This window comes from Ictidomys tridecemlineatus, chromosome 2, assembly GCF_052094955.1.
Source record: "Ictidomys tridecemlineatus isolate mIctTri1 chromosome 2, mIctTri1.hap1, whole genome shotgun sequence".
Taxonomy (NCBI): Eukaryota; Metazoa; Chordata; class Mammalia; order Rodentia; family Sciuridae; genus Ictidomys; species Ictidomys tridecemlineatus.
In genome coordinates, this window is record NC_135478.1 from 14,932,104 (window position 1) to 15,053,999 (window position 121,896).

The following is a 121,896-nucleotide window of genomic DNA, read 5'->3' on the forward strand; positions in this document are numbered from 1 at the left end:
TAATAATTATTTGGTACCAGGGATTGAGCCCAGGGGTGCTTTACCACTGAGCCACATCCCCAGCTTTTTAATTTTTTCTGTTTTATTTTGAGACAGCGTTTCCCTAAGTTGCTGAGGCTGGCTTTGAGCTTGTCATCCTCCTGCCTCAGCCTCCCGAGCTGCTGGGATTACAGGCTTGCACCACTGAGCCCAGCAACTAGATTGAATCTTGAACACAGTGGGCCTAGGATCTGGTACTGCTGGGGTTGGGGCACCCCCTGGGGGTCTGGAACGGGTTCTCTGTGCTATGAACGGGGATATTCAAAGCAATCGATCAGGTACATTTTGACACATCTACATCCATGAAGCCATCAGCACAATCAAGAGAAGGGACACATCCATAGCCCCCAACATTTCCTCCTGCCCCCCTCCCTTTCTCCTGCCTGCTTCCTCCTCCCTGGACAACTTTGATCGTTTCCTGTTGGTAGAGGACAGTTTTCACTTTCTGGGATAGGAAAACAACGACAACAACACCCCCCCCCTTTCTGTATTTTTCCTCTGCTCTCTCCCAGAACAACAATAAAAGATGTCTGTGACCCCAAAAGCTGTCCCGCCTTCTCCCCACCAGCAATGGACATCAGCTGAGCATTCTCTGATTCAACTCCCACCCTCTCAAGAAATAAACAGAGGAGGCCTAAAAGGGTCCCAAGCACAGGAGCTTCCGTCCCTGTGGAGTCAGAGTGTGTCAACCTCCCAGCATACCCACCTGTTCTTGTTCCCCTTCCAGAAGCCTCCAGCTATCCAGGCTCTCTGAATCCTGTCCTTTTGACTTTTATAGAGGCTTCATTACACAGACACAATTGAATAAATCACTGATTATCTGGGTGATGCATGCCTGTAATCCTTGCTACTCTGGAGGCTGAGGGAGGAGGATCACAAGTTTGAGGCCAGCTTCAGCAACTTAGTGAAATACTGTCTCAAAATAAATAAATAAATAAATAAATAAACAAACAAATAAAGAAATAAATAAATAGGGCTGGGGCTGTAGTTCAATGGTACAGCATCCCTGGGTTCAGTTCCTACTACTGGAAAAAAAAAATGCTAGAGGGATGAGCAGTCATATGATCATAGTTTAAAAAATGAATCACCACATGAAAAAGAGTGAAGCTTTGTCTGCATACCTTTTCCACTGCTGTAACAAAATGCCTGAGGCCAGGTAATTTATGAAGAAAAGTGGTTTATTTATTTTTTTTTTTTAAAGAGAGAGTGAGAGAGGATAGAGAGAGAGAGAGAGAATGTTTTTAATATTTATTTTTTAGTTCTCAGCAGACACAACACCTTTGTTGGTATGTGGTGCTGAGGATCGAACCCGGGCCGCACGCATGCCAGGCGAGTGCGCTACCGCTTGAGCCACATCCCCAGCCCGAAAAGTGGTTTATTTAGCTCACAATTTTGGAGGTTGAAAGTCCAAGATCAGGCCTCATCTGTTTGGCCTCTGGTGAGGTTCTAATGGCAGATGGCAACAGGATCGGAACCCAGTAGAGAAAGAGAATCATGGCCAGGCAGAAAGGCAGAGACTGGGGGAGGGCCTAGACATTCTTTTTTATAACAATCCACTCTTACAAGAATGAATCCAGTTTGCACAAGAACTACTTAATCCCTTCCAAAGGAAGAACCCCCTTCTGGTCTAACCTCCTCCCACCAGGCCCCACCTCCATATCACCACAATGAGGACCAAGCTTGTAATACATGAACCCCTGGGATTCACACTTGAATCACACCCAAACCATAGCAGATCCCCAAGACTACAAACAGCATAATGCCCTTTTTTGGGTGGGGACGGGTACTGGGGATTGAACTCAGGGGCAGTCAGCCACTGAGGCACATCTCCAGCCCTATTTTGTATTTTATTTAGAGACAGGGTCTCACTGACTTGCTTAGCACCTCTCTGTTGCTGAGGCTGGCTTTGAACTCGTGATCCTCCTGCCTTAGCCTCCCAAACTGCTGGGATTACAGGCGTGGGCCACTGCACCCAGCACATAATGTCCTTTAAAAAAAAAAATGTCTTTTTCTTTTAGATGTTAATGGACCTTTATTTTATTCATTTATTTACATGCGGTGCTGAGAATAGAACCCAGGCCTCATACATGCCAGGAAAGTGCTCTGTCACTGAGCCACAACCCCAGCCCCAACATAATGTCCTTTTTTTTTTTGAAAGAGAGAGAGAGAGAATTTTTTAATATTTGTTTTTCGGCAGACACAACATCCTTTATTTTATTTTATGTGGTGCTGAGGATCGAACCCAGCACCCAGCGCATGCCAGGTGAGCACGTTACCTCTTGAGCCACATCCGCAGCCCAACATAATGTCCTTTTAATAATAAATATGCACATGTACTTCTATTAACTCACAAAAGTGTCATAAAAATAGAGCCGCCCTTGGGTTCCAGGTTCCAGGACCCTTCTCACATTCTAAAATCCACAGAGACAGGGCCGGGGTGTAGCTCAGTGGTTCAGCGCTTGCCTAGCAGGTGTGAAGCCCTGGGTTCAATCCTCAGCACCCCATCCCCCACCACACACAAAAAAACCTCATCTAAATTTCTAGAAGCTCACGTCTTGTCTATAAAATTGTGCAGAGAATTTGCAGAGAACCTATGCACATCCTCCAATGTACTTTTTTTTTTTTTTGGTATTTCAAGTACATTTTATTTAGTAATTTATTTAAAGTTTTAAAATTTGTTCTAATTAGTTACACATGACAGTAGAATGCATTTTGACACATTGTACAGAAATGGAGCACAACTTCTCCTTCCCCGAAGGGAAGAGTCACACGGGTCATGTGATCGTACAGGTGTGGGGTAGTAATGTCTGTCTCCTTCCACCTCCTTCCCCTCCCCACAGCTCCCCCCCACACTGCCCTCTGCACAGTCCAAAGTCCCTTCATCCTTCCCTGCGCCCCGCCCCCCACCATGGGTCAGCTTCTGCTGATCAGAGAAAACCTGCAGCCTTTGGTTTTGGGGGTTGGCTTACTGCACTTAGCGGGATGTTCCTCCCGTATACTTTAAAGACTCTCTGGACAACATAAAATAGCTAACACAAAGTAAATGCTGTGCAAATCACTGCTATCCTGTATTGTTGAAGGAAGGACAAAAAGCCTGTCCATGTTCAGAACAGAGGAAATGTTTTCCTGAGTATATTTTTTATTATTGAGCATTTTCAATATTATTCAACTTCGACTTTTCCGTTTGCCCAGAGGCAGGCGACCCGTGTTTCAGTCAGGACTGGGCCGATGACCTGCGGCTTCCCTGGCCTCTACCCACTAGATGCCAGTATAGAGTTGCTGGAGTCAGCCAGTGTGAGTGCAGGCCGCCCAGCTGAAGTTGATGATTTCAGATATACACTATTTTTTTAAGCAACCCTATGTCCCCAATTTTACTTGTATTTAAAAAGGCGCCTGAGGGCTGGCGGGTAGCTCAGTGGCAGTGTGCTTGTCACAGATGGGATCTCAAATGTCCTCCAAAGGTCCCTGTGCCAAGGCGTGGTCACCAGTCTGTGGTGTTCTTGGGAGGTGGCAGAACATGTAAGGGCGGAGCCTAGTGGAAGGAAGTTAGGTCCTGGGGCTGTGCCCCCAGGAGAGCACTGTGGGCCTGGCCCCTTCTTGTCACTTCAAGGTGAGAGCTGACCTGCTCCGGCTGTGATGTGCTGCTTCTCTGCATGTGGAGCCACGGAGCTCCTGGGGATGACAGGCACTGGGGTGACAGGTGTGCGCCACCATGCCCTGCTCCCCTGCTGACTTTTAACCATCTAAATTGTGTATGGTACCTGAGGCAGTGTGAGCGCTCTGTGAACAGTTGTTACACTGTGTTGTTTAGGGACTTGTGCCAAGGGGGGAAAGGGTCTATGAGTTCAGTACCGACACCAATTTTTAAAATTGATCTTTCTTGGTTGAACGCACAGGTTTGGAACCCACAGACACAGAGCCAACCGTGGCCCTCAGGCCTTTAACGTCACCACGGCTTTCCTGGCTCTCCAGCCTGCAGCCAGCACACTGGGACTTCTCAGCCTTCACGGTCCCGTGAGGCAGTGCGTAGAGTCTCCTCCTGGCTCTCGTCTTTGGTTTGGGGATGTTTAGTGCTGGGGGACGGGACCCAGAGCCTCACCCACCTGGACAGTGCCCTGAGCTCCGCCCAGCCCTAGAGCTGGTTCTTCACATGCATGCCGCTCTGTCTGTCTCTCCAGGAGCCTGAAACAGTCTCCATAGGCCCGAAAGGTGTGAAGATGTAGATGATCTTAATTTTGCAAAAAGAAAGCTGTGCCACAGGTGCCTTTGGCAACATGCGACTGTCCTTCTAGCTGTCCCTTCAACCTGTAGAGTTTGGCCACATGGAGACGAGAACTTCTTCCTTGTTCTCTCCAAGCGTGGAGTCATCCATCAAAACACTTATTGAGCACCTATGGCTTTTTCTTTTAATATTTTTTAAGTGGTAGATACCTTTATTTATTTTTCTGTGGTGCTGAGGCTTGAACCCAGTGCCTCACACGAGCTAGGTGAGTGCTCTGCCACTGAGCTACAACCCCAGCCCCTTGAGCACCTACTGTTTGCCCAGCATTGTGCCAGGCCTCGGACATCAAGCAGCAAACATGATTGACACGGTCCCTCCACTCAGACAACTGACTTCCGTCCTCCCCTGTGCCCTGGTTTGAATCCTGAATCTCCCCCCGGGCCCACGTGTGGAAGGTCTGGTCCCCAGCTTGGTGCTAGTGGGTGGTGGGAGAGCTTTTAAGAGAAGAGGCCCAGTCAGATGTAGTCGCCTGTGTCAGTGGTCCCAGCTCCTTGGGGGGGGGGGGCTGAGTGGGAGGATCACTTGAGCTCATGAGGCCAAGACCAGCCTGGGCAACACGGTGACACTCTGCCTCAAAAAAAAAAAAAAAAAGGAGCAGGATCTTGAGTTCAAAGCCAGCCCTAGTGAGGCCCTAAGCAGCTCAGTGAGACCCTGTCTCTAAATAAAATACAAAATAGGGCTGGGGGTGTGGCTCAGTGGTTGAGCACCCCTGAGTTCAAACCCGGGTACCCAGAAAAAAAAAAGACACTGGAGCCACCTTCGCCACCCGGCATCGGGGCTTAGCCACACACAAACACCAGAGTGTCCGTGTCCCCCATGACCACAGGCTGACTGGGAGCTGGGCTCTGGGCTGCTCCCGCGCATCGCCACAGAGGATGGGACCACAATCCCTAGCCAAGGAAAGATCCAATTCCAAATTCCCTGGTTTGGTTTCTATGGATCGCATAGGGCTTTTGCACATCAAGAAGTCAAAAAATAGGAAGTCAGACCATCCTAAGTCAGGAGCTGCCTATAGGTTAAAATAATTGGCTTACTCTTGCACACGTCTGTGGGTCAGGATTCTGCAGGGACTTGACCTGGGGGAGGAGGTTGGTGGGGCGGGAGCTGTGGAAGCCCTAGGGGCTTCCAGATCTATGTCCCTGTGCCTCCTGGACCAGGTGCAATTGGGAGGAGGTGGAACTTTTAGGCGATGGGCCCAGGGGGAGGACGTGAGGTCACTGGTAGTGTGCCCTTGAAGGGGCATGGCCCCTGGTCCTTTTCTCTCCCTCTGTCTGGCCTCCTGGCAGCGGTAGGTGAGCTGCCTGCTCCGCCCCAGACTCCTGCTGTGACGTAGTGCTGCAAAGACCCGAGCAACAGGAACAGGCGGCCACGGACTGAAACCTCTACATGAGCCGAAGGCAACCTTTTTATTTATTAAGGAAATATAAAACCATATTCTCAGTGATAGAAAGCTGACTAATGCTCGGAATTTCTGTATGACTCAGCGATTCCACCAACTCCTGACAGCACTAGGGGCTGAGACAAGCCTGCAACACCTGGCTTCTGGGGCCCATTTAAAGTGCCAACCATACAGCATGCCTTTGAAGAGCTGCAGAACCCCTCCTACAGCTGGAGCACTGACTTACAATCCTACCAGCAGTGCACTGTCTTCCGCTTTTCTGCATCCTACCAACATTTGTTACTTAAAAAATTTATTGTAGCCCTCCCAAGAGGTGGTATGTCACTGTGTATGGGTTTTGTTGTTGTTTCTGTGGTGCTGGGGACTGAGGCCAGGGGCGCTCTACCACTGAGCTACACCCCTCACCCTTTTTTGGTTTTGAGCAGGGTCTTGCTAGGTTGCCCAGGCTGACCTTGAACTTGCAATCCTCCTGCCTCAGCCTCCCGAGTCACAGAGATTACAGACATGCGCACCATTCTCCACCTCATCGTGAGTTTGACTTGCTTTTTCCTAATAGCTAGTGACGGTCAGCATCTTCTCATGTATGTGTGAGCCACTTGAATGACTTTTGGGGAAAAGTATATATTCAAATCCTTCACCCTTTTGTGCTTGAATTATTTCTTTTTTTATTATTATTGAGCTTTAATTAAGAGTTCTTTTTTTAAATTTTGGTATGTCTTATATGTGTGTGTGTGTGTGTGTGTGTGTGTGTGTTTGTGTGTAGCTTTATTTTATTTCTTTAAGTGGTGCTGAGAATTCAGCCAGGTTCCTCACACATGCTAGACATGTGCTCTACCATTGAGCCCCAGCCCCAGCCCAAGAGTTCTTTTTATATTATGGATATCAGTCCCTTTACAGATATGTAGTTTGCAAACCATTTCCCCCATCCTGTGAGTTTGTCTTTTCTTTTTCTTTTTCTTTTCTTTTCTTTTTTTTTTTTTTTTTTTGATGGTGCCCCTTGACATACAAGCTTTAAATTTTGGTCAAGTCTAATAAATCTATTTTCTCTATAACTGCTTGTGCTTGTGTTATATCTATGAAACTATTGCCTAATCCAAGGTCATGAGGATTAACCTCCATGCTTTCTTTTTAGGGTTTTATGATTTTAATTCATATATTCAGATATTTGATTCATCTTGAGCTAATTTTTGTATATGGTGTGAAGAAGGAGTCCAAATTCTTTTTTTTTTTTTTTTTTTTTAAGGTGGAGGGCCTTAAAGAACAGATTTATGTTCTCACTGTTCTAGGGACTAGAAGTCCAAGATCAAGGTGCCCACAGGTGTGGTTACATTCTGAGGCCTTTCTCCTTGGTTTAGATGGCCACCTCCCCTCCACATCCACATGTGGTCTCTTTCTCTATGCACCTGTGGTGTCTCCAGATTCATTCTTTTGCTTATCCAGATGCCCTGGACCATTTGTCAAAGGAACAATATTTATTTATTTATTTATTTTTAATTAATGGTATGTTAGGATTCTTCAGAGAAACAGAACCGGCACTGTGTGTGTGTGTGTGTGTGTGTGTGTGTGTGTAAAGATACAGTAAGACAGAGAGACTTATTTTATAGGATTTTCTCACATGATTGTAGAGGTTTGGCAAGTCCAAAAACTTCAGGGTAGGGGCTGGGGATGTGGCTCAAGCGGTAGCGCGCTTGCCTAGCATGCGTGCGGCCCGGGTTCGATCCTCAGCAGCACCACATACCAACAAAGATGTTGTGTCCGCCAAGAACTAAGAAAAAATAAATAAATGTTAAAATTCTCTCTCTCTCTCTGTCCCCCTCTGTCTCTCACTCTCTCTTTAAAAAAAAAAAAAAAAAAAAAAAAAAACTTCAGGGTAGACTGGAAGGCTGGAAACTCAGAAAAGAGTTGCAGTTCAAGTTCAAAGGTATTCTGATAGCAGATTACTTCTTACTAGGTGAAGTTGGTGTCCTTCTGCTCAGGCCCTCGATTGATTGGACAAGGTCCACTTTATAGAGGTAATCTGCTTAACTCAAAATATGGTGATTTAAATATTAATCTCATGTGAAAAACACCTTCACAGGGCGGGGATACAGCTGAGCAGTAGAGCAGGCACCTGGCATGCACAGGCCCTGCGTTCAGTCCCCAGCACTGCAGGAGGGAGGGATACTGGGCATGGTGGCCATGCCTGTAATCCAGGGACTTGGGAAGCTGAGGTAGGAGAATCACAGGTTTAAGGCAAGTCTTGCAACTTAGTGAGACTCTGTCTCAAAATAAAAAATAAAAAGGGCTGGTGATGTAGTAAAGTGGTAAAGTACCATTGGGTTCAGTCCTCTGGTTTTTTGGTACCAAAATAAGAAAAAATAAATAAATAAAAACCCTTCACAGAAACATCTAGCACGTTTGATCAAATTCCATATCTCTGGGTACCATGGTCTAGCCAAGCTGACTAATAAAATTAACAATCCTCACTTATACATATATTCTTATACCATTCTTAAAAATTTTCCAAATAAAGCCAATAACAATGTCATACTTCCATCCAAAATGATACAGCTGTCCTGCATAGTACCAAAAAATGCACCAACACTTTCCCCAGAAGAGGAGCTAGAGTTCTCAGGTGATGTTTAGTCTTCTTGGTATCAGCCAGAGTTTGGATAAAAGTTCCCAAAGCGCAGGTTTGGACTCCAGCCCATGGCACTACTGGGAAGTGGGGCCTAGTGGGAGGTTTTAAGTCACTGGGGATATGCCCTTAAAGAAAATTTGGGGGCCCTAGTCTTTTCTTTCTTTCATGTTCCAACTCTGAGTTGAATGGGTTCCTTCTGCCATATACTCTCCACCATGCTGGGCTGCCTCATCACAGGCCAACTGACCAAAACTGTGGGCCTAAAGAAGATTTTCCTTTTTTTAAAATTACTTATTTTTTAGTTATAGGTGGACACAATATTTTTATTTTATTTTTTTATGTGGTACTAAGGATTGAACCCAGTACCTCATGCATGCTAGGCAAGCACTCTACCTCTGAGCCACAACCCCAGCCCAAGACTTTTCTTTTTAAGAAGTTGATTATCTTGGGCATTTTGTTATAGTAACAGAGAGCTGACTAACACAGTATTCCATAATTCAATACTTCAATGCTCTGCGGGGGAACATACAGTGGACAAGGGATGGTAGTACTGGCAGAAGCATTCTGTGCAGGGAAGGCAAATCCATACCTAGAATAGGCATCTATTCCAGTATAGATAAAGCACTATTGCTCCCATGACAGAAGTGATCCAACATAATTAGCCCGCCACCAGGTTACCGGCTGATCACCTTCAGGAATGGTACCATTTCGGGGGTTCCTCTGCTGGCAGATTGGGCACTTAGCCAGGCCAGCCTTGGTGAACGGAAGTCAATGTTGCTGAGTCCAAGCTTAACCCCCAGCCCTTCCACCATGGTCCCTCTGTTCATGTGCCCCAGGGGCAATGACAGGGGTGGCTAGGAAAGAGGCTGGCTGTCCACAGAACAAGTCACTTGATTATTAAAATCCTCCTCTGCAGAGGTCACTTTTGGTGGGCATTCTCATGGGACACCAATATCTTCATGTTTCCCTCCTTCAGAGAGATCTATCTGCGTTTCTCATCTCCAGAAGTTCTGGTTACCAATTTTCCAGTCCTGTTCTTTCCACATCCCTGATGCTTCCGCCAAACCAATGGCTATGGTCCATGAATCAGTATTTAGTTACATATCTGGCCTTTTCTCCATCTAAACAAAGTCAGAACCAGGTGCACTGCCCGAAGGCCTTCCCACCGGGAGGATTTCCCTTCACCACTGTCCTTTAGGGAGATCCCAGCAAGGGGCTGTACTCTGCAGCTGTCCGCTTTTGGGTGGTGCCTGCAGATCATGCAGAACCATCTGCAAACCAGGCCAAGTCCTCTGTTCCTCTGTCAACTGATCATATGGAACTCCCAGCAGGCCATGCTTCTGGCTGAGAAAGAGAAGGCAGCGTAGCAGCGTAGCTAGAATGGGGACCAGGAGCATTGGGTCACTTATGTAAGTTACTTGTGTCTTCAGGTTTACTTGGGCCAATCAGGTATACTCACCCCTTAGTATCCACAGGATTCCAGGACCACCCCCCCACACAAGATACCAATATCTGTGAATGCTCAAGTTTCTGACATAAAGTTACATAGATTACATAGTATTTGCATTGAACCTATATTCATCCTCCCACAGACTTTAAATCATTTCTATATAATTTATAATTCTCAATACAAATACAATATAAGTGCTGTGTTACATTGTTATATCCAGGGCTGGGGATGTGGCTCAAGTGGTAGCATGCTCGCCTAGCATGCGTGAGGCACTGGGTTCAATTCTCAGCACCACATGGGAAGAAAATAAAGATACTGTGTCCACCTAAAACTAAAAAATAAATATTAAAAAATAGTTGTTATATCCCATTGTTTAGGGAATAATAAGGAAAAATCTACATATCCAGTACAGAAGCAATTACAAAAAGTATTTCTGGCCAGGCATGGTGGTGCATACCTGTAATCCCAGGGGCTGGGGAGGCTGAGTTAGGAGGATTGTGAGGTCAGAGCCAGCCTCAGAAATGGTGAGGCACTAAGCAACTCAGTGAGACCCCGTCTCTAAATAAAATACAAAATAGGGAGGCTGGGGTTGTGGCTCAGTGGTAGAGCACTTGCCTAGCATGTGTGAGGCACTGGGTTCAATCCTCAGCATCACATAAGAATAAATAAAATAAAGGTATTGTGTCCAACTGCAACTAAAAAATAATTTTTAAAAAATAGGGCTGGGGATGTGGCTTAGTGACTGAGTGCCCTTGAGTTAAATCTTTAGTACAAAAAAAAAAATTCTGATTCATGGTGGGTTGAATCTGCAGATGCAGAACTGGCAGATAAGAGAGCCAAGCGTATGTGCCACGTTCATTGATGATAGAGCGCTGTTGTGCGTGCTCAGCTTTATGGGTTAGTGAGTCATAAAACACTCAGTTCATGATGGGCAGTTCAGGTTGCATGGTGACTTGGTGTCCCATGAGTAAGCACTCAGTCTCAATTAAAGTCTAGTAGCAGGGCAGGAGCCATTTCCCCAAAGGAGAGTAGTTATCCTCAGGGGACAGCAGGACTTTGTGACAAATTCCCATGGGCCTGCAGCGTGATTCACTTAAAGGGTCTGAAAAGTATCCAAATAGCACCCTTTATTGCCACATGTACTTCAAGCTCTGTTGGATTTGCTAGATCTTATGGCCCGGCTGGCCCAGCTGGCAGGGCAGCTCACAGGGCAGCCCAGACTGGGACTGGCCCTTCTCTAATTTAAGATCCCACTCAAAGAAACTAGGTTTTTTTTTTTTTTTTTTTTTTTTTTTTGGTACCAGGGATTAAACTCAGGGGCACTCAGCCACTGAGCCACACCCCAGCCCTATTTTGTATTTTATTTAGAGACGGGGTCTCACTGAGTTGCTTAGCACCTCACCTCTGCTGAGGCTGGCTTTGAACTCTCTATCCTCCTGTCTCAACCTCCTGAGCTGCTGGGTTACAGGTGTATGCCACAGTGCCCGGCAGAAAACTAGTTGCTTTTTTGGTGACTTGGTAAATAGGTCAGAGTAACACGCCCAATTATGGAATATATTATCTCCAGAACCCAAAGAGGTCCACTAGGCACTGCCCCCTTCTCTGGGTTGTAGGAGGGGTCAGAGGCAACACCTGTTTCTGTATCTCAGAAGGGATATCTTGACCCCAGCCTGCAGGAGCCACAGAAACTTCACTGAGGTTGGGGGCCTCGAAGTTTTGTCAAATTTATTTCCCATCCTCTGACCTGCCTTACTAACGAGTCCAGCGGAGTCTCTACTTGTCGATGACTCAGTCCACTCTACATAACGCACCACGTAATGGAGCAGAGAGGTACCTTGTGGGAGGGAAAGGAGAGGAGCTCCCTGTGGGCTAAAGGATGACATGGGGCTGGAGAGCTGGCTCTCTGCTGAGCTAGGAAGCGGAGGTGTACTGCTGGCTTTGTCAGATGAAAGCAAACTGCTCCTGGTGGTCCTTACTAACAGGGACAGAAGAAAAATGGCATTTGTCAGATCAATAGCGGCGTATCAGGTATCCGGGGAGATGCTACTTTGCTCAAGCAATGAAACCGCACCTGGCAGAGCCGCTGCAGTGGTTAAGCTCACCCTGAACCACTGTTCTTCATCTGTCCTCTGCTGGGGTCGCACAGGAGAGCTGAATGGAGACAAGATGGAAATCACCATCCCTGCACCTTTTAAGTTGGTGAGTGGCATTCCTCTTTACAGTCCCTCCAGCAATGTGGTAATGCTTTTGGTTTGCAATTTTCCTGGGTAGAGACAGTTTTGTGGCTTTGACTTGACCTTTCCTACCATAACAGCCCTCACTCCACACTCAGGGGTTGTCTATATCTGTCGTCTATCCATTCCAACTCTGCATTCTGGAACTGGGAAATAACCACAGGATGGGTTTCTGGACATACTGAGCCCACTGTGAAACAGACCCGAGCTAAAATTCATTGCTCACCTGACTTCTATAAGCTCCTACTCTTACTGGGAGACCTCAGTGATGTTGGGGTCTCCTGGAATCAATGTCCGTTCAGAGCCAGTGCCCAGCAGTCCCCAAATGGTCTCATTATTTCCTTTTCCTCAATGCATAGTTAACCCTGGTAAAGAAGTCTGAGAATGATTGATAGTATAAATGTTTGGCAGTGTCCCAGGCCCTTCCTCAAGGGGACCCAGCCTCCACTTTCTTCAAGGGGTTCTGGGTCTGTAAATCACCTCAGGTCTGGGAGCTGGTTGAGGGGCCGTGGGTCTTCATTCTTACAATTCAGGATAGACTCTTGTTCCCTTGACCTAGACACATTTCTGTTTCTACAGATCAAATAAGAATTTAGTGGACTTCCTATCTATTTCACTTTTAGGAACTCCACAGGTCTGAGTGAATCAGACTATTTTGATTGCTGCTTTTTCTTTCTTTTTCTTTTTCTTTTTGGTACTGGGGAATCCAACACAGGGCTTTGCGTATGGTAAGCCAGTGCTCCACTCCTGAGCTACATCCCCTGCTCAACTGCTGCTTTGACTCTGCCGTCCAATATGGTGACTACCATCACCTTGCCCTTGGTGGCTGAGTGCTGCCACCTGGCCCCTGCAATGCCAGTTGGGACCCCACTACCCCCATCGCCTTTAATTTTCAGTTTCCACACTGCCGCCTCCAGACACAGAGCAACTGCAGAGCTCTTCTTCAAGGAAACCGGGCTTCCCTTGCACGTTTACTTCTCACATATTGGTGAGAGGTGTATCTTCTGGGCCTTCCCCGTGTGGCATTTGCAATTGGCACCTGGTGGGCCACCTTTTGTCAATGTTTCATCCAACCAACTAAATAAACTGGACTGAGGTTGCCTCTCTGTTTGGGCTGGCGACAAACGTGTCCTTTTCACTCAATCAGCCTGTGATTCCCCACACAGCTCATGAGATGGGCGTGGCCTTCCAAGATGTCAGTCAATCTGCTGACAGCAGACATCAACAAGCTAGACTCCACCCCCTGAAACCTGACTCCTTGCCTCATGTGAGAGGCTTCTCCTCAATAAAAGGGTTCGGCACCTGCTCTGTGCTCTCCTCTTGCCTGTCTTGCCCACCTTGTGGGAGATGTGGCTCAGGAGTAGTCACTGAACCCAAAGAAAAGGTACTTTCGGTGTCTGCGTCTTTATTTAGGCCCCAAATTCACTTGGAGTGACCCTGACCGGTTTAGTTGTGTGACACAACATGAAAGGTAGAATCTCTGCTTGTGGCCCGTGTCAACCCATTCTGCCTGAGCCAACTCTGTGTCCTTCCCACCGTCATCCCACGCTCTTCATATCCATTCTCACACGTATTCCTGAAATGTTTATTTTTATATATTAGAAAAAATCAAGTAGTCCTTTTGGAGTGTAGCAAAGCTCCTCCTGGGTTATTCTTTGGGTTGAACCGTTAGGCACTTCCCGGGACCAATGTCTAGTGATAGGTCCAGAAGACAAGTGAGGTGGAGGAGGTGGGTTCTGAGGAACCTTGGAAGACAACTGTCTCTGAGGACGTCATTACGGTTCATTAGGCAATGTGAGGCTAACTTACATTATGTAAGGTGTGGGTGGAGAGCTTGCTATTGCTGGCAAAGAGACCCATCAGAATTTAGGGACTCTTGCCAGCGTGGTGGCACAGGCCTGCAATCCCAGCAACTCTGGAGGCTGAGGCAGGAGGATTGCAAGTTCAAAGCCAGACCCAGTAACTTGGCAAGGCCCTGAGCAATTTAGTGTGACCCTGATCAAAATAAAGTATAAAGCCGGGTGCAGTGGCACATGCCTGTAATTCCCAGCATCTCAGGAGGCTGAGACAGGAGGATGGCAAGTACAAAGCCAGCCCCAGCAAAAGTGAGGCCCTAAGCAACTCAGTGAGACCCTGTCTCTAAATAAAATACAAAACATAGGGCTAGGATATGGTTCAGTTATTAAGTGCCCCTGAGTTCAATCCCTGGAACTGAGAAAAAAAGGAATGGTGGAATTTAGGGACTCAATGCATCCAGGTTCATCAGTCTTTCTATACGTCCAAGTTCCAATTTTAAGGATCCCATTTCTTCCCAATTAAGGCCCTCACTTTAACAGCAGACACCTCGTGAACTTTGGAGGTCAGTTTGCATTGTGATGACAGTCACTAGCAGAATGAGATTCTAGGTTTGATTTTCAGCAATCTCAGATCTGCAGCTAAAAGAAATAAGGGTATTTTTCAACCAGAAATATCAGGTTATCTAGTAGTGATGGAGCTGGGAATTGGAATCCCTGAGCTCATTTTTATCATTTTCTACTTTGTCCAGCAACATTAGGAACAACCAGACAACCTCATTATCGTGTTAGTTGGACAGAAATACTTGAAAGTATCATATACTTGGTTACCTGTAACCTTATAGGAATTTGATTAGGAGTATCAATGGTGATATCTGCATGTTTCTATTGCCACATCAGGCCATAGACTATCAGTGCTTTTTTTTTTTTTTAATTACTGGAAGAACAGTCAATAGTATCTTTTTTAATATTTATTTTTTAGTTTTAGGTGGACACAATATCTTTTTTATTTTTATGTGGTACTGAGGATTGAACCCAGTGCCACATGCATGCTAGGTTCAATCCCCAGTACCAAATAAATAAGTAATTAACGTGACTATTCAGGGTCTTTTGCATTTCCATGTGAATTTTAGGATAAAGTTGACCTTTTCTGACACACATAAAAAATTCTAGTTGGAATTATGGATAAGGTTTGAAATGAATCTGTGGATCAAATTGGGAATAGTATTGCTATCTTCACAAGATTATGTTCTCCAATCCAGGAATACTAGAGGTCTTTCCATTTATTTAAGTCTTATTTAATTTGCTTAAAAATGTTTCATAATTTTCAATGTGAATTCCTATTCTTGTTGATGTTATTTTAAATGGAATCACTTTTTAATTTCATTTTAAGATTTTAATTGCAGTGTATAGAAATATCACAGACTTTTGAACACTGATCTTGCATCCTACAACTTTGCTGAACTCCTTATTAGCTCAATTTTTTTTTGTCTGTGTGTACCCCTTAGGTATATATATGCATATATGATCATGTCATTTGTAAATCGAGTTGTTTCACTTCTCAACCAATGTAAATGACCTTCCTTCTGTCTTTCCTTTCCTTTCCGTTTCTTTCTTCCTTCTTTTCTCTTTTCTTTATTTTTGTCTGAATGATCTTTCTAGAACCACTAACACATTGTTGAATAGAAATGGCAAGAACGTTTGGAGAGGTCAGTGCCTTCATATTAAAGCTTTAATTGATTGAATGAGGCCCACTCACATTATGATTATAATTTGTTCTTTTTTTAAAATACTTTTTTAGTTGTTGATGGACACAATACCTTTATTTTATTTCTGTATGGTGCCAGGGATCGAACCCAGTGCCTCATGCATGCTAGGTAAGTGCTCTACCACTGAGCCACAACCCCGGCCCCTCAATTTGTTCTTGATCTTAGGAAAAAGGTTTTCAGTCTTCAACCATTAAGTATGACATTAGCCATGGGTTGGCTGATTTGTTTGCTTGTTTTTCTGTTGTTTTTGCTTGTTTTTCTATTGGGGATGGAACCCAGGGCTTCACACATGCTAGGAGGACACTCTGCCATTCAGCCACACCCCAGCCCAGCTGTGGGACTTTCATACATGCCTCTTATCAGGATGAGAAGTTCCTTTTCATTTATTCCTGATTTACTGTTTTTATCACAGAAGGATATTAAGACTTTTTCTTTTTCTAGGGCTATTGGGACAATTATTTTCCTCCTTTATTTTATTAACATGATTTGTTATATTGCTTAATTTTTATATTTTGAATCAACTTGACATTCCTGGGATAAATCCCAATTGGTCATAGTGTAATATTATTATATGATATTGAATTTTATTTTCCAGTATTTTTTTCTGGGAGTTTTTTTAGCTGTGTTTATCAAGACTACTATCTGGAGTTTTCTTTCCTTGTGATGCATTTGATTGGCTTTGGATGATAATATACTCATAGGAAGAGTTAGTAAGTGGTCTTTTCTCTTCACTATTCATTTGCTTGTTTGGAGAGTGTGTGAATTGGTGTTAATTCTTTAAATGGTGGTAGAATAAGTGGGTGAAACCATTAGGCCCTGGGCTTCCCTTTGTTGGAATTTTAAAATTTTTAAATTTTTGACTATTAAGTATTTACTTATTTATTTTGGCAATGGGGATTGAACCCAGGTGTATTTAATCACTGAGCCACATCCCCAACCCTTTTTTAAAATTTTTTTAGTTGTAGTTGGACACAATGCCTTTCTTTTACTTATTTTTAAAAAAATGTTTAGTATTGATTTTTTAGTTTTAGGTGGACACAATATCTTTATTTATTTATTTTAAGAGAGAGTGAGAGAGAGAGAGAGAGCAAGAGAGAATTTTTAATATTTATTTTTTAGTTCTCGGCAGACACAACATCTTTGTTGGTATTGGTGCTGAGGATCGAACCTGGGCCGCACGCATGCCAGGCGATCGTGCTACCGCTTGAGCCACACCCCCAGCCCAATATCTTTATTTATTTGTATGTGGTGCTGAGGATCGAACCTAGTGCCTCATGCATGCTAGGCAAGCACTGTACCACTCTGCCACAATCCCAGCCCATTTATGTGGTGCTAAGTAGCGCTCTACCGCTGAGCCACAGCCACAGCCACAGCACCCCCCAACCCTTTTTTATATTTTATTTAGAGACAAATTCCCTCTGAGTTGCTTAAAGCCTCTCTAAGTTACTGAAGCTGGCTTCGAACTCACGATCTTCCTGCCTCAGCCTCCCAAGCCATTGGGATTACAGATGTGCACCACAGTGCCTGGCTCTTCTTTTTCAGTACAGAGAATTGAACCCAGGGGTGCTCTGCCACTAAGCTCCATCCCCAGCCCTTTTTATACATCTGAGTCAGGGTCTTGCTAAATTGCTGAGGTTGGCCTGGAACTTGCAGTCCTTCTGCCTCAGCCACCTGAATTTTTGGGAATACAGAAGTGCACCACCACATTTGGCCCTTGTCAGGTGTTTTTGTTTTGTTTTATTTCTTCTTTAATCAGTTTTAGCAATTTATGTGTTTCCAGAAATCTGTCAGTTTCAGGTAATCATCTACTTTCCTGCGTCCATTGGTCACACCATTTCCTTATAATCACTCTTATTTCTGTAGAGTCAGTACTGTTGTCCTCTCTTTCATTTCTGATTTTAATTTGAAACTTCTTTTTCTTGTCAGTCTAACAAAAGGTTGGTGAATTTTCTTGACTCTTTCTAAGAAACAACTTTTAGTTTTGTTGACTTTCTGTGTTGTTTTCTTCTCCTCATTTCATTTCTCTCTGCTCTAATCTTTCTTATTTCCATATCTCTTCTTGCTCTGGGTTTTATTTCTTCTTCCACTTTGTTAATGAAGCTTAAATTGTTCGTGTGAGATGTTCTGGGTATGTTGTTGTTGTTGTCTTGTTTTTTAATACTTGGAATTAAACTTGGAGGTGCTTCCCCCCTGAGCTACATCCCCAGCCCTTTTTATTTATTTTTTTATTCTGAGACAAGATCTTGCTGAGTTGCCCATGCTGGCCTCAAACTTGTGGTTCTAGGATTACAGGCATGCGCCAATGAATTCAGCTTTTCTGTTTTAATGTAGACATTTATAACTATAGATTTCCCTCTAAACTCTTCTTTTATTGCATACCATAAATTTTGGAATGGTTTGCTGTTGTTTTCAAAGCACTTTCTAATTTCCTTTGCAATTTTTTTTCTTAAATCCTTTGCACATTTAGGAGCATATTGATGTGGATTTTCTTTTTTTAATATATTTTTTAGTTGAACACATACCTTTATTTATTTATTTTTATGTGGTGCTGAAGATCAAACTCAGGGCCTTGCATGTGCTACGCGAGTGCTCTACTGCTGAGCCACAATCCCAGTCCCAATTATTACTTTCTGCTTCATATATCCTGGGGCTCTGTTAGGTGCAGGTATGTTTAGAATAATATCTTCCTGATAGATTGAAACTCATGTCATTATATAGTTTTTAAATCTATTTTGTCTGGTATCAGTATTTGCATAGAATATCTTTTTCTATCCATTTACTTTCTTTTCTTTTTTTTTGGTGCTGGGGATTGAACCCAGGGCCTTGTACATGAGGAGAGCACTCTACAAACTGAACTACATCCCCAACCCTATCCATCTACTTTTAACCTACTTTTTGAAGCTAAAGTGAGACTCTTTTAGATAGCATACAGGTGGATTATTGTTTTAAAACTCACTCTAATGATTTCTGCATATTAAGTGGCGAGTTTAATCCATTTTCATTTAATATAATTACTGATGAGGATTTATTTATGTTGTTCTTATTTTTCTAGGCATCTAGTCTTTTTTGTTCAATTCTTCCATTACTTCCTTCTTTTGTTTTAAATATGTGTACATATATATATATTCTAGTGTGCCTTCATAATATCATTTTTTAAATGAGAATATACATAGAAAAAAATGGATATCCTTAGAAGTGGAGTTGCTGGGTCAAAGTGGGAGAAGTGTGTGCAATTAGAACCCTAAAAGCTAACACCAGAATGACCTTTAATTCTCCTACTACTTTTTTTCCTAAGAGGGCTTTGCATTTCATTGATACCATCTGCTGGTTTGTCAAGAGTTCTGCTTAAACTGTGTTTTTCTAAGGAAGGGGATCTAAGTTCATATTCCATATTCCCACAGTTTAGGTAGGGCACAGTTGAAACCCCTCAAAATGTGAAGGAAGGGCTGGGTTTGGAACTCATTGGTAGAGGACTTTCCTAGCACATATGAGGCACTGGGTTCAATCCTTATCACCACATAAAAATAAATAAAGGTATTGTGTCCATTCACAACCAATAAAATGTTTTTTATTTTTTTTTTTATTTTTTTTTTTTTTTTTTAAATTTTAATATTTATTTTTTAGTTTTCAGTGGACATAACATCTTTGTTGGTATGTGGTGCTGAGGATCGAACCCGGGCCGCACGCATGCCAGGCGAGCGCGCTACCGCTTGAGCCACATCCCCAGCCCAATAAAATGTTTTTTAAAATGTGAAGGAAAATGAAGCCTCTTTTCCTGTCATAGTAAATAGGAAAACTTGAAAAATGAGGAACTGTGGTAAGATTGGGAACTTTTAACTCAGTTGTGAATGCCAGGAGTCCCGTGGGCTGGCTCCAAGTATTCAGAGAGTTCCAGAATCTTGGGAAAGAAAGGGAAGTACGTATGTTCTCCAAAGTCAGTTTACCAAAGAGGAATCTGAATTCTGGAGTTGCAAGATAAAGACCCATAAACCAGTAGCTGACCCTGGATTTAAATTATCTCTGAACCTTTAACTGAGCAAGTGCTCTACCACTGAGCCACAACCTCAGCCCGAGTGCCTATTTTGTGTAGCATTTTTCTCCCTATTGGAAAGACCTGTATGAAGAAGGTAAAACCCTGGCCTTAGTGAATCTTTTAAAATAAATAATAAAATAAGTAATAATTAAGGAGTGAATACTGGCTCATTTGTTCCTTATCCACCATACGGTCATTATTTCCCAGTCTCAACCAAGCAAACTCTAGGTTCAAAGAGGTGAAGTCTTGTGTACAGGGATTTCATCCCAGGCATATGTGCCCAATCACTTTACTATATATTGCTTCTGAACAATCATTAGAGCTTCAATAATAAAAAACAGTAATAAGTCTCAGGGTCATCAGGCATAGGGCCAACCACCATCTTGGCGTTCCAGGTTCAGTACTAAGACTGTCCCACTCCCCACTCATCTATTCAACAAATGCACACTGAGCATCTACTATGTGCCACATAACCTCTTTTTCAGGTGCAGAAACTGAGGCTGCAGTTGTGGCTCAGTGGTAGCACACTTGCCTAGCATGTGTGAGGCACTGGATTGGATTCACTGCATATAAATAAATAAAATAAAGGTCCATCAACAACTTTAAAATATATATATATATTATATGTACACATAATATATACACATATATATATATGTAAATTTTAAAAAAAGAAGCTTCCTCCAGACTATCATGCTAAGCCAATCCCCAAAAAAACCAAAGGCCGAATGAATCTTCTCTCTGATCTGCAGACGCCGACCCACAGGGGGGAGCGGAGAGTAGAAGTTCACTGGATCCGACGAAGCGGGGCGAAGGGAAAGTGGGGACAGGAGCGGGAGAGACAGCAGAAGGAAGGGAGGTAACTGTCCTGTGCTCCTATGTGAACACACGACCAGTGTCCCTCCACATGGTGTACAACCACGAGGAGAAGGGGAAGTTACACCCCTGTAGATGATATGTCAACGTACTCTACTGTCATGTATATGTTAAAGAACAAATTTTTAAAAATTTAAAGAGAAGCTTCTTCGAGGGATGGGGCGCACTGCCTCCCCCCAACCTCCCCAGCTGGGTGTTCCAAGGCCACCTATGGAGAAGGGCACTCAGCGCTCAACTAACCCGATCCTGTGCTTGTTCCGAACACCACCACATCCGCACCGCCCGCCGCCGGAGCGTCACTAAGCACCGGTTGGGGCGGGGCCATGTCCTCGAGCAGCCCGGCCGCGGCGGTTGGGAGCTCCTCCCTTTTGCGCGTGCGCGCTGCGCGTCCCGTCGTCCCGCTGGGCTCCCGCGTCGGGGCGCGGTTGGCGGCGTCCGAGAGGAGCGCGCGCGCGCTTGCGCTGGCGTCGGGCTCGCGCACGCGCACCTGCGCCGGCGTCGAGCTCGCGCACGCGCACGGCAGTGGCGGCGGCGGCGGCGGTTCCTGCCGGGGGCTCAGAGCGGCGGGCAGCTTTGAGGGGAGCGGCGGCTCTGAGGGAGTCGGCGACGGCAGCGGCTTGGCGCTCGTGGCTCTCTGCCTAGCTTGCTTCAAGGCAGACGATTCGGTCCGAACCGGGCGCGCGGGGGCGGCGGCGGCGGCGGCAACCCGAAGCCTGCGGCCTAGGCCTCAGCGCGGCTGCGGGCTCAAGTACTCCGCGTAGCCGGCCTGAGGGCCTTACCCGGCGGCACCATGAGCGTGGAGGCGTACGGGCCCAGCTCGCAGACGCTCACCTTCCTGGACACCGAGGAGGCTGAGCTGCTCGGCGCCGACACACAGGGCTCCGAGTTCGAGTTCACCGACTTCACCCTCCCTAGCCAGACCCAGACGCCCCCCGGTGGCCCTGGCGGCCCCGGAGGAGGCGGCGCGGGAGGCCCGGGGGGCGCGGGCGCGGGCGCTGCGGCCGGACAGCTCGACGCGCAGGTGAGCGGCACATGGCGGCGCCGGAAGCCCGGGTCGGGCGTCGGCGTCCCGGACCTGCCTCAGCTCCCCCACTCCGGCCGGGCCTGACCTGACCGGTCCCAGGTCCCCAACTCTGGCCGGACCCGGCCTGATCTGCCTGGTGTCCCTCATAGGCGCCAAGCCTGGAGTAACCTGTTCCGGTCCGCCACTTCGGCTGTGTCCCAGCTGACTTGCCCCGTTTCTCCACTGCAGCCAGACCAGGGCTGACCTGCCGTGGTCCCTCACCCGCCTCTTCCGCGATCTGCCTCAGTCCCCCGATAGGGCTAAGTCTGGTTCTTGCTCGGGCCAGATCTTAGGTGACCTGCCCTTAGTCCCCTTCCGGGTGTGTCTAGGATGACCTGTCCTAGGTCTGCCCCTGGCATAACCCAAGTTCCTCACGCTGGGACCGTGGCCTACTCGATCCAGGTCCGGGGGGTTCTGCGCGGGTCTCCTTCTGGTAGGTCCAACCACCCTGTCCCAGTGTCTGTGGTCGCAGTGGTCTGGCTAGACCGCCCCCTGGCCCCCACCACATTCCCCGCTCCGCCATTCAGGCGCGCTAAGTTGCGCGAGTTTAAATTTCCCGGGGTTCAGGGACCCTGGAAGCGGAGGGTATAGGCTCCCCGAACAGAGACCGAATGTGTGACTCGCGTGCAAGAACCACATACTCGCTGACTCTTGAGATTATTCAAGAGGTCGGTTACGTTTTGTTTTTCCTCCTTGCACTGCTTGTTGCTGAAACTGACCTGTTACATAACTCCACAGCCCTGCCTTGGAAAAGTTGTGTTTGAGTTTTGTTTCTCCAATAGCAGTGATAGTGGGTTTTATATAAAGGAGTGTGCCACGTCGGAAACTAATTTTTAATGATGTGAATGTTTAGCGAAGACTGCTTAGGTGTTTTAAATTGGGGTTGAGATTGTGAGAATATCAAGTGTGCACTTCCTGGGTCTTAGTACCTGCTTGGAATGCGCGATGAGGGTGGTAGGGTGGGGTAGTTGGTGTCTTGGGCTGGGGTCCTGGAGAATATGGTTCCCACCTTCTGGATCTCAGATTGCCTTCACCTACTGCTTGTTTTTGTGCCTGGCACCTCCCTCAGGTTTATTTTCCTGAGTCCTCCACTTGGGAGGAGCTACAGGGCTCAGCTTGTCACAGGTGTCCCTGGGCACATCCTTGTGCTCCAGGGCTGGGGGAACCACCCCATCCTCAGCCAGAATAAGCTCAGACACTGTTATTGGGGGTGGGGGGAATCTGTGCTAATGCCTGAGTCACCCTTGTGGGTAGACCACCCACTTGGGCGTTCTTTTAGTCCTCTGATAGGAGGCAAAAACATTTGACTCATTTTAACCCCAGATTCCTTAAAATAGAAAGCCTACTGGCTTGGGGCATCAGAAGAACAGGTGTGAATGTATAGGGTTTTTTTTTTTTCTCTTTAGTTTTGTTTACATTTGGTGAAGGGAGGTTGGGAGAGGCGAGAGTTTGCATGAAGAAGTGAGCTGAGCTGGGTAAAGCCTCACCTCCTTTTAGTTTCTCTGCTTTGTGGATCTCTGCTTCTCCAGCTATAAAAACTGGAGGTGACAGTTAAATTTTTATTCCTTTTACTTAAGGGCAATCTGGATCCATGTGTAAATTGTCCAGACAGTTGTGTCTGTAAATTGAGTCCATGTGTCAAGAAGGCTTGGTCTGGCAGCAAGCAGTGGTGGGCAGCTGAGGAGTGCAGAAAGGGGTGAACGATAATCATCTTATAACTGTAGCTAGTATAAGACAACAAACCTGCAACAGCTTTGAGTTCTGCTGCTGTCTGTTGGCAGTCAGTCATGGGATGTGTCCTCTTTGATTTGAAATGATCGATTCACTTTCCTGCAGCCGAACACTGAATTATATAAAATCAGACCATTAAAGTGCATCATCAGAGGTAAACATTGGAGTTCTGAAGACATCAAAGGGTGTGTCTTTCCTTACTTTTAATTAAACTTGATGACCCACCCACCTGTAGCCTAACTTTGGATTCATATTTGATGAAGGGGAATACTTGAAATCTGTTTGTATCACTAGAGGACCCGAATTTGGGGGCAGGAAAGTCTGAATATAATTGGAAAATAAGAGAAAGTTGACTGTCCCCTGTGCCAGCTTGGTGGCATCAGCTGCTTAAAACATTTGGGAAGATTTTCTTATTTGTCCTCATGAAGTGACTGTGTAACCAGCCATTCACCAGGGGCTACCAGGAAGACTTGAGCTTCTATTCTGCCTTTTGATTTTTTTCCTACTGGATGAGTGGCTGTCAACTGTCAAGGGCAGACATTTTTGTGGCATAGCTATATTGAAATAGAATTCACATACCGTACAATTCACCTGTTGTACATTAACATTTCAGTGAATTTTAGCATGTTCAGAGTTGGGCATCCATCACCCAAATCAATTTTAGAACGTTTTATCACCCCAGAAAGAAATTTGTTTCTCATCCCTTAGTCGCACAATCTTTCCTTCCCTAATCTCAGGCAACCATTTATCTTTAACTTTCTGTCCTTGTAGATTTGCCTTTTTCTGGAAATTTCACAGTAATGGGATCATAAAGTGTGTGGTGTTTTAGATCTGACTTCATGTTTTTTCTTCCTGCCTGTTGTTGAGAATGGAACCCTGGCCTCCAGCATACTAAGGCAAGTGCCCTACTACTGAGTTACAGCCCCTGCCTTGTATCTGGCTTCATTCACATTATTTCATAAATCAATGCTTCATTTATTTATTCTATGTTATGATTGAATAATATTCCATTGTATGGATAGACCATGTTTTGTCTATCCATTTGTCTTTTGATGACCATTGAGGCTGTCTCTATCTTTGGCTCTTATGGATGGTTCTGCTATGATTCTCCAGGATTGCTACAAGTTTCTGTGTGGATGCATTTTTGGTGAGATCACTGGTCCTATGGTACCTCTGCATCTAACCCTTTGAGGAGTCACACTGCTTGCCAGTGTGCTGCCACTCTTTTTTTTTTTTTTTTTTTTTTAGTTTCAGTGGACACAACATCTTTATTTTTATGTGGTGCTGAGGATCGAACCCAGTGCCTCACGCATGACAGGCGAGCGCTCTACTGCTTGAGCTACATCCCCAGCCCCAATGTGCTGCCACTCTTGATGGCTGTTCTGCTTGTGCCAGTTTTGCACAGTATGGGTTATGGGAATATGCATCCCATTCAGGGTGGAAAGTGGCAGCAGGGGTGACTCCTGTTGAATTGGGAGCTTGTTCAACACTCATTTTGAAGGTTATCAAGGCTCCTGAGATCTAGGAATAAAGAGTGCTCACACATTCTGCCAAATGTCCAGAAGATAAAGGAACAGTTTTCCTTTGAGTATTTGACCCCTTCCTGGGCCCTTCCCCCACTTCTGAAAGGACACTGAAAGGTAATTTCAGAAGTTGTTTGCATGATAGCTAGGGTAACAAACTTTTTGGTCTGTGCACTTCAAGTATTTCCTCTCAACTGTTTGTGATATCAGGTTTCCTCCAAACAATGGAAGAATTATGGTGAAAATGTAAGAGATGGAAACACCACTTAATAATAAAGAGGAACGAACTACTGCTGCACATAGCAACATGATGCATCTCAGAATAATTCCTCTGAGTGGAAGAAGCATTCAGACAAGCAATTTCACTCACAAAATGCTAGAAAGTATCATCTAATCTACAGTAATAGAGAGCAGATCAGTGATAGGGAGGATGGAAAGAGAGTAGGGTAGGAACAGGGAATGATAATGATGGGCACTTGGAGACTTGAGGGTGATGGCCGTGTTTATTTTGTTGATTGTAGTGACCGTTGTGTGTTTATATATGTTGATGTGTGTCAGTTTCTAAAATTATATACTTTCAATATATGCCATTTATCGCATGTCAGTTTTACCTCAGAGGGACTGTTAAAAGAAAAATCCCATAGAGATAACTGTCTGTGCCCATCCAGTGTTCCAGTGACCGCCCCTACCCCAGGCTGAAAGTGCTGAGACTCTCTTACACTTTTTTATGAGTGGGACAGTTCTACGCTCACCTTCCTGTGACCCAGCAGAGAAATGAAGTGTCTGTCCACATAGGGTGGTTGGAATTTCACAGCAGCTTTGTTCATGGAGGAGTCCTAAGTGGAAAAAGCCCCAAATGGCCATTAATAGGTGAAGGAATAAAGTATGTACATTCAGTCGGGGACAAGCCTGCTTGTTGGCTTGGCTGGCTTTTCTTTAGCTCAGATCTCCTGAAAATAGTAAGATTTGTGGGAAGGTATATTCCTTTCAGATAGGAACTCAGTGTTTTGGAGCAGATGCTCCAGGTAACCCTGAAGGTGCTGCTTGAGACCTGGGGACGTTGTTCCCTCATCTTAAGATTAGGCCTGCGCCAAGTGCTCCCTCTTTACTCACAGCTTCAACCATCAGCCCACACTCAAGATTTTACTTGTAAGTGCAGGAGCTGCTAATATATATATATATATATATATATATATATATATATATATAATACACAATCTTTTCTCCATTGCATGAGGGACACCATCTAGCAAAAGCTCCCAGCTGGCCTGCTGTCCAGTGAAACTGGTTTCCCTTTTCACCTGCTAAGCTCTTCACATGCAGTTTCTCTATAGTTCTAGTATTGAGCACATAAAATAGGGTGTTCTTTTCCTCTTCACGTGGCAGAATACTTAGGTTAAAAGTTGATGCCTCATGTTTAAAACTGTGGTGCTGACTTCCTTTTGATGGATGGCTATGTGGATTTGTCCCAAGGTCAGTGAATAGACCCTCTGCCTGCTGATCTTGTAGCTGATGGTCGTTTCCCATAGTTCCTGGTTTCTTAAGGGTTGTGAGTTGTAAAGTACACAGATAACTTTGTCCCTTTTGGTTTTACAAACTTTTGGGTATAGCTGTGATTTCAGTGGGCCATGAGAGCATAGGAGACAAGGTGCTGCTTATCTGGAAAGTGCTTGCTCAGCACTTTTCACCCTTACTTGACTTGCCGTGTTCATTTCCAGATCTTTAGGACTTTTCCAAGAGGGTGAGCCAACAGTACACTTAGGGGGAATGTATGGAATAACTCCTTTTTTCTTCTAATTAATTTCTTTACTCACATTTAGAATGATTAGGGGAGAAGTTAACACTTCACCATTATTCACAAAAACCAAAGTTTTTCTCAGTCCAGCCTCCAGCCACCACAAGCAAAAAAAAAAAATATATATTTTTCTCTTTGAAGTCTGACCACTTGCCATGAAAACTTGTTTTAAGGTGTACAAGTCAACACTTTTTAAGTAAATTCATGGAGTTGTGCAACCATCATGTCATTGCTTACCATTTGATTTCTCTTCACTCCTCCTTTCCTTCCCTTCTCTCTGTTTTGTCCTGCCTGTCTGTATAGCCACTCTGCCACAGCTCCAGTGTCTGTGCATGGTTTCATGGTCTGACTGCCTTGACAGATCTATGCTCATTGGTCAGTGGTCACACGAGAGATATGCCCACTTGGGGGGTGGGTACCTGCCTCCCAGCCGTTGCGCATCTGTTCATGTTTACTTTCATACCCTCCATCCAGCTGCCAGGCCAACCTCTCCCTTTTGATCCTGGACTCCAGCACCCTGTAGGTTACCTTTTCCTGGCCTGCTGTTCTTGGAGGGCTAAGGGCAGTGACACCAGCTGATATAGAATAAGGTCTTGGCCAATTGCCATTTCTTTGTTAGAAAACTACATGTGCAGGCTGGGGATATAGCTCAGTTTGTAGAGTGCTTGCCTCATGTGTACAAGGCCCTGGGTTCAATCACCAGCACTGGGGGGAGAAAAAAACAAGAAAACTGCATGTGCTTCCCTGCTCAGGTGCAATCCTCAGGAGTGAGCTTTGAAATTGAGAGGGTCCTAAAACAGGTTTGCTCTCAGGGCAGGTCTTCGTGTGTGGTAGTCCTACCTAGATTGGTGTGGGGCTAGCAGGGCTGCAAGGCTGGTGTGCTGGGCTGAGGGGTTCAGGTGGTATCCTGAGCCTCAGACTGCTGAGGGAGCCACAAATGAATTTGAGAGGAAGAGCCCTTAGACTTTGGGGGCCTGGGAAAGCACTGTGGCAAAGAGGTCACTGGACAGCCTCACAAACATATGGAGGAGTTGGAAGGGGACCTGAGGCAGAAGAGGCTGGTCAGTCAGGACTGTGTGCACAAGTTACAAATACACATGAGTGTGTGGGGGGGTGGGGGTGGGGGAGGGTTGCCAGGGTACCAAGTGTCCCTTCTAGGCGCATGTGCTCAGCATTGGGGTTTTCTCCATGAGGGGCTACAGACTAGAGCAGACCTTAGCTGTTCATAGCTTCCTCTGGGTCTGCATGCCTCCTGCCCCTGTGTTGAGACAGGTCTCCCCTTTGCAGGGAGATGCTTCCCTGAGAGGCTTTGAGAGAAGGGAGGGCTCCCCAGGTCAGCGAGTAGTAAGTTGTAGGGGCCATATTCAGATCAGAGGTTCAAGCCAGGGGAAGTTTGTGGTTGTTACCTTGGTGGGGTGCTCTCATTTTATTGGGATGGTCTAGCCTGGCAGAAAAGGGACATGATGTCTGGCTGTGCTCTGTGGAACCCAGAGCCAAGAGGCCAGTCTGGCCAGAGAACCAGGGTGATGACTCTGGGCCAGTTCCCAGTGCTGTCTGCAGCTTTGCTCTCATGTTCACAGCCTTGAACTTTTTTTTGCAGGCGGGGGTGGTAGTAGTTACTGGGTATTGAACCCAAGGGTGTTTATCACTGAGCTATATCTGCAGCCCTTTTTATTTATTTATTATTATTATTATTATTATTATTTTTGAGACAGGTTTCTCTTAAGTTGCTTAGGGCTTTGCTAAATTGCTGAGGCTGGCTTTGAACTTGCAATCATCCTACCTCAGCCTCCTGAGTCCCTGGGATTACAGAAGTATACCATTGCTCCTGGTAACCTAGAACTCTTCTTGGGCAGAAAGCTTTCCCCTGAGAGCAGAATTTGACTTCCTTCCATATGTAGGGAGCTACTGGGTCCTAGGATCCCAAGGTTGAAAACAGTTCCTTGTGTCTTTGTGTATGCGTTGGTCAAATAGCAGCTTGGGAACTGAATGTCTGAGCAGGGCTTCTGAGGATTCCTTTGTTGCCAGGCCAGCACATCAACATTCAGGTGATTTGGGTTGCCTGTTGGGCTGTGGGTAGCCCTTGCCGCAACCAGGGGAGACAACTCTCTCAAGTGTCAGCAGCTTATAGAGCATAGTAGATGGGCCATAGCAGTCCAGGGAGGTGGCTCTGGTCCTGGGTAGAGGCCAGGGCATTGAAGTTATAGTTGTACTGAACCTTCTGGCAATTGTTGCCTCCTTTTGAGCACTGGATCTGCAGAGCCTGCTGCCTTATTCTCTATATAGAAACATTGGATTCAAATTTTCTAACATAGAGAGAATGCAAATCCAGCCTATCTACCTTTTTCCATCTTACAGTTGAGCAGATTTTCCTCTCCTTTTTTTTAAAAGTTTTTTAAATTGTTGATGGATCTTTATTTTATTTTTTAATTTATTTATATGTGGTGCTGAGAATCGAACCCAGTGCTTCACACATGCTAGGCAGGCGCTCTACCACTGAGCTGCAACCCCAGCCCAATCCTCTCCCCTTTTTTTTCTCCTCCTCCCCCCAAGTGTTATTGTACCCTTACTTCTAAGGTCAAGCCATCTGAATTGTGATACTTAACCCTTTTTGGTGGGGGGGGTAAGTGAGAATTGAATTCAAGAGCACCTGACCACTGAGCCACATCCCCGGCCCTATTATTTTTATTCTCTGTAGAGACAGGGTATCATTGAGTTGCTTAGTGCCTTGCCTTTGCTAAGGCTGGCTTTGAATTTGCAATCCTCCTGCCTCAGCCTTCTGAGCCACTGGGATTTCCAGCTCCACTGCACCCAGCTGATACTCAACTCTTTTGATCTATAATGTACAAGACACATTTCTGGAAGTAGAATAGGGCGTCTTTATAGCTACATTGCTGTTGTCAGACAAACAGCATTAGTTTGTCAGTATCATTTGATGTGGGGCTTCCTTTTCTCCACTATCCACTTTTTCCCTTGGTTTCTGGGGAAGTTGGGTCTGGAGATGATCACGGTCCCTAGATTCCACTCTCCAGAGCAGCCCCTCTACCTTCTTTTCATGCTAGTGAACTCAGGTCCAATCTGAGTGATTTTGTGAGGTGTCCACTTCTCTATTGGGTCCCCTCATTACACCCTAGGTCCTCCACGTGGGTGAGGTGGGATTCATCTCAGAGTGGCTAGGGATTCATCCTAGTGCTAGGCAGGCAGGGTTAAACTCAAGATGATCTGGGGGATCTTAGTCTCTGTTGGCCTGGTGGAGGGTCCTTTGACTCTAGGGTAGACTCCAGAACCCTGTGTAGAGCAAGGGTCCTTGGACCTTTTAGCCTTTTAGATGCCCAGTGCTAAGAGAGAGGAGGGAGGGGCTTTTTTTTTTTTTTTTTGGTCAAGAGGGAACATGGAAAGCGGGACCCAGGGACCATCGCTCTGTTGGGCAGGACTATGTAAAGTCACCCTCTTTGTAGGTCAAAAATGGCCAAATCCCAGTGTATTTATGTGGTTCAAACTGGTTGATTTGTCTCCTTTATAGTCTCCTTTAACTGGGTCTTGGATTTAAAAAATGATAAAAAGACATGATTAGAACATTGGGGTTGTCTGTGTATATATGCAACTATGTATAGCAAGACCACAATGTCAGAACCACACCAAGTTCCTAAGCAAGGTATGCGTATGTAGATATAGAAAGCCCTGGTTCTTGTGAAGATAAATCTAAGAGTGGGTAGTAAGAAGGAGGGTACATGCATGTGGAACATGGTATAGCATGCATTCAGACAACCAGGATGTGGCTATTTTTCTGTAGGCTTGGAATTTTTCAGGGGAAAAAAAAAAAGCTGGGGAAAGTTTGGGGATTCTCTGTAGCCAGCCACACTGAGGAGGTTGGTGACTTCCGATATATTCTCATTTAAACCCTGAGTTAGAAGAATAGATGATGAATCACTTTAGTCTCAGCCTTTATGTTTTGAAGAAGACACATTCATTTAGCTAACACTGTTGGGGCCTCTGCTCAGGCTCAAGTCTCTTGTGTGTGCTCCTGCAGAGGGGAGGGAAATGTTTGATGCTGCAGGAACTGGCAAGGCAAGGGTTCCCAGGTGCTGTTTTCTGTATCACTCCACAGGAAAATACAGATCCAAAGGTTACTAAAGATTTTCATATGTAAAAATTTTTGAAACCTTGGGCTAAAGGTGTAACTCAGAGGGAGGGCATTTGCCTAGCATGTGTGAGGTCCTGGGTTCCATCCCCAGTACTGTAAACAACAAATCACTTACAGAGCCTGGCCAGGGATTTTAGGAGCTCTTCTAGACTAAAGGTTAGTGGACTTCCCCCCCCCTTCTTTCCTCCCTCTCTCTCTTTCTTTTCTCTCTCACTCCTTTTTTTTTTTTTGTACTGAGGATGGAACCCAGGGCCTCACACATGCCACCCAAGTTCTCTACTACTGAGCTATATCCCCAACCCTTTTATTTTATTTGGAAACAGGGTCTCCCTAGGTTGCCCAGGCTAACATCAAATTTGCAATCATCCTGCCTCAACTTTCCAAGGAGCTGGGATTACAGGTGTGTGCCATTGCATGTAGCTTGTGAACATTTTTTTAAAGGACTAAATAGTAAATAGTTTAGGCTTTGGAAACAAGAAGCAAAATTGGTAACTCAACCATTTGAAAATGTAAATACTACACTGAAGTTTTGTGGCCAGGCAGCCACAGGCTGGTGCCTATTCTAGAGTATGCTTTCAACCTTCTCCCTGTGGCATGTTTCATAATGCCTCCTTCCCTGCCCTGAGGCAAGGCCTCACTCCAGCACTGGCCAGCCATTCTTCAGAAAGCAGGCCTATGGGTGCCCAGGCACACACTGATAGACCCTTTTTTTTTTTTTTTTTTTTACAATAAACATTTATTAAGATGTAATTTTCACAATATTTTAATTCTGTTCTGAAATCAATCTACAAATCTCTCCACATAACACCAAAGCCAGTGATTTAATAAATAAGAGGAATGTACAGATCACTTTGCAAAAAAAATAAAAAAGAAAAGAAAAAATAAGCCAGATAACATTTACATCTATAGATCAGTAGAACCCACCTCCCAGGGCACATGGAACTCACACAGGCCGGGCTCGCCTCCCACTGCACAGACCAGACCTCCCAGACTGTGCCAAACAAACTGAGCCCACAGAAAGCCGACCACCAGACAGCGCACCTAGAGTGTGCACCATGGCGGGCACCGCACAGTGGGGCTTCCAGCTGGGAAGAGAGAACTTGGCAAGGTCCTAGGCATGCACCCAACCATCACAGGAATCGATCTAGTCACAGGGACACAGGGACGACGCTGTGGAGAACTACAGTGAAACCTCAGGAGCTGCAGAGACAGGGGGACGCGTGCTTGGCAACATCAAGTTTAACCCTTCTCTGTTTTACCTGGCAACCTATTTCCAACTGAACACTTAAATTCAAGGTTTTGTGTTCAGCCGACTGGGCAAATCACAAACCGGTTCTGTGCTACCTGAGAACTGGTTTGGGGAGTGGCCACCTATGGGAATGCAGGGTGCTGAGCGGCCTCGGGTACCAGGTAATAGACCCTTCTTAACCTGCGAAGTGGCAGGAACATCATTGCATGGAGAAGGTATGACCAGCTATCAAAATTTTGAACAAAATACAACAGTGAAAAAAGCAAACAATGCAATTTAAAAAATGGATGAAGGAACTTAGCATGATGGCGCATGCCTGTGATCCCAGCAATGAGAGACCAAGGCAGGAGGATGGCAAATTCAAGGCCAGCCTGGGCAATTTGGCAAAGGCCCTGTCTCAAAAAAAAAACGAAAACAAAAAACTGGGGATATAGCTCAATGGTAGAGCACACCTGGGTTCAACCCCCAGGACTACCAAAAAATGGGGGGAGAGGGGCAGGGGAGTTGGGGAAGGACTTAAATCAACATTTCTCTCCGAAATAGATAAAATGGCCAGCAAGCACATGAACAGATGCTGAGCATCACTAACTATGAGGGAAGTGCAAGTCAGAACAATGAGATACCATCTCACACCCATTTGGATGCTTATAAGAAAAAGCAGTTATTGGTGAGGATGTGAAGAAATTGGAAACCTTGTGCACTGTTGGTGAGAATGTAGATTGGTGCAGTTGTTGTAGAAAATAGTATAATAGTTCCTCTAAAAATTAAACCTGGAATTACTGTGTGATCCAGCCATTCACTCTAAAAGTGTATTCAAAAGAATAATTCAAAATATGTGGAATGGAATTGCTGGATTATACAAAATATTTTTCTAAACATAGCAAAATATGCAATTTATCCAGTGATTGCCAAAAAGAATATTAAAGTGATGGCAGATAGTGAGATGGTTTTTCAGTTTCTGCACAGCACTTTACAGACAAGTAAAAATATCCACCAGATGCACCTTGGCAACATTCAGAGTGTCCCTAGGGGATTTCTTGCTGTCCCCTCAATCCCCCCGCCCCGCCCCATGAGAACCCCTGTTCTTATTTCTTATAAATAAATGTCTGGTGAGTAGTAGTGGACAGGCTAGGTATCTATTTGGGTCCTGCATGGCCTATGCCACCACAGAATTGGGTTTGGGTTCTGCTTATCTCTCTTTTATTTTTAATTTTTATTTTTTAGTTTTAGGTGGACACAATATCTTTATTTTACGTTTATGTGGTACTGAGGATCCAACCCAGTGCCTCATGTCTGCTAGGCAAGCACTCTACCACTGAGCTACAACCCCAGCCCCTGGGTTTGGGTTCTGATAGATGTCACACATTCCTGAGGTGGTAACACTGGGGGAAGGGGTGTGGCTGAGGGATGGGATTTGGGGAGGTACTGAATGAGGCTCCTCCTTCACTCAGTTGTCTTGTTCCCCTGATGGAGGCTTCTAGGGATGTAAGGTGTCTGCTCCCATCTTAGAGATCAGAAACCTGATACCTTCCCTGGAGGTTCCAGTCAGTCTTCCCTAACCCTGAATTTTGTACCATCACTATGTTCCATTTTCACCGTGAGACTCCTGCTGTCTGACCCAGCCACCCGTGGGGTTAAGTGGCCTGGAGGGGTTGATGGCAGAGATTGTTGACCTGTGGTTTGTAGTGGTAGTTCCTGGGAGTGGCATTAGGAGCTCTTGCTTCTTTGAGTCAGTGTATTCTCTTTTTTTTTTTTTTTTTTTTTTAATTTTTAATATTTATTTTTTAGTTCTTGGTGGACACAACATCTTTGTTGGTATGTGGTGCTGAGGATCGAACCCGGGCCGCACGCATGCCAGACGAGCGCACTACGGCTTGAGCCACATCCCCAGCCCTCAGTGTATTCTCTAATGTTGTGACCTCAGTGCCCATGTCCTGTGCAGTTCAAGGCTTAGTTATTTAAAATCAACCTCTTTGTTTTTTGCTGCTATAATGAATAAAATTAAAGTTATGTCGTGGATGAAAAGGATTCCATTAACATTCCCTTCATGCTTCACAGTCAAGGCTTCCTTGTGGGAAAGGGGAGGGGCCAGTGGTGTAGTTGAAGTTGTTCTGTATCTCCTGGAATGACAGCCAGCATTTCTCTTGCTCAAAGAGCCTTTGCTGTGACTCCAGTCTTCTGGTCTCACATTGTGCACCTGTTCCCAGGGTGGGACAAAATGAGTTTGTAAAAGTTATCTTGCTTCTGTGACCTTCAGTCATGGGAACCAAGTGTCAGCATCCTGGTTTGGGGTCATGGACATGGCTCTGTGGCCAGGCAGGGATCAGACTGCTTGTGCAGTGAAGTGAGTTAGGTGGATGCACCAGAGCCATTTTTTATTGGGTAGGTTTGATAAGGAAGAATAACATGTGAAAAACCCATTCAGTATAAACTGTCTCAGCAAAGAGCAAACCAGGGCCTCCCTGGAGAGTCACTGTGACTGCTTATTTTGACAGAGGCCATAGGCCTGGGCCAAGTCCTGGCATCTGTGGCCTCTCTTAGGTGACACTGCCATTCTGCTGTAGGTTGGACCTGAGGGCATCCTGCAGAATGGGGCTGTGGACGACAGTGTGGCTAAGACCAGCCAGCTCTTGGCAGAGTTGAACTTCGAAGAAGATGAAGAAGATACCTATTACACAAAGGACCTTCCCATCCATGCCTGCAGGTGGGCACTTGGGGCTGGGACGCTCACCTCCCAGGCATGGGAGCCCTTGTGCTGTGATTGTGGCCTGCAGCACTGTTAATGTTGTCATTAGGAGTAAGGAAGTTGCTCATAAGTCCCTGTTACTGGGCAGGAGGGTGGACCGGCACCCTCTGACACCCTGAATTCACCCAACTGTTGAGGGTTACCCTTTCTTTAGTCTTAGACCTGTACGCCTTCTAGGACCTGAGATCCCTCTGGTCCCTGCCCACTTGCTTATCAGGAGGATCTCGTCACAGTGGGCGAGCTTTGGGACTGAAGGGTAGGCAGAGTAGTAAGATTCTGTTACAAAGCGATTTTACTGCAGGAGTTTTTAAAAGATCTGCCTCCCTGAAGCTCATGATTCCAGGAAAATTGGAAGCGATAGACCTGTATGTTGACCAAATTTGGAATTCTCATCTCTGCCAGGGCCATCCTTTATATTTGGATTTATCTTGCTTTTTGTTTCTTACACACAAACATGAAGGAATTGAGACCCTAAGAGAGAAGATAATTTGGTGCAGGGCACTGGCCAGTCAGTTCACATGTGGGCCTGGGCCAAGTTCATCTTGCCTGGCCCTGGGGCACACTGCTCATCAGCGATCTGTGCCCACTGCTGCAGCCTTTTTGGCTGCATGCAGGTCAGCTTTCTTGGGCGGAAGGTGTATCTTGATCCCACATAGTGGCTGACACTATTTTGGCTCTGTATAATTTATAAACTTTATGAACACAGTAGTGTTACTGCTGTGTAGTGATGCTGGAAAATCGTCTTTCAAGTTGCAGGGGAGTAAGCTTCATGGTCCTTTGTCCTTCCTGCTCTCTCCATGGTGTGAGATGGGCAATAGTGTTTTTCCCCTCCCATTATAGTAGTGGGGGAGGCTTCCTAGCCTTAAGTGCATTTTAGTTTGAAATTGACTTTTAACTCTGTATATTAGCAGAACTCTGTGCAGAGCTGGGGATTTTTTTGTTTCATTTTGTTTTGCTTTTCTTTATTTTGTTGTTGTTGTTTTTGGTATTGAGGATCTGTGGGTTGAAACCACTTAATCATTGAGCCACATCTCCAGCTCCTTATTTTTTTGAGACAGGGTCTTGCTAAGTATTGAGGCGGGCGTTGAACTTGCAATTCTCCTTCCTCAGCCTCCCACATCACTAGGATTCCAGGCATGTGTCACCATATCCAGCAAGAGCCAGTGTTTTGGATGTGTTGATTTTTCAGAAAACCTAGACCAGGAGTGGGGTAGAGAGCTGGGTCCTGTTAAGTGCTCCTTGCGTGAGCTTCCATCTGCTGCCAGGCTCAGAAAGGCCCTCCACCTCAGGGTCTGTGCCCAGTTCCCTGGGAGCACACTGCCCTCTGCCGGAGCCTGCAGCTTACTGCCCACAGCGTTGCACTAGTTGGGATTCCTGAAACTTTAGGACAAAAAGGAGGATCTAGAATGGCCTGGGGTCTGCCACTTTCTCCTCACCTGGAAGTGGCTCTACAGCTGGCCTGGGTGCCCCCCTCCCCCAATCCCAGAGTGGCCAAGCTCACCTGGCTCTCCCCTGTGATCTCAGGTTTGTGAAGCCTGCATTTAACCTGAGTGACTTTCTTGCTGGGCTGGGTTTGAGTGTGTGCTTAATGAAAAACTTAAAAATGTTGTAAGAGGAAGGAATTTTACATCCTGCCAAATTAAAACCAGAGAGCACCCTTCCAGCTTTAACTGTTGATGTTTGGACTCTTTTAGTTACTGCGGAATACACGATCCTGCTTGCGTGGTTTACTGTAATACCAGCAAGAAGTGGTTCTGTAACGGCCGTGGAAATACTTCTGGCAGGTAGATAATCAACCGTGCATGTGTCTTTAATCAGTGGTGTGCTCAGATTTGTGTGTAAATTATGGAAATGTTGAAGCGAAGCGCAATATAAAATCACGCTAACAAACCTGGTTTTTTTTCCTCCTCTGTGACTGGTTTAACTTGAAACAGATGGTAGTGTGTGAATGCCTTAATGTATTTACCCTTGATTTATTCTCTGTGGTTCTTTTTATTATGCAAGTAGGGTTGGCTTAATTCTCATTCCCAGTTTTTATTTCTCTGTTTCTGCAAGATGAGCCGCTGGCACGCCTGTGGGTCTTCCTTACTGGGAGGCTGTTCCCAGGGCGGTCACGGGCAACCAGAGGAGCTGGTTCCTGAGAAGGCTCACTCTGGCCCTGGCTCATCTGAGCAGTCCTGAGGCTAATTCGGGCCAGATCCTGAATCATCGGATTAAATTAAGTTCACTTGACCGTCAGCGCTGGGCTTCCCTTCCTGCTGTTGATCAGCAGCAGCTGTGACTGGCTCCCTTGTTTTGTGTTTGGGATAAGATGAGCATCCTCCTGGCGCTGAGTTTCAGGAAAGTCTAAGATCTTGCCCATGTTCTGGGTCTCCATGCTGGTGGGGATAGCCCAGGGCTCACTCCACTGCTGCCAAGAAATGGAGCAAAGTCTGGTGAGGCAGTGCTCCCAGTGCCAGCTAGGCAGTGGGATCTTTCTCTGAGAATCACATTTTGCAGACAGTGACCAAAGCTTATTTTCACAGAGACCTGACACTTCCCATATCAGCAACAGGGATGTGGACAGAAAGATCAGATCTCATGTTATCTCTGAGTTAGTGACTCACTGTGTGGTGTTCTGAGCATGGCAAGGAATGGTCTTCAGATTATCTAAGACATTCATGTCCCTTTTTCAGAGTATTGTGAATAATTCGAGTGTTACTCTGTTGGCATGAGTTCCTCTCATGCAGGAAAAGCAATTAAATAAAACTTTTCTTAGCTGGCAACCCCTGCTTCCAGCCAGCACAGCCAAGAACAGGGAAGCAAGCATAGGGCCTCCAAGAAAAAAAGAAGCCAACCACCATTGCATGTTCTGTGCGAGTTCTGGCCAGAAGTGATGGGGTAGCCATTTATCTTGAGAGAGCTTTGAATGCCATAGGATGAAGAAGGCCCAGGAAAGGCTACAGGACATCACTGTTTCTGGTTAATTGTCTAGTGGTGGCTGCTCCAGGGAAGATTTAGGGGCTTCTGGGATGCCAGAGTGACTGGAGTTGGTTAGATAACCTGAAGAGTTTGGTGGCAGCTAGAGAGGGTAAGAAGGTTAGCATTTGAGTTAAAGCTTATGGTGGAATGGAGAAAGTAGGGGAGCGTTCTGGAGAGAGGAAGCGTAGCAAGGAAGACCTGGAGGCTAGCTGGCGTGCTCAGCCCTTATGACCTGCCTGCAGCAGGCAGGAGGGAGGCTCAGAGCAGTGGAAACTCTGGGAGAACCTGAAGCAGAACAGTGTACAAGCGCACAGGGGGGCCTCTTGCAACTAGATAAGGCCATTGTGTGTCTGTATGTGGTGACTTAGCAGGGGCCGAGTGAAGTGCAGGCCACTGTTTAGGTGAGCTAGGAGGGCTATCCTGAGCCCCACTCAGGTTTGGGGGTTTTTTAGTGTTTTTTTGTTTTGTTTAAACTATCTGGTTTCTAATATGTTCAGTTATCATATTTCCTGATCTGCAACAAATTTAGGGGCCATTGCTCCAGGAAGTAGGAACAGGGGCTCTGAGAAGTGACTTTCAACAGAAAACAGAAGTGAGGCTAGAGCAGTGGGGTCTCCTAGAGGCCCATCCACTGTCTAACAGTAGCTTCTGCCCCAGTGGTAGGCCTGATGCTGATGCGTTGGGTTTAAGAAAGCAGGAATTGGGGAGGAAAAAATGCAGGAACTACGTGAAATGTGTTAAGGAAATTTTCTTTAAAAGTGGTTGAAGTTGGGGATGATTTTTGTGCTCAGTGGGAGCCAGATCAGGGGAGGGCTGCTCCCAGGGGACACCAGATGGATGAGGTGTGACCGCCTCTGCTAATGGACCATGAACGGTACCGGAACTTTTAACAGGGGCCTGAAAATTGGAAGTGGTGAAAAGCTAAAGTTTGGGTGTTAACTATTTATCATTTCCTGGTTTCAGCCACATTGTAAATCACCTCGTGAGGGCAAAATGCAAAGAGGTGACTCTGCACAAGGACGGGCCCCTGGGGGAGACGGTCCTGGAGTGTTACAACTGTGGCTGTCGCAATGTCTTCCTTCTCGGCTTCATTCCCGCCAAGGCCGACTCAGTTGTCGTGCTGCTGTGCAGGTGAGGGGCCACTGTGGTTGGCCCTCCGCCATAGCCAGGGCTCTGACCCAATGGTACTGTGCTTTAAAAATGTTTTTTGCTGACTGGCAGGGTATGAGAACTTTGGGGGGCTGGGGCTGGTTAGAGAATTGGGAACGTTGAGTAACTCTTTTGGGGTGTGTTCTGGTTAAATCATAAAAACAATTCTGTGAAAACAAAGTCTGTTCTGAGTTTTAAGAGTTCAGAGCTCAAGTGTGCAGGGAGATGCAATTTATTACTAACAATTTAAAGGTAATGTGATCACATAGTAAACAGCAGGGAAATCCCTTTTTGAGTGTCAGGTCATCCCTGGGGTGGGTGGGGTTGGTCCTAAAGGTGGGCTCTTCTACACCTCCCCCCCCTCGGGTATTTTGCAGGCAACCGTGTGCAAGCCAGAGCAGCCTCAAGGATATCAACTGGGACAGCTCGCAGTGGCAGCCCCTGATCCAGGACCGATGCTTCCTTTCCTGGCTGGTCAAGATCCCCTCTGAGCAGGAACAGCTTCGGGCCCGGCAGATCACGGCCCAGCAGATCAACAAGCTAGAGGAGCTCTGGAAGGTGAGTGTCTCAATGTAAAGCTAACCCTCTGACCTGCAGTGCCAGCTTCTGGCTGCACAGGGGGTAGATGGAGTGTCTTCAGAAACAGCTGACCAAATGAGACCACCTGAGATTCTGGAAGGAATGGAAGCATGATCTACAGTGGCGTGGGGGCACCTGCAAGCCAGAGGGGTTCCTATAGCACCTGTACATTCCTGGTGGGCAGCTCACGATGTTCAGGGCCATCTATCATCAGCAACTTTCCCTGACTTGCCTGACCCAGGAGACTTAGCTCTGGGAAGGGAAGTTCTGACTGTTGAAATCTGGTTTTTTTTTTTTTTTTTTTTTGGTGGTGGGGGAGTACCAGGGATTGAACTCAGGGACACTCAACCACTGAACCACATCCCCAGCCATATTTTGTATTTAATTTAGAGACAGGGTCTCATTGAGTTGCTTATCACCTAACCTCTGCCGAGGCTGGCTTTGAACTCGTGGTCCTCCTGCGTCAGTCTCCCAAGCTGCTGGGATTACAGGCATGTGCCACCACTCCTGGCTGGAAACTGTATTCTTGCTGGGTGTGGTTGAGGCCAGTGAGTCCCTTGGCTGGCTTGATGTGAAACAGTGCAGCACAGGCCACCATTTAGGCAAGATTTTGGTTGGGGATAGGAGGGAAAAGTTTGTGGACTAGCCTTGGCATACTTACTTGGAGGGCCAAGACTGAGCAATAGGGAAGACTGTGGGTGCCATTTAAAACCAGGGGAGCAGCTGTCCTTATTATAAGAAGGTCAGTACAGGTAGATGTGAAGGGGAGAAGCCAGAAAATGGGGTTCTTGCTCTGACTGCAGACTCATGGTAAAACACCCCCTATACCCACCTATTTCTCCAAGGAAACCCTTCTCTTGCTCTGGCTGTTTAGGACTTTGTGATAAAGTTAGTTCTAACTGAGTTAGAAATTTTAATTCAGCACCCATTCAACCAGAAATCTTAAATAGGATCTTTTTATTGAGGTACCCAGGGCCTCGCACAGGCTAGGCAAGTGCTTTACCTCCAAGCTATGTCCCCGGCCCTTTTTAGTTTTGGAGAGGTCGTGCTGAATTATCAAGATTGGCCTTAAGCTGGCCATTCTTATGCCTTGGCTTCCCTAGTTGCCCAGCAGTAGGATCCTGTTTTTTCAGGCATGGTCTAGCTTAGCACCTTTCGGTTTCAGTTTTCAGATTGTCAAAGTACTTCACTGTTCCCAGGTACCATTCTGTCTATCAGTGCAGAGCTCCCTAAGAACACCAGGGGAAGAGCTGCAGAACCACATTGGTTCAGCTCAGAGGTAGCAGGACATATGAGATGGGCCTCTTCTGCTGTGGACCACAGACCGAAGCCAATGGCTTCACACAGGCAGGAAGAGGCCTTACTGTTCTTTGCCGCTGGGCATTCTTGGAGAAGAACTCATGCTTATTTGCTTGTGGGTGGAAATGGGGCGAGCACTTGCTTTTCTCATCTTGTAGGAAAACCCTTCAGCCACCTTGGAGGACCTGGAGAAGCCAGGAGTGGATGAGGAGCCGCAGCATGTCCTCCTGCGGTACGAAGATGCCTACCAGTACCAGAACATCTTTGGCCCCCTGGTCAAGCTGGAGGCTGACTATGATAAGAAACTGAAAGAGTCGCAGGTGATGTGGTGTGTGTAGGGCTCGTGGTGCTCTGGTTCTTCTTTAACAAAGCATCTCTCCTAAGGTGGGGAGGGTGCTTTCCTCTCTAGGCTGCAGAGCTGGACAGAAATGCAGATCCGAGGCCATATTCGAGTGATAAGGAGCCAGTGCCCAGTCATCGGAGTAAACACCAGCCTGAGTGTTTTGTTTTAAAACCCACAAAAATACCTTGCAGTCTGGTTTACAGCTTTGCTTACAGCGACGAGAGTTAGACCTTGTGCCAGGTCACTACAAAGTACGTGCCCAGGAAACGGAAAACATCCTGCATGGCAGTTGGCCTCTCTTCTCTCCCTCCTGTAGCCAGTTCTCACAGCCCACGGCCAGGAAGAAGCCTCCTCTGGAGTGAACATTGTGTTGGGCCCTCCTGTTGTTTGCTGCAGAGTCTGCTGACGGGTCACCTTCTGTGGGTTCTGGGGGTTCCTGATTGCTTCTCTCCCAGATGTGCCCTTGATGGAGTTTCAGGCCTGTGGGTGTCATTCTGCACCCAGGAGTCACAGTGTGCAGCCACTGGCATGGCCTTTCTGGAGGTTTACAGCCTCAGGGCAAGCCAGACACGTGGTGTCCAGGCCCATGTCTGTGTGCAGGCTAACCGGGCTTTTATTTTCCATGTGTTCAGACTCAAGATAACATCACGGTCAGGTGGGACCTGGGCCTTAACAAGAAGAGAATCGCCTACTTCACTTTGCCCAAGACTGACTCTGGTAATGAGGATTTAGTCATAATTTGGTTAAGAGGTGATTTTAAGTTTTAAAATATTTGTGACCATAAGTAGCATAAAATTCCTAGTTTCACCCTTGTAAAGTGTCCCTTGATTTGAACTCTTCATGGTGGAAGTCACGACATATGTTAAAAACATTAACTCTCTTGCTGTCTCTTTCACCACAAGACATGCGACTCATGCAGGGGGATGAGATATGTCTGCGGTACAAAGGGGACCTTGCACCCCTTTGGAAAGGGATCGGCCACGTCATCAAGGTCCCTGATAGTATCCTTTATGTACTGGGGGCTGGGCCAACCAGGTTGGGAAAAGATGGTTGTGGGGTCATGGGTTTGATGGGCACAGCTGTGCAGAGTGGTAGGTGCTGGTTGGTATAACTCTTTGTTGCCCTTAGGAAAACCATAGTCTCTTAACCTTGGTTGGGTAAGGTGGATGGTTATTTCCTCTCCACTCAAATAGGCATCCACAGTTGTGGCACCTATGCCTTGGCCAGAAGCCGGCCCCTCCCCACCTGTTCGTGTGTGTGTGTGTGTGTGTGTGTGTGTGTGTGTGTGTGTGTGTGTGTGAGAGAGAGAGAGAGAGAGAGAGAGAGAACACAGTGTGTGCACAGCCTGCGCCAGCAAGTAAACATGGGCTCTCAAAGGCAAAGGCTGTGAATGAGAACTCTGATCTCTCTGATTGTGTATTGGTTCTGCATGTTTTCAGCATTGGTGCAGAGGAGGGCTCTCCTAAGTAACCAAGTAAGTAATATTTAAAGACCAACAACTGGGCTGGGATTGTGGCTCAGCGGTAGAGCACTCACCTAGCATACCCAGGGCCCTGGGTTCAATCCTCAGCACCACATAAAAATAAATGAATGGAATAAAGGTATTGTGTCCAACTACAACTAAAAAAAAATTAATATTAAAAAAAAAAGACCAACAGCTGAGGTCTCCTAGGAAGGGGAAACTAGACTTTGGACAAGAAAGCGAACTTAACTCAGCACCCAGATTATGGCGATGAGATCGCCATTGAACTCCGTAGCAGTGTGGGGGCACCCGTGGAGGTGACTCATAATTTCCAGGTGGATTTTGTGTGGAAGTCAACCTCATTTGATAGGTACGTCCACCCTACTGCAGGTTGCTGCTGCTGTCTGATTTGCAAACACCTACCTACCACCTCCAGTATCTCTGAAAATTGTCTCGTCACCATGGCCAGGGACGTGGTTCACAGCTGCATTTGGTTGACCTGTGCTTTCCCTACAGGATGCAGAGTGCACTAAAAACATTTGCTGTGGATGAGACCTCCGTGTCGGGCTACATCTACCACAAGTTGCTCGGCCATGAAGTGGAGGATGTGATCATCAAGTGCCAGCTGCCGAAGCGCTTCACAGCACAAGGGCTCCCTGACCTCAACCACTCTCAGGTTCTTGCAGGTCCATGGGGACACGCAGGGCCACCCTGCATGGCCTATTGGGAGGGCTGCTGGGTGACTGCTGCTCCTAACTGCTGGTGCCTGTACTTGAAGGTTTATGCCGTGAAGACTGTATTGCAGAGACCGCTGAGTCTGATCCAGGGCCCTCCAGGCACAGGGAAGACGGTGACATCAGCCACTATTGTTTACCACCTGGCTCGGCAAGGCAATGGGTAGGCTCTCTGCACAGCCTGTGGGTGAGACATGGAGGGTTTGGGTGGTAAGAATGGGGAGTTTTGTCTGCTGAGAACTTTGGATGCAGTTGTGTCCTCAGGCCCAGATTATGAGGTGAGCACACAGCAAGCAGTGACCCTATGCAGCTTGGCATTCTGTACTTGCTATGAGTTGTACTCGATTTGACCTGTACAGTTATTTTTGAATAACCAGGCCCGCTGCCATCGTAAACACAGTGTTGGTCAGTATGTCATGTGCCTTTGTGCTTCTGAGAACTCTGAAGGTTCCAGAGAATATATACTGACAGGAGGATGAGGATGCAGAATTTAGTCACGAGTGTTACTTCTCATGAGTTAGAACTCTGAAAGCTGGGTGGGAAGCAAGTAGCTGTCACTGCTGGGATTGTAGCTCCTTCCGTATGTGTCGTTCCAGCTTGGAGCCATAGATCCAGAGCTGGCTGCACTGCCTGTTAAAAGTAATGGTCTTGGCTCATTAACATTCACAGAATTTCCTCTGGGCAAAACTGAGATGTTCACATCTTGTTCCAGGCCTGTACTTGTCTGTGCTCCGAGTAACATAGCTGTGGATCAACTGACGGAGAAGATCCACCAGACAGGGCTGAAAGTTGTGCGCCTCTGTGCCAAGAGTCGCGAGGCCATTGACTCCCCGGTGTCCTTCTTGGCGCTGCACAACCAAATCAGGAACATGGACAGGTGGGTGTCAGGCTAGCTCTGTGGGCCCCTCACTGGGCCCTCGCACATACTGCTGGCACATACAGATCTCCTGTGTGCCCGCTGACCTGGTGTATGATTGCAGCATGCCAGAGCTGCAGAAGCTGCAGCAGCTGAAGGATGAGACGGGGGAACTCTCTTCTGCGGACGAGAAGCGGTACCGGGCCCTGAAGCGCACGGCTGAGAGAGAGCTGCTCATGGTGAGCTCCTGGCTGGGTGCTGCTGGCTGTTAACAGTCTGTGAAAGTGGGCTTCTGTTTTGTTCTTTTGGGCCAAAAGACCAATCTGTGAAGCCTATGATGGCACCTGTGGGATGGTTATTTTATTTATTTTTATGTGGTACTGAGGAGCGAACCCAGGGCCCTGAATGTGCAAGGCAAGTGCTGTACCGCTGAGCCACAACCCCAGCCCCTGGAACATATTCTTACAACAAATGAACCTACCAAAAGTAATGTCAGCACTAGTCTGGGGTTTTACCAGCTCAGCACTGCCCCTTAGAGGCTGTCATGAGACATAGAGCTGTGTCTACTTGGAAAGGTCTCCTTCAACAGAGTACAACTGTTTTGATCATTAAGTTGCTAGTCATGGAAACCTGGATAGGAGATAATGTGGGAAGGAGGGGCAGTTTATTTAAGTAATTGTCAGAGAGGGCTTGGAACAGAACATATTTTGTACCCATCCTGCCTGCCTTCTTTCCCAGAGCTGTAGTATTGACCGTGTAGGTTTCCTATTGCCTCTGTACCCCTTTCTCAGAATGCAGATGTCATCTGCTGCACCTGTGTGGGTGCTGGTGACCCGAGGCTTGCGAAGATGCAGTTTCGCTCCATCTTAATCGACGAGAGCACCCAAGCCACTGAGCCAGAGTGCATGGTGCCCGTGGTCCTTGGAGCCAAGCAGGTGGGATACCTTGCCTCTACTGCAGTCTTATTTGAAACCCAGAGATGTGATTTCTAAGACCCAAGGTTTGTTTTCTAAAAACATGATGCTGGTGATACCCTGGTAGAGCACTGAAGAGGAAATAAATACATAGAGGCCCCTTTGAGAGTGTTTAAGGTGTGGACCCATGGGGCTGTTGCCTGTGCCTACCATGCTCAGAGGCCCTGTGTACCAGGACCTGAGTGTTATAATCTTGTGCTCTGGGTGTCACAGAATGTGCTGAGCAGTTTTCCTATCCAATGTTTTTCCTTTTGAATTTGAAAGGCTGGGTGATGGTACTTGGACCTGGAGCCCCTTAGACCTCTGCTAGTGGTGTTTAGACCATTTCATGGTTGAGATTTCAATTTGTGTGGCCTCTCTCACTACAGCTGATCCTTGTGGGTGACCACTGCCAGCTGGGCCCAGTGGTGATGTGCAAGAAAGCGGCCAAAGCCGGGCTGTCACAGTCACTCTTTGAGCGCCTGGTGGTGCTGGGAATCCGTCCCATCCGCCTGCAAGTCCAATACCGGATGCACCCCGCGCTTAGTGCCTTCCCATCCAACATCTTTTACGAGGGCTCTCTCCAAAACGGCGTCACTGCAGGTAATAGGCTCTGCCTGGGGCAGGGGCTTTGGGAGAGAAGTGGATACAAGGGAATGTGTTGGCTTGAGGAGAGGGAACCTGCCTGTCAGTTTCTCCCTACGGGGCTTTGCATAGCCGCCTCTGTCAACGGGGTACTTTGTGTGAGGTCTTGGCAGGGCTCCTCATGTGGGCAGTGTGGTGGTCAGAGGGACTGAACAACTGCTCTGGAGTGTGGGGCTCCCCAGGGTGTGGGCTTGGGAATTCAGAGTTACTTCCTGGGAATTCAGACCAGGGCTTATACAGCTTCATATTCAGCAGCAGGGACAAGAATTTGGGTGGTAACCTTGCTTTATGCTGGGAGGCATGTTAAGTGCTTTATGAAAATTATCAGAGCCAGAATGCATGATTCTCAAAGCCCAGAACCCCAAAACAGCCCCAGGCTGTGGAGTCCAGAGACCTGCAGGCTCCCTGAAGTCACAATTACTCTGATATTAGCAGAGACAACATCTGCCCTTTCCACTGTCCAACACTCACACTCATGGTGATTGACTGGGATGTGACTGCCCAATTATGCCAGACCCTTGGTGTCACTGCCACACAGTGTCAATAAAGAATGCCTTGAATGAGTGTGCTGCCCATCTTCAGTGTGACAGAATGGAAGTGCTTGTGAGACCTGGTACGTGTGGGAGGTACTGACAGGGAGGCACTTGTAGATACATGCCGATTGTTCACACTGGGGCACTGGACAGATATTTTCCTGAAAATGATCCAAGCAAACTTGTTATGGTTTCAAGGAAAACAACTGGCAGTGTTTGTCACCAGTGATAAAATCTGAGGATTCAAGTGAAAGTAGAATTTTGGAAAACTTGTCATTGGGCTTGGGGTTGTGCCAGTGCCTAGTGTACAACTTTTCTGATGAGATCTGTGGTGGTGACAAATGGAATGCCCTTATCTTTACCATGAAGTATGTGAATTTTGGAACTCTTCATGACTCAGGGAGTAGTTATTTCCCAAATAACCAGCATGGACTGAGGACATATTTCCCAAATAACCAAAAGGTCATGCAGAGGCCAAAGACCCCATAGTGTGAGGATAGCCAGGGATGGGCATAACTGGCTTGCAGGGGAACTGGCTCTTCCAGCTTTGATGTGGTATCAGGGATGGAGAGCCATGGTTATCCAGAATGATCATAAAAACTTTCCTTGCTTTTAACTCATGTGACTCTAAGCCTGGCTTTCCTTGCATTCTTGAGCATATCACAAGAGTCTGGCGCAAAAGCAGGTCTGGGGCCCAGCGTCTTCCATTAAGCCACAGTACAGTGACTTACAAATTGGAAAACAAGACCATTCTCACTCAACTCATTTTGAAATGTATATTTTCATAAAATTTTTTTTTGGTGACACATAATGGGTTTCTTTTAAAAGGAATTAATACATGTTTTAAGTTTGTAAGTTTTAAAATATAGTGACCCATATAAACAAAAGCCTCTCGTCTTTTTAAGAACTCTAAAGGGTCCTGTTAAAACCAGCATTTGAGACCCTCACAACCTGCCATGTCTGTGTTTAGCTCCACTTAGACATGAGGACACAAGCTCAGAGTTTACGCTACACTGCTCCCAAATGGATGGTATAGGTCCTGGCAATTGTTGCCACTGTCACCATGACTCTTGGAATGGTGCTGTTCCATCACATGGCCAGGCTAGTAAACATGAGGCCATGAAGACCTCTCCTGTGGCCCTCTGAGGTGTCTGAGTTCAGTGCCTCTGTGCTAGCCTAGACCCTTGCAGCCCCACTCTGGCCTCCTTGGCTATCCCCAGGACATTAGCAACTTGGGAGGACACTATTTGTTGCTTCCTCCCTACTTAGTTTGTACCCAGTGAGTTACTTTTATTAAACTTATTGAACTTATTAGTAAACTTATTGTGCCTATCTCATGAGTGCCCAGCTCAATGAGGTTCAATAAGTGAACACACCTGCATAACCAGTAGCCAAACCCTGAGACAGAACCTCACCAGTTCCCAGAAGCTGCCTTCATCCCTGAGAGTGGCCACTATTCAAGGCAGGACCGGAGCCAGTCCACACCAGCTGCTGAGGGCTGTGATTATGTGTGCAAGCTCCTGGCTGTGGATGTGTGCGGCTAAGCATTTGCCACTAGTCCCTGGGCTCCTGGGCCCCCAAGTTCACCCAGCTGGCCCCTCTCCTCACTTTGACTAGATGGAAGGAGTGTACTTTATTTTCACCTTGACATAAAAGGTCTTATACAGTGTGTCCTCAGTGGCCATCTGCCTTGGTCACTGTTCGTCTAGCTGTGTAGCAACACTGCTTTTCTCACACTGATGATGGTTCCAGGGAGCTGGAACATGCATGTTGACTGGCTGACCTTAAAAGTGTAAGGAAATGCACAGGGCCAGGGACAGTCATGCCATCCTGAAGAACTCAAGGACAGTGAGAGGGCCCACTGTGAGGTATTGGAGTACTGCCGCTGATAGGGCAATATCAGACTCAGGAAGGGGTCCAGAGACAGAGGTGCCTGTCCAGAGGCCCAGATCAGTGACAGTGAAGCTCAACAGTCACATAGAAGTCAATCATGGATTTATGGGTCTTTTGAGATGACAGCAAAACCTCTGGAAGGAAACAGATATCTGTGATATCCTGGTGTAGGTGCATGTGTTGAGTAGACTTCAGAAAAGCACCAACAATGAGGACATGCTCAGCTAGCCAGCTCTGCCCAATGGCCTTGCTCAGTCCTGGGTATCATAGGCCAGGAGACTGGCTCAAATACCTTGGCCAGGGCACCCCACACCTGGGTTCTTTGCCCTGGAGCAGTGTCCCCATTGCTCTCTGGGCTTATTTGAGACAGCTGTGACTTTTCTTCTCTGACATGACATGTCTCTTTTCTTTCCTTTTTATGTCAGCGGACCGTGTGAAAAAGGGGTTTGACTTTCAGTGGCCCCAGCCTGACAAGCCCATGTTCTTCTACGTGACTCAGGGCCAGGAGGAGATCGCCAGCTCAGGCACATCCTACCTGAACAGGTAAGCAGGACATACCTGCATCCACAGGCTTTGAAGCCACCTGTGGAGTGATATTGATACGTTTTCTCCTTTCCCCCATCTGTGTAGACTCTACCAATAGATTTATTTCCATCTTCTTTCCAATGTATTTGCTTGTTTGTTTGTTGCTGTCCTGGGGATGGAACCCCCATGGGTTCTCTAACCACTGAGCATTGAGCTCTGTCCCCAACCCTTTTTACTCTTTTTTTTTTTCTTTTTTTTAAGTTATAGATGGTCACAGTACCTTTATTTTATTTATTTTTATGTGGTGGATCAAGCCCAGTGCCTCACACCTGCCAGGCGAACACTCCCACTGAGCCACAACCCCAGCCCTACCTTTTTACTTCCTGATACAAGGATATCACTAAGTTGCCCAGGCTGGCCTTGAACTTAGCATCTTCCTGCTTAAGCCTCCTAAATTACTGGGTTACAGCCATGCACCACTGTTCACGGCTATATTTGTATTTTATTGGGCATGTTCTAAGCCTGCAGTGTGAGTCTTTTCCACTTCTCCTGACTTCTTACTAAAGATGAAGGAGCCCAGCTAAGGTCATGCTGGGTTTGGTGCAGGTGATGCCAGCTGGGCCTTCAGTGTCACACTCTTAGCTGTCAGAGTGGTACCCATTGCCCCCCTGGGTTGCTATAGGTTCACGTTACACTGGAGGTGTAGCTGCATCCTCTCCTCACAGCCTCCACCTGGGATTGGGGCTCTGTCACTGAAAGCCTGATTTTTGCAGGACGGAAGCTGCCAACGTAGAGAAAATTACCACAAAGCTGCTGAAGGCGGGAGCCAAGCCTGACCAGATCGGCATTATCACACCCTACGAGGGCCAGCGCTCCTACCTGGTGCAGTACATGCAGTTCAGTGGCTCCCTGCACACAAAGCTCTACCAGGTACGTCACACTGAAGGATGCTCTGCCACGGGCCACACACTCAGTGGAGGTTTGTTTCAGGCCTGACCTTCTGGGTCACACAGTAAATGTTGACTTTTGACCTTAAAGGTTGCCCACATGAGGGGCACCTGTCACAAGCAGAGTTCAGAACATGCCCAGAAACACAAGTCAGTCTAGCCTCTCAGGAAGGGCACCTGATAGAACATTTTCAGTGTCCTTGCCGGAGTTCTGTATGGTCAGGCACTAGGCCGTGAGGAGTATGTTCCAAAGGTCAGAACCATGTGTGCATGAAAGTGTATTATGTCTTGGGGCATTTTTCAGAGTAAACTGAGAAACTACTCCAAGATGGGAACAGTGGGTGCCACTGTGTAGTGGACACAGAATTTGCTCCTTTATTAACATCCAGGTAGAACTCCATGTGGAAGTAATCCCAAATGCAAAATCTGGGGGATGACATTTCGAGTGGTTTCTGTTCTGTTCCTTGGGTTTTCCAGGAGCACACAAGTGCTTTTATTATTGGGGAACAAAATAAAAAGGACGAGGGTGTAGTTTAGCAGTGGAGGGCTTTCCTGGCATGTGCACTGCTCTGAGTTCAGTCCCCAGCACCACACACAAAAAAAAGAAAGAAAATAAAAAGTAGGAAATGCCAGGAGAGCTGGGTATGGTGGTGCATGCCTGTAATCCTAGGGACTTGGGAGGCTGAGGCACACGGATCCTGAAGTTTGAGGCTGGCTTTGGCGATTTAGACCTTGTCTCTTGTCTTAAAAAAAAGTGGGGGGGATGTTGCTCAGCACCCCTGGGTTCAGTTGCAAAAAACCCTGCCCACACCCCCCCCCCCCGAAAAAAAAAAAAGTCAAGAGAGTGATGTGGGAGGGGCACAGTGAGCAGTGCCTGGTCCTTAGCTTACCAGTGGCATTTGGTGGTGTATCTTGACAATGTTCCATGTGGTTTTGGGGGTCCCTGGGGGCAGCCTGCTGACTGATGGGACAATGCTGCCCCTTTCAGGAGGTGGAGATCGCTAGCGTGGATGCCTTCCAGGGACGTGAGAAGGACTTCATCATCCTCTCCTGCGTGCGGGCAAATGAGCACCAAGGAATTGGGTTTTTAAACGACCCCAGACGTCTTAATGTGGCCCTGACCAGAGCAAGGTATGCTCACCCTTGCAGCACAGGCCCAGTTTTGGTTGCCTGACAGGGCTTGGCTAGTCCTAGAGGTCAGAGGGCTCCATGTCTTACCAAGAGTTTTCTTTGTTTCTGTGTCCTAGTGGTTGTCTGGGGCCCATGTTTCTCAGTCCAGCCAGAATTATATATTGGGGCTTCAAGGCTGAGGTTCAAACCCAGCAGCTTGGGCTTGTTTGTGGGTGTCCTTGTTGTGCCCTTTAGTCCTGTCTACCTTTTGAGGTTCTGGAATATAATTCTTCTGAGTGAATAATAAAAAGGACCCTGAGACCAAGGTGGCCAGAGTATCTGTCCCCACAGAATCCCAAGCAACAATTGCCCACTCATCAACCACAAGTCCAAGAATCTAGCATATGGCTTGCCAAATAACAGGAGCCGATGGCTCACACCTCCTGGTTCACATTTACACGTTGGTTCCCTACTTAGGACATAGTTGGTTTTTTATTTGTCACTTCACTTTTTAGGGTGCTGCCTTGTTTGGTGGCCAGTATTAAGTGGATTTGTAACACGCAGCTGCATTAGGGTGAGCTAAAGGAGCTGGCCATGTAAGGTGCCCCTCAGTGGCTCATGCCCTAGTCCTGGGAATCTGACTCTTGACTGCAGATAGGCCTTCTTGGCAGGTGTTTTAACAACAGGCTGTTTGGAGTCTGCCACAACATAACTTGTATGCAGGGTCAGCAGCTTTGGGGCATGCCTGGGCTCCTGCCTGATGCATACAGGTGCAGGAGGGAGCTGCTCTCTGTCCCTCTGGATCTGGACTTTTTGAGTGTGTTTGGTTTCCCTTGGCCTGTTTTGCAGATGAGCACCAGCTCCCTGCCACTCAGGTCCTCAGCACCACATTCTTGTTGCAGGTACGGCGTCATCATCGTCGGCAACCCAAAGGCCCTGTCAAAGCAGCCACTGTGGAACCACTTGCTCAACTACTACAAGGAGCAGAAGGTGCTGGTGGAGGGGCCGCTGAACAACCTCCGGGAAAGCCTCATGCAGTTTAGCAAGCCCCGGAAGCTTGTCAATACCATCAACCCGGTAAGCATCCAGAGGCAGAGCAGGCTGGGGAGAAGGGCCAACTTCTTACCTTGTTCACATGTCTACTTGGCCCATCTCTTGTTTAGTGGCACCAGAACTCTGTAGAGGAACAAAGGACACAAAACCCACGAGTTGGGAGCTAGGGACCCCTGGCCTCACCTTTTCTGGGCATGTGAGCCCAGCTCTCTGGGCCATATCACCAGGCATAGAGGGTCTCAGGGCAGGGTGAGGACAGATACTGGTCTGGGGGTTCCTTCTCCTAGGCTTCTGTCCTGGGAAGGTAGCTGTGAATGGTGGCAGGTGCAAGCTGAGGCTGTGCCTCAGGTCAGTGAGCAGTGTGTGTCGCCCAGAGGGCCTCCTGGGAGAGAGGTGGAGCACCAGCTTGAGCTCTCACATGGAGTCTCCCGAGCCCTCTGGGGCATGCTTGGCTCTGGGATTCATGGGCTGCTAAGTCCTGGGTGGTCTCTGGGAGTCACATTTGGCCTGCAGCAGGCAAGGACATTGAGCACTACAGTTAAGAAACTGAGCTGGGGCACCGAAGTCAGCAAACCTCAAGAGCTCAAGCACCTGCCACTTCCAAGCCACCAGATCTGTGGAGAATTCTGCATTCTGTTGACATGACAAATTCCTCATCTGTCTACCACTTTGCAGGGGGCCCGCTTCATGACAACAGCCATGTATGATGCCCGTGAGGCCATCATCCCAGGATCAGTCTACGACCGGAGCAGCCAGGGTGAGTCTCCTACAGGGACCAATCCATCCCATGTCCCCATGCCAGGATGTTGACATTCCCAAGTCTCAGCTTTGACTCTTGCTCCTTGGGTGGTCTTCACAAGCCTCGGTCCTGACAATGAGGGGCATTTTTCAGTGTCCCTGGTCGGAAATTGAATAGTTGTTCCTTGTTGGCTTCTAAAAGCAAGGTGTTTCTTCAGACATGGCAGCTCTGCCCTCAACTTTGCTTCCTTAGGTTTCCGCCCTGCTGACCCTTGGCCAGCTCTGGCCTTTGCCTCCTGCCCTTTGCTTACCCTCCACCAGCAGGTCGTAACCACAGCTCCCTTTGATGGCCTGCAGTTAATTGAGGTCTGCTGCCTTCCTGAGACATCTGTGCTCTGTTTTGGGGGAAACTGGCTGGCCTCTTTGGTGTTCTTGCTTCCTAAGCAGAATCTCTGCATATAATAAGGTCAGGCCTGCCCCTGCTGCTTGAGAACAGTCCTAACTGCCCCAGTCACTGCCTCCTTCGGCTCCTCCCCTGTGCTAATTTGCACTATAAATTGAGGCTGGGGCCTTCAGACATCTGGCTTTGCCCTCATCTATGCTGCAGAGATGGGCCTTGAGGTGACTACTCACCAACCTCAGATGTCCTTGAAAGTGGCCAGCCCCTTCCCTTGCCTGATATTCTCTTAGCCATGAGGCTCAAACTATGCATTGTGTTCTTTAACAACACAAATTATTTTACTGGGGCTAGGGATATAGCTCAGTTGGTAGAGTGCTTGCCTCACATGCACAGGGCCTTGGGTTTAATCCCCAGCACCACAAAATAAACAAAGACAAAAAACCATATTGCCCTTACTGGGAAAGTCATTGAATAGCTGAGGATGTCCAGGTGTCACAGAGTTCAAAAGTTTTCACTCTGAATTAGTGCTGAGCCTTAGAGTCAGCCCCGTGCAGTTGTATCCCTTCCTCTGGAGGGCGAGACCTCCCTGTGGCCTCCCCAGCCCCTGAGGTGCACCAGGGCCTTTATTTGCCTTTAGCCAGAGCAAGCAGGACTCAAGAGTTTCCCCCCCACGAAGGTGTTTTCTTGCTTTTAACATGGAGTGGGAATGTGAAATTTGCTATTAAAAGGATTATTTTTTTCTGACGCTAAGATGGAACCTAGGGCCTTGCACATGCTGGGCAAGCACTCTTCCTCTGAGCCCAGCCATTTTTAGAGTCTCACTAGGTGACTTCCCAGGATCCCCCAGGGGGGCAGGCACAATTGGGGGTGGAGGGCTGCATTTCTCACTCTTGCAAGGCCAGGGCAAGCAAGGAAACCACAGGACAAAGGTTCTCACTCTCTGTGGGGCAGACTAGCCTGTTGGGGACATTGACTTGGGAGTGACATGTGCTGTCCACTTTGTATTGCAGGTCGGCCCTCAAACCTGTACTTTCAGACTCACGACCAGATCGGCATGATCAGCGCTGGCCCCAGCCACGTGGCTGCCATGAACATTCCTATTCCCTTCAACCTGGTTATGCCACCCATGCCGCCGCCAGGCTACTTTGGACAAGCTAATGGGCCAGCGGCAGGTGAGCACCTGGCAGCCGTGTGCTGGGGAGAGCACGTTGGCATCAGGATTGAGCAGTGCCAAACCTCAGGCTGGCCTTTGCTGAGTTATGCTTGTCTCTGAGGCTTAATCCTCCTTCAGGTCACCTGAACTTTGTCTTTCAGGCCGGGGTGCCCCCAAAAGCAAGACTGGTCGTGGGGGACGCCAGAAGAATCGCTTTGGGCTTCCTGGACCCAGCCAGACCAACCTCCCCAACAGTCAGGCCAGCCAGGATGTGGCCTCGCAGCCTTTCTCCCAGGGAGCCCTGACACAGGGCTACATCTCCATGAGCCAGCCCTCCCAAATGAGCCAACCCGGTCTCTCCCAGCCCGAGCTGTCCCAGGTGAGTTTGTGATGCCTGTCCCTAGGACTGAGCACCTTCTAAGAACAAGGATGGCGCCTTCATGACATGAGGCACTTAGCATGAGGCCATAAGTCTAGAACATTTCATTCAGACACTGTTCTCCTGAAGAGTCCCAAGCAACAGTCCTGGCAGTCCCCATCTGGGTTACCTGTTGCTGTGCTGCAATAATTGGGTGGGTCATCCTGCCACTTGGCCTTGAGGACAGAAATGTGAATGCCCTTTGGCTTCCCCCATCCTTGCTCACTTCCCTGATTCCCTGACCTTGTCTTTCAGGACAGTTACCTTGGTGATGAGTTTAAATCACAGATTGATGTGGCACTATCTCAAGACTCCACATACCAGGGAGAACGGGCGTACCAGCATGGCGGGGTGACGGGGCTCTCCCAGTACTAGAAGGCAAGTCACCCTGAGCAGACCTTAGCCCCGCCCCTTCCCCTGAAAAAGGGTCTGGAGCTAGTACGGGGGTCTTCACTGGGGCTCTGGACTCTTGAGGAAATTCTGGAAATGCATACTGGCCCCCAAGGGACCAATTTGTTCTGTGACTGCCACTGTGGGTCAGAGTGGCACCACATGTGTCCCCCCCATTAAGAATTAATTCTAGAACCCCTGAGGGAAAGGAATATGGGGCCCACAGTTGCCTGGGCAGGGAAGACAGTGGGCCCTGACCCTGACGGCAGCTTGCTGCCTGAAGAGGGCCTTCTGAGCGCCTGCCAGGCTCTGCTGAGCATCCCTACACCTGGGCTTTAGTTTCCTCATCTATAACATAGGACCAGAGTGGGTTCAGTGTGGGCTCCGGGTCCCCTTGCCCCAGCTTGTATGTGCTGGGCAAGTGGGGTGCTGCCAATGCTCAGGGTTTACTGGCCTTAGCGCTCGACTTCTTGTAAGTCCCTGTCCTTGGGCACCCATGTATCACCCAGGTGCCTTAGTATCTGGGCAGCAGCTCAGGATCCTGGCTTCCCATGCTGTCCCTAAGGGTCTCTCGCCCTGTCCTTCTCCCACAGGTGGCGGCGGAAGAGCTAAGCTACGTGGCTTAGTCCATCAGCATCTTATTCTGGGTAATAAAAAATAAAAATAAATGGATACCTGTTTTCCACTGCTAAAACTGAAGCACCACTGTGTGAGCAACAGGAGAGGGAGAGGAGCAACCGAGGGAGAGAGGAACCGAGACAGAGCGAGCGCCCCCTGCTGGCACGCGGCGGCGGCGAGGAGAAGGAGAAGGGAGAGCGGGAGGTGGGCCGGCCGCGCAGGAGCCGCCTGGCCAGTCCCTGTCCAGCCCCGCTGCCGAGGAGGCCCAGCTCGCTGCGTCCACACCTGGGTCTGCGACCAGGGCGGAGGGAGGAAGACCCTCATCTCAGAGTAGCCCTTTCCTCTGTTCTTTTTTCTTTCTTTTTTCTTTTATTGAAAGGGGACTACGTTTTAGCAGGAAAAAACTTGGCGTTTCTGTGCCTGAGCAGGCTCCTTGTGGGTGGCTGCTGGCCACGCAGGGCCGGAGGAGTGTGGGTTCTGCCCACATCGGCTCCCAGACCGCCCAGGTCACGCGGCCTGTGTTTTAAGAGGGGTTTCATTTAAAGAAAATATGGTTTTGGGTTTTTCTGTTTGTTTTTTTAAAGATTCTTTCAAAGGAGTACTGAAAAATACACTGTCCTAAGTTTGTCTCTAAGATCTTAGTGGTGGACCTGGGAGATGCAAGAAGCTTCCAGAAACGAAGTTTATACAAGCCAGCGCAACTGGAGACTGGGATCAACACCTGTGCCATGGTTTCAAGGAGGATTTTTGTTTTTAAGTTTTAGCTTCCAGAGGCTTCTCGCTGCAGGTGACAGGTTGGTGCAGCAGTGGCCTCACCTGGCCTGGAGGCCCCGCCTGCTCCACTGGACTCTGAGAAGCACAGCTGCTCCCTGCGCGGCGGACTTGGCGCAGGGCTGTAGCTGCTCCGTGAGGAAGGTGCTCGTGGCCCCACCAGGGGACCTCAGCCAGGACTGGCCATAAGGCCAGGGGCCAGAAGGGTGGCTGTTTCTGGTCCAGCGGCTACTTCCCCAGGGTCCTTCCCAAGGATGCAGTGGAAGGCAACAGCCAAGCAGGTCTGGTCCCTGGAGGCACACACAGTCCCTGTGCTGGTAAACATGCCGAGTACCCACCCTGATTTGGAGCCCCTCTACCTGCTGGCACAGCTCACTGACGTGGGGCCGTTTCTGCTTTTGCGGAAGAATGAAGTTTCTGAGAAGTAAGCTGGCTGTGTGCTGAAGGGGCTTGGAGGAGCACGTCACCTCAGTTGGTGGAGGGGCATCTGTCTGGGTTCAGGTTTTACAATGCCAGAAGTTGTTGGGAAAACTGCCCCCACCCAGCTCCTTGCCCACGTGGGTTGGGGTGGCTATCTGCCTGGTGACCACTTCGCTAAAGACCATGTCCTGCCTGCCCAGGCCCTGGTGACCTCACTCAGCCTTCCCCTCCCCACGAGGTGTCCAAGGCCCTTATCCCAAAGCCTTCAGATTCTGGCTGATGTGGGACTGGCAGGAGTGCACAGGCCACCTTCCTTCTGGCAAGGACTTATTTATTCCCATTGCTGTAGGGCTTTTGGTCCCCCTTCTTTTGGTAGGCTGCATAGAGGCATAGATTCGGGTAGGTTCCCTCCATGACCCTGCGCTGCCCTGGGCAGCTGCGACCCACCTGCCTCTGGCTGGAATGCTTTGCCTCTGCTGTGTGCCCTTTGCTTTATCCTCCACCTTCCTAGCAGCATTTGAGTTTTACAAACTGAAGAGCATCTGTACCAAGGCAATGTAACTTGATTTTTGGTCAATTTGTTTTAAGCTCTTTTGTCACCAATAAAATATTAATAAACAGTTTTTGCTTTCACATGGGGCCAGGTGAACTGCAGGGGTGTGTTGGGAGGGCACTGGTTGGACTGGGGACCTGGCTGGTTGGGAGGGGTTTAAAGAGGGCTCAGCTGTCTGCAGAGGGTTCTCAGGGAGACCACTGCCCTTGCCTCTCTGGCACAGCATCTGGGATGGTGGCGCCACACAGTGACCTGGTGCGTGTAGATAGCAAAGGCCCATTCCTCCCCACTAAGGTGATAAGGACCAGCAGAGCAGACCACCGGGTTTTTATTGTTGGGTCCATGCCACAACTTCCCTGCCCGCCCCTGGTCAGCGACATCCACACTCGTCCACCACCATGTCTTCATAGTGCCGTAGAACCACGTTGTCACTGTTGTCAAAGAAGAGCACAGAGATGGGCGACAGGCGTGCAGGCACGCAGCAGGGCAGGCCAGCGGCGCCCGGGGCGGCCGCGTGCATGAGCGCGCGCAGCACCGCATGGTTCAATGCGGGTGGCCCGCCGGGTCCCGGCAGTGCGGCGGGAAGAGTGCACTGGCCCTGACAGTAGTTGGCCAGGAAGCCACGCGGCGCGATGACCCAGCGGTGCCAGCCCACCTCTCGGAAGCTGACGTAGAGCCGCCGTGCGCGGCACACGCCCCCCAGGCCATCGCCCGACGTGGGTTCGGCCTCGCGCCGCGGCCGGGCCAGAGGGTGGCACAGGCGCGGGTCAAGAGTCACCAGCAGCAGGGAGGCCTCTGCTAGGCGCGCGCAAGTGGCTGGCGCCGGGGGGCGCAGCGCCACCGCTAGGCGGAGGCTGCGCGGCGCCGAGGCGTTGGGAGCCCAGGCGATGCCCAGCAGCTCGGCGCGCACTGGCAGCTCTAGGGCGGGCACCTCCTGGTGGAGCAGGACCGGCCCGGGGCCCGCACCAGCCTCCTCGCCCGCCAGCGCCACGCTCAGCTCCCAGCGGCCCGAGAGGGCTGCCGTCTCTGTCCCCACCTCCTCGAAGCGCAGCTCCAGGCGGGCGAGCGTTGGGCGCTCAGCGGGTTCCACTGCGGACAAGTCGAAGACGACGGTCCACTCAGGGCACAGCCCTAAGGCCGAGACCGGCTCTGGGATCCGGGTGGGTGCATCTGGAGAGATGAGAGAGCTTGGCTTAAGCAGCGTCCCCGCCTGGTGCCCGGCCTGCCCCACAAAGGATCTCAGTTGGGGACAGGGAAGAAGGTGAGAGCTTGGGGCTGGGGGCGCACCATCTGTTGGAAGGCTTCACAAGGTGTGACGCGGCGGGGTGGGAGTGACAGAGTGGGGGCAGGGCACTAGCTACAAGGAAGAGGCCCTGCAGGGTGCAGGCAGGCTGCCCTACACTTGGGGACACAGGCAAAAAGAGATGAGCAAGCGCCTGAGGCCCCTGGGGAAGGGATGCTGGGACATGGCGGGGGGCACCTGCAAGAAGGCATCAAACGGTGTGAAGCGGCGTGGAGTGGGGGCAGGGCTTCGGCTGCAAGCCAGGGGCCGCCCGAGGCAAGGGGGCCCTCCCTCTCGAAGCCAGAGCGGGTGTCTCAGGCGCGCAGAGGACTAGGAGGGATCGGGTGCGGAGACCCAGGCTGTAGTGGGCTGGACTGGGTGCGTGGGGGCCCTCGCGGTCACTCTGGTCTCGCTCTGCCGCGCTCAAGGCTCGCTCGAGGAAGTCTCGGCCTCCCGGACCCAAGCTTTCCACGCAGGCCCCACTCACCACGATCCGGGATGTGGCGCACGATGTTTCCAGCGACCCCCAGCTCCTCCACGTGGCACGGTCGCAGGGTAGCCCCCGAGGGCGTCCGTCGCCAGCCCGCCCTGGTCTCCTGGGGGTCGCGGTGGCGGAACAGGCGCCACATGACCGGAGGAACGGGCCGGAGCGTGGGGGCTCCCCTGGGTCCATCGCGCAGCCCAAGAGCCTGGAGTAGGGCGGCAGCAGGGCCCGGGGGCGCTGGGGCGCGGGCCAGGGGCGGCGAGGGCAGCAGCAGAACCAGGAAGAGGAGATGGTGGTGGCCGAAACGGCGGCGTGGTGGCTGCATTTTGTTCCCAGGCGATGACCAGAGTGGCAGGGTCCGCCGTAGCCCTGGACCTATGGTCTGGAGGCGGGGCTGGAGTGCCTTGAGGGACCCAGGTCCTGGGGGCGTGTCCACTTGGGACAGATCCCTAAGGCGGGATCTGAGGGGGCGGGGCGGGGGTCCCGGGACTGGTGGCCGCGAGAGTCCTGGGCCCTGGAGGGGCGGAGCTGGACGGGGGCCAAGGTCCCGGGAAGTGTGGTGTGGAGGGTCCTGGGGGCGGACCCGGGCCTCCAGAGACAGGGCTCGACAGGGGGCGGACCCAGGTCTCCAGGGGCTCGGTGGGTGTCTTGGGGACGGGGCCGAATCTGGGAGGTGGGGAAGGGGGTCCAGGGGTTCAGAAGCGCTTGTCCTTCACCAGTCCGTTCCTCAGCGGTTTCCTGGAGGCCAGAAGCAGTGCAGTTAGCTTGGTAACCCCAGGCTCCTCCCACTGTCTCCTGATCTTCCGAGGACCCCACTGTCTGGCCCAGACGTCCCTTGACCAGGCCCGGCCCAGGCCCCGCCTGGCTGCTGCCTCACTACTTTGAGGTCCCTTCCCCCGCCTCGGACCCGCCTCGTCCCTGCCCATAGGGCCATAAGACCTCCTGTAGGCATGTCCCCGCACCTACTTTCCCCCTCTCTCCCTACTCTCCCCCTCCCAATTAAACCCTTCTCTTCCCCTATTCCCCGCCTAACACCTCCGCCTTCACAGACCAGGCACTTGATCCTACCGCCCTCCCAGGGTGGTAAAACTGGCCACAGCCCCCTCTCCCTGTGGGCCTCAAGCCTCTGCATCCATGCCCTCCATCCACCTCAGCCCCGTCCCATACTTTCTATGTTCTGGAAACAAGCTTCCAGAAGTTTTGCTTTGCACTGCAGAGGATGGAACACAGGACCTCATGCATGCTATGCAAGGTCGCTACCACTGAGCCACATCCCCAGCACAAGTTTTGTTACTTTGCAAAACTTGAACCAACATGAGGTTCAAAGGAAGGACACCTAACCGGTAAACAAGAGGTATGGTTTGTAAAAACGTTTTCTCTTGCAAAAAAAAAAAAAAAAGAAAAGAAAAAGAAAACGTCTTCTCTGTGCAAAATGACGCAGTTTTCCCCAAAACCCAATACTAATCGGAGATTCCTCCTCGTGCCTGCTGCCACCCTCCAGAAATTCTCTTTTCCCTGTGGGAGTTCGTGGCAGGACTCTGAGGTCCTCACTCAAAGGGGAGGAATGCCCCAAGTTTCTGCCCCTGCCTCCTAGTGGCACCTTGTTGAATTGATTTGGCCTCTCACTGCGGGTTCTTGACCCCATGGTCAAGGTCATTGGCCATTGTTGTTTTGGTCTGTGGGCACTGCTCATGTCTTCACGCTTATTTTTTTTGTTTGCTTCATAGACTTGACTTGCATGGTCAAGAGGGGACAGAGCCAACCATCTAATGGTCTTGACATCAGAAAGAGAAGAAAGGTCACGGGTCTCTGGAGCCACGTTTGCAGGCTAATCTTTGTGTCTTGCACTTGGGTATTGTCACAATACAAACACACATGTGCTTGTGGTCCCCTCTGCACTTTAGCTTTGTGGAGCACTCCATCTCGGAGAACCTTCCATGAGAAAAATAAGAGTGGTCCTGAGGGAAAAGGTCTTGGTCACTTTGTTTATTTTAATATATATATATATTTAGTTGTAGATGGATACAATAGCTTTATTTATTTTTATGTGGTGCTGAGGATCGAACCCAGGGCCTCACGCGTGCTAGGCGAGCGTTCTATCACTTAGCCCCAGCCCCAGTCCCTGTTTTATTTATTTATTTATTTATTTATTTTTAAAGAGAGAGGAGAGAGAGAGAGAGAATTTTTAATATTTATTTTTTAGCTCTCGGCGGACACAACATCTTCGTTTGTATGTGGTGCTGAGGATCGAACCCAGGCTGCAGGCATGCCAGGCGAGCGCGCTACTGCTTGAGCCATATCCCCAGCCCTGTTTTATTTATTTTTGAGACAGGGTTTCACTGTGTTGCCAGGCTGATCCTAAATTTCTGGGCTTAAGCAATCGTCCTGCCTCAGCTCTCTGAGAAGCTGGAACTCTGGGTGTCTGCCATCATACCTGGCTTGGTCACTTTAATTCATTCTTCCCCTTGGACTAAAACTCAGCCTCTGTTTATGTGTTTCAGAGCCAACTGGATGTCCCCTCCTGCAGCACACCATCCTGTCTTGCTGGTCTTTTTTTTTTTTTTTTTTTGGAGGGGGGGCGGGGGAATGAGCCCTGCTCAGAGCCCCTCTGTCTTTAACTTTGCCAGTGACCCTTTAGGCCTTGAGGGTCAAATTCACCCACCTGCTGTGGTTTCTCAAGTCTCCCACAGTGAAGTGTTTCTCCATTCCTTGATGACACAATCTCCCATCTGAGTTCAGGGCTGATTTCAAAGTTTTTTTTTATGTTATATTGACCTCTTTGATACATGGGGTGCTATGTTTTAGATATGAAATGTCCTCCAAAAGCTCACATGTGAGACAATGCAAGAATTTTCAGAGGTGAAATGATTAGATAATGAGAGCCTGAACTCATCAATGAATTGATACACTGATGGATTGACTGGGCACTGACTGTAGAGTGCAGGTGGAGGCCTTAGGTCACCGAAGGCTTGGGTGAATGGACTCTCTCTGCTTGCTGGCTGCCATGTCCTTCTTCAACCTTGCCTTCCGCCATGATGTCTGTCTCATCTTGGACTCACAGCTCTGGAGTCGGCCAGTCGTGGACTGAATCTCTGAAACTGTAAACCAAAACGAACTACTTGTCCTCCACTATGTTGTTCTTGCAGGTCCCTCTGGTCACAGTAACGCCAAAGCTGACTAAACCAGAAAAATTGGTCCTGAGAAGCAGGGTTGCTGTTGTGACTAACCTGACCACCTGGCTCAGAACCCCCTGGAGCTGGTGTGCAAAGGGAGGGATTTTGAAGAGTTAGAAGTGCAGCCTGGAGACGCCTTAGAACATTGTAATCGGAGCTTCCCGGGCAGTTGAGGCCATTGATGTTATGTTCCAGCAAAGAAGCTGTCTACATTTTAGTTGTAGTTGGACACAGTACCTTTATTTTATTTATTTTTACATGGTACTGAGGGTGGAACCCAGGGCCCTGCACATGCTAGGGGAGGGCTCTGCCGCTGAGCCCCAGCCCCAGCCCTGGGTCCTGAGACTTTTTGTGAGGCTGAATTTAAAGGTAAGGTATGAATTAATCTGGCAGCACAAAATTCAAGTGGTGTTATGAATATTCCTGGCACCTTTTAGTGAAGTAGTGAAGTTTACTGTGATGATCAAGAGCAGAAGGCAAAAAATATATATATATTCAGAAAACTTGCAGTTTGGCCATAAGTGAGAAAAGTGCAAATAAAACTGGGGCTAAGCAAGTCGTGATTGTTAAAGACATCACAGTCACCAAAGAGATGCTAAGTACATCGCTCAGCTATAATAGGACCGATGGCTTGAGGGCACCTTAGAGATGGGCAAAACTATACCCATCTCAGGCTCCAGGGTGTAAAAGTCAAGACTTCTTTGAGAAGAGACCATGGGGGCACCCTGCTTGCACAGGGGGGGACTGGCAATCACAAGCCAAAATAAACTTTTCTTCCTCTAGTTTGGTCACAGCAACACAAAAGCTGACTAAAACCGGGGTAGGGGGAGTTTGAATTGGGAATTGAAAAGACAGAGACCCAACCTCACTCATTTCTCCAGCTGCCCCTCCACGTGACCCACCACCTCTATGACCGGCTTCCTGCCCTCGCTGGTCCTTAGTAGTTGCTAAAGTCTTCATGGACTCAGGCCTATTTCTCAGCTCTGTTCTTGAACAGGGGCGTCTCCTTTTCTCTCCCTTCCTTCATTCTTTCCCTTTTCTTTTTCCTCCTTTCTTCCTTTGTGAGATAGAGTCTTCCTGCGTTGCCTGGGATGCTCTTGAACTCCTGGGCTCCGGAACCCTTTGCCTCCGCCCCCTGAATAGCGAAGACTGTGCCTGGTCCTTGATTCCTGTGCTTTTAGAGCAAGTTTGGTCTTTTTAAGGACCGGCATCCCTGCCCCACAGCATTTTACCAAGAGTTCCTGCTGATTCTTGCTTGTTTTTTCCGCACAAACCCCAAAGTGCTGCCGCCCCCCCTGCCCCCCCCACACACACATTGGAGTCAGCTACCAGCATTTTCCTTTTGGGGAGTGGGATGCACCCAGTGTGAGGGAGGTGACCTCTCTTCCATATAAGATGGGTACCTTGCAGCTCCAGCCCACCACTGTGGTAACAAGAGAAAGAGGTGACAGTGGACAACTTGGGTGGCATGTGGGTATATTTTTTTTTCATGAAGGAGGAGGAGAGAGGGGACTCCCTGGGGTTTTGCAAGACTTTTATGAGTTGCCATCAATTGCGATGGGAAACTGTTCTAGAGAGGTAGTCTGAGGTGGGAATGGGTTGACTTGGGATATTTTTGTAAGTTAGGAAGGTCAAGCAGCTGCTGGGGATGGAGGACAGGGCTTGGAGGAGCAGCGCGAGAAGAGAGGCGTGGAAGTCAGTGCAGACTAAATGTGGGCAGAAAAGGGCCCTGGGAGTGCAGGTGAGCAGCTAGGTGGCCAGAGAGGCCAAGCAAGAACTTACGGGGAATAGGGAGAAAGGGGGACACAAAAGGGAGAAGGGGGCTCAAGAAGTATGGTGCGGGAAGCAGGATGGCAGCTGCCATGGGCTGAGGAACATCCCAATGAGGATGGATCTGTGGGATGAAGAGAATATTCTGGAACTTGACAATAGTGATGGCTGCCCAAACCTGTGAATGTACTAAAAACCACTGGCTTCTACACTGTAACTGGGTAAGTTGCATGATACTTCATTTATGTCTCAATAAAGCCTATTTGTATTAGGTCCTCTACAGGAACAGAATCAACAGGAAGTGTAATTATAAGAGGGGGAATTTTTAGATTGGCTTCAGCAGCCAAAAGCTGGATAGTCCACAATGGCCATCTGCAGGCAGGAGAGCTGGAAGGACCAGTAGCTTCGCGCAGTCCAAGAGGCTGAAACCCTGATTAAGAGGGATCAATAGATCTTCCCTCGTCTGAAGGCTTCTGAAAACTCCCTGGAGACTCACTGGCAGAGTCCCCGCTTCGGAAGAAGGAAGGAGCAAGAGTCCGATATTCTCAGAGGATCACAGCAGCAATCCAGCTCAAGAAGAATCAAGCTTGCACCTGCTCTTGCTTCCTTGTGCTTCCAACCTTTATTCCATCCACGCCAGCATCCTATTGGTCGGTGCTGCCCACACTTCGGGAGGGTCCCCATTTCAGTTGGCTATCCCACATGCCAATCATTCCTAGACACACCCTCATGGACACCCCCCACCGTTCCCTTCCTTGGCATCTCTTAATGCAATCAAGTTGACAATTCAAATTAACCATTACACTATTTAAAAAAGTTGTGTGTGTGCCTATAATCCCACAGGCTCAGGAGGCTGAGGCAGAAGGATGACAAGTTCAAAGCCAGCCTCAACAACTTAGTGAGGCCCTAAGCAACTCACAGAGACCCTGGGTTCAATCTCTGGCACTAAATAAATAAATAAATAAATGATGGGGGGAAAGAGGGAGAGGTGATCCCCAGGTTTAGCATCAAAGCCATAAGGACGGTCAGACAGGAGTGATCTCTGGGATGGCGGGAGGAAGAGCTCAGAGCAGGCGGGTTCAAGGAGAACGGAGGAGAACTGCAGATCTCCTGGGAGAGAGGGAGAGGGGCTCAGATGGCTGGTGGCGAAGGGCAGAGACGGGGTTTGTCTCCATGGTCACCGTGTGTCCGAGTGGGAGGATGCATATCTAAAGGCTGAGACCGGCTCTGGAGAGGAGCTGCCCTGCGCAGGCAGCATGCAAGTGAACAGCCCCGGCCTCTCCAGGATGTGGAGGCCAGATCATTGTTGAAAGGGCCAGTTATGACAATGATTCTTCCACGTTGGGCCAGTGTGTAGGTCACAGAAGTGGCGGCAGATACAGCAGAAGCAAGAAACTGAACGGACAAAGCATGGGGTACCATCTCCCAGGTCAGCAGAGCTGGAATGAGGTGACAGTCCCTTGAAGGAGGGGCAATCCCAGTAGGCCCCAGAGGGAGATGAGGGCTTCAGAGCAAGGTGCAGGGTCACGATGAAGACATGGTGACCCCAGGTGACGGATGGCTATCAGTGAAGGAGAGCAGTCTACCAGCAACTCAGACCACCCAGGAAGTGACATGGGCCGAGCAATATGGAGTGAGGAAGGGATCGGCACTCCTTGATTGCCATAGGATTTGTTGTAACGCTTGAATGATCTCCTGAACAGTGATTCCCAGTCATGGCTGCCTCCGTTTTCAAACCTGGTTGACTTTTCCTGCAGTCTGTGATCCTGGTGTCGGCAGCAGCCAGGTTCCCCCAGGCCTCAGTCAGGTCACTTTCTACCAATATCCTTAAGAACATACGTTCACTCTGGTTCTGATCTGCTTGAGTGAGGAGCAGGGCGCATCTGCCACCTCCCTGGAGCAGTCACTTGTCATATAGCCTTGGTGCTATAAGGCTACATCATTTGGAATATCCTACATCAAGTTGTGGGACTGGGGTCGTGGCTCGTGGTAGAGCGCTTGAGTGTGAGGCACTGGGTTTGATTATTTTATATGTTCAAATAAATTTAAAATCAATTTTTTAAAAAAGGTCTATTGACAGCTTAAAAAACAAGTTAAAAAAAAAAAAAAGAATAAAAAGAATTCCATTGCCTGTAATGCCAGCAGTTCTGGAGGCTGAGACAGCAGGCTTGAGAGTTCAAAGCACCCTCAGCAAATTAACAAGGCCTTAAGCAACTCAGGGAGACCCTGTCCTAAAATATAAAAAAATTAAAAGGGCTTAATAATAATAATAATAATAATAATTCCATGTTGTGCCAGGTGAGGTGGCACACTCCTGTAATCCCAATGACTTGGGAGGCTGAGGCAGGAGGATCACAAGTTTGAGGCCAGCCTCAGTAACTTAGTGAGACCCTGTCTCAAAAAATAAAGAAAGGCTGGGGGTGTGGCTCAGTGGTTGGGGAGCCCCAGGTTAATTCCTCGGTAACAACAATAACAAAAATGAAAGAGAGGGAGGGAGGGAGGGAGGGAGGAAGGTAAGAGACACTTAACCCAAAAGTAAAAATAAAATTTCTCAAATTGGGGCTTTAAAATGTGTTTGTTTGGTTCTTGTTTTTGAGATAGGGTCTGGAACTTGGGGGCTCAAAGGATCCTCCTGCCTCAGACTCCCAAGTGGCTGAGACTAGATATGCTGGCTGTACTTTCTTTTCTTTTTCCTGTGGGTTCCTCTCTCTTGAGTAATTGCTTTTAAATGGTGTACACAATTCTGAGTTGGTTGTCACCTGTCCACTCGTGAAGCGACTCTTCCTCCTCATCTGCTGGTTTGCCTGCTGCAGTTGTCTGAGACGGTTTTCAGGTCCCATCTCTTTTCCCTCATGGCTGATTTCTATGCTCGCTTTGATGGGTCGGGGACATACTTTTTAAATTTATTCTGCTTATGACTTATGTCTTGTCACTTCTGGAAAGTTCTCAGCATTACATCTTCTCATATTGTTTCTCCTCTCCCTGATCTCCTATTAGAACTCCTAGACTGGATGATTCTTCTAATCCTGGCTTTCCTGTTTTCCATCTACTTATGCTGTGTTCTGGATATTCTTCTTCACAGTGTTCAATTTACTGATTGTCTCTTCAGCTATATCTAATTGAGATTTAATGATGGCAGTGAGTTGAAGGGTGGCCCCCACAGATATGTCCACATCCCAATCTCTAGAATCTGTATGTATGTCCTTATTTGAAAAAGGGTCTTTGCAACTGCAACTAAGTGAAGAATATCAGGATGACATCATCCTAGACTTAGGCTGACAACTGTCCACATAGAAGAGAAGAGACGGCTGGGCGCGGTGGCACATGCCTGAATCCCAGTGGCTCTGGAGGCTGAGGCAGGAGGATCGCCAGTTCAAAGCCAGCCTCAGCAAAAGTGGAGTGTGGTCAGGTGGCAACTCAGTGAGACCCTGTCTCTAAATAAAATACAAAATAGGACTGGAGATGTGGCTCAATGGTCGAATGCCCCTGAGTTCAATCCCCCGTACCCCCTCCACACCAAAAAAAAAAAAAAAAAAAGAAAGAAAGAAAAGACAAGATGCAAGATGGAAAAAACAGGAGGTGGCCATATGGAGACAGAGGAAGGGACACAGCCATAAGCCAAGGAACACCTGCGACCCTCAGAAGCTGGAAGAGGCAAGAGGGATCTTAAACATTGAACCACATTCCCAATTCTATTTTGTTTTGTTTTGATTTGAGACAGGGTCTTGCTAAGTTGCTGAGGCTGGCCTTGAACTTGAAATTCACATTCCTGTGCCTTCTGAGTCCCTAGGATTACAGGCCTGTACCACTGAGCCCAGCTGAGTATTTTAAGCCAATCACTTGTGACATTTTGTTACAGTAGCCCTAGGAAAGAAACAACACCCAATGCCACTTTTAATGACCACTCAAGCTTTTTTAAAATAAGTTTTTTTTAGAGTAATTTTAAATTTGCCGAAATGTCACAGAAACAACTCCCATATACCCTTCTCCAGCTTCCAGAATGTTCCACCTTAAATTCCCATGATACAGGGTATCTACAACTAAGACAACTAAGAAGCCATCATTACTGCTACATCGTTATTAACCAAACCCACTGTATTATTTGAATTTCACCAATTTTTCAATAATATCTTTTCCTGGCCCAGTAACTCACACTGCATTTAGTTGTCTCAGGTCCTTAATCTCCTCATATCCTAGTTTCTCATGATCTCCACAGGGTGCCTTTATTGATTGGCTGATTGACAGATTGTCTGCTGGGGATAGAACCCAGGGCCTCGTGCATGCCAGGCTGAGCTCTCCTCCTGAGCAACACCCACCAGCCTCCAGTGCTGTCAGTGGAGGCACCCTAACCAGCTCTTTTACGAGCCACCCTTGGTTTTACCCTTTTTATCCCATTCTGTTTTACACCCAGCTGTGCTAACTCCAGCCTTAGTTGGAGAATCCGATTCTGTAGAGGTGCTACAGGGTCTGTCACGACATGTTCCCTGGCCCTCTACTGCTGGGCACAGTTCATGGACGCAGCTCGTGTTTTGCTGTTCTAATGGAGATGCTCTCCGGTGAAGCTGCAGGCTGCTGGCCATCACCCCTGCATTCTGGCTTGACATTCTCGGAGAAAAGAGTGGGCCCTGGTGGGGCCAGGAGGTCTGGCTTCTGCTTGACTCAGGCCTTAGCTTACAGGGCATCTCCACCGTGAGTTCACTGTTCTACAAGAAAGCCTTTCTGGTTTTGGGATTTGGCCAAGCAGGTTCCCCTACCCTATTCTCTTTAGTTGCCCCTTCCCCTGGAAGCCACTGGAAGCCTTTGGAATCTTCTGGAACATTCCTCAGTTATACCTGGCCCATCTCTTGACGTACATTCAATGGATAGCCAGAATGCCACATATCCCAGACGAGACCCTCAAAGCCCCCATCTGCGGGTGCACACACCCTGTCTCAAACCCCTTCTTGTAAACAGCAGTTTGAGCCAAAAGTCTTCTGTCATCTTTGATTCTTTTATTTCTATTTCACCTGCATCCAAAGTAAATCTGATTGGTTCTCTCAAAGTTGCCACCTGAATGCACTCTACCTCCTGGCTACAACCCGTTGCCTGTGTGCCTGGATGATGGTGACAGCCTCCCCATGGTCACAGAGCACCCCAACCTCCATTTCAGGGGTGGCCCAGCCTTGTCTGTGAGTGACCCTGTTCCCACACACCTTCCTGCCCTCTCCACCCCCAGGTGCTGACTCCCTGGCCCTGGAACATCCCGTTGGCAGGCCCCGCTCGGCGGGTACAACAATATGTCCATTTACTTGAGTGGCTGGGGCTGTCTCCACACACCGCTCTCCCTCTCCCGGGTCTTGGTTACCCTTGTCAAGTCCTTCGAGAAGATTCTTAAATCTCTTCATGGCTCACTCTTTTACAAAACTCCCGACCTCATCAGGTCTGAGCCCACTGCTTCCCCCTGAAACCATGACCCCTTGACCAAAGCAGAGCACCTGGCTGGTCAGCACCTCTGGAACCTTCCGCAGCCTCCTGTCCTTGCTCCAGCTCAAAACGCCCCTCACCCCTCACCTGGCTGAGGGGTGCTGCACACCTGGAATGCCTCCTGCCCCTCATGTGACCCTTCACACCTGAGTCCCGGACGTGCCCTACACTGGGCCTTGAGATGCGTCTGACTTTCACTGAGGGCTGATGAGGCCCGAGGTCTCTCTATCCAAGGGGTTCACTAGTTCTTCCCTAGGACTCCCTCCCCGCTGGACTGGGTCCAAGTCCCCAGCCCCAGCCTGGGCCTGCCGGACCCTGAGGCCAGGAAGTCTTGGCAGGGACAAGGCGTGGACGCTCTGCTGCCCTGGGCTTTGGTTAGGAGTGAGCTGGAGGCGGGTCTGGCCTGGTCAACAGCTGCTCCTCATGACCCGGGGCCTTGGCTTCACGCTCTGGCCAGATGCTGGCCTGCCCCTCTGCTCCCCCTGCACAGACCCTGCCCCTCTCCTCTCCACCCCTCCCCGACCTCTCTCTGGCCCTCCTTGCTGCTCTGTGCATCACCGCGGTTAAGTCTGTGGCTACGTCTGTCATCTGGGCCTTTGCTGCAGTCTGTTTTGGACGGAGGCTCAGGGCAGCGGTGGGATCGCTGCAGTGGCATCGCTGCATCCGCCGCAACTCCGAGGACTGCCCACAGAGCCCGCCTAGACGGTGCCACTAAAGGAACGACCTCGGGGCGGCCGCCCCTCCACACTCACTCAGCTTTGCTGGGCTTGGGGCTCTGGGCTTCTGCCATGTCGTACTCCCGCAGGTCCTTCAACTCGCGCATCTGGCCAGTCAGCACCTTGGCAGCGAAGGCCACGATGTACTGGGGGAGAGGAAGGCACTGGTGAGACAGAAACCCCTTTCTCTGCTGTGCAGCCCTCTGACCGCTGTGCGCTGCTGCCACAGGCCCCTTGCATGTGCTGTTACCGCTGCCCAACATGCCCCTCCCCCTGCCTGCCTGAGAAGGGCCTGCCGCTGGACTGCCACCTGGCGATAGGGACAAGAATGGGACAGCCGGCAGAGTGGGTGAGCGGACTCACCAGGAACCAGTAGAGGTTCATGACGGTGAGCAACAGCAGGAGCGCATTGAAGAAGAAATAGAAGGGGATGTCGGGCACCGCGAGCAGGCTGGAGTGGAACGTGGCATACAGCACTTTAAGCGGGAACCAGTAGAGGCGGAACCAGAACCTGCGAGCAGAGAGTGGGTCAGGAAAGCTGCTGGGGAACAGGGACAGTGGCCCCACCCAGGCCTGCCCAGTGCCATCCACCTGTCCCTCCATAACCCCACCCCTCCAGTGCTCCCCGCCCCACCCCTGCCGGACCCCCATTTCCACCTCTATTCCTGCGCTTTTCCCCCTCAGCCCCACCCTTCCCTCCACTCGGAACCACCCCTGTCCTGTCAGACCCCGCCCACCCCACCAGGTTCCACCCCTGCCCTGCAGTCCCCGCCCACCCCACCAGGTTCCACCCCTGCCCTGCAGTCCCCGCCCACCCCACCAGGTTCCACCCCTGCCCTGCAGTCCCCGCCCACCCCACCAGGTCCACCCCTGCCCTACAGTCCCCGCCCATCCCACCAGGCCCACTCCTTCCCTGCTAGTCCCCACCCTGTACCCCACCCACTCACCAACTGAAGCAGAAACTGAGGCAGCCCAGGTCTGCCACCACTGCGTGTAGCCGGTGGTAGGAGCCGCCTCGGGCCTTGAAGTAAATGTTGAGCTTGGTGAACTCGAGCTGCACATCGCTGATGTCGTGCAGGAAGAGCACAAGGATGCCCACGTTGTGGTATCTGGGTTGACGAGACAAGGGGGCCAACAAGGCAATTTGCACTGGGCTCGGTGGCTTGAGGTCATTGGGTTGTCTCTCTCTCTCTCTCTGTACTGGGGCATTTCATTACCTGAGCTCACTGATTACTGCCACAGGCCCTTTACACACGCTATTCCCATCACCCAACATGCCCTTCCCAGGTGTTCAGGACACTTTCCTCACCTGTCAGTCAACCACCCACTGAAACCTCGACACCTCCCAGCCTTAGCCCCCTACTTAATTTCCCCCCATGGTTCTTACAACCTTCAAATAAACTGTTGAATCTTTTCTTTCATTAATGGTAGGGGGAGATGGCTGCCTACGTGCTTTTCTTTCTTTCATCATCTGATTCTACACTCTAGTGATGTGCTATCTTGTAGAACTTTCCAGAACCACAGGAATGTTCTAATGTTGCATTGTCTGATAGGACAGCCACCAGGCACATGTGGTCATTGAGGACTCGGAAGGTGACTAGCATGGGTTCCATCCCCAGTACCATACCTCTCACACACACAAATAATATATATCATTTACATATAAATTGCACATGTATGTGTGTGTGTGTGTGCGGGGGGACTGATTCAGTATATCCAAAGCATCTCAATATGTAATCCAAGATAACAAAAAGACGGACAGATAGGGCTGGGGCTGGGGCTCAGAGGCAGAGCGCTTGCCTAGCATGTGCGAGAAACTGGATTCGACCCTTAGCACCACATAAAAATAAACAAATAAAATAAAGGCATGCTGTCCATCTGCAACCACAAAAACAAAACAAAACAAACAAAAAAAAAACGACAGAAAGATATTTCTCACATTCCTTTTTGTATGTGAAGCCTTTTTCTTTCTAGGCCTGGGGACTGAGCCCTGGGGTGCTTAACCACTGAGCCACACCCCAGCCCTTTTTATTTTTTGAGACAGAATCTCATTAAGTTTCTTGGGCCTTGGGAAGTTGCTAATGCTGGGCTTGAACTTGCAAATCCTCCTGCCTTCGCCTCCCTAGACCCAGGATCACAGGTGTGGGCCACTGCGGAGCTGCCACAGTTGTTGGATTCTAGAACGTCAGGAAGTGTCTACTGTGATCACGGACATGCCTCCAAGAAACCCTTGCTGCGACTCAGCCCAGGGTACCATCCCGGTGGAGATCCAGGGACACCGGTTGGGTGACGAGGTGGCTCTCTGGGCCAATTTCACCCCATCCTTCCAGAATCTCAGTCTCTCTGGGCAGACTCCTGACAGTTTGCCCCCACCTCTGACCTCCGGGTCCCCCACAGTGGCATCAGCCTCTGCCCCTTGGTCTGAGCTGGCTCCCAGCTCTGCCCCCTCTTGTCCCCTCTGCCAGCCTGCCCACCCTGAACTCACCGGAAGGCATAGGAGGAGACGATGAGGACCAAGGTGACCACGTGGTGGATGAGCATGACCACCGAGTCCTTGCGCCAGGTGTCCATGTACAGCGTGGCGTAGATGGAGTGGCCGTAGAAACTCCCCTGCAGCAGATAGGCGGCTGCAATGTCCCGCGGCACCGCCATGCCCGGCGTCCAATCTGGGGACAGCCAGACCTGTGGTCAGGAACCTTCACCCCTCTGGCCCCATGACACCCCTCCTGATGGGCACATTGTCATCTGAGTGCCAGAGTGACCATGAGTCCCTGCAGGGTACTGACTGCTGGCTCTCTCTCCTGGTTCTTGCCCTCGTGTTTTATTAATAGGTGTCATTTTGATAGAGCAGTTTAGATTCCTAGAAATTGGGAGTGGATGGTTATAGAAAGATTTTTTGTTGTTTTTGTATCAGGCATTAAACCCAGGGGCGCTTAACCACTGAGCCACATCCCCAGCACTTTTGTTTTAAATATTTTTAGTTGTATCTGGACACAATACTTTTATTTAATTATTTTTGTGAGGTGCTGAGGGTGGAACCCAGTGCCTCACATGTGCTAGGCTAGTGCCCTACCATTGAGCCACAACCCCAGCCACCCCCATTCCTTTTAAAATATTTATTTATTTATTTTAGTTTTTTTTAAATTTTTTAGTTTTCAGCAGACACAACATCTTTGTTGGTATGTGGTGCTGAGGATTGAACCCGGGCCCCACGCATGCCAGGCGAGCGCGCTACCGCTTGAGCCACATCCCCAGCGCCCCCATCCCTTTTTAAATATTTTATTTAGAGACAGCATCTCGTTAAACTACTGAGGATTTCACTAAGTTGCTGAGACCAGCCTCAACCTTGTGATCCTCCTGCCTCAGCCTCCCAGCCGCTGGCATTACAGCCATGGTCACCACGCCCAGCAGATGGCATAAAGTTTTTAAGACAGGGTCCACGTTGCTCGCCTTGAACTTGCAATCCTCCTGCTTTAGACTCCTGAGAAGCTGGGATCACAGATGCCACCGCTCCTGGCCCAGGGACATTTTTATTAAACAATTCCTTGCTACTCTCTAATGCATTCCAAGATGCTCCTGTCCCTGAAATTCCTCCCCTGCAGGATTTCTGTCCCTGGCTTCCCTTCCCATCTTCTTTCGCCAGCTCACAGCCTCTTGAGATCTGCCCACCGTCCTCGGGGGACTTGCTCCCTCAGGCCAAGGCAGGAGCCCCTCCCTGCGCTCCACCACCATGTCTCCTTCTCAGCTCAGCCCGTCACAGGGGCCATCAGCTACCGAGGCCAAGGACCACCACTGCTGTGCTCGCATCAGCCTGGAGCCGCCCGGGCTGTCCTCCCGCTGGCCACGCCCCCCCTGCCCACCCACCCACCCCTGAAAAAGAAAGTTCTCGGGGCTCCATCGGGGGGGTTCCTGCCTCTGGCCCCAGTGACCTGAAGCTAGACTCTAATGTTCCCTGGGAATCCAGATGCACCCACATCCCCACGACAGTGACAGTCCATCACGCCCCTGCTCGTTCCCCTTTCCACCTGGTCCGCAACCTGGTGCGGGCAGTGGTGCCTCCCATCCAGAGAGTCCGCTCCCTCCCTCCTCGGTGGCCATACCACAGTGACCCAGGAATTCCTCTCCTAGGGATGTGCCCAGGTCTCCTACAAGCCCCTGCACAGCCGCCCCCCCCCCCCCCGCGGCGCTGTCCCCGCTGCCAAGAGGCCGAAAGGACCCAAGCGCCCCCCAGTGGAGGAGTGGAGGAACAGCAGCACCTGCGCAGGGCCCTGGACGAGCCCCGAACCCCTGATGTGGAGGGCAACAAAGGCCACCTGGCAAGATTCTATGTCTAGAAATGTCCAGAACAGAGGGATTTCAGGATGACGTGGGATAGAGGTTCTCAGCCCTGGCTTCCTCCTTCACCAAGAAGAACCAGGTAGCAGTATATTGATTTGGAGGTGACCGGACCGTGACAAAACACGGGAACTGGCTGCAGAGAGAACAGAACCTTCTGAGACTCAGAGGCCCCCGGGCTACTGCAACCCAAAGAGGCACAAAGTGCTCAGTAGCACCATCCAGGGGAGAAAGGACCCCCCTCGCAGGGCCGGGGGAAATGGTGGTGTCCCACAAACTATCAGCATGGATGCGGGCAATCCTGGCTACTGGAAAGTTCCACAGCCTTCACAGGCTGGCAGCCCAGTTAGGGAGCCACCCAGGCTGTGCCCACGAGCTTTGCTTGTGGAGGGATGCACGTGGCCTCCCAGGCTGCCGTAGCAGGGTGTCCATTTGAGGAGGGAGATTTGGTCTGAGTCGGGGCTGTTCTAGCATCAGAGAGTCCTGCAGATCCTTGTCTCTGGGACACCATGGACATTGCCCTGCCCCGGGCAGGGGCTGCAGCCTCGGGGACCCAGAGGGCAACTGTGGCCCCAGCCCCCAAGCCCAGGGGATGGCTGGCATGGCACAGTGACGTCCAGAACACCAGGAGCTCGTCCCCTGGGGCCAGGATACACCAGCCATGCCAAGTGCCCCTGGGGTCACTGCTGGCCCCCCTCCCACCACAAGCCACGCCTGGGAGGGCACTGCTGGAGGGGTGGGTGGAGGGCACAGCTCCAGTGGCCACCCTACCCTGTGTACTGAGTTCCCACTGCCACTCCACCCCTGGGCCATATCTGGGCGTGAGCTGCAGTCAGGGAAGGTGTGCCAGCCACAGTTCCAGGGGTCCTCTCCCCCCATGCAGTGCCTGAGCACGCAGCACTGCCTGGCCGGAGGTCAGGGGCTTCAGGCCCCTTACCAGTGCCACCTGCCAGAGTCAGAGGGCCTTGCCAGGAGCATAGCTCTGTCTCCTCAGTGCAACACCTGACAGGGGACCCCATTCCCACTGCAGGAGTGGCCACACAGTGAGCCTCACACACCCACGGCTGTCGGCACCACCCCTTCCTGAGCCACTAGAGTGTCCCCATCCCTTGGTGGCTCCCAGAGACAGTGGGTCTCTTTGACTGTGCCTCTGTATGCGCTGTGTTCAGTCATTAATTACAGCCAAAGCAGCTGTAAGGAACCTTCAACGTGGCATAGAGGGAGGATATCCCATGTTCATGGACTGGAAGCATTAATATGGTTAAAATGTCCCTATGGAGACCCCAAACAGTCTACAGGTTCAATGCAATTCCCATCAAAATACCAATGATATTCTTCACTGAAATAGAAAAAAACAATCCTAAAGTTAATACAGAAGCACAAAGGACTCTGAGCAGCCAAACAATGTGTGTGTGTGTGGGGGCGGGGGGGGGTACTGGGATTGAATGCAGGTGCGATCCATAACTGAGCTACATGCCAGCCCTTTTTATTATTTTATTTTGAGACAGGATGACACTAAATTGCTGGGGCTGGCCTTGAATTTGTAATCCTCTTGCCCCAGCCTCCAGAATAGCTTTGAAGTGCAAATCAAAGCTACAATGATGGGAGGCTGAAGCAGGAGGATCACAAGTTCAAGGCCATCCTCAGTAACTTAGCCCAGTCTCAAAAACAAACAAACAAACAAACAAATAAATAAATAAAAATAGAAAGGGCTGGGGATGCAGATCAGTGATAAGCACCCCTGGGTTCAATCTCCCATATCAAGAACAAAATAAAACAAAACAAAACAAAAAACCTACAATGAGATATGACCTAATCTCAGTTAAAATAGTTATTATAAAAAAAACAAAAAGAACAAAAATTTAAAAACGCTCGTGAAGGGCTGGGGATGTGGCTCAAGCGGTAGCGCGCTCGCCTGGCAGGCGTGCGGCCCGGGTTCGATCCTTAGCACCACATACAAACAAAGATGTTGTGTCCGCCGAAAAACTAAAAAATGAATATTAAAAATTCTCTCTCTGTCTCTCTCACTCTTTAAAAAAAATGCTTAATCAAATAGTACCATTAAAAAAAAAAAAAAACGCTCGTGAAGATGTGGCAAATAAGGAACTCTGATACACTGCTGGTGGGAATGTGAATTAGCACACCCCACTGTGGAGAAAAGTGGGGAGAGTCCTCCAAAGACTAAAAATAGAAGATCCATGTGATCCTGCTACCCCGCTCAAGAATGCACCTAAAGTGTGCCCAAGAGACCCCTGCATACCCGTGTGGATCGCAGCACTGTTCACAGTGGCTCGGGTGTGCAATCAGCCTACTCTCTGTCACCAGATGGACAGATCAACGGGTGGAATATTATTCAGTCCTAAAGGAAAACGAGACCCTGCCATTTGCAGCCAGCTGGACAGAACTGGAGCACATGGCGTTAAGTGAACCAAGCCAGGCACGGAAGGCAAACACTGCAGCTGGCTCTCCTGGTGGACACTAAATCGAAAAAGGAAAACCAGCCGACCTGAGAGTACAAGAGCAATTATAGCAAGAGGGTGGACGGGAGAAGAGGAGCGTGGATGAGGGGCCTGGGCGAGTCAGCGCGCGCCATGTGCACCTGGCGAGGTACCACGCCGCACCCCACTGATGTGGATGACTTAAACTTTTAATACAAAATAAGATAAAACATTTGAAAAGGAGAGAGATACCCAGAACAGGCAAATCCACAGAGACAAGAAGCAGATAAGCAGGTGTCAGGGGCAGGGGAGGAAAACGGAGAGGGACTCCTGATGGGGACAGGGTTTCTTCCGGGGGTGATGGAAATGCGGTAGAACTAGACGGAGCTGGTGCTTACACAGTGCTGTGAAGGTGCCTCTCGATTGTTCACTTTATTCATTTATTTAATTCTTGGCACCGGGGGTGCTTCACCACGGAGCCCCATCCCCAGCCCTTTTCTTTTCTTTTGAAACAGGGTCTCACTGAGTTGCTTAGGGTCTCGCTAAGTTGCTGAGGCCGGCCTTGAACTTGCAATCTTCCTGCCTCAGTCTCCCGAGCTGCTGGGATGAGCGGTGTGCGCCACTGTACCCAGCTGTTTGATTATTCTGAGATGAGGTCTGTCCCTCTGTTGCCCAGACTGGCCTCGAACTCCTGAGCTCAAAGGATCCTCCCACGTCAGTCTCTGAAAGAGCTGGGTGCTATACACTGCGCTTGGCTTAAACCGCTGGTTAATTTGGGCGAGGTGTGGTGGCGGTACCTGTAGTCCCACCGACTTGGGAGGCTGAAGCAGGAGGATCGCTTGCCCCCTGTCTTATGAATAAACAAACAAACAAATTAAGGAGCTCTGATACCATCCTGGCCGTCTGTGAGTTCAGTGGCCTTAAGTGTGTTCAAATTGCTCAGGACTCTTGCAAAACTTAAGCTTTGTCCCCATTAAACCCACACCCCGCTCCCCTCCCCCAGCCCTTGGCACCCACCATTCTACCTTTGTCTATGTGACAACTAAGGGGCCTCCCAGAGGGGAATCACACCGCATTTGTCTTTTGGTCACTGGCTAAATGTTTTTCATGTAATAACAATTTCACATCAATTTAAAAAATGTAAAAACAAAACAAAACAAAACAAAAAAAACATCTCATGGCCAGGGGCGGCGGCACAGGCCTGTAATCCCAGTGGCTCAGGAGGCTGAGGCAGGAGGGTTGTGAGTTCAAAGCCAGCCTCAGCAAAAGCAAGGCGCTAAGCAACTCAGTGAGACGCTGTCTCTAAATAAAATAGAGAATAGGGCTGGGGAGGTGGCTCAGTGGTGGTGTGCCCCTGAGTTCGATCTCTGGTACTCCCCTCCCCCCAAAAAAAAATCTCCGAATCGGATCCCATTCTCCCAGCTCCGCCCCACTGAAGCCACCCAGGGGCTCCCCGAAGCAAAAATCACGCTCCTGGCTAGACGCTCACCTCATGCTCCATCCTTGGCCACCTGATGCTCTGCCCTTGGCTGCCTGGGTCCCGAGCTTCTAGCCCTTCGCCCCACCTGCTTCGTCCCTCTTCCACCCTTAACTTTGAAGCTGACATCCAAGCCCTGCCCCCTGGAACCCCAGGGGGCCTCCTACTGCTCCCATGTGGGTCCTGGATCTGTCCCTCTGGGATCCTGACCCATGGGAGCCTCTTCTACAGGGTGGCCACCTCTGGCCACCTCTCTGGAGAGAGCTGTGTCTGGCCAGCCCATGGTAGGAGCTCCAGAGGGGAGGGAGGGAGCGGGCTGGGGACCGAGGACAGCCATCAGGGCTGGTGCACTGGCCCCCCCTGGGGGAAATGCACTCATGAACCTGGAGCTCCTGCCCGCTGGCCCCCAGGTTCTGTGTCCTGCCACTACTACAAAGCGTCTTCCTCCAGGCTCAGGCCACAGATCTGGGGCACAGGCAGGGGACATGTGCTTTACTTTCCAGCCTGGGCCACTTCTGAGCATGACTGTCCACTCCAGCCTTCCCTGACACCCTGAGGACATCTTGGACCACAGTCACCTCACCCAACACCTGATCCAAGAGGCTACCCGCTTGCCCTCCTCCTCCCTGGGCCCGCAGCCCCTGCTCGACCTCCCAGGAACTGGACAAACTCAAGAGAAGGCTCTGCACCCCAGTTCCCTGCTGTCTGCACCCCAGTTCCCTGCTCTCTGTACCCCAGTTCCCTGCTGTCTGCACCCCAGCTCCTGGTTCCTCTCCAGCCTGACTCTAGAAATCCGCCTCTGGCCACCGGGATCGCTAGTTCTGGCCCTACCTCAGCCAACCTTACAACAAGGGGCTCCCTGGTGTCCCCTGACAGCACCCCAAACCAGATGGGCTCACCCAGGGGCCTCACAACTACTCTCCGGCCCCTCGTCACCTGCGTCTACTTGCTGACTCGACACCCAGTGCCTCCCACCTTGTCCCCTCCTCACTTCCTGACTCGGCATCAACCTCCCATCCCAGACCTGGCCCAGGGACCCGCCTTCCTTGCACACCCACTTCCGCTGGGCTGCAGAGCCTCTGGGCTCTACTTCCTGAGCATTTCTCCAATCGGCCACTCCTGTCCCTGGGTCCCGTGTGTCCTGGTGAGTGCCTCCTAAACCCCGTCCTCAGTCCCCTCTGCAGCCTTGGTGACAGAGAGCCAATGCCAGCCAATGGCAGGGTGTGTCACTTCCCGCCTCTGTTCACAGCCCTCAGGTTTGTCCCAAACCCTCACCATGGTCTCCGAGGCCTGAAGTGCCCACTGCCCCTCTCCCGCCATCCCCACTCCCCTGGCCACGGCGTTCTTGCCTGTCCTGCTCTTCTCCTGGCCCTCATTCAAAGTCCCCTTCAGTGACAGGCCATCCCTATCCCTCTTGGAAACTACCCCTGGCCCCCGTCCCCAGCACCCCATCACCGTCTGCCGCCCAGACTCTCTGGGGGCACTTCCTGCCATCAGCAGATGGCATGCCTCACTTTGCCGCGCCACCGTCAGCACTGCATGGACAACGGGCTTTCTCTACCCGCTCCTGGCTGTGTCTAGCACAGCGAGTGGGACACAGTAGGTGCTCAATCAATGCACATTGAAACAGCTCTCTTGAAAGCATAATTGATAAGAAGCCAAAGGCAACTCCATGCCCCGAACCTGAAGGGAGATGAGTTACGCTTCAGCCAGACGGGTTCCTCCAAGGACTCGGGAGGCGGAAAACCTGCCTGGTGTGTGCTCCCAGGCCATGGCCCCCCACTGCGGCTTGGTGCCCGTGGAAGCCCCCCCAGTCTGTTCCTGTCAAATGGCAGGTAACGCTGTTGACGTGTGACTCAGAAACTCGGCCCAGGTACTCGGCACAGGGCAGAGGAGCCGGAACCCCAGTGCAGCTGGGCTCTTCCGTGCCTCGTGGCCAATGCTAGCCCTGCCCTGCCTCCTTGGCTGGGACAGGCCACCCAGCACCTCTGTAGCCACCTTCCTGCCCAACCCCTGTGATGCCCACATCAAATCCAACCAACTGGGGGAAGCCACCTCCCATCATCTTTATATCCTTGCCAAGATGGGTCAAGACACTGGGGAGACTCTCGTTTCCACCCAGCTGCAGAGGAAACATTTTATCACCCACAAACGCCACTCGTCCATCCCTTTCTTAAACCCAACCCTTTAGAATGAAACTCCATCTCCTGTCAAGAGCTGCAGCAGCCACTCTTTTAGTTCTCAAGTAACAACCTCGTAAGTGCCCCAGAGCCTTTGCATATGCTGGAACTGACTCCTGAAATGTTCACGTTGGTCCGTGCAGGAATCACCTCCTCCAGGGGGATCCTCTGACCCCCAGCAGCACCAAGGGCCCTGTTTTTTGTGTGTTTTAAGCAGAGTCCACCCCACCCACCCCTAAAGGGTCCCTACCGTAGAAGACAGAGGGTGGGTCACGAAAGAAGGGGTAGTCCGTGCCAAAGAGCAGGTAGGCACTGTAGCTCCAGCAGCCCAAGTAGAACAGAAACTTCCAGGCGCTCTCAGGCATCTTGGCAGCATCTCTGGGCTGAAGGCGGCATCGCTTGGCCAGGGGCTGTGGGTGAGAAGGTGGGTGGTGGTTGGCCCCAGGACCAGGAGCTACTCCATCAGCTGGGGAAACGGCCCGGGAGCTCCCCAGGAAGGACAAGGCTGGGGAGGGCCCGGCCCCCATGCCCATAACTGCCTGGAGCAACCAGAGCCCAGGTGTGTCTGCCAAGGGCTAAACTTAGCGCCCAGCTGTCCAGCCCACGAGGCCCCAGCACTGGGGAGGGAAGAGAGGGGGAGACTGTGTGGAAAGGCTAGGGAAGACAGGAGGGCCAGCAGGGAGACACTGGGCTTAAGTGACAGAGACCCATGGGGTCAGCCTGGGGGAACCTGGCTCGGGTCACAGGGCGAGCTTGGGGTACAATCAGGAGGAGGAGGAATTAGAAGGCATGAAGATGGATGGGGGTACCCAAAAGGAGATCTGGAGGCATCTGGGGATCACGGGAGGCTGGAAAACCCAAGGGATCCCCTGGGGAGACAGGAGGGGAGAGGGAGAAGTCGAGGGGAAAAGGGGCTTGGGAGGGGGCACTTGAGGAACCAGAGAAGAACCAGGGAGGACGGGGTAGGTGTGGAGGACAGGGACCTGGGGAGACGGAAAGAGCAAAAGATGGGGCTGGGGGAGAAAGGGCTTAGGCGGAGGAGGTGTCAGAGGCGGACGGGGGGCTTCGGGGACCATCAGGGAGAACACGGAAGTGTGGCCATGCAAGGGGAGCCACCAGGAATTAGAAGGGTCAGGGACAAGAAGGGGAGGAGCCTCCCGCTCTTTAGGGGTGGGGTTCCAGAGCTACAGGCCAAGCCCCGCCTGCTCCCCTGGGCTGAGGGGGCCGGAGGAGCCCAGAGCAGTTGTCATGGAGACAGCCACAGCCAGCTCTGGTAACCCCTGGCAACCAGGCTCCTGCCAAGAAGATGAGCTTTGGAGAAGCAGGCAGCCCCTCCGCCCATTTCTGGGGAAGGGCGAGGCTGGGATTGGGGAGAACGCCCCACCCAGGCTGGGGAGGGCGCTTCAGGATTCCAAAAGTGCGGATGTACATGGTCCTGCTGTGCCCTACCCAGGTCACTCAAGAAGGTTGGGAGGAAGCACCTATTTGCCCTGGTGGCCAAAAAGGGCCATATCACCCTGCCAGCTTTCACCCTCGAGAGCCTGGGAAGCTGAAAATTGGGGGAGGCGGATGGAGGCAATTGAAGAACAGGGTTAACCTGTGGAGCAGCCCTCCCCACACCTGCCTCCCCTCCCTAGAGCAAGGTGGGGGAGGGGATCTCTCCCTCCTGTGGGTGTTATGGAGACAGGGGTGGGCACAGTGGCAGCCAGACAACACCCTATCTTGACCTAACAAGGGCCAGCTTCTTCTCAGCCAGCAGAGAAAGGCCTCTTTGTTGGCACTGGGCTCTCAGTCCCCCGCACCCTTTATACCACCTCCAGTCAGACTGGGGTGGGGTGACCCCCAGCCAGTCCCAGGGGAGTTGCAGTCAAGCTAGAGGCCCAGATGCCTTTCCACCAGCTCCTGCCACAAACATGACTTCCCAAGAAAGGGAGAGGGGTCAAGAGTCAATGTCACCACCTGTCACTCTCTGACCTGGGAGGTGGCCTCCTCAGGTTTTCCAGAAACTCAGTGATTCAGTCATCGCCTCTTGGAGGCAGCATAGTCCATCCCCAAAGACCCCGGCCATGTCACCCCCAAGGCAGAGACCACAAACTTGGCCACGACGCCCAGGCATTTGCCACCTCTGATCGGAGGGTGGCGCTGACCCCAGACAGGCGCGAGGCAGCGATCTGGAGGCTCCGGCCTCTAGCCGGTAGCAGTGGGCAGCGGGCCCCCGCCGCTGCACGAACCCCGGGGAGGCTGAGCAGCGGTCCTCCAGCGCGCTCCGCAAGGCCATGCAGACGCAAGGAGCCGGTGACTTCCTTAAGCCGAGGCTTCTTGGTCCATGTCCTGGACGTCTTGGTCCCCAGCTCGGCCCTGCCTGAGAGACAGTGCAGAGGCCCGAGTCCCCCCACCATGCGGGGCCCCTTGTCCCAAACCAACCAGGAAGGATCGTGCTTCGGTTCCCCCATGTCCGGAACACCTAACCCGCACCGGGCGCCTTACATCCTAGGATCACCCCAGCTCGGCCACACCCCCGCATCCACCCCCACCCTCCCACCTGGTACTGATCAAAAGGGGCGCGCAGCGGCCCAGGGTCTCTTGTCTGGAGGCCCCAATGTCCCGGGCCCTTCTAGACCATGGACCACCACATTCCAATAACATCCCCCCTTGGCCAGCACTGACAGAAAGGGACGCGGGGCTGCCCTGAATCCCTCTTCCAGGGCCCCCTTCCCTGCAACCCAGGGTCCCCATGTCCCGGCCCCGCTTCTCACTGACCCGAAAGAGGCGCGCGGTGGCCGCGGAGCGCAGCGCGGTCCAGCCAAGCGCGCAAAGCGCCAGCAGCAGCAGCTCGGGCGGCGCCAGGTGCGCGTGCTCGGCCAGGCCGCGGCGCGCCAGTCCCCAGCCGCAGTCCGCACAGCCCCGCGCTGCTGCTAGCGCGCTGCCCCAGCTCCGTTGCACCAGCTGCGCGTAGCTCGGCATGGGCTCGGGCCCCGCCGGCCCTGCTGCGGTCCCTGCCGCCGCCATGCAGCCGGCTCTCTGGCTGTCCCCTGCTGCCTGCGCCAGCCCGCGGTGGCCGCCGGAGCCGCGCACCCCGCGTCACGCGCCGCAGTTGGGCCGGGGGCGCGCCGGCTGGAGCGCAGAGGACGGAGGGGCGGGGTCAACGCAAGCTCCGCCCCAGCGGGGGCGCGGAGAGGGGCGGCAGAGGAGTTGCGGGGCGTCCGGGAGGCCGGCCCTAGCTCGCATCTCTATTCTTGCGCGGACACCGAGGCGGGACGGCGGGCGGGTGGACTTAGATCCCCAGCAGGCTCCGTGCGACCCCTTGTCGCTGCCCGTGTCCTCACCCCGTGCTTCAGTACCCATCACACAATGTCCGCGGCTTGGGGCACTGCGGGCACCAGCAGGCCGTGTCCTGGGCCCGGCAACACCCTCTCTTCCGGGCCTTCTAGCCTGTCTCTCCTGCGCCAATACCGTCCCCCCTACCCTTACCGTTTCCTAGAGCCCTCCCACCTCTTAGACTTGAGGCATTCACATCCAGCCTCAGGGACCATCCTGTGGCCTTCCCACATTCAGAAGGGTAGGTACATGAAGCTTCTCATTCCCCAAAAGGACAGAGCCCACGCGAGGCGTAAGGAAAACTCCCCTCGTGGAGATTCACCCTGTTTTCCCAAGAAGCTCCTAGCAGGCAGAGCATCATTGGGCTGGGGACCTGTGACACTTCCTAGTTTTTGCTCCTCGGGCCAGTGGAAGGTGGTTAGGGACTCAGAGGCAGACTGTGAGGTTGGGGCTGCTGACATTAGGGGCCTCCCTGGAAGAGAGAGTGAGCTGGATCAGTCTGAGGGTCATCTGCTGCTGCTCTAAGAGACTGGGGACCAGCAGGCCTCCCCAGCATCAGGTCAATACAGGCCTTGAGGGAGGCCAAAGGGATGGGTGTCACTGTGGGAAGACTCAGAGAAACTGGATTAAGATCATAATTTGAGACCACCCTGGGGACCACTCTCCATCAACCACTGAACAACCCCTTGTGCCCAAATTCCCCCAAAACTATCAATGAGGGTACTGGTCACCTTTGTTGGAAACGCCTCACCTGACACTGCTGCCCCACCTCCTAGCTGCTACGAATTCCCTTACCTGGCCTTCAAGGGTCAGGATGCAGGGATGGGCCCCACAGGAGCCAGACTGGTTCCACAATCACCAGTCTATCCTGACCTTGAGGTACAGGTGAAGACTCCGGAGGGGGGGACACGGGAGCCTTCCGCCTCCCTCCCCACATCCAGCCCAGCAGCACAGTAGCCCTAGCTTCAGAGGTTCCTTATCTGGCCACTTCTCTGCACTGCACCTCCTGGTCCTTGTGCTGCCTGGGACCACCTTGGGCCTCCTGTCTGCTGTCCTGCCCTAACTCCTTACCCCACGCAGAGGCCAAAGGATCTTCCAACTCGAGGGCGCTTTCCTGCCAAGCTCACAGCCCTCCTGGGCTCCCATCTCAGAAAAAAACAGCTCTCCACCAACTCAGCCCCCCCCATCTTCCTTCCCCTCTTGCTGCATCCTCAGGCCATGTGGCCTCCGGCTGTTTCTACGTGCTGCCTTAGGGCCCTTGAACTTCTTCCCTGTACTGCAACACCGGTCCCAGTAGCTGCAGGGGTCTCCCTCACCTCCTTCTGGCTTTACTCAGATGTCACCTACTCAGTATACCTCCCTGAGTCCCACCCTCTCCTCAGTCTTCTTGTCACTTGTCACTACCCCACTGTTCATCTTACTCATCCTTTTATTTTTAAGAGGATATTTTAAAATAATTTTTGGGGTACCAGGGATTGAACTCAGAGGCACTCGACCACCGAGCTCCATTCCCAGCCCTATTTACTATTTTATTTAGAAACAGGGTCTCACTGAGTTGCTTAGTGCCTTGCTTTTGCTGAGGCTGGCTTTGAACTCTGGATCCTCCTGTCTCTGCCTCCACAACCACTGGGATTACATGTGTGGGATTCCATCTCAGAAAAAAACAAACAAACAGAATTTATTACTTGTTTTTATGTAGTGCTGAGGGTTGAACCCAGGGCCTCACCCGTGCTAGCGAGTGCCTGCTACTGAACCACAACTCCAGCCCCATCCTACTCATGAATGTGGGTAGGGGAGGTGACAAGCCCAGCAGGTGTTGTGCGTAGTGGGTGACAGGAGGCCCGGCCTGGTCAATTCAGGGCCAGCAGAGGCCAGAAAAGTCACTAACATGGAAGCCTCTGAGGTGGGGAAGGGGGCTCAGGCCTGGCTGGGTGTGCTCCCCAGGTCTGACCTGGCCTGTGGGGCAGCCCTGGCCCTTCCCCTCTTCCTCTATCCACCTCCCACTGAGCACTATCTGGTCACTATGGTGCCCATCAGTAATGGGAGAAGTGCTGCCTGCCCACCAGCCCCAGCTCAGCCTCAGGTTTCTTTTGGGTGTGTCCAGTCAGGAGGCCACCCACGGGTGGGTGCAGGCAAGGATGGAAAGTGGCTCCTGGCACCGACAGCAGAGGACAAGGGCCGCTGAGGGTCATTCATGACGCTGGTATCCCTTCCCTGCCTCAAGAGGACAGGCCTCCTCCCTCAGAAGGCATACTAGGAACAGGATCCTGATGCCACTGCCCAGGGAAGGCCTTTCTGCCACCTCCCTCCCCAGCTGGGCAGGAAGGAGCTGGGGGATGGGTGTCATCTGTTGTCATATTCTGGCAACCAGGGACTGGGTTCTTTCAGGTAGCCACCCCCAAGGCCTGGACCCAAGTGTCGTATCTCCTCCACAGGAGATAAGCTGAGGCCAAAGCCAGACACTGGCCAGTGGCCAAGGGCACATTGTCCCATCCAGCTCACCATGACAATCCGGAGAGGACTCTGGGCTCCCACACAGGTGTGTCTGGGCCATGGATGCTCATGTCCCAGAACCTGGCCCGGAAGCTGCTTATTTGGATGGGCACAGCTCATTGGCGACCTCACCTGAGTGGCTCTTCCAGCCATTCCTCTCTCCCACCCCCAGCCCTGCCACCCACCTCCCCTTTAGTGTCTGGCTCTCCACAGATTTCTGTCTGGGAGGGGTGGAATCTTGGTACCTCCCCACTATGGTGTCCCAGGACCCAAGGGCCCCGACCACTGCCAAGTCTCAATTCAGCACAGGGCAGTGGTGAGGAACAGGGGCCTGGGATCCTCCCTGCTTTGCTGGGCAGAGGCCTGGGTGCTTTGTGCTTGCTCCTGCCCCCACCTCTGGACCGACAGACAATCCTGGGTTTGAATCTCGATACCCTCCATGACGACTGCATGATGGGCCTGTGCCTGTTCCCCTGAAGGCCAACTGAGGCTATGGCATGAGGGCCACAGGGAGGGACTGGGCTCCACAAGCTGCAGCTCAGGAGGCGGGACCTGTGGCATGTAAGCAGTGGGGCGATGGACTCCATGCAGACAGACACTTCCGTTTGCAGAGCGGTTGACAGAGGCCCGGAACCCTACTTTCCGAGCCTTGGTTCCTACCCTCTCCCACCAAAGTGACCAGAGCACTGCACTGGGTGGGGACACCCCAGAGTAAAGACATTTATTGGCAGATAAGGGATGCAGGGGCCAGACCTCCAGCCCAAGGACGGGATGAGAGGGGAGCAGGTGCCAGCGGGAGGGCAGTAGGGTCCCTGGCATTGCTGTCTCCATGTCCAGGACTTGAGTCTGGGACGATCCTCAGGCACTGGGAGCGTATTGCAGCACCAGGCGGTCAAAGTCATTCTCCTTCAACAGGAAGGAAAGAAAGGGCTGCATAAAGATGGGAGGAGAGGGAGGGCGGAGAGGAGGAGAGGAGGAGGAGAAGGAGGAGGAGAGGGAGGAGGGGAGGAGGGGAAGGAGGGGGAGGGGAGAGAGGAGGAGGAGGAAAGGGAGGAAAGGGAGGAGGGGGAGGAAGGGGAGGAAGGGGAGGAAGGGGAGGAGGGGGAGGGAAGAGAGGAGGGGGAAAGGGAGGAGGGGGAGGAGGGAGAGGGAGAGGAAGAGGGGGAGGGAGGGGGAGGGAACGGCGGGAGGGAATGTGCCAGAGCCCATGCAGGCACATATGAGGCCAGCCAGCCCAGCCAGGCTGGGAGCCCAGGACAGGCCTCTGCTCACCTTGGCCTGATACTCCCTGATGAAGGGGTGAGACCTGTGGGCATCCTTCAGCTGTGACAGGTAGCGATTGGTCACCTGAGGGGGAAGTAGGGCCAGATTAGCCAAAAATGGGGATCCCAAGGCAGCTCTGACCTAAGAGTAGAAAGGAGTGGGCTGCTCCTGCCCCGTGTTCCTCGTCCCCCTGGGGGCTCCTCACCCCATCCTGATTGGGCTGATGACGAGGAGCCTCAGGCAGGGAGTAGAGAACACCCTGGAACAGTGCCTGGCACGGAGCCAGCTCTCTGCCCGGGGTTGGTTGCACCACAGGGTTCAGGGCAGCGGGCCAGAAAAGGCCCTAGGAGGACAGTGGCCAGGCCATGGCCAGGAGGGATGGGACAGATTGGGGACAGAGACATGAGGGAGATGGCCATCTGAGGGGAGGTGAACTTGTTCTGGGCATACTTGTACCAAGGCTCATCAGAAGCCTGGGGACCAGAACCTGGACCTCAGCAGAGCCTGCTATCAACCTCAGCCCAGCCTCCACCCAACTGCCCGGGGCTGGGGAGTGTCCTTGTCTCCCTGAGACTGGGGTCCAGAGCACCTCGGGACTCTCTCTCCCCACACCACCTATGCCCTGCTCCTGCCTGAGGAGCCTTTCTCAGGCACCAGTGAATGGTCATTGCATGGCCTCCCTTCTCGCCTCAAGTGAGGTGGGCTCAATAGTCACCCTCCTGGGTCTTCTCTGTCCTGTGCCCACACTCACCCTGAAGGGGCACCAGCTGGGGTCCCAGTCCAGTCAGCCCCACTCCGGCAGCCCTGAGCCCACCCATCTAGTGGACCCTAAGGACCCACTGGCCCACCATCTTGCCCAGAGGACACACACACATACACTGATCCTGGGGCCTCTTGGTGGACAGCGGGTTTCTGCACTAACCTCAGGCTGACTTGAGCCCCTAACCACACTCTGGATCAGCTCCACAGGGATTGGGACCCCTGCACCTGGCTGTGGGCTGGGCTGGTGAGGAGGTGAAGGGGGCCTACCTCAGGGGGCTTTCCCAGGTGTTGTGACAGGACGATGAGGTTGACCAGCGTCTCTGGATGGCCACTGTCCTGGAAAAACAGATGTGGGGTGGGAAAGGTCAGCAACTCCAGGACACCCCGAGCTTGTCTACTCGCCCCCTATCTCAGGTGGGATAATGCCCTCCACTGCACTGACCCATACAAGTTTACTCCTAAAAGGTGGGGACCGTTGCTAGTCCAAAGTCTCCCTCCCATCATTCTATAAGGCGGGACCTCAGGGATGACACAGTGCCAGGGGCTGGTGGCCCATGCCTTCCTGACACCCCATGCCAGCTAGGTCTTCTCCAGACTTCAGTTTTCTCATGTGGAGGCCAGCCTGGGACATAGTGGCCCTGATTGTCCAGAGGGGCACATTAACCACACCAATCTCAAAGTCACCAAGGCCAGGCCCCACAGCCTGTTTCCACTCTGCAAATGATGAAAACAGCCCCTCACAGAACAGAATGGGGAGCAAGGCTCCTATCAGTGTTTGTCTCCATTAGCTGAAGATGCTCCCCAGTAACAAACCCACCCGACACCCTTGCTGACTATAACAACAAGAGGCCTCCAGGAGATTCTGCAGCCATGGGCAGGCAGCACTCCCTCCTTTTAGACAAGGGCAGGCCCAGGACACCTCCCACCTGCCCACTCTTCTCTGGATCAGTGCTGGTGGGCAGCTCCTCAATTCCAGGTCAGAATCAGATGAGGAGTCGCACCTGAAAGCTCCAAATCAGGGAGCTGAGGTGACACTGAGGACAGCATGTGTCTGCTCAGCTCAGGCCAACTATAGCCCAAGCTGCCTAGATCCTCCTATTTTCAAGAGAAGCCTGAACTGGGATTTTCATTTGCAATCCCCTGATTTAGGTCTTAGGCAGCTGATGGGCATCAGAATACTTGTGGGGCCACAAGTGAAGGTCACTGCCATGCCCAATTCAGTTCCTCCTGGAAGAGTGCCTACCTTGTCCAGTGCTTCCTGCAGTACGCCCTCGGCAGCCTCCCACCGGCCCTGGGCCATGTGGCAGGCCGCCTGTCCATTGAGCAGAAGCAGGGTGGATGAGCACTTGTCTGCTAGTTCCTGGAAGATGTAGTAGGCATCCTGCAGCTTCTCACCACCCTGAGGGTACAATGACATCACTGCCTGTCACCCTGCTGCCCAACCTGGCCCCTGTCTACTCTCCACATAGCCCAGACTGTGGCATTTTGCAGAGACAAATGTGGCAAGGTTGGCTCATGGCCCTGCCATCCCTTCCTGGCAGAGACCCTGTGTGGCCAGCAGCCTGCTGACAAGATCTGGAGCACTGGTCACACCATGCCTTACGTGACACCTGGCTCCCTGAGCACTCAGTTTACAGAGGGGGAATGAGGCTTCCAGAGGATTCAGTGCATGGGGGGCAGCACCCGGGACTGTGCTGGGACCACTAGGTCAGGGCTCATCAGAGGTAATATCTGCTTTATGGCCAACAGCCTTGACCTGTCCCCTTGCTAACAATACAGTGTGACACTTGCAAGGAGGGCCTGAGACCAAGGTGAGCTGTGAAAAGAATACACATCTAAGCTGTACACGGCATGGTGATTGCAGTGCCAGCTATTCGGAGGCTGAGGCAGAAGCATCTCTGGAGCCCAGGAGTTCAAGGTCAGCCTGGGCAATATAGTGAAAGCCCATGTCAAAAGATAATAAAAAATACGAAATAAACAAAACTATCAGAAAGCTGTGTTGGAGTCTGTACCACTCAACTGGATGGACATTAGAAGTCCCTGGGCATGAAGCTTTGGTCCCCAGAGAAGCAGAGGCAGTGGGTACACTTGGAAGGCACAGACAAAAGAGTGACTCAGAAAGGAAGCCAAGTTCCAGAAAAGGTGCTGTTGCCAGGAGGATGGGGCAGCGGGTAGCGCAGGGCCGAGGACACCTCCATAGCTTTGGTGGGAACACTGCCTCACTAAGACCCTGTCCAGCCCAGTTCCAGGAGTCTGATAAACAAAGCTGAGTGAGCACCACAAACCCTACGGGGACCTGGGAGGAGGACAGCTGTGAAGCTGCCTGTGGTTCTGGACCCCCAGCCCCTCTATTCTTTCTAGCTCTGTCCCCATGGCTTGGATTCAGGAGACCTGGGATGGGATGGAGATGGGACATGAGCCAGGAGCGGATGAGTCCATAGGAGTGAGGTCCCCATGGCAGTAGGCGGAAGCAGGGCGTCAATCTCCACCCCCCCCGAGACTCTGCAAGGTCAAGAGGCTCACCACAGCCAGGTTGACCCAGGCAGTAGCCAGCTGGGTGAGGGTGGCATCCTCATCCAGGTCCTGCATTCTCTTCAGCTCCTTCCTAGGGGCAGGAGGAGGACAAAGGGCACTGAGTGCCAAGAGGCCCACCTGGTGCTCCCCCTTATTCCTGTTCAAGGGTCCCCAGAGCCTGAGCACCAGCCCACTCCACACCCCACTGTCCCTCAACAGTTCCTGCCTCACGACATGCCCAGAAGGGCAGGCTAGGCCCTGCCTGCTGCCCCTTAAGAGTGCCCGCAGGAGGAAGGGCTCAGGAGATGCACTCCCGCTCCCTGGGGGACAGAGCTCAGGAAGTGGTGACAGAGGCAGAGGAAAGAAACCTTTTCTCTTTTAGTGCTGGGGATGAAATCCAGACCATGCACATGCCAGGCAAGTGCTCTCCCACTGAGCCATGCCTGAAGCCTGAAAACTTTTTAAAAAATTTTTTGTAGTTGTAGATGGACAGAATGCCTTTATTTTATTTGTTTATTTTTATGTGGTGCTGAGGATCGAACCCAGTGCCTCACGCATGCAAGGCAAATGCTCTGCCATTGAGCTACAGGCCCCTGAGAACAATTCTTAAGCAAGAATCTTGCAAAATGTAGCAAGGGGGGCCCTAAATGCTCCCCACAACCTCTGACTCTGCTGCTTCCAGGATCTGAGCGAGGAGAGGACCCAGAGGGGCTATGCAAGCGGGCACCGTGTCAACGCTAGTAGGCTCAGCCTCCTCTACTCTCTCCACAAAGCCCACCCCTACCCTGAAGGTCAGGCCCCACCACCAACCGCCCAGAGGGAAACAGACATGGGCATTAAGTAATGCCTGTGTCCCTGGCAATGATTGCAGGGAAGTGTTGGATAAAGGATGGCAGGTTGCTTCAGTGCAACGGAAAAAACAACCAGAAACAACTGAGTAACAGAGGCTCTGGTACATGGCTGAGCTGTGGCCATGAGACCAATCAAACAGGTAGGGGACTCACCGGGCAAGGTCCAGACGGTCCAGCTTCAGCAGAATCTGTACTGTCATGGCCATGCTGTGGACAGGGCGGGTGGGGTCAGCAGACAGCCCCAGAAGCACTGCAGACCCCCACCAGAGGCTCACTCCGTGTGGCACCACCTTCTAGAACATTCCTATTTCCTCTAAAAGATCTTGGTCCACCAGCCCCATCTTGCAAAGGGGGATACCCTGGCTTTTCCACTTCACTGCCAAGTTTGCTCAGGCCAGGATGTCGCACAAGGTCTGCAGGGAGAAGCTCCAGGCGCATGGCCCTCTTGCTGTCCCCCTGTAGATGGAGCTGCACTGTTCAGGCCCATGGGTGGAACACCTGCTCCAGGCTTCCTGACACCACCCAGCACTGTGGCCCAGGATGAGGCCCAGCAGCGGAGGGACACATGCCCACTCCTGTTTCTATGGAGGCATCTGAACCCCACACCCCACACACCCCTTAAGCCCTTCTGTTCCCCTCTGCCTAGTTTCCCTCTCAGCCACCCCCCCCTCAGCTTAGACCACCAGTTACTCATGTGGCTGCCTGTCCCTATGTTTTCCCACCTGACAGGAGCCAGCACCAGACCAGCAGATGACAGCTCACTCATCAGTCCCCCGTGCCATTCCTGTTTCTTCCCTTCTTTCCTTTCTATTTCCTTCTTTCATTTCCCCCAGTACTGAGGGTTGAACCCCAGGTTGCTCTACCTCTGAGCTCTATCTCAACCCTTTTTATTTTTTACTTCAAGACAAATCTTGCTGAAGAGGCCAGGCTGGCCTTGAACTTGCTGTCTTCCTGCCTTAGCCTCCCAAGTTGCCACTATCCCTAGCCCTATTTCTTTCTTTTTTCCTTTCCTTTTTGGTGCCGGGATGGAACCCAGGGCTCTGCGCATGCTTGGCAAGTGCCCTACCACTGAGCTGTACCCATACCCCCAGCCTCTTGCTGGACAGTGATGTGACGTGAGTAGAAACAGCCAGCCACGACTGATCAACGGAGGGAAGCAAGGTGCTGTGAAGAGACAAGACAGCTCTGCTCACTGGGAGGAATGACCATGACCTGGATACAATGCAGGCCCAGAAAGGCCCCCTGGGGCGGAGAGTAGCCCCAGCCCAGAGCGTGCTGAAGGAAGGCTGGCCGGCCAGTCTGAGGGGCCAGAATGGCATAAGAGACCTGGATCAGGGCCCAGGGCAGAGTCGAAGGCTGCATGGGGGTGGAGGGACAGAAGCCGAGAGGAGAGACAAAGGTGCTTTCTGCTCTGCCCTTGGGAACAGAGGGTTTTCAGCCTCCAGCGCTGTGTCCTTGGAGTGCCAGGCCAGCCATGCAGATGAAAATGTCTCCTGGCCCAAGAATGGGAGCTGCAGGCTGACGGGAGGCCAGGGACTGCTGTGCTGAGCAGCCCCAGGCACTTTTCCCACAACAGTAGCCAGTGGGGCCCTATGCCGCCTGGAGATGTAGAGGGTCACTCAGTGCCCCTGTGCCATCCTGCTATGGCTTGATTGTCCCCTCCCAAGCTCATGCCAAAACTTATTTGCCACTGTGACAGTCTTGAGAAGCGATTAGGTGTCAATAACCCCGCCCTGAAGAATGGCTGATCACAGGAGTGGGTGAATTATCGATGCTGTGTCCTAACAATAGGATGTTACCACCATCTTCTCTCACCTTCCCCTTCATTATGTCAAAGGCCTTTGCCAGATGCTCAAGTCATACTCTTGGACTTCCTAGCCTCTGGAACCGTCACCCAAATATGACTCCACTCTCCATAAATTCCCAGGTCTGTGGTGTTCTGTTACAGCAGCAGAAAACAGACTTGGTCCCCTTGGCTGAGCATGATGGCGCACAGCTAGAGTCCCAGCTACTTGGGAGGCTGAGGTGGTACTTTTGAACCTAGGAGTTCAAGGCCAGCCCAGGCAACACAGGAAGACACTGCCTCAAAAAAGAGAGAGAGAGAGAGACAGAGAAACAAACCCACAAAGGAAGAAAGAAAAAGACAAAAGTCCCCTGGGGCACAGCAGCAGCTCACCATTCCAGGCTGTCCCCCTGGTGCAGGGTGCGCAGGGCCGCATCTGGGTTCTGGTCATGGAAGTACACTGAGGCAGCCATCAGCAGGAAGGTGGTATTGGTCACGTCCACACTCCTGCTCATCTCCCGGTCCAGCTCAGCCACAATAGAGTCCCTGCAAGACAAAGCTGCTCAGGGCCCAAGGCCAGGCAAGCAGTACCTTCACACCTGGCATGATCCTGAGTGCTGCCATTTAACAAGTACAGACAGGACCAGGAAAGGTGAGCCAGGCCCCTAGAGTTGCACAGTAGCAGGTGGCAGAATGGCCCCAGCTGTCTCTAGAGCACCAAGCAGCCCCGACATGCCCCAGTGGGCACAGGCACTTGACACCTGTGTGCCAACCTTGTTATCTTCCCACAAAGCACTTCTCGATCTTCAGACAGACGGGAAACTGAGGCTGTAAGCAGTGGGACTAGTGCGGGGAGGCTGTGGACCGGGAGAGGGAGAGTCCGGCTCTGCCCAGAAAGTAGCAGAAGGAACTGCCAGGCTCCCAAGTTCCCCTGGTCCTCAGTGCTAGGAGTTTTGATGTCCCCGCTACCTTGGGCTCAGGAACTGCCTGAGACCTGCTAGGCTGTGCTGAACAGGCGGTCTCTGGCTGGGCAGGTGCCCTCTTCCTGTGCTTTGGAAGACAGCCAGATCAGAAGACAGACGGAAGCTCCCAATTCCCTACTGCCCCTGTGGTCTCAGGGCAGGAGCTCTTGGCAATGCCAAGGGATGGACAATAACTGCTTTTTTTTTTTTTTGGTACCAAGGATTAAACTGAGGGGCACTAGACCACTGAGACAAATCTCTAGCCTATTTTGCATTTTTTAATTTAGAGGCAGGGGCTGGGGTAGTGGCTCAGTGGTAGAGAGCTCGCCTAGCATGCATGAGACACTGGGTTCAATTCTTAGCACCACATAAAAACAAACTAATGTATCCACCTAAAACTAAAGATACATAAATAAATAAATATTTTTAAAAATTTAGAGGCGGGGTCTCACTGAGTTGCTTACTGCCTCACTTTTGCTGAGACTGGCTTGGAACTCACAATCCTCTGGCCTCAGCCTCCTGCGCTGGTGGGATTATAGGTGTGCACCACCATGCCTGGCCATTAACTGTCATTTTTAGCTCTGGGTTCAGAGAGCGCCTCACAGCCCTGAGACACACATATGATTTCTGCAGTCTCCAACTCCCAGCCCCACCTTTTATGATGCTGGGGATAGAACCCAGGGCATCGTGCATACTAAGCATGTGCTTTACACTGAGTGACATCCCTTGCCCCCACCAAAGGTCCTTTGCAGCAGTGTCCCTTGATACCCCCTTATCATGCAAGTGAGAGGAAACTGAGGCATCAGGAGGTGAGGGGGTGAGAAGGAGGGATGCCCTGTTAGAGGGACACCAGAGGGATCTCTTGGAGAGATCCCGAGGCCCAGGGCCCCCAGCGTGTTTGGGCCTCACCTGCGGCTCTCACTGGCAAGGTATTCAGCAAACATGCGCACGGCCTGGAGCTCAGGGGCTGAGGAGGGCTTGATCTCATCCAGGACCACGCCATACTTCCTCTGTAGTTAAAACAATCGGTCAGTTGTGTCAGCTCTACCTGTCCACCATTAAGGATTCCTATGTCCTCCAAGTGTTGTCCTGGTGGTGCCTCCAAACAGGAAGCCTTTTACCCTGCCCACCCTTTGCCACTCTCCCCAGAGTACACTACAGAAGCCAGTAAGGTGTCACCTGTCACAGGCAGCGGGCAGTTAGATATGCCCTCATCTGTTACCCATGCTGCCCACTGTTCTAGCTGGAGACTCTGAAAGGCCATCTCACTTCCCAGCTATCCACCCCTATTGATGAGAAGACATATGGAAGTGGGCATGTCACCTGGGGCAGGGCAGCACCAGGGAGGTACCAGGCCTGGGCATGTGCTTCTATAAAGCAACGCACCCCACCCAGCCCACCTCTAGCAGGTCTTCCTGCTGACACCAACGGATGCTGGTGGTCATTCATGGAGTCAGAAGACCTGCCCTTCACTGCGTTCCCTCCCAGATGATTTCCATTTTATACACCCATGTGCTACTTTTTTTCCCCTTAGTACTGGCGATTGAACCCAGTGTTCTCTAAGATGAGCTATACCTCCAGCCCTTTCTATTTTTCATTTTGAGACATGATCTTGCTAAATTGCCCAGGCTAGCCTTGAACTCGTAATCCTCTTGCCTTGGTCTCCTGAGTAGCTAGGATTACAGGGTGTGTCCTTGTATCCAGCTGCTATTTATTTATTTTTTCTCTTTAAGACAGGGTCTCACTATGTGGCCCAGTCTAGCCCCAAACTCCTGGGGTAAAGTGACCCTCCTGCTTCAGGCTCCTGAGTTGCTGGTGCCACCATGCCCAGCTAGGATTATTTTCTGAACATGAGAATACATTGCTATTGTATTATCAGGGTACCCTGCATTTAAAAAGCCTAGTGCCTGGTGTCAACTGTGGACTCTGGGTAATAACTCTAATTAATAATGTGCCAAATTGGTATACTAACAAACACACCCACAGGGCTAGGAGTGTGGCTCAGTGGTTGAGCACTTGCCTAGCATGCATGAGATCTTGGGTTCAATTCCCAGCACTGTTAAAAAAAAAAAAAAAAAAGTGACCAAGCATGGTGGCACATGCCTGTAATCCCCCTATTCAGGAGGCTGAGGTAGGAGCTGCCTTGAAAGTTCAAGGCCAGCCTCAGCAACTTAGTGAGAGCCCCATCTCAAAATGGAAAAAAAAGCGGGGGGGCTGAGATAGCAATCCCTAGTACTACCAAGGAAAAGGAAAGGGGGGGAGAGTTCTATTAATTATCTTTTGGAGGAAAATGTCCATTAATGGCAACATAGGTGCCCTGACCTGGCTGTCCAGGGCCTCGGTGACACAGGTGTATAATGGAGGCACAATGACTGGCTGGGGGGCCCTGCAGGCTGCATCTCTGCTATGCCTACCCGTCCCACCACCTAGGGCACCTTCCTGCCCAAACCCCTGCCCTGGCACTCTGTGGGTTACTATCCTGTCCCAAAGCTCATGTCCCAGTCCTGGGCCCACACTCACCTGAGCAAGGTATGCTCTGTACAGGAAGACATCCCTTTCCACATCCCTCTCTGGATTTGACAGCTGTAGGAACAGAGGCAGGTCAAGACAGAGGTCAAGGCACAGAACAGCCTGCACAAGGTCACGGGACTAATGGGCCCTGAGGGCATGCAGGGTGGAGAGTGCTGGATCTTGTTCCATCTCAATACCACCTTAGAAAGGAGGCTTGACTGTCACCCTTGTTGAACACAAGAGCAGTCCCTATTCTAAACACACAACAGGGAACCAAGGCAGAGACCATACTTCTGACCTCTTATTGCCTTGTTCCTGTTCTACTTTATTTGAAGACATTTCTTAAAAACAATAAACATATCTGCTACATTTAGATGACCTACCCTGTCCCCAGTGAGAAGATTTTTCTAAGAGGGCTTGGCTTGGATGCCCAGTGCAGGGATCTGCCTCCACTGGCCAGCAAGACCCTGCGGAGCACAGCCCTCAGCTCAGCCTCTGCATGCAGTCAGGAATAGGGTGTGAGGTGACTCCGGTAACATGCACTTCGGGACCATGAGGAAGCCCCATGAGCCCCGTCAGGCAGGGAGGCAGGGAGGCAGGGAGGCAGGGAGGCAGGGAGGCAGGGAGGCAGGGGATCCTTTTTCAAGAGGATAATTGTGGATGGGCTCCTGAGTGCTGGCTGGTTTCCTGGAAAGCCCTGTAGTGCCTGGAGCAGGAAGGCATAGTGCAGCTCAGCCCATGTCTTGGGGACACTGGCACAGGCCACCTGGGTGGCTGGGAGAAGTAAGTACAGTGAAGTTACCAAGCCTACAAACAGCCTACAAACCAGGGGGCCTAGGAACATCCACTGTGAGCTGGTCTGTCAGCTGTCAGAACACAGGGACAAGGACCTGGCACCCCATCGGTGGGGGAATGCCAGGACTGCTCTGTCCTCCTGAAGCCAAGAACCCAAGAACCACAGATTCTAAGCTCCCTGGCCCTCTTCCTTCTCCCCTGCCTGAGGGAGGCATGTGGGCAGCAACTGTGTCCTTGTTGCAGGACAGTGGAACCCTGGCCTGGTCAGACTCAGGTTGGTGTCACCGAGAATCTCAGCAACTTCTGCTGAGGCCCTGGTGGCCAGGCTAGACAACTAACCATGATTTAGAATGTGGAGTCTACTAAATAAGTAGCTCTCAAATGATCCTCAGAAGCGGACACTACCAAGGACAACCAGACTGGGGACAAACCAACTTCAATAAGAAACAAAGAGATAAACACCAGCTCTTAGTAGCTTCGACATGAAGACATGGTGTGACACTATGAGATGGGATAATCCAAGATCAGAGGCCATCCTTTGGCCTCAGCTTCCCCATGTGCAAAACAGGTAGTGTGCCACCAGCCCTGCAGAACCACGAAGGCTCCCAAGAAGACCTCACAGTCATTAGTGTGGGAACAGGAAGAGATATGCAGACTCAGGACCATGAGTGATCAAGCTTCTAGAACCAAAGGATTGGGGTAGTTCTGGAACCTTCATAATCTTCCTCAACATTCATGTTTCATTGATCCCATGGAAACTGGAGGTAAAGCCTGCATCTCTCTGAGGTGGGAAAGTGAGAGCAGAAAGGAGTCAGCTTTGAATGAAGTAAGGTCAGGGCAAGATGTTTGCCAACACGCCCACTCCAGCATGAAGCCAGAGGTGACCTAAATGCCCTGCAACAGAGGAATAATTAAATAAATCCCAATGAGTCCCTATTGTGGAAATATGATACATCAGGTAAAAGGAATGTGGCAGATGGACAGGCACAGACACGATCATTTGCTGCAGAGGAGCGGGAGCCAACTCTGGCCTGTTGCCTGTAAGAGATTCATTCACCTGCCCATTACCTGGGAGATCCAAACCAATGGGCTGGGCCAGGCCAGCCAGAGCAAGGAAAGGAAAGCCAGTCATTGGAACTTGGGCAGAGCCCATGTTGCAAATGGTCAAGGAGATCCCAAGATACATGGAAACAGGGTGGCCTTTCTGAACAAGTGCTTCTTGGGTACCTCTCACCTGGGGCCACCAGTGAGCTGAGGACCAAAAGGCAGGGCTTAGGCTTTACAGGGGCAGGTCCATGGTGCCACTCACCCCTGCACCTGAGGGAAATGGCCAGTCATACAAGCACAGTCCTAGCTACCAACCCAAGGCAGTCTGCCACCCAGCAGACTGTCACCTGCAAGCATCTGCTCTGTCTGAAGCTGCCTGTGGGAACCTCCAGTTTGGGGTGTGAATCAGAGAGGCTCTGCTAAAAACAGAGTGCAGACCTAGTGCTCTTCCTGCAAAGGGACAGGGTGAGTGATGTGGTCAGACAAACCCCCTGCCCCAAGGCCTGTCAGGTAGAAATGTTCTAGGAACTGGTGAACCTGCCCTGGGGGCTTGCCTGAAACCCAAGCTGAGCAACCATGACACCTTGAGGCTACAGCCCCCCCTTGAGGCAGGCCCTCCTAGTAAACTGGAGTGATAATACCTGAGGCTGAGTTGTCAGGAGGCTTGCCTGAGGGGGCACAGGAGGGCCTTAGTCCAGTCCCTGTACTTGCAGCAGCAGGACCAGGAATGAGACAGAAGGGCAGAGTCTCAGGCCCATTCCCACCCACTGACTGAGACCCCTGGGAGGGCTCAGACAGCCTAGCTCAGGACATCCGGGACTCTGAGGCATCCCATCAGGTCAGCCCTCTGATCATCAACCGCAAATGCTCATTAGTCAGCTGGGAGCTTAGAAACCTACAAAGTCAGGAGGTCCCTGTCCACCAAGGACAACTCTGCCCCTGGGGTGGCTCACCTTGGCCCCTCCCATATGGCTCAGAGGTGCAGCCAGGGTTGAGGGATCAGGGTGCTATGTGGGGAGGCTCACGATAGGGTGGGGGCTCTGCAGGCAGAAATCTCAAGGGATGGTGTCCCCTTTCACTGTCTGTGTGGCCCTGAGTCACCTGAACACAGAAGACCAGGAACTCCAAGGTTGGTTTGTGTGTACCTAGGTGGTGCCTGCCATCTTGTGGACACTTGATAAATGACTGACAGACGGGGAAATATCATGAAAGGTGACAAGTACTACAATCAACAGAGGGCAAAGACTCATTAGGTATTCTACCTGGGGTCACCTTAAGTGGCCTATTGGCCTACTTGAGATTGCTGGGGCCACTGTCTGGTGTCTGGGTGGCTTAAAACAATAACAATTTATTCTCTTACAGTTCTGGAGGCTAGAAGTCTAATAAAACCAAGTAGTCACAAGGTGGCGCTCTAGAGGACGACCCTTTGGGGCCCCCCCCCGTGGCCCCCCCCCCGTGCCCCCCCCCTTACTTCTGGTGGCTTGTGACAGTCCTTGGCTTGTGGCTGTGTTGCTCCAATCTCTGCCTCAATCTTTTCTGTCTCTAATTTCCCTTTTTTCTTATAGGTGGCCACTTGGTATTGGAATTAGGTTCCATCCTAAATCCTGGAGGATCTCACCTAGGGATCCTTCAAGTAATTACATCCTCAAGGACCCTTTATTCAAATAAGCCTCATTTATGTGTTGCAGGTAGACATATCTTTGGGGGAACATGGTTCAACTCAGGATACATCTGACAGAGTTGAGGTGGCTTGTGGACCAGAATGAAATCACATCAAATGGCTTGAAGGAGACAATACTCCCATTCATCTGGATGCATCAGGGAGAATATCTGTTTGGAGACCACACTGCTAAGGAGAGGGCATAGGTCTTGGGTTCAGCCAGAGTGTCCACCAGTCTGGTATCTGTCTACATCTACAGTCACTATCTACATAAAGCAGATCACACTGGTTCTCAGAAGTTTCAGGGTTCTGAGCTGGAGTTGTGGCTTGGTGGTAGAGAATCTGCCTAGCATGTGTGAGACCCTGGGTTCAACTCTCAACTCCATGTAAATAAATAAATACATAAGTACATAAATAATAAAGATATTGTGTCCATTTACTACAAAAATATATTTTAAAAAATTTCAGTGTTCTGACACAAGAAAATTCAAACAGAACAGAATTCTGGCAGAAGTTGGAAGGCAAAATGTGAGCATAATGCTCACTCTCACAACAACCCTACTGAGCTAGGTGTCATCATTCCTACTTGACAGAAGGGGAAACTGAGGCTCAGAGAGCTGCAGTGCCTGGAGTTGAAATCTTGAGCCCAGGTCTGGCTGGCTCTTCTTAGTTGGTAGTACCCAGAAGGGAGGCACACACAAGTTGTGGGTGATTGAAGGAAGTCTCCCACTGTCCCTGAGTCTAAGAATAGCTTCTATTATATGGAAAAGGGACTCTGCAGATGTGATTAAGGTTAAAGACCCTAAAATGAGGAGACTATGCTAGGTTATCTGGGTGGGCCCAGTCTAGTCACACAAGCCTATAACAGAAAACAGAGGAGGAACAACAGGAGGGGAAATCCAAGAGATTGAGTTAAAAGGATTCAATGCCCCATGAACGGCTGTGATGGAGGGGCCATATGAGAAGCTGAGGACTGAAGAGAGGCTTCTAGGAGCTTAGGGTGGCCCTAGCCAACAGGCGGTCATCTGCTTGAATTGGAAGTGGATTCTTTCCCAGAATATCCAGGAAGGAGACAGCCCTGGCAACAACCTGATTTTAGCCTGGTCAGAGCCTAGTTGTCTTCTGACCCCCACAAACTGTGAGATTAATAAACATGTGCTGTCTTCAACAGCATTTGTGGCACAGTCACTTCTGCTATCCAACTGCAGATCAAAAATATTTTTTAAAAACTGCACCTGTACTGAACCATGTACAGACTTTTTTCCCTTTTCATTACTCCCTAAATAATACAACAACTATTTCCATAGCATTTACAATGTATTATGAATTGTAGGTCATCTAGAGATGACTGAAAGTCAGAGGAGAATATGCATAGATTCTATGGAAGCACTACACTATTTTACAAAAGGAACTTTAGCATCCTAAAATTTTGGTATCTGTGGAGGCCAGGTGTCTGAATCCACAATCCCCTGTGGATACTGAGGGATGACTATAATTTGTCACTATGGCAAAATAAAATACAACCATGCAAATGTTGCTTCAACCAATCCTAACAGCTTCCTGAAGTCAATGTGAAGTTTTTTGTTTTGTTTTTGAGACAGAGTCTCACGTGTTGCCCAGGCTGATCTGAAACTCCTAAGCTCAAGTAATCCTTCTGCCCCAGCTTCCCAAGTGAATGGCGCTATAGGTGTGTACCACTGTGCTTGGCCTTTTCCAGGTTTTATCCCCAATCACACAGTGCTCAGGGTAAACGGATACATTGCCAGAGGCAGGGAACACAGAAAGCCAGTCTTCTCTACTTCAGAGTCAAACTCCTCCCAACCTTTTGCACGTACTAGTAAAGACATCTACCTTTCAAAATCCAAACCCCTACAGAGCCCTGAAGGCCCTGTCCACCCCATTCTCTGTCTTCCCCCTCATGCATTCCATTTCTGCTACCCTGGCTTGTAACTTTTTTTATTTTTTATGTTGGAGGTTGAGTTCAAGGCCTCACACATAGTAATCATGCACTGAGATACCCCCGAGAGCCCCATTTTTTTTTTCCTGTGCTGGGGATGAAATCCAGAGCCTCACACATGCTAGACAAGCACTCTACCACTGAACTATACAACCAGACATACTACACTCAAAACATTAGGCTGTGATGTTATGTTCACTGCACTTACACATTCTCTAACAGTTCACCTTCAAAGTGACAGTAACATCCACATCCCTCTTTAAAAGATCCTGCAAGAAACATTCCCTGCTGCTTCTTCTCTTGTTACAATCCTTTCTGGCTGGATTTGCCATCAAACACCCAAGCTCATTGCCAACATTCTCCAAAACCATTCCATTGTTCACTGTCTCTGTGGCTATTGCTAGATTTACGTTCCAATCGAGCTGGGAATTTTGTCTTTTTTGCCTCCTTCTGAATCCAGTAGGAATACAGTACCTGATCCATGCAAATGCTCAAGGAGGAATGAATGAAAATTGAGCGAGCTTTGGGAGAAATAACCAGGCTGATCGGGCAGAGTAACATCGGGAAAGAATTTGGTGTCGTCAAGTGTGAGATAAGCAAAACTCGCTCCTTCACGGGTAGTGAGTTATAGCTCGACAAATCAGAAGGACTGTTAACTCCCCCTTACTCAGGTGCCTTCAAGGCGAAGAGAGAGCGCTCTAGGAGTGAGCAATAACACGCAACGTTACTGCTTTGGGTTTTGTTGGCAAAACCCAAAATGATTATTTCTCGCTGCTCTCTGGCAAGGTGCATGGAGAAAAGATGCCGTGGAAACAGAAAAAGGTTTTAGAAACAAGATAGGGGACTGCTCCAGGCCACCAGGAAGCCGCCTCCACCTCTAGCGTTCCCCCCCCCCCCGTCCCGGCACGTCCGCACCTTCACCCGCTGTGCCTCGTTGATACACTGCTGGTAGCTGCCGATATAGAAGGCGTTCTTCACGTCGAACAACTCATCTACTTCTCCAGAGCCGCCGGAGGCCGGGCCGGGGACCGGAGGTGCCATATCGGGGTCCTCTCACCTGCCTCACTTCCTGAGAGACACGTCGGCCGGAAGCAGGGCCCCGCAATGGGGCACTATGGGAAATGTGTCAATTGAATGAGCCAATATAAGGCTCTTAAACGGAAGTAAGGGGGCGGGGGACGCAAGCGCTTCTCGCCAGGCATCTCGGGAGTTGTAGTTTCGTTTGATCCTGAGAGAGTCTGGGATTCCGGGAAACGTGATTAAGATGCGGTCGAGGCTGGGATTGGCCTAGTTAATAGGAGGGTGGAACCATGCAGGAAGCAGAACCAATAATGGGAAGGGATATTCTTGACGTCATATACGCCCGCCGGAAGTGCGGATCACACGGGCCCTAAGGCTGGCAACTAGGATGGCCGGCTTCGAGGCGCTTGGGTTGTCATCGTGGCTCGTGGAACAATGTCGGCAGCTAGGTTTGAAGCAGCCCACTCCCGTGCAGCTCGGTTGTATTCCCGCCATTCTGGAGGGTAAGTGGCCCGGTAGCTTCCCTCGAAGTCGTCTCCTCTCTTTTCTCCACCTTTGTCTTCTTTGCCCAGGCAGGTCGCACGAAGCGAGGTGTTAGGATGAGCCTGGATTCCAGACGCTTGCTGGGCAGTGTTGACGTTTAGCGTGCTCCACTGACTCGCTGTGGACGCACACAAGTGATATCGCTTCTGAAACTTTCTTAACCTAGCACGGGAAAGGTTGATGAACAACTGATTGTAATACTATGAAAAGGTGGCAGAGGTGGCATTATTTTCACTTTGCAAGTGAAACTCCCTGGTCCTGTGACTACTCTTCTCGGTCTTCTGACTCAAACTTTTTTTTTTTCCTTTAGTTGTAGTTGGATACAGTACCTTCATTTTATTTATTTATTTTTATGTGGTGCTGAGAATGGAACCCAGCGCATTGCACATGCTAGGCGGGCGCTCTTTTACAACCCCAGCCCTGTAACCCAGTTTTTTTTTTTTTTTTTGAGACAGGTTCTCTCTGAGTTTCTTAGGGCCTTGCTAAGTTGCTGAGGCTGGCTTTGAACTCGTGATTCTCCTGCCTCAGCCTTCTGAGCCTCTGGGATTACAGGTGTGCGCTACCGCCAACTTAGTTTTTCCATTAAAGTGATGTTCATAGGCTGCTGTTCACAATGTCATATGTCTATAAACCCAGTCCCAATAACTGTAGAGTCCAAATCAAGAGGATTGCAAATTCAGTGCCGACCAGGGGACCATAGACCCCCATCTCAAAAAGGGAGGGGGCTGGGATTGTAGCTCAGTGGTATAGCACTTGCCTAGCACATGTGAGGCACTGTGTTAAATCCTAAGCACCACATAAAAAATAAAGTATTGTATTCATCTACAATCAAAAATATTTTTTAAAAAGAACTTGTTTTAAAAAAGGAGAGGTCACAGGAAACCTAAGATGTGACGAATTGAGAGATTAAGTAAACAAATATTAATGAATCAATGGGGAATATAGGATGCAGTTCAAGGAGGAGAATTCTGGGCTTCTCAACCTCAGATAATTCAGAAAAGAGTCAGTTAGGTGGTGATCAGCAACATCTTCACCATCTTGGGCCAGTGGGATATAGGTTCCGGTTGAGCCTGCTACTTACCAGTTGTATGTCCTGGGTAAGGCTCTGAGATTCAGTTTCCTCTTCTATTAGATAGTGACAATAGCAGTCTCTCTTCGCTAAGATTTGTCAGTTGCCTGGTGGAAAAGGCATAGTGGGTGCAGAGTGACTGATCATTAAGTGTTAGCCATTGTTGGGGGGACTCAGTGGTAGAGCACTTGATTGGCATGCACAAGGTCCTGGGTTCCATCCCTAGTCCTGTTAAATAAATGAACAAACATACATTAGCCCTTCTGGACTATGCCGGATGTGCCCAAGGGACTAGCTGTGTTCACCTGGAGTGTGTTTATATTGTTTTGCCCTCTGTGCAGGTCGGGACTGCTTAGGCTGTGCCAAGACAGGAAGTGGCAAGACAGCAGCATTTGTCTTGCCCATCTTGCAGAAGCTGTCTGAGGATCCTTATGGCATCTTCTGCCTTGTCCTAACACCCACCAGGTGAGCCTCCCAACAAGCCCCTTGCATGTGAGTTAACCACCTGTGTTCTCTTGGACAAATGCCTTTACTTCTCTGAGCTGCACTTTGCCCATGGGACAAAAATTATGAGTGCTACAGAATTCAACAGAACAGGTTTTATGAACAGGTGTTTATGAAAAGTTCTCAGCATAGAGCTTGACCAGGGCAAGTACTGGCCAAATGGGAGCTGCCCGCAGTCAATACAGCCAAATGAATAGAAAAGCATTCTAGGCAGAGGGCCCTGCATGCAGAAGTATGAGAGAAACAGGGAACACAAAGGGATCTAGGAGCTGGGCGTGTTAGAACCAGCTTGAGAAAGCCTTAAATGTTAAGCAGGGGGTTAGAATTGATTCTCAGGGTATGTAAACAGGATTGAGCAAGGAAGGAGGCCAGGAAGTAGCATTTTCTGCTCAGGAAAAGGCTTGAGCAGAGCAAGGGCTGGCAGACACAGGCCCTGGAGACTGACTGGCCCAGAGGAGAGTAGGCTGCTGGTTGGGTCTCTGACTGGGCGACTGAGTAGTATTGACCAACATTACTGAGAAAAGGACACAGGAGAAGGTATAAGTTTTGCGGAGGGGGAGATGCCAAGGCCATTTTAGGTTTGACTAGCAGGGGGATCATCATGGGATGTTCTGGGATGAGCCCACAACAGGCTCTAGTACTCAGCCTCAGAGCCTTTGCGTATAAACAGTAGAGGGAGAGACAGGAAGCCAGGGGCTCAGGGAGGAACTCTGGGGACGGTGTTGGGAATGAGAGGCACAGAACTGCTACCTGACCCAGTCTGGCCCCTTCCTGCCCACAGGGAGCTGGCCTACCAGATTGCGGAGCAGTTCCGGGTGCTGGGGAAGCCCCTGGGTCTGAAAGACTGCATCATCGTCGGTGGCATGGGTACTGGGGCTGGTGGGTTCTGGGCATGGGAGCCCCACAGCTACAGATCTTCCACCCAGCCTCACCTGTCGCCCTCCACCCCCAGACATGGTGACCCAGGCACTGGAACTCTCTCGGAAACCACATGTGGTCATTGCCACTCCAGGACGCCTGGCTGACCACCTCCGCAGCTCTAACACCTTCCACATAAAGAAAATTCGCTTCTTGGTGAGCCGCCCCAGCTATGCTCACTGACTTTGGGTCCTCTGGGCATGGGATGGAGCCAGGAGCACTGTTCCATCTATCTGGAAAACAGGGACCACATGGATCGTTTAGTAAAGTGCTAGAAATAGTGACAAGGCCCACTCAGGGACCAAAAAGAGAGAAGCCAGTACTAGTGAGGATAAGGAGGGCAAGGTCTGACTGAGGAGGTGCCCTCGTGCTGAGACCTAGAGGAGAGCGCCTCAGAGCTCATGTCCACACCTTGGGAAGAGGCAGGCTGGGGAAGGACAGGACAGGACAGGCCTGGGGCCACAGCTAGCACCCGGACCCCATTTCCACCTCCTGCCCCACGGACACTGCAGGTGATGGACGAGGCAGACCGGCTGTTGGAGCAGGGCTGCACCGACTTCACAGTGGACCTGGAAACCATCCTGGCAGCCGTACCCGCCCGCAGGCAGACTCTGCTCTTCAGCGCCACACTGACAGACACGCTCAAGGAATTGCAAGGCCTGGCCACCAACCAGCCCTTCTTCTGGGAGGCACAGGCCCCGTGAGTCCCTGACCACTGTTGGGCAGGCAAGGTTGGAGGCAGGGCGGGCAGTAGCCCCATTGGACAGAAGGGGAAACTGGTGGCTTCCATCCCCAGGGTGCGCACTGTGGAGCAGCTAGACCAACGCTACCTGCTGGTGCCTGAGAAGGTCAAGGATGCATACCTGGTGCACCTGATCCAGACCTTCCAGGACGAGCACGAGGACTGGTCCATCATCATTTTCACCAACACGTGCAAGTGAGTGTGGGGGCGGGGCCTGCCTCCCTGCCACAGCCCTTTAGAGGTGGCCCAGAGTCACAGCCTTGGGGCAAACAGCCAGGCTGGTCTCTCCCCGCCTTAGCTCAGATCGGAAGTTTTTTGGGTGAGGGGCTCAGCCCCATCTTGTACGGAAGGCTCAGGAAACCCTGCAGAGCTATCTCAGCAGCCTAGTTGTTATGGCCGAGCGTGTCACCAGGCTTACCTGGGCCTCCAGACCCTCTGATGGGAAGCTGTGACTATTAACCAAGGCTCCTATGGGCACTTCACACTGGCTCCTCCTTTGAGCTATTTGGGGCATGATCAAGAGGCTGTGGGCTATTCCAGCATGGGCTAGAAGAACAGGACTCAGAACAGTCCAGATGAACTGGTTCCCAGGAGAAAAGTTTGGATACAGAGTGACTGTCAGGCACAGCAGTACCCAGCAGCTCACGGGATGGGATCACTTTCTGTGAGGTTGGCAAGCGCTGGAGACTGAGCTCAGGCTCCCGTGGATAAGCATGGGCACCACCTCCGAGCTACACCAGCCCAGACACCAGTTGTTTCTTTCCATCCATCTTTTAGCTGTTACCCTCTATCAGTCCCCTTGGGGAGTCTATGCCCTCCTGTGACAGTGGCTCAGTTTCTAGTTTCCCAGCCCTTGTGGTCTTAACCGAAAGGAGTCTGCTTGTTCAGAAATGAGCGGCAGTCCCAGGGCACAGTGTGTGTGCGCGTGTGTGTAGTCCTAGGGATGGAACCCGGGGAAAACGCTGGCCAGCACTCTGCCGTGAGCCGCACCTCTAACTCTCCAGGCCAGTTATCACTTCAGGCCCAGGGAAGGGTCAGCAGAGAGTCTGGCAGGCGGGCGGGACCTCTAGGCCCCTGTATTTTTTCTCATTTCTGAGTGGCACAGGGTTACCTTGCTTGGTGTCTCTGAGTGGGTTGGGGCGGGATCACTGTCCCAGGACCCAGAGCAGGAAGAGCTGACAGTCACATTTTTTCCACCAGGACCTGCCAAATCCTGTGTATGATGCTGCGTAAGTTCAGCTTCCCCACAGTGGCTCTGCACTCCATGATGAAACAGGTGCGGGACTTGATGGCTGCACCTCCCCGCCCAGCCCAGGACACCTCCCAGCCTCCAGCCTTTGCCCATGCTCTGCCCAGAACCCACTTCCTGCTGCTTTCTTTCCCTGGCCTCATGTCTCTCTCCCATTGTTCAGTTGTCCTAGTCTGCCCTAGGGGTCACTACCCTTACTGGCTGTGAGCCCCCTGAGGGTAGGAGCTGACCTGTTTCTACCCTGTCCCTGGTCCTCACATACAAGCCCTCCCCAACCCACTCACAAATTTCTTCCCAACACCGTGCAGAAAGAACGTTTTGCTGCTCTGGCGAAGTTCAAATCCAGTATATACCGGATCCTGATTGCCACAGATGTGGCCTCTCGGTGAGCAACACCCAGGTCCATGCTTCAACCCCTGCCCAGGGTATTTCCCCTCCAGTGGCAGCCAAGGCCCCAAGGAGGGTCAAGGAGCCTAGTCTTGGTCATGAGTAACCCTGGCAGGGGTTTAAGCCTCAGTTTCCCCACTTGGGACAGTGGGTGTGACTGGCCTGTGCCTACAGGGGCCTGGACATCCCCACAGTGCAGGTGGTCATCAACCACAACACCCCTGGACTTCCCAAGATCTACATCCACCGAGTCGGACGGACAGCCCGTGCAGGTGAGCAGGTGGGCAGGGTTAGCAGACAAGGTGGGCAACCTATAGACACCGTCCCCCTAGCCTCCCCACATGCCAAGGAGCCAAAATCGTATGCTAGTGGGATATAGGTGAGCTAGAGCCCACAGGTCAGAGGCAGTAGGTTAGAGCCATCTCCAAAACCAAAGGCAGGTTCTGGGGCGTGTCTGGGTGGTAGAGCTCTTGCCTTGCAGACGTGAGGTCTGGATTCTAACCCAGCACCACAAAAAAAAAAAGGCAACAGCAAAGGCACATACTGCCTTAGTCCCTGCCACTTGTGTGGCCTCACTCAAGGGCCCTTTCATATCAGGGCTACCGTTTGGGACCCAGCAGCAAGTAGATGGAGAGCCCTGGCAGGTAGGACGCTGCCCTCAAGAGCTGGTCTCTAGGGTCAGCCCTCCTGAGTGGCCCTGGCTGAAGGGCCAAGGAGACACCCAGTGTCTGCCTCCCAGCACTGTCCTGGAGGGGCACCGTGTTCATGAGATTCTTGCTCCTGGGGCTGGGGGGTAGGATTCCTGGGGTGACCTGTGGCTTGGAGCAGGTTGCATCCACTGCTTGGGTCCCACTGTGGTGGGTAACGAGAACGGTGGTGCCTGTTTCAGGCTGTTGCGAGAGTGATGGACTTTACCAGCCACCAGTTCAGCTCTAGTCACCATCCTAGATACCGGAAGCAGAAACTGGAGTGTAGAGATCCAGGCTGAGGCTCATCAGGGCTAATATCTGACATACGGCCTGAGCTCCCTGGCAGCCATGTCACCTGCCCTCATGTCAGGCCAGGCTGGCAGGAGAACCACCTCTCCATGTCTGGTGGCTCCCCTAGGACAGTCCCACCCTCTACACAGGCCCAGCACAGGGCGAGCCCCCGTGCTCTGAGCTGGTCCTTTCCCCACGGAGCCCTTATTCTGCACCTTGCAAGGGGAGCCCAGAGGTGTCTGGCTGTCAGGATCTGCCTTTGTTGGTTCCACGTCCTATAACTGAGGTATGTCCCTACAGGGCGGCAGGGACAGGCCATCACGCTAGTGACACAATATGACATCCACCTGGTACACGCCATTGAGGAACAAATCAGTGAGTGGGGCAGGGACTCGGGCACCTTTGGGTGGCACTGTCTGCCCCATCTACCCCTGCAGGCTGCTTCCAGAGCAGGTCACCTGTGCGTCCTCCTGTGAGCATCCCACATGTTGCTTTTGCCATTGTCAAAAGAAGCTCCCCACAGGACTGTCGTCTGCTGACACCATGTCTAGTGGGAGTGGACTTTAGTTTCTCAGACTGGAGTGTGGAGATGGTCCCTGAGACCAGAGACCACCCACTGTGGCAGGCCTGGGCCTGCTGAGCCCCTCGCTGTGGTTTATCGTGGCCTGAGCAGAACCACTGGCTGCAGCATCTCCAGGTGCTGTGCACACCGACCTCAAAGTCAGAAGCCTTCACTTTTTTTTTTTTTTTTTTTAATTTGTAATGAGATGGGATCTCACCGGGTTGCCCAGACCAGCCATGAACTACTAGATCTCAGCGATCCTATAGATGTCTACTGTCACACCCATCTTTGACTTGAAAGGACATTGTGTCCAAGAAATGAATCCAATTGTCCCTCGGTTTCTGTGGGAAAGGTTTAGTTCCTGGACCCCCATGGATACCAGAATGCACAGATGCTCCAGTCCCGTCTAGAAAGTGGTGCATTGTTTGCTAGACCCTCCCCACCTGGTACATGCAATTCAGTTGTCCTAGTCTGCCCTAGGGGTCACCACCTTTACTCCCGCAGACTTCATGTTGTCACTAGATGACCTGGAGTACTTAGTGCAATGCGGTTGCTGTGGAAGTGGTTGTTGTCCTGTATTATTTAGGGACTAAAGGAATAGTCTGGGCTGGGGGTGTAGCCCAGTGGTGGAGCACTTGCTGAGCATGTGAATGGCCCTGGGCTTCATCACCAGCACCACAGAAAGAAGCTGTCTGTGCAGTTTTCTTTTCTCTGAATATTTTCCACCCACAACTGGTTGAATCTGCAGATGCAGAATGTGGCATACAGAGGGCCACTGTATTCCAGGTCATAGTGTTGCTGACACCAGTATCTGCTGTGTCTGTACCTCTACACCTGACCCAACCCTGGGTAGCTTGTGTGCCCCTTCTCCCAGGGAACTCACTACCTCCCTGTCCGCTGTCCCCACAGACAAGCAGCTGGAGGAACTGTCGGTGGAGGAGGCCAAGGTGCTGCAGATCCTCACACAGGTCAACGTCGTGCGGAGGGAGTGTGAGATCGTGAGTGTCGGGTGGGGCTGCCTGCACTTCGGGCCTGGCTGTCCCCTTCAAGACCGAAGCTGTGACCATCTCTTCCTCCCCCACTAGAAACTGGAGGCGGCCCACTTTGACGAAAAGAAGGAGATCAACAAGCGGAAGCAACTGATCCTGGAGGGGAAGGTGAGTGCCAGGCTGGCAGGGGGTGACGAGGGTCCCCAGGTGGGGGCATCCAGCTCAGCCACTCGCTGGTCCTCCCCATGCCAGGACCCCGACCTGGAGGCGAAGCGCAAGGCAGAGCTGGCCAAGATCAAGCAGAAGAACCGGCGCTTCAAGGAGAAGGTGGAACACACACTCCAGCGACAGAAGGCCAGCAGGGCTGGCCGCAGGGGACGTCCACCCCGGGCCCAGCCTGGGTCCCACACAGCCCCAGCACCGACCCAGGGCCCGGCCTGAGTTCACCATGGCCCCTCCTGCCCAGTCTGGGACTGCTTATTGACTGAGGGTCTGAGGGACTCCCCTCAAGCCTTTCCTGTGCCCCTCAGTGGAAGCCATGGACACCTACATCATGCAGTCCCCACTCCTTTGTCCGGAATCCCCAGCTGGCCCTTTCCTAGGGCCCTGGCCAGGAGTCAGGCTGCAGAGGAGGAAGGAGCACTGACTGAGGCGGAACCCTGCTCCACAAATTCCACACCGTGGCACAGGTGCCCCCGGGCACAGCATTCCGTGGATAGGTGGCACTCAATAAATGGGTCTTTCAGCTTTTCTCAGCCTGACTTAGAAATGAGGGCAGGACAGGTGGGATGCTTCTGCCTGCCTCTCTCAAGTCCCCCAAAACTTGTTGCACCTAACCCAGTTCTTCAACCCCTCCAGCAGGCCCAGCCATTCCAGACACTTGACCTTGGGTCTGTGAAGCCCCTTCTCTGGTCCTCAGTTTCCTAACTGAGCACATGGGCTTAGCAACTGCACCATTTCAAATCTAGCCAGGAGATTTTGGTGTGATCACCTTGTGCCTAAGCAGTATTCTAGGATTCTCCCTGGCTGCCCACATCTGGAGGTTGTGGCCAGAGTGAGGGAGATTTAACCAGGGGCCACCTAAGGCCAAAGTTGGTGCACACCTATAATCTCAGCAACTCAAGAGACTGAGGCAGGAGGATTGCAAGCTTGAGGCTAGCCTCAGCATCTTAGTAAGACCCAGTCGTAAAGTAAAAAACTTTAAAAAGGACTGGGGATGTAGCTCGGTAGTAAAGCCCCACTGGGTTCAATCCCCTATACAGACACTGGTTGGCCAAACAACATGGCTAAGCCCAAGGGGACTGAGGCAGAGGCGCCAGGCAGAGCAGGCTCCAGGATATGTGACCTAGACATGCCTCTCACCGGCAAAAGGGCTTTGGGATCACCACAGGGATGCAGGGCAGCCAGGATCCATCCTGGAGGAGAAAGGTAAAGGGGGGGGGGGCGACGGGTCTGGTGCCTACACACCACACACACGCAGTCACACTTAGAAATGTAATCTGGGCACCAGCACATGCCCGTGGGTTCTAGAAATTCTACACAATGAAAAGCTCAAAAACAGGCCCCATGCTGTGAGTGGCCATGGCCAGGCCGAGTCAGGCTCCCTGGTCCCTGCCAGGGCAAACAGGCCCGCCTGTGCCGCCTGAGCCCCAGCCTCACCCCACGTGGGGATCCTTTAGGTAGAACCAGCCCCTGAGACCCAGCTCTGCTCAGGGCGCAGCCTCTGCCAGGCGGGCCAGGCCTTCTCTGAGTTCGCTCAGCTCAAACAGCCTGACGTCCAGCAGCTGTGCAGCCCGGCCCACTTCGGCCCGCGCCCGCTCCCGCTCAGCCCGGGCCTCTTCCAGGCTGCGCTCCGTGGCCCGCAGTTGGTGCTCCAGCTCTGCGTTGCGTGTCTCCAGGTCCTGTGGGGACAGGGTAGCAGAGTTGGGGACCCCAACAAGTCTCAAGGGTCATCAGCCCTGACTGGGTACCCAGCATCTCCAGCATCTGAGGGCGCTGGGCTGGGACCTGGTTGTCTCACAGCCGCCTCTCGGCACCTCTGCTCTGCCCAGCACTCCCTGTCCCCAGCCATCTTTTTTTTTTTTCTTAAATGATGATGATTATTGTCCTTATTATTTTTTTTTTAAACAGAGAGTGAGAGAATTTTTTCATATTTATTTTTTAGTTATTGGCAGACACAACATCTTTGTTTGTATGTGGTGCTGAGGATCGAACCCGGGCCGCATGCATGCCAGGCAAGCATGATACTGCTTGAGCCACATCCCCAGCCCTGTCCCCAGCCATCTTGAGCATCATAGAACCAATTGTGGTTCTCTTCCACTTAAAGCCCTCCTATGACTCTCACGACACTGGAAATAAATGTACATCCCTAGGGTTGTGCTGGGGCTCTCCTTTCCTTGCTCATTCCCACTCAGCCTTTTTGAGCCTTGCAGTTCTTTAAACACTCTGGATTTCTTCACACCTCAGGGCCTTTGCACATGCTGTGTGCCCAGAAGATGATAGGGATCACTTCCCTAACTTTTCTCCCCAGGAATCTTTGGGAGGCACCAGCCCCTTTAATATCTCCATGTATTGGGCACATAGGAAGTACCCCATGAACATTTCTCAAAGACTCCAGTGAAAGCTAAGCCTGCCAGACCTGGGTTCAAATGCAGTCTCTGTGACCTCAGGCCAGAACATTTTGAAGATTTGATGGGGTTAAGCAATGGAATTAGCAAGGACTGAGAAAGTGCTTTGAATGAAGGACAGATATGAAACTACTAATTACTGTTGTTTATAAAGCACCTACTAAGTGTCGGGAATTCTGTGGGTCTAGACTTCCCAATTCTTCATGACGTTAGATGGATATGGTCCTGATCCACTTACAAATGAAGAAATTAAGGCTCAGAGACATAGACCCCAAGTCTGTCCTATCCAGGGGTTGGATACCCATTCTCCGTCACCCCACACACCTGCACCTTCTGTTGGGTCTCCTCCCGCTCTGTGGCATCCGGGGTCTCTCGAGGACCACCAGTCTGATTCTTCAGCGTCTGGATCTCCTAGGGGAGAAGGGTTCCCAGGGTCTGTTTGGAGGTCCTGGATCCACAGGGGAAGCTGATGGAAGGCAGGGCTCAGGGACCACACTTGGTGCTCACCTGGTCCTTTGTTTGCACCAGGGCTTCCAGCTGCTCCAGCGACTGACTGGGCACCTCCTTCTCCACGACAGGAGCTGTCTCTGCAGTTGCCTGGGCCTCCAACTCGGCCACCTACACCCACAGGAAGCTCAGCACAACACCCCAGCGTGTGCTGTCCCATTGCTCCCCAGGCCCCTGGAGAATCTGCCTCCTACTCATTCTTGGTAGGTGGTACCACCCCTCCTCCGGGTAGTTTGGACTTTATAGAGCATGACAGACCCTCTGAGGCTTTCAGTCTCAAGACCCATTTTACAGAGCAAGAAATTGAGGTCCGGAATGATCTGCTGAAGTCATTCGGCCATCCTGGGAACCCCTCTGCAGTTGCCAGAGCCAGACAGTGTCTCTGGGAGGAAAGGGTGCCCTCACCCGCTGCCGCAGCCGCTCGGCCTCTGCACGCTGGGCCTCCAGCTGCTGCCTCCACTGCGCTGCGGCGGCGTTTGCCTCCCGCAGGGCGCCTGCCAGTTTATTGTTGCTGTCCTGCAGCGCAAAGAACTCGGCCTCCCACTGCACCTCGCCCACCGAGCTGTGGAGAAACCGGGGTCAGCACGAGGGATAGATAAGCCCCAGGCTGGGGGCGGGGCTAGGCTGGAGTGGGGCGGGGCCTAAATAGCGCTGAGCTAGGGAATTGGGCGGCGCTGGGCAGGCTTAGTTCTGTTCCTGACCGGGTCAAAATGGACACGTGACATTAGCCCCAGGACCTCGTCTGAATGGGAGACTTGAAGCATCCCACTGGGGCGTGGCCAGAACGGGGTAAGGAGGCGTGAATGAGGGAGAAAGGACTCCAGAACGGATGAGAGGGGGATGGAGCCAGCCCTAGGGAGGCGTGGTCCGGCTGGGGATCGGGCAGGATCTGGGTCAGCCTCCTCCCCCTCCCGGATCTCGGATCCACAGCCCGAGCGCCTCCTCCCTGCCCCGCCCACCTCGCCCCGCCCGCTCCCTAGGCCCCGCCCCTCACCCCTCCGACAGCATCTTCTTTAGCCGCTCCCGCTCGGTGGGGCCCGGGGCGTCCGCGCTCTGGCTGCGGAACAGTTTCTCTTCGCCTGGGCCATTGGCACTGACGAGGGGGCTGGGGGGCACCTGCGGGTGAGGATGAAGCGGGGTGACGGTGAGTGGTGGCTTCAGTCAAGAACGGCTTAGAAAGTCATAGTTGATGTCAGGGCCGAAGTCCCTGCCGTCATGACTGGGGTCAGAGAATCTGAATTGACCTGCGGACCCCAGTAGGTCCTTCCCAGTACTGGCATCTAGGCGCAACCCTCCCGTCCTCACCCACCCTCTATGGCTCCCTATGACCCCTGGACTGGACTTCCCAGCCTCCCACCTTGCCCGGCTGGGCTTTCACCAACCCCTGAAAACCTGATACACAATCTGCAAAGCTAAACGCTGCCCAGAATCTAATTGCTCCAAGCTGTTCCCTCGAGCACTGCTCTTCCCTGGGACAGAATTTCAACACACTGTTAAGAACAGCGCAGGATGCCCTCCCCAGGCGGAATTTGCATCTTCATCTTCGGAGCAATCTCACTGCCTGGGCCTGCAGCCCTGAGGACAGAGACAGCAACTTTCTCATTTCTCAAACCCTTGTACCCAGCCCCGGGTCTGGCACACGGCAGCTGCTCAATAAATTATAACGAAAATAAATGAATGGGGGTAGTGCCCAGAGACAGATCGCTGTTCTGCTCAGCCCCCTTAGCTATTTTAACTTCCAGTCTTCAATTAATTCTGTCATCTGAGCTGATTTTGAGCCCAAGCCAAGCTAAACCTCCTAAGATGTGCTCCATGGCCCAAGCCCTGCCTCCATGGTCTACTGTTAGGGTTATCTGTGAGCATTTTCTCCTAGGTACCCACAGTGCATGGCTGATTCAGAGATGCCAAGAGGAGGGGCAGGGAATGCTCACCTGGTGGGAGGCAAGCCCCAGGGCAGGGCTGGTGAGCTCCCCTCCATCCTGAGATTTCTCCCGGGCCAACCTTGCTGCTTCCTTCACTTCCTGGAACTTCTCAGCAAACTGGGGGGCGGAAAGCAGAGGTGAACAAACTCTCCAGCCCCTCTCCAGCCTCCCACCAGGTCACTCCCACCCACTGCCAGCATTGTTACCTTGGGGGGACCTTAGGAACTGTGCATACCCCCTTATCTCACAAACCGAAAGGGGCAGGTTGGAAAACGATGTCCCCTTGAGCAGAATGGGTACCCTGGTGGGAGGGATGTTCCCGGAGGTGGCAGTAAGTACACTGAGAGACATTAAGAAAGGGATTCCCTTTTCCTCTCTGTCAGGCTTATTTCAACAAGGAGAGCCTCTGGCTGGTGCTGACTTTTCTTTAACACCTGTTAACATTCCTTTATAACAGAGAGAGGAGGTCTTGCACTTGGAGCCTCTGAGAGGGAGGCATCGACAGTCAGAGAGTAATTACCTGCTTCCAGTTTTCATTAAGCCAAGCGTTTACATTTACCACCTAGCTCTGGCAATTAAACTTGTTCTCCAGTTAAGATAGAAAGTGTTTTTTCGTTTGTTTGTTTTGTTTTAATTTTAAAATAAGTTCCCTTTGTTTAAACCTTTTTTTTTTTTTTTTTAACCAGGTGTGGTGGCATGCCCTGTATTCCTAGCTTCCTGGGAGGCTGAGACAAGAGTTTGAGGCCAGGAGTTTGAGGCCAGCCTGGGCAGCACAGGCAGACCCCCATCTCAATAAATAAATAAATAAATAAATAAATAAATAAAAATGTTTAGAGTCTGGGTGTGGCTCAGTGGTGGAGCACCTACTTAGCATGAGCAAGGCCCTGGGTTCGATCCCCAACACCTCCAAACAAAAACTTTTAAAAAATTATTTACAGTCACACCACTAGACTCATGCAAAGGTATTCAGTGTAATTCACTGGGGGAAAATTATCTTTTCAAAAACAAACCCCTGAGCAGGGCAAGTTGGTACATGCCTATAATCCCAGAGGCTGGGGAGGCTGAGGGAGGAGGATTGAAAGTTCAAAGCCAGCCTCAGCAATTTAGCCCTAAGCAACTTAGCAAGACCCAGTCTCTAAATAAAATATAAAAAGAGCTTGGGGTGTGTTTCAGTGCTTAAGCAATCCTGGTACCAACCAACCAACCAACCAAAAAGCAGCCCCCTGGATTCCATCCCCTAGCACTGTAAACAAAACAAACAATAACAACAACAACAACAAAATGCCTAAAAATAACTTAATATTCATGTGGGGATAAAATGAACCTCTGGCCCTACCTTGCACCACCCACAGAAGTTAACTCAAAACCTAACCTTGAAAAGAACATTATAGGGCTGGGGATGTGGCTCAAGCGGTAGTGTGCTCGTCTGGCATGCGTGTGGCCCGGGTTCGATCCCCAGCACCACATACCAACAAAGATGTTGTGTCCGCCGAGAACTAAGAAATAAATATTAAAATTTCTCTCTCTCTCTCTCTCCTCTCTCACTCTCTCCTTTAAAAAAAAAAAAAAAGAACATTATAATGCTTCTAGAATAAAACAGAGAAAATCTTCAGGGTACAGGAAGCATTAATCATAAAAAGAAAAAAAAAAAAAAGAACAATGGATACAGAAAATATCCTGAAGAAGGGAGGTAATAGCTGAGTACTGCTGGGAAAGGGGGGAAGGACCCCTAGTCCAGGCACCAGGGCGATGACCTAAAATTGAAGCAAGTGGCCAGCAGAACCAGGATTCAAACCAGGGAAATAGAAGGGGCTTCTTGCTCATCTTTTTTCCCCCCAGAACTAGGGAATGAACCCAGGGTGCCCCACCACTAAGCTACATCCCCAGCCTTCTTTATTTATTTATTTATTTATTTATTTTTAAGTTTTGAGACAGGGTCACGCCAAGTTGCTGACGCTGGCCTCAAATTTGTGATCCTGCTGCCTCAGCCTCCCCAGCATCTAGGATTACTGGCATGCGCCACCTGCCTGTCTAATTCTATGTGCCCATTCTTTTTGTTGTTGTTTCCAGGATTGAACCTGGAGGCGCTTAACCACTAAGCCACATCTCCAGCCCCTTTTTATATTTTATTTTGAGACAGGGCCTTGCTAAATTGCTGAGGCTGGCTTTGAACTTGCAATCCTCCTGTCTCAGTCTCCTGAGCTGCTGGGATTACAGGTGTGCAACACTGTGCCTGGCTCTGTGTACCCAATCTGCCACTGAGTACACAGAGGCCAGGTCCTGTGCACTGTCCCCTAGTGAGACCAGGTGAAGACATAGGCCCAGGCCCGTCTCTCCCCTCTGTTCCCCCCATGCCACCTACCTGAGTCAGATGCTGCTCAGAGGCAAAGCCAAGGCCGTAGACTGTGTTGGCACGACTGTCTGCCCACTGCCCAAACTTCTGGGAGGTTTTGGTAAAGGTCATGTTGGGGGTAACAGTACTGTTGATGATGGCCTGTGGGGATTCAGAGATCAAAGTTGAAGGGCCTGATGACAATGACACACACATGAATTCCTGGATGAATGAGCACCATTTTGTCTTAGGGCTTCAGAGGTCTCTGCTCTGAGCCATTTCAGGAGGAAGAGATGGCTGAGAAAGGGCCAGGGTTCCTTGTTTCCCAGAGCACCCAGCAAGGCAGTGACCAGACCCAGGCCTATCTCCTGGGGCTCTAGTGCCTATACCCCACCCAGACCCTGCCGACCTTAGCGCCCCCAATGCTGATGATGCGGTAGACATTGCGAGTGGCATCGTAGAAATAGGAGACGGTAAGTGCATGCTTGCCGGCCGGGATCCAGTTCCTCTTGGTGGCCGGGTCAATCTGGAACACGTGTGCCCGTGTACTGAAGATTGGCTGCTCCCTAAATGGGGAGAGGGGACTCAGTGGGGGATAAGCACCTCCAAGGAGCTCAGGGCTGGACAAGGTAGGTGGGAGCTTACCTGGCTGTGGACATTGGTCAGGCTGGGCTGGGTGGGCTCTAAGGAGCAGCCAGAGGGGTGGCAGGAGTGGCTGGCTTGGCCCCTGGGGACAGAGGGTCCTGTGAGTGTCTTCTCAGGTCAGGCTGAGAAGGCCAAACAGGTCCAATCTCAGGACACCACCAGGTGTACCATTTATAGAACTTTAATCAAAAAGGCATGACAATCAGTAGGTACCAGAGAGAAAGAACCCCATCATTCTCCATTTGGGGAAGGCCCCACAACATTCTGGGCAGGAGGAGCTCTGGAGAAGACAGGTGGCCCCTAACATGTAATATAAACTTCTCATCATTTTGGTTACTGGGCTCCCCCATTGAAGCCTCTCTACCCTTGGGCTGGGTGGCAAGGCCAAGGATAACCCTGCTCAGTACTTTCCAGCACATTCAAGATCTGGAGAAGGGGGCTCCACAGCCTCCCAGTTGGTTCCAATAGCCACCGTCCCAGGAAGCCAGCAATGCTGATGGGAGGAGACTTCCTGGTCCTCAGGTGTCCCCAAACCTACATCCCAGGGATCTGCAGGGGATCCAATAGGGGGTTGGAGAAGTAGGACTCCAGGAGGGGGAGGGGCGGCCCCCAGCCCGGCGCCTCCGAGGTCAGAGGGGGGAATGCCCCCCCATCCTGTCCTGGGCAGCTGCTATCCCGGTCACAGGGTCTGAAATCGGAGCCCCTAGGTGGGGGAGGAGCGGCAGCTAAGTCCTGGGTTGGGGGCGGGTCCTGAGCCTGACAGGGGCTGAGGATTGAAGGGGTCCCCGGAACCCAGGCCCTTCCGGCCCGGCGGCTCCTGCCGCGACTCGACTCGCAGCGTTTGGGAAAAGTTACTCACCAACTAGTCATGCGCCTAGGACGCCGCGGGCCGCGGGGTTCCCCAAGGGGGGTCCAACACCTCGCAGAGCCCAGGAACCCCCAATCGGGCTGGGGGCGAGAACTCATCCCAAGCGCCCCAGTCCAGAGGCCTGATATTCATTCAGGATCCAGTCCCACCCGCGTCAGGAGGGCACCCCGTAAGCGCCCCAACTTCGTAACGCGCCGCCCAGACCCTGGAACTTCCCCGATCCATGCAACGCTGCCCTGACTCCAGTTCCAGAACTTTGGGGACATCTCTTCTGCCTCCTCCAACCCGGGTCCGAAACTTCGGGGTCTTCCCTCCCTCACCCCGCGCTACCTCCGGCAACCCCGGGTCGGGAACTTTGGAGACCTTGGCACTGATCTCGACTCCAGAACTCCAGGGGCCCCTGCCAACCCTCCAGTCCCTGGTCTGGAACTTCGAGGACCCCCTCTGCGCCGCTCTCCCAGCCCAGGTCCGGGACTTCGGGGACCCGTTGGCGGATTTCTTCAATGCCGGGGCCAGAAATTTTGGAACCGCTCGCTCTGTCCCCTCCCCGACTCCGACTCCGGAACTTCGGGACCCCGTGATTCCTCCAGCCCTGGAACTTCAGAGCTCCTCGCGCCGCCCCCAGCCCCGAGCCCAGAACTTCGGGGTCCCCCGCACCCTCTCCCCGGCCCTGGGGCTTGGCGGCCCCTGCGCTCCGGGCGCAGGATGGCCGGCCGGGCTCACCCTGCTGTGTCGGCGCCCGCCAGTGTCCGGGCGCGCGTCGGGTGCGGCCCCCGTGGCGGCGCTGACTCGGCGCTGCCGGGCGCCCCGCTCACTCCCTGGTTCCCCGGCCCGCGCCCTCCGCGCCGCCCTCCGCACCGCCCGCGCCTTTGTCTGCGCCGCCGCCGCCGCCGCCCGCGCCGCCTCCGGTCCCATCGCGGCCGGTCCCGACGCGGACGCGGCCCGCCCCGCCTCCCGGGGCCGCGGAGGCCGCCCCGCTGCGCCCCCTGCCGGCCCTCGGCGGCGGGCAGGAGAGGGAGGAGGGAGAGGGAGGGCCGGGGTGTGGAGGGCAAGGGGACCCCTGGGACTGAGGAAAAGCAGCGAAGAGGGGAGGACCAGGGGATGGGAGGAGGAGGAGGACACAGAGACAGAGGGACGGACATCCGGGATGAGGCAGAGACCCAGGCTGGAGGAGGCACAGGAAGCAGGTGGACAGAGTTGATCAGACAGAGATGTGACCTCACTCTCCTATAGGCTTCTAAGGGTCAGTCCTGGTTTTTGCTGCCTCTGCCCTCGTGCCCGGTATCATCCCCTTCAAACTGTGATGGGGGTCAGGTCCTTCCCCCACCAGTGGAGTTGGGGAGGATGGAGGGGTGCAGTAATCATTCAGATGATCTGCATACAATAGAGCTCAATGGGTGTTGCCAGGAAACTGGAGACCTAGGCAGGGAGATGGCTGGAAGTAGGACCAGGAGAGAAACTGTTCTATCTATCCTCCCTCCCAGCCCTGATTGGGGATATCCGTCTCCCTCTTTCTCCCTCAAGACACCAGTAAAAAATGTCAGCGATG

General features: G+C 51.2%; 6 protein-coding genes across 9 annotated transcripts; 2 read left to right on the forward strand and 4 right to left on the reverse strand.

The window, feature by feature from the left end:
- The first annotated feature begins 20,992 nt into the window (after positions 1-20,992).
- Positions 20,993-57,316, forward strand: Upf1 (UPF1 RNA helicase and ATPase). Of its 2 annotated transcripts, none has more exons than XM_005332977.4 (24): positions 20,993-21,516; positions 34,565-34,704; positions 36,441-36,530; positions 38,671-38,838; positions 39,234-39,414; positions 40,893-41,054; positions 41,710-41,827; positions 41,980-42,078; positions 42,801-42,909; positions 43,056-43,215; positions 43,318-43,436; positions 43,986-44,150; positions 44,254-44,368; positions 44,921-45,064; positions 45,472-45,685; positions 48,579-48,696; positions 49,452-49,608; positions 50,614-50,756; positions 51,638-51,812; positions 52,464-52,545; positions 53,937-54,098; positions 54,241-54,458; positions 54,753-54,875; positions 55,481-57,316. In XM_005332977.4, exons 1-23 carry the CDS (start codon positions 21,286-21,288, stop codon positions 54,870-54,872), a joined length of 3,390 nt encoding a protein of 1,129 aa, XP_005333034.1. In that variant the 5' UTR covers positions 20,993-21,285; the 3' UTR covers positions 54,873-54,875; positions 55,481-57,316. The 2 variants fall into 2 exon arrangements, with proteins under 2 accessions (XP_005333034.1, XP_005333035.1); XM_005332978.2 differs by having other exon boundaries at positions 41,710-41,794.
- Positions 57,317-57,561: 245 nt separating this feature from the next.
- On the reverse strand, positions 57,562-59,349 carry Gdf1 (growth differentiation factor 1). The gene is made up of 2 exons (XM_005332974.5): positions 59,019-59,349; positions 57,562-58,419 (listed from the first exon to the last, which is right to left on the reverse strand). The coding sequence occupies exons 1-2, from the start codon at positions 59,338-59,340 to the stop codon at positions 57,620-57,622; spliced, it is 1,122 nt and encodes a 373-aa protein (XP_005333031.2). The 5' UTR covers positions 59,341-59,349; the 3' UTR covers positions 57,562-57,619.
- Positions 59,350-59,682: 333 nt separating this feature from the next.
- On the reverse strand, positions 59,683-83,693 carry Cers1 (ceramide synthase 1). Its single transcript, XM_005332975.5, has 7 exons — positions 83,328-83,693; positions 80,818-80,977; positions 72,623-72,803; positions 71,085-71,246; positions 70,501-70,648; positions 70,174-70,283; positions 59,683-59,753 (listed from the first exon to the last, which is right to left on the reverse strand). The coding sequence occupies exons 1-7, from the start codon at positions 83,574-83,576 to the stop codon at positions 59,711-59,713; spliced, it is 1,053 nt and encodes a 350-aa protein (XP_005333032.2). The 5' UTR covers positions 83,577-83,693; the 3' UTR covers positions 59,683-59,710.
- A 3,377-nt stretch (positions 83,694-87,070) lies between these two features.
- Cope (coat protein complex I subunit epsilon) lies at positions 87,071-103,595 on the reverse strand. The gene is made up of 10 exons (XM_005332971.5): positions 103,399-103,595; positions 97,034-97,096; positions 95,423-95,523; positions 93,945-94,097; positions 91,922-91,975; positions 90,927-91,008; positions 89,647-89,802; positions 88,671-88,739; positions 87,651-87,725; positions 87,071-87,284 (listed from the first exon to the last, which is right to left on the reverse strand). Exons 1-10 carry the CDS (start codon positions 103,522-103,524, stop codon positions 87,237-87,239), a joined length of 927 nt encoding a protein of 308 aa, XP_005333028.1. The 5' UTR covers positions 103,525-103,595; the 3' UTR covers positions 87,071-87,236.
- A 252-nt stretch (positions 103,596-103,847) lies between these two features.
- Ddx49 (DEAD-box helicase 49) lies at positions 103,848-112,196 on the forward strand. The gene is made up of 13 exons (XM_005332970.5): positions 103,848-104,006; positions 105,457-105,580; positions 106,401-106,486; positions 106,572-106,693; positions 107,050-107,237; positions 107,334-107,474; positions 108,480-108,555; positions 108,837-108,913; positions 109,090-109,187; positions 110,196-110,270; positions 111,367-111,455; positions 111,543-111,614; positions 111,699-112,196. Exons 1-13 carry the CDS (start codon positions 103,892-103,894, stop codon positions 111,885-111,887), a joined length of 1,452 nt encoding a protein of 483 aa, XP_005333027.2. The 5' UTR covers positions 103,848-103,891; the 3' UTR covers positions 111,888-112,196.
- Positions 112,197-112,926: 730 nt separating this feature from the next.
- On the reverse strand, positions 112,927-121,261 carry Homer3 (homer scaffold protein 3). Of its 3 annotated transcripts, none has more exons than XM_078037891.1 (10): positions 121,071-121,261; positions 119,480-119,561; positions 119,244-119,400; positions 118,865-118,996; positions 116,512-116,619; positions 115,575-115,696; positions 114,986-115,142; positions 114,581-114,691; positions 114,398-114,484; positions 112,927-113,347 (listed from the first exon to the last, which is right to left on the reverse strand). In XM_078037891.1, the coding sequence occupies exons 2-10, from the start codon at positions 119,491-119,493 to the stop codon at positions 113,156-113,158; spliced, it is 1,080 nt and encodes a 359-aa protein (XP_077894017.1). In that variant the 5' UTR covers positions 119,494-119,561; positions 121,071-121,261; the 3' UTR covers positions 112,927-113,155. The 3 variants fall into 3 exon arrangements, with proteins under 3 accessions (XP_077894017.1, XP_077894018.1, XP_040146182.1); XM_078037892.1 differs by lacking the exon at positions 121,071-121,261 and adding an exon at positions 120,018-120,312; XM_040290248.2 differs by lacking the exon at positions 121,071-121,261 and adding an exon at positions 119,693-119,980.
- Positions 121,262-121,896: the final 635 nt, after the last annotated feature.

Excerpts from the sequence above, each read along its gene's own strand:
- Ddx49 (XM_005332970.5), top strand. The coding sequence starts at position 103,892 with ATGGCCGGCTTCGAGGCGCTTGGGTTGTCATCGTGGCTCGTGGAACAA. Across the intron at positions 109,188-110,195 it reads CGGACGGACAGCCCGTGCAG|GGCGGCAGGGACAGGCCATC; the intron begins GTGAGCAGGTGG and ends ATGTCCCTACAG. Across the intron at positions 111,456-111,542 it reads TGCGGAGGGAGTGTGAGATC|AAACTGGAGGCGGCCCACTT; the intron begins GTGAGTGTCGGG and ends CTCCCCCACTAG.
- Homer3 (XM_078037891.1), bottom strand. Across the intron at positions 118,997-119,243 it reads TCAGCATTGGGGGCGCTAAG|GCCATCATCAACAGTACTGT; the intron begins GTCGGCAGGGTC and ends GAATCCCCACAG. Across the intron at positions 114,692-114,985 it reads CCGAGCGGCTGCGGCAGCGG|GTGGCCGAGTTGGAGGCCCA; the intron begins GTGAGGGCACCC and ends CTGTGGGTGTAG.
- Gdf1 (XM_005332974.5), bottom strand. The coding sequence starts at position 59,340 with ATGCAGCCACCACGCCGCCGTTTCGGCCACCACCATCTCCTCTTCCTG. Across the intron at positions 58,420-59,018 it reads GCGCCACATCCCGGATCGTG|ATGCACCCACCCGGATCCCA; the intron begins GTGAGTGGGGCC and ends TCATCTCTCCAG.
- Cers1 (XM_005332975.5), bottom strand. The coding sequence starts at position 83,576 with ATGGCGGCGGCAGGGACCGCAGCAGGGCCGGCGGGGCCCGAGCCCATG. Across the intron at positions 71,247-72,622 it reads GTCTCCTCCTATGCCTTCCG|ATACCACAACGTGGGCATCC; the intron begins GTGAGTTCAGGG and ends TCGTCAACCCAG. Across the intron at positions 70,284-70,500 it reads TGAACCTCTACTGGTTCCTG|TACATCGTGGCCTTCGCTGC; the intron begins GTGAGTCCGCTC and ends CCTCTCCCCCAG.
- Upf1 (XM_005332977.4), top strand. The coding sequence starts at position 21,286 with ATGAGCGTGGAGGCGTACGGGCCCAGCTCGCAGACGCTCACCTTCCTG. Across the intron at positions 38,839-39,233 it reads GTTGTCGTGCTGCTGTGCAG|GCAACCGTGTGCAAGCCAGA; the intron begins GTGAGGGGCCAC and ends GGTATTTTGCAG. Across the intron at positions 42,079-42,800 it reads CGTCATCAAGGTCCCTGATA|ATTATGGCGATGAGATCGCC; the intron begins GTATCCTTTATG and ends CTCAGCACCCAG.
- Cope (XM_005332971.5), bottom strand. The coding sequence starts at position 103,524 with ATGGCACCTCCGGTCCCCGGCCCGGCCTCCGGCGGCTCTGGAGAAGTA. Across the intron at positions 95,524-97,033 it reads ACAGAGCATACCTTGCTCAG|AGGAAGTATGGCGTGGTCCT; the intron begins GTGAGTGTGGGC and ends TTTTAACTACAG. Across the intron at positions 87,285-87,650 it reads TCAGGGAGTATCAGGCCAAG|GAGAATGACTTTGACCGCCT; the intron begins GTGAGCAGAGGC and ends TTCCTGTTGAAG.